This window comes from Mytilus edulis, chromosome 7 (genome assembly GCF_963676685.1).
Source record: "Mytilus edulis chromosome 7, xbMytEdul2.2, whole genome shotgun sequence".
In the NCBI taxonomy this organism is placed as follows: Eukaryota; Metazoa; Mollusca; class Bivalvia; order Mytilida; family Mytilidae; genus Mytilus; species Mytilus edulis.
Window position 1 is genome coordinate 43,561,608 of NC_092350.1, and position 144,179 is coordinate 43,705,786.

General features: G+C 32.3%; 3 protein-coding genes across 12 annotated transcripts; all 3 read left to right on the forward strand.

The window, feature by feature from the left end:
- The first annotated feature begins 14,317 nt into the window (after window positions 1–14,317).
- LOC139481545 (E3 ubiquitin-protein ligase TRIM33-like) lies at window positions 14,318–58,511 on the forward strand. 10 transcript variants are annotated; one of them, XM_071264962.1, is made up of 9 exons: window positions 14,318–14,594; window positions 39,148–39,379; window positions 43,359–44,795; window positions 47,204–47,339; window positions 47,829–48,146; window positions 52,478–52,610; window positions 52,953–53,027; window positions 53,779–53,931; window positions 55,381–58,511. In XM_071264962.1, exons 2-9 carry the CDS (start codon window positions 39,166–39,168, stop codon window positions 55,582–55,584), a joined length of 2,670 nt encoding a protein of 889 aa, XP_071121063.1. In that variant the 5' UTR covers window positions 14,318–14,594; window positions 39,148–39,165; the 3' UTR covers window positions 55,585–58,511. The 10 variants fall into 10 exon arrangements, with proteins under 10 accessions (XP_071121063.1, XP_071121058.1, XP_071121056.1 ...); XM_071264957.1 differs by having other exon boundaries at window positions 14,321–14,594; window positions 43,359–44,951; XM_071264955.1 differs by having other exon boundaries at window positions 14,520–14,594; window positions 43,359–44,951; window positions 52,445–52,610.
- Window positions 58,512–79,102: 20,591 nt separating this feature from the next.
- On the forward strand, window positions 79,103–83,657 carry LOC139482882 (vitelline membrane outer layer protein 1 homolog). The gene is made up of 4 exons (XM_071266914.1): window positions 79,103–79,339; window positions 79,982–80,085; window positions 81,654–81,845; window positions 83,268–83,657. The coding sequence occupies exons 1-4, from the start codon at window positions 79,168–79,170 to the stop codon at window positions 83,511–83,513; spliced, it is 714 nt and encodes a 237-aa protein (XP_071123015.1). The 5' UTR covers window positions 79,103–79,167; the 3' UTR covers window positions 83,514–83,657.
- Window positions 83,658–92,489: 8,832 nt separating this feature from the next.
- Window positions 92,490–121,504, forward strand: LOC139481544 (serine/threonine-protein phosphatase 6 regulatory ankyrin repeat subunit A-like). Its single transcript, XM_071264953.1, has 6 exons — window positions 92,490–92,658; window positions 108,545–108,966; window positions 109,510–109,678; window positions 111,872–112,089; window positions 115,450–115,489; window positions 117,489–121,504. Exons 1-6 carry the CDS (start codon window positions 92,556–92,558, stop codon window positions 121,367–121,369), a joined length of 4,833 nt encoding a protein of 1,610 aa, XP_071121054.1. The 5' UTR covers window positions 92,490–92,555; the 3' UTR covers window positions 121,370–121,504.
- Window positions 121,505–144,179: the final 22,675 nt, after the last annotated feature.

Sequence of the window (144,179 nt, forward strand, 5' to 3'; positions counted from 1 at the left end):
TGTCTGTGTCATTTTGGTCTCTTGTGGACAGTTGTATCATTGGCAATAATACCACATCTTCTTTTTTATATATAGAACATAACCATTAGACCGTTGGTTTTCCCGTTTGAATGGTTTTACACTAGTAATTTTTGTGAACCTTTATAGCTTACTGTTCGATGTGAGCCAAGGCTCCTTGTTGAAGGCCGTACCTTGACCTATAATGGTTTACTTTTATAAATAGTTATTTGGATGGAGAGTTGTCTCATTGGCACTCATACCACATCTTCCTATATCTAAAAAAATAAATATTAGTGAGAATACCTGAAATGCAACACCGGCACCGGTTTGTAACTAAATTTTATGTTCCAATAAAATATTCTTTTAACTTGTGTCTAACTGATTAATCAACTTTTCAAGTGAAACACCCTATCCTCCTTTTCATGCACAAATGCAATGGAAGGTCAAGGTTAAATGTATGAGTTACTTGTAAGGTTGTTTTTAGTAAATTGAAGCAACGAGACAGAGAAGAGGAAAGGTGTACAGAAATACGACGATAGTATCCATGGTCATCTGTTGCACAGCGAATTCTAAATAGTGATAGTAGAATTATATAATTGTAATCGATCAGATGTCAAATAAAGTTCTATTTCTCAAATTAATTATTACCAATTGAAGGACCAAATAATCAAAAAATGTTACAACAAGGATGAGGAAGTTATTCCGGACATCCTTATAAATAAAAAAAAACATTTCCATGACGTCATTTAAATTTGATTTATAAGAAATTATAACTTCCTAAGTTCTGAAGAAGAAAAAAACACCATTATAAATCCTCACCTTCCTAACGCCATGTATTTTAACAAAAGAATCCTTAAATAGTAGTGTATTATATTTCCTGCTTTTGAATTAGTTTTCTTCCGAAATTCCTAACAAAATAAATTTGTAAAACGGGTGGTTGATTGATTGATAATTGTTTGCTTAACGCACTGTAGCATAATTATTCATGCGTATTCAGGACGAGAAGAAATAACTGTTTCATACAAAATGCAACTGAGAATGGAAACGTGGAATGTGTCAAATATTCGGATAAGTTCGATGCCAAGTGTAGGGATAGTATTGCTCTTTCTACACGTAAAAGAATATTTGCAACATGTCTTTGAGAGGGTCGCAGATGGCCTGTTTCAGTACAAAATGTTATGCTATACATCATACACTCTCTCCGAAAAGAGTGTATGATGTATAGCATAACATTTTGTACTGAAACAGGCCATCTGCGACCCTCTCAAAGACATGTTGCAAATGTTCTTTTACGTGTAGAAAGAGCAATACTATCCCTACACTTGGCATCGAACTTATCCGAATATTTGTTTGTGTGTTTCATGGCATGTTGTACTCAAGATAGTCCCTTTTATTTTCGGTGATTAGTAATAGCATTAATAAATGTACTCGTCTATTTCAAAACTTCCAGTTTGTATTCAATCTTTGTCTTTTGGTCACAAGTGATGGGTTTATCTAGCTATAAAACCACACACCAAGTCAGGTAGATGACAGTTGTTATCCATTCGTTTGATGTGTTTGAACTTTTGATTTTGCTATTTGCTTAGGGATTATCCGTTTAGAATTTTCCTCGGAGTTTGGTATTTCTGTTATTTTACTTTATACAACTAATTACTAAGATCATTATACAAAAATACTTTGTATCCACAAGTTTATGAGTTGCTAGTTTAGCTGTGCGGCAATATATAATTGTGTGTAAAACTGACTGTTTCTGTAGTGGCCCTGAGACTCTAAGAATCGATAATTTCTATTAATATAAATTGCAATTTATGTAATTGAGTGTGCACATACTAAAGGGCGGATTCACAAAATTGAAAGGGGTTGTAATTCCTGAAATCGTAAGAAAGGTCAAGATACAGCCGTGCAGAACAAGGCGAAACCATTTGGACGATTTTATGCTAAAAAGCATCGAAATCATCGTGAGAAATAGGTAATCATTAATAATGATTTTGATGACCAATGGGGGAACTACCCCCCTTTACATCCTATCCTGGATTCGCCACTGATAATTGTAAGTTTAAGTTTACAAATATACTTGTTTGATCTTGATTGGTAAAACATTAGGTCAATATTACCTCAAAATTTGAGATCGTAGAACATGTAGTAAAAAGAAAGCTAAACAAACTGTTTTATCAGTTTTATTTTTGTAATAACAATAAAGTATGCATGCGTACGTAATCAATATTGATTGCTTTAAAGATGCTTAAAGCTAGTAACAGAGCGTTTTTCTTTTTTTTTTGTGCTGGAAGATAAGAATTATAATAATCGTATGCACATAACACATACATGAAGTGATGTGGTTATGATTTTTCAAATAGCTGGAAAATCATTTTTCTAGTTTTTCATCCATAGCCTTTTAATTCAAGTTAGCCATAGTTTATCAAATGGTGAGGGAAATTTTGGCAAACTCAAATCCTTCGTTAGTTTTAAGTGATTTTTTGCATCGAAGGATATCATTAAAACAAAACAGAATTAATGTGTATTAGATAGTCAATACATACATTATTATATTATTACTTCCATTAGAAATTTGGTTTTGGTTAAAAACATTCTTCTTATGCACGTTTTCAGTCGTACTTTTCAATTTTTTAAAAATTTATCTAAATTCATCGCATTTAAAATTAGGCTACACGTGTAGATAAATGACAACATGTTGTTCAATCCTTAAAGTATATAATATATAAGAATCAATGACTTGAATGTGATTTTATTTTTATTTAAGATTTAGAAAGTGGCACTGGTTTGAAATAAAAACAGGGAGAATTGGTCCGACCCAATTTTGAGATTAACTTACATCGGTTGACGTTTAGAAAAGAATGACAGGTAGTATAAGCTGGTTCTCGGCTGACTACTACACTTTGTTTGAGTGTGGCGTAATACAAGCGAATTCCATTTTAGGGTGCGGAGCAACTTTAGCTTTTAAAATTGCAAACAAGAAGCAAATGTGCGCACTAAATTACTCACTCCGGTTTTCGGTGTAACTCTGTGCAGTCTTTAGTTTTATATGTTGTGTTTTATATACGGTTGTTTTTCTTTGTTTTTTTTTCAACTTTTGTCGTTGCGTTGTCGGTATGTTTTTGATTAATGAGTCTGAATATCCCTGATGTGGTATCTTTCTCCTCTCAGTCAAATGTCACTAAAGGAACTAATATGCTTTAATTCTGATAAACATTTTTTGAAAGATAGGGGGTCGAATGGATATTAAGGAAGTCTTCTTATACGAAATTCATCTGCGAAAAAAATAAAATTACTGTAGTTCGTTTCCGGTAATAACTTTTTGGAGTTGATTCCGTACTGTAACCAGACACAAATTGTTTCCTTTTTCCCTTTCCCTTTTGCGATAGAATGATTCTATTCAAATTTTTAACAAATATTCTAAGTCCAAACTGATTTTTCTTTTCTCACACAATCGAATAAGGAAATAGAAACGAATATAAAGAAATAGAAACCGAATAAGGTAATGAAAATCGGATAAGGAAATAAAAATCGAATAAGGAAATGATAATTGAATAAGGAAATACAAACCGAAAAATTCAGTTTGGACAGAATATTTTTCAAAATTTGAATATCGAAAAAGGAAAAAAGAAAAAAAGGAAACAACTTATGTCTGGTCGTACTGTAAAAGTTTATGTCAACTTTTTCTTAAATCTGACTGAATAAACGTACCAAGATGTCAGGTACTTTGACATTGCATATAACCAAATGTTTACTCAACAGAATAAATGTAAATGTAAACAGTCAACTCCAATTACAACTAGTCAAAGTGGTGCCCCCGTACTCCACTTTGATTGATTTATTGTTGGTTGCTTAACGTCCAGTGGCAAACATTTCTCGCATGTCCAGGATAAGAACAAGTTAGCAATAAATACAATAGGTAGGTCCTGAAATAATAGAGACCATCCGAGATGATGGTAGGGGAAATTTGGACTGCCACTTGGAGATGAGGGTAAATTACATAGGAACAGATATTGTGCCTTGCAATAGGCCACATACGGACCCCTCAAGGAGTTGTTGCAAGGTTTATTAACGTGCAAAGAGCGTGACACTCTCTTTACATGAGGCATCAGATTTAACGTCCCCATTCTGACCGGACGTGGCTGCAAACTTGATACATCTCGCACAGCCAAACGGACGACCAACTTTGGCAAGCGTTTTACTGCCGGTCTGAAGAACACCAAGTGTCCATATTTTTTATTCCCAAGTCACCCTTGGGTAGTACTCCACTTTGAGGTAACTGTATTATAACAAGTCAATGTAGAATATTCTTTGAGATATTACTGTGTCTGGGAGACACAAATGATGCCCCTACAGATGGAAAGTGTTAGTGGTATTTTAGAATAACTATAACTTTTAACCGCTTGTACCCCAAAAGAGTAAATATTTCTAAAAAAATCAAAACCCAGACCACATGCACACCTTCAAAATATGTACAAACAGCCAGAAAAATAAAACTGCCTAGAATTCAAACTGTAGGAGTTATCTGGAAAATGCTCCTCTTATAATTCTATATGCAAGTAAATACTTCAAAAAAAGACCAAGTTCAATTATTTCCCAAAAAGAGCAAATAATAATAAAAATCAAAACCCTGACCACATGCACACCTTCAATATATGTACAAACAGCCAGCAAAGTGAAAACTACCTAGCATTCAAACTGTAGGAGGAGTTATCTGGAAAAGCTCCTCTTTTATGCAAGTAAATACTCCAAAAAATGGCAAAGTTCAACTATTTCCAAAAGAGCAAATATTAATAAAAAAATCGAAACCCTGACCTCATGCACGCCTTCAATATATGTACAAACAGACAGCAAAGTGAAAACTTCCTAGGATCCAAACTGTAGGAGGAGTTATGCGGAATAACTATATACCCATAATGGGACAGACGGACGGACGGCAAAACGAACGAGCGGACGGATGGACGGAAGGGGTAAAACAGTATGCACCCCCAACTTGCAGATTGCGGGGGCATGAAAAGGAAACTGTTACTTCTTTGACACATGTAAGTCATGTACTATAACGAAGATCTACTCTATTTTTACCCGTTATATCAAATGAAAATAAACACATCTTGGTCTACATTTATTATGCATCAGTTATCCAACAAAATATATTTATTCATCTTTTTGATGTTGTAAAGAAATAATTTAACAGATTTGAAAACTTCGAAACAGCTTGTCGTTAACATCAAAAGGCTTATTTTCATTGTTGTATATAGCGAAACGAATGTTTGTATATAGAGTTAAACGAATGTAGGAGATTGTATCTAACTTTAAAATAAAAGTGACGTATGTTTAGTCATAGATAACTATTGACCTCTTTTTGCTCACCTGATCCATAGGACCAAATGAGCTTCAATCATCACCAGCAAAGTAAAATCTTCCTAGCATTCAAACTGTAGGAGGAGTTATCTGGAAAAGCTCCTCTTTTATACAAGTAAATACTCCAAAAAATGGCAAAGTTCAACTATTTCCAAAAGAGCAAATATTAATAAAAAATCAAAACCCTGACCTCATGCACGCCTTCAATATATGTACAAACAGACAGTCGTCTTTATCTTTTATAAAAATATTCTTCTCTGAAACTACTATATTGGCAAAATTTGACCAAGATTGGCTACAGTCATCAATATATTATCTTTTTAAAAATGTGTCCAATGAACCTGCCTGCCATGCATCTTGTAACATGGCCGACATGTATAAAAATGGAACATAAGGATTAAATCCATTGTTTCTATTATCGTGAAAACCGCTTATATAAGAAAAGACAGTTGAAATGTTCAAAACGATGAGATCTAGCTGTAATCCGTTTACATCAAACCTGTCAGACATCTTATATGAGTTATTGCCCTTAAATGACACATTTTACTATTTTTTTTTGCATTTTTGCTTATTATCTTGAAAATTATAATAGATAGAGAGTTGGCTTCAGTTGGCCCTTTAAAAAAAATGTGTGCTGATTCAATAAAAATGGACGTCACACTTAACTTCTTAAACATATATAAACGGCCATGTTTGTTTATGAAGAATATCACGGATACAGACCTCTAAGGAACACGCAGATAAGTTGTGTGACATTTGACAGCAAATGATTTAAAATTAAAGTTAACAACGACGGACGACAAGTGATGGCAAAAGCAAATGGCCAGGTGAGCAAAGATCAACTTTAATGTGAAGTTCTTCAACATCAAGTCTTAGAGTTTACTCTTAGGCTAATAGCCTATGGTGAAAATATTACATTATCAAAATTTCCAAAACAATGTGTCATTGACGTTTCCTGCAATCATTGCAATGTTAGAACTCTTCATTACCGTCATATTTACAGTCCAGATATAATGTAATAAAATAACGGCTTAATTTGTTTTCATTTATTAAACATTACAAAATGTGATAAGTTATAAATTCATTAATTACTAAAACGTTGCAGATTTCTTTTGTCTTCAAATCTTCATTGATAACTAAAACTGTCTAGAGATTGAAATACAATCCGTATGATGTCAAGATTTGCACTTTAGTTTATTGTCATAAGTGGTTATTCAAGGTGAACTGTCAAGTTCAACACAAGTTCAAATTCCTATAACAATATCCACAGGTCAAAATGATAGGTAAGATAATAACAGTAAAACCATACGTTACGTGTAACCCTGTACTATCATGACCAGTGAATAAGGATAATATGTTTATCAAAGTTTTGCAAATGAAGCAAGATATATATCATGGTCATGAAAACACCAGTTTAATTTCATAACAGAAGAGTGTCTGCTCTTTCATGTCTACAAACGCATAGACAATTAATAATTATCTTAATTAAACAGAAAATAAATAAGAATAAAATATTAATTCCATCAAATAAAAATTGATTATAAGTCATGTTTGTTGAAGGAGCGAACAAATATAGGATCTATAATCTAAATACCATGTGGATCAATCCTGTGAAGCTTTAATTCAAATCTGTGGTGGTTTTTTTTTTTTTAGGTCAGAAGAGAAGATCGTTGAAAACGACAGACGACAGACGCCAAGTGATCGCAGAGCTCAAATTAGCCTTCCGAATTGTTTTGAGTCGTGGTGATCGATCGTATTGCACTTGTATGACCGGATAAAATTGAGAATGGAAATGGGGAATGTGCCAAAGAGACAACAACCCGACCACAGAGCAGACAACAGCAGAAGGTCACCAAAAGGTCTTCAATGCAACGAGAAATTTCCGCATCCGGAAGTGTCCTTAAGCTGGCCCCTAAACGAATATATACTAGTTCAGTGATAATGAACGCCATACTAAACTCCAAATTGTACACAAGAAACTAAAAGTTAAAATAATACAAGACTAACAAAGGCCAGAGGCTCCTGACTTGGGACAGGAGCAAAAATGCGGATGAATAGCATGTTAATTATTTGGACTATGATATTTCTGACTTTAATTACTACATGTATATCTTTCAATTGTCATTATTAGCTCAAATATTCCCACGTGATTATCTTTTGGTTAAAAATGTATGTTTTCTACTAATCCGATAATGGACTTCGTATCAACGTGTCAAAGACAAGTTTTAGAAGATTATCTGATCAATGGACAATAATTGCTTAATCCGTAATAACATGTGTTTCTTTATCATTATATTTTATATACTTCTCAGAAATAATTTATATTCAGTTTTGGAAAGGTTCTCGACACCGGACTCAAAATTGTAACATCGTTTATATTCTTGTTGGATCGTTATTAAATTGTTAAACTTTATACCGACTTGAATCTTCATTATAATACCCAGCAAATAGTCTGGCTATACTTGTATGCGTATAATTTGGTAAACTGCAGTTTACGTATTTTGTCTTTGCGCCTTTTATCCTGATGCACACATATATATATGCAATACTTGCCACTGGACATAAAGCAAACAGCAATAAACCAATCAGTTTTTGTGTCTAATTACTTATTCAACAATGCCAACACTATGAAACATATTTTACGCCTCGGAAATTATATATTGATGAGAGAAATAAGTTGAATAAGTTAACTAGACTTATTCACGTACATGTACATTTGTATATGTTTTTTTTATGAAGATCATCATAATTTCTAAATTGCTAGGCAATATATATATAAAAGAAGATGTTGTATGATTGCCAATGAGACAACTATCCACAAAAGACCAAAATGACACAGACATTAACAAATATAGGTCACCGTACGGCCTTCAACGATGAGCAAAGCCCATACCGCATATTCAGCTATAAAAGGCCCCGATAAGACAATGTAAAACAATTCAAACGAGAAAACTAACGGCCTTATTGATGTAAAAAAATGAACGAAAAACATAGCACTCTTACTCGTTTCTTCGACCGACATTAGTAACGTCTCTATCATGGTTGTGTATTGTAGATTGCAGATCGAACACAATATTTTTTATGTTTTTATCTTATTTCTAAGATATAACATGGACAATAAATTCGTAATCATTATCTTACATGAAACATGTAGCAGTTGAATTGTAAAACACACGCTAAGTTGTCGATTTGAATCAAACATGACTATATAATATACGGCTTCAAGTAGATTTCGTCTTTCAACCATAGTTTAATGATTAAAAAAGCAGATGTGCATTGATTGCCAATAAGACAACTCTTCACTAGAGACCAAAATGACAGAAATTAACCACTAAAGGTCAACGTACGGTCGTCAACAATGAGCAAAGCCCATACCGCATAGTCAGCTATAAAATTCCCCGAAATGACAAATATAATACATTTCAAACGAAAAACATTAGGGCCTTATTTATGTACAAAATAATGCACGAAAAACAAAAAGGTAATACAGCAACAAAAAACAACCAGGCTGCTGACTTGGAACAGGCACATACGGCATGTGGCGGGATGAACAAGGTAGCGGGCAACCGGTTGCCCACCCCTAACATGGGACAGTGGTGAAACAGTACAACATAAAAACAAAACTATAAAAAAAAATTCAGTTGAAAAAGGCTTAACCTATCCGATGTATACAGATAGAAATACATCTAACAAAAAACAGAGTGGACGTGGCCGGGTACTTGTACATCTCAACAACAAAAAGACACTAAGTAAAGATTTGAGAGTATGAGAAATTCACTGACAATTAAGGGGTGATGTATAGGGATTCACATGATGAGATTAAAACATTCAACAGAATTATAAATTTTACATTTAAGTCTCTCCTCAGCTGTAGCAAATATCAAAACTCAATGAACTTTAACCCTGAAGTAAATGTATAAATATACAGTCACTATTCTTATCTTGTAATTACATCAAAGCCATACAACCTATTCAAGGTTGTGGTCAGGTTCATGTGACATCTTGATCATGCATATACAGTACCTGTTTTACAGAAAAACAACATGTCAAACATTATTCACCTGTTTTCATCAGTTATTCATGTAAATGAATTCTTATAGCGAATTGAGCTGAGTAATATTGCACAATATCTTATATTCATATACCGTCAATAACGTTGCTGTATCGAAATTCAGCCAGCGATATTAGAGAGTCTGAATGGGTTTCAATGAATAGAAAAACTCATGTGCAAAGGGCGTAGAATAAATAGCAAAAATCGAGAAATATAGGCAGAAAAAAAGAATAAGGAATAATAGACCAAATAAATGAAAAAATATAGATCGAGAGTGATGGTAAAAATAAATAAAGAATAGGGAAATAAAGGACCCCCACCCATACCTTCATATCGGATTGTAGAATGGTAAGATTTCACATCGGCAGATTTTGTACTAATATTATTTTTTAAGCGACTGCGATGTAGAACCGTAAGCGTTAATATGATATGATATCTGTACACCAATACATTGTACATAATTTGATATGTTTTAAACTACTGATATGAAAATTTATTTTACAACCGATCTTCTTCTTCTTCCAGGTTAGGAACGGGGTTCAATAACTGAATGTATTAGATCCCGCGAAGACTTTGCGCAGTGTCGGACAAATTTTATCTCTAAAATGCAATTGAAAGTGTATACAGGATGTTACTGTTTAGATTTTAGCAGACCATGCCTTGAAGGCCGCTCTGAATTCTTCGACTATGCAGTCTTCTGATGTCGCCGATGTTGGCAGTTGGTTCCAGTTCCTGATGAAAACAAATTTCAAAGACCTTCGTACGATGTTAAAAGAAAAAAATGATGATAAGTTTTTTCATAGAGTTGATAAGATTGTTAATATCAATATGTGCTCGTCCTTATAATTAATACATGATATTCATTATCATATCATGCAGAGCTACTCGACGTAGTTTAAACAAACAATAAACATTCAATGGATCTTCATTTCCTTTTGTCCTTTTGTGTTCGGTGTATTTGTTCGTAGGATACACAAACTTTTAACGATGCAGTTCTCAGAGGTGTATTCAACTAGCTCTATATCATACTAAATGTTAATTTAAAGAATATATATAACATGTATAAGTACTCTTTATTGTATCAAATTACCAGCTATAAGTACTCGAATCTCTTATACAGACTTAAACTTACTTATATACATGTTATGTATATATACTAGATTAGCGATTTGTTTGTAACATGTATACGTGACAAACATATAATTATGTTAGCTATCACGTGAAGGTCACGATGTTTGTCATTGAGTAAACATCAAAGTATACCGTTCTTTTTTGGCTGCGTTCCTATGTGTATTTTTGAATTAATCTTCCTCAGCCACGATTTTAGTCAAAGCCAAGGTTAACAAAACCAAAACAGGATTATTAGAGGCATTTAGGATTGTTAAAGGATGATAAACATTCAAATAAAACTTATAGATATGGCAATGTTACCGAATGGAGTTTTCGTAACATAAATACAAAACAAGTCCATGAAAAACTTCCATATAATTGACCTTGCCTCATATCGATTATGTAATCTGCTTATTTAAATTATGTCATATGGAATGTAAGTATTCTTAATCGTCATCGAAATCTCTCTTTTACATTTAGTGCGGGTCCTGATAAAGAAATTATTGGCGGTTTTGATCCTTTCATACCTACAAAACACAAACACATAAAACTATTTAAGTATTGTGTGAAACCGTATTTTATAACGTTGGCAAAAATGAGAAATTATAGTTGTATTGGATTTTGCTTAACGTTTGTGTGGCCATTGATTTTCTTTGGATCATGTGCGTGAACACAGAGCACACGCTCAATCATAATACAATGTTGTTTCTAGAGTACTTTATTTTGGTTTGAATCTTCATGCAGTTAAGACACTAATTTTGGAATTATTGCTACATTACATCAATTAATTTGAATAATAAATCAGAAATAGTAATAAGGATATTAATATGATTGATTATCATTTTTTCAAATGTTAAGTTAAGGTGGTGCCTAACACTACAGGGAGATAACTCTGTAAAGTCAGCTAAACGTTTTAATTACATTGTTTTGGAAAAGGAATATTAAGCTTCTCAATGATCAAAATTGGTGTTTGTCAAATTGCTATATAACCAGTGTATTTTTTCTAACAAAACGGTTGGTTATAATTTTTCAAATTTTTATATTTTTGTTAAAGTTGTACTTTGACAAAATTTTATGAAAATTAAACGAGCCAAATTAATTTAAGCGAAAGTGTTGGGTACCACTTTAACAAAATTATTTCGTCGATCGCGATTGTTGTAAGAAAATAGGTTTGGGTAGATTTGCATTTCTTTACTACACAAAAAAAATAAGATAATAAAAATAATGATTTAGCAACACGAACATCACCAAAAACCAGGAGAGCATACAAACCAAAAGAATCACCATAATTTTGGAAGTCAGAAGAGGACAATGTCAGTATCGAGTTTTTGTTATCTCCAGAATGCATCGCTGTTTGTATCGAATGATCAGAGATAAACATCGCTAAGTTGTATGAAAATTTGTAATAGAGTTTAAATGATTTTATCAATAGCATATCATGTAAACCTTTAATCGTATTGATTGACACAGCTCTTTTTCCATATTGCTAAATCATTATCTCGAGGTTATGATATTTACGAGAGACCTTTAGCCCGAGGGCAAATATCAAACGAGGGATAATATAAAAGTAGATATTGAGAAGGTCATATATTAATATATTCATCGCATATATGTGTGTGTATTGATAATAATTGATTTTTTGGGGATCTTTTGAAACACCCCTCTCTTCCATAAAAGAAAAGAAAAAGAAAACAAACCCATAAAAACACAGAAAGTTCTGTTTAAAGTATTTCAAAAATATTGTCGTAGGACTTTTGTAAATGTAAAGTAGTAAAATGTTTCCTATTATATAATTCTGTATCATGATCAGATTCCACAACAAAACATCACAGACGTGACGTCTTTGACAGACAAGAGACATGACTTTATCACGTTAATCATTGCAATCACTTTGTTCTTTAGAATAGGACAAATAACATGCCATGTTATCCTGTCCTGTTTGACCACATTACATTTGATCTTGCCGCTTGGTGAAGTTTGATTGCTTTTGTCACCTAGCTGATGTTATTGATAGGACAAACAAAGTTGTCGATATTTTAACAAATATGTGATAGGTTAATTAATCGCAATTTGAGGATAGAGAACAAGATATTTCATTTAACAAATATAAACCATTAAAGTCATTCACCAGTTTACACATATAACCTTGGTGGGATAGGTTTGGTTAAAACACATGATTGAACTTATCATAATATAGTTAAACACATTAAACAAAAAATCATTTTCTTAAATATGGAATTGCGGGTATATAACTTTCTTGAGAAAGCACAATTTTAATGTTGAAATAACAACGTTTTTTTTCTTCTATAAATTCGATCAACTTTAATATTATATATATCTATATAATTTAAGATAACCAGGGCACAATCTTAATAGACATATTTCATTCTTATATTAATGTTTTATTTGTATTGTATTATCGGAGGCTGGAACATGTACATATGTATATGTAATTGTTGTAATTGGTTCAATAAATAACGGTTGTACTGTAGATGAACGCTATCATTACACCAAATTAGTGTCTATGTAAAATTTACGATACACGAGAAAAGAAATGTCTATACTATTTTGTAATTATAATTATATGTTTTATCACATATATCCAATAAGTATCATTTATTACAAACAAAATCCGATAAATAAAAGGTTAACAATAATAACGATTTTACTGTAAACTGAATTTGCTACGTGACACATGGTACATGATTACAATAACACGTGTTCGTAGGCGTTTACTTGTGTTAATTCGAGACAGGATGTTTTGCTTCTGTTGTACAATAGTGGATTTATTCGTCAGCCTAATCAATATCACACATTCTTTTGACAACTGGCGACATATGGCTGCTTCCGTTACATGCATGACAATATTATGTATACATAAAAGATTGTCGACATTGGTTTGAAATAAAAACCATTATTCTCACGACGTTGGTTCAGTGACGTTAAATTCATTACGTCACCGTAAGAATAATAAATAATAACGGATAGTACGTAGTGTTCAACACATGAAAATACTTCATGCAAATTTTTAAAAATGGAAATACGTATTATAAAGCAAGACTAAATTTTAAACCATTTAACGTCAGTTCGAGGGGCTGATAATTTTTGTAACGTCAAAATAGTTTTTATGTTAAATGTTGTTGAAGGACAAAAATATCTAATTTTCTAATGAGTTAGCAAGAATATCAAAACAAATAAACCGAAGAGAAATTTGAATGGCTATTGAACTCTTGTTTGTTCAAAAGAGGCGTTAATTTCCACATACCAATCAATCAATCAATCAAAACAATACTGGTTCAAGATTGATAACTTGGTAATCGTTATGTGTTTTGGGTTCTGTTTGAAATGATTTTCAGCTTAATTCATATCGGAAATAATATTATGTGATAAAAGAAGGCGTTAATTAACCCAAACTAATCAATCAGAGATTCAAATATAATGACTATTAGATTGTGATTTATGTAGGATTACTGATATCCCTTCGTTGTATGTTTAATTCCTGTTTTACAGGAAATCCTCCTCATTATAATTTAGAAATAAATTTCCTTATCAAACAACGACTGGTTTACCACATTTTAAGTTAATATTTCCTTTTGGCCGGGAATGAATCATTCGACCTTCAGCTGTAAACCTATACTACATAGCTAGTTGGCCGACATGATGACGCATCGATCCGTGCAAAACGTGGAGTGTTTATCGTGCCAAGTATTAAATCTCCGATAACATTCTGATAAATAACATATGAGTCAGCAATCATCCGGCCTACGTTTTACTATTTAATTGACAAGTGATTGTGTTTGTAATGTGACTTGGCTGTTGAAATAAAATGTTTGTATAATCCTGGTTGTTTATTAATTATTTAGTTGCAGTAACCTTTATGTATTTATAAAAAATTATTTCAATGAGATAGACGCGCCATTACCTTTTTTATAAGCACACTTGTCACAACAAGTACGTCAATTCTAAAAATAGAAAAACTAGTTCCAACCGGTTTCAACCAGAAAATACTGTACATTTGCGCATGTCCACAGACTGTTGTAATACTCGACTACGTTGTATATGAAGATAGCTGCTTAAGGTATGTTAATATTTGTTTAAATGTGGTGGATTTAGACAAATCTCACAAATATTATGAAATATGTACTAATCTAAAATATTAATGACATCATTACCATTGATTATGTAATCTTTTTATGTTATATAATTTGTTGTATTGATCATAAATATATATACATTATGTGTCAATTTTAGACATATTTCCGTATAAATGGTATAATGTGAAAATTTATGTAAATTTTAAAAACGTCTAATGACTTATTTACGAGTTATATAGCAACCATTCGAGTTGTATATTTCACGTTTACGTTAATGACATCATAATTGAAAATAGATTGTTGAGAGTTGAAGTAATGTATTGATTTAGTTGTTTATCACTGATGACGTAAACCTTAAGGTAATTATCTTGCTTGTCGTCATATATTTAAAGGTTAAATTTGAATATTTGTATAACGCTAACAAGCTAGAGGGAAGGTTAATTACTTCTAGATGATTGCTAAGTGTTATATATTGAAGTAAAACGTAATTTATTTCATGTTAATACTGTTTCGATGAGTCCACTTACTAAAGGTAACAGGAGTATACCGCTGTTCAATAGTTAATCAGTGCTGCATGCAAAATTGCCTTTGTCAGTAAGCAAACTTAATAAACGAACGTCGTAATTCGATCATTTAGATGTTTTATATAAAAAAGAAGATGTCGTATAATTGCCAATGAGACAACTCACCACAAGAGACGAAACAAATGACACAAAAATTAACACCGGACGGCCTTCAACAAGGAACAAAGCCCATGGTCCACTATGAAAATAAAAACCTATCGTAATAATTTATTGATATTTTACTCCAACAGATCATTATTAATGGTTTTTAGTTACGTATCACTGCGACCCAAATTCTACCACTGAGTGCCGTATTGTTTCGCAATTGTTTGGTTAAAAGTCTTGTGTTTATAGGTACCGTATCGTGTGATTATTTACTGAAATTCATTTCAACTGTTAGGTCATTAAAGCATAACATACAACTGATTTAAAAGGAACATTAACTCATTTAGATGCGTCTAATGTGATACAGGGTATTCTTACTCTTCGTGTCTAAACATTTAAAACATTCAATATCGACGGTCGGTCTTAGCTTTTTTGACCTTTTAAACTTTTTAAATTGGAGCGTTACTGATGAGTCTTTGGTGGACGAAACACGTCTGTAGTACAAAATTGCATGCCTGATATTTTTTTGACCTTTTTTTTATACCAATATATTTTAGGGTCTCTAATGGTTGGTTGTATTTTTGGCAATAACATAGTTTAAAATTCATCATATGTCATATCATAAACACAATAATATATACATCAATTAATCTCCTCGGCCTTTACTTCATTGGTTACGTAATCAAGCCATTCTTACATAATAAACGATTATATATAAATTACGCCATATAAGTCTTCTATAATTAGAAGTAAACATTTTTCTTGAATACAATCTTCAACGAAGAGAGGAAATGATATATAAATTTAGTTTTTATTTTATCATTTGGATGTTATTATAACTTCACTGAAGTTCATAATTGTTTTGTCTTACCATGTCTAATGTAGACAACGTATCGATATCGGTTAGGTGCTTATCTTGTTTTGTCTTACCATGTCTTATGTAGACAACGTATCGATATCGGTTAGGTGCTTATCTTGTTTTGTCTTACCATGTCTAATGTAGACAACGTATCGATATCGGTTAGGTGCTTATCTTGTTTTGTCTTACCATGTCTAATGTAGACAACGTATCGATATCGGTTAGGTGCTTATCTTGTTTTGTCTTACCATGTCTAATGCAGACAACGTATCGATATCGGTTAGGTGCTTATCTTGTTTTGTCTTACCATGTCTAATGTAGACAACGTATCGATATCGGTTAGGTGCTTATCTTGTTTTGTCTTACCATGTCTAATGTAGACAACGTATCGATATCGGTTAGGTGCTTATCTTGTTTTGTCTTACCATGTCTAATGTAGACAACGTATCGATATCGGTTAGGTGCTTATCTTGTTTTGTCTTACCATGTCTAATGTAGACAACGTATCGATATCGGTTAGGTGCTTATCTTGTTTTGTCTTACCATGTCCAATGTAGACAACGTATCGATATCGGTTAGGTGCTTATCTTGTTTTGTCTTACCATGTCTAATGTAGACAACGTATCGATATCGGTTAGGTGCTTATCTTGTTTTGTCTTACCATGTCTAATGTAGACAACGTATCGATATCGGTTAGGTGCTTATCTTGTTTTGTCTTACCATGTCTAATGTAGACAACGTATAGATATCGGTTAGGTGCTTATCGAGGCTGAGTAGAATTTAAAAAAAAAAGTCATTCCCTAAAATATTTGATGTGATGATTAAGTTACATAAGCAAGTTACATTCAAAAGATAATATGTTTAAACATAAAAAAAATTATAATGTTTTGGAATTCTCGGTTATATAATGCTCTTCCAACTTGTTAATCTGATTTGCCTCCCAACAGTGTTTATTTGAGCGTCACTGATGAATCTGTTGTAGATGTAACGTGGGTCTGTCGTACCATAGTAGGGTATTAATTCTATGGTCGTACCCTGTACCAAATTAAATGCCTAGTATAATTCATGAGGTTTACCTTATATAAAAGTATTACTTGTCTCTGTTACTTTTTACTATAACAATAAACCTAAATAAAATGCATGTACTACATATACTGATGGAAACATTTGAAGGAAGTTTGATTCAAACCATGATTCATTCCCATATTATTGATATTCCTACTTACCATATTTTTTTCGTGTTATAAAATTATATAAAAATGTTATACAAGATACGTTAAAAACATGTAAACGCTACTCGAGTTATTGGGTTTGAATAGCGATAAATTGACGTCATCAGCAGTACTTCATTGGGGTTGACAATGATAATAACGATAATCAAACGTGTTTTTTTTTTATATCACAAGAGTTCACCTCTAACAAAGGTTGAACATACTTGCACTACTTTGATATTTATTATCGCGTTTATATTAAGATCAGAAAATAGTTTTATGTCATAATGAAAAGTCATACGTGAGAAAATGCGATTGACGACGTCTTCTGAAATTCTATGCGAAAGTTGACCCTGAAAACGTCTTGGTCATGACATTCTTCTTTCATATAAATAAACATTTTCTTTTATCTATTTATATTTCGAAAAAGTTCATTATTCACATGTCCTGTATATCTTAATTCTTGAAACATACCAGTTTCATATGAAGGAAATATCCAAGATTTTGATATCTTTCATCTAGATAAAGGCAACAGTAGTATACTGCTGTTCGAAATTCATAAATCGAGTGAAAAAAAATCCTGGTTACAAACTAAAACTGAGGGATACACATCGAATATAAGAGGAAAACTACGACACAGCAGAAACACAACATTAAAATGTAACACACACAGAAACGAACTATAATATAACAATGGCCATTTTCCTGACTTGGTACAGGACATTTTAAGAAAAAAAAATGGTTGGTTAAACCTGGTTTTGTGGCATGCCAAACCTCCTGCTTTAATGGCAATTTTTAATATAACATTAAAATGACAACATTTCATGACAGGATTACAATAAAAATAAATGGGAGAAAATATAGGACAGAGAAACACACGAATAATAGCTAACAAAAGGTATCAGGTTTAAAATTTAATACGCCAGACGTGCATGCGTTTCGTCCACACAAGACTAACCAGTGACGCTCAGATGAACAAAGTTCGAAAGCCAACACTATGCACGGTTTCTCTCACATATGTCATTTGATCTTAAGATCAGTTTTATATGGATCCCCTATGCTCTTCAACTTTGTATTGTTTGGCTTTATAACTATTTTGATATGAGCGTCACTGATGAGTATTATGTAGACGAAACGCGCGTCTGGCGTACTAAATTATAATCCTGGTACTTTTGATAACTATTTACACCACTGGGTCGATGCCACTGCTGGTGGACGTTTCGTCCCCGAGTGTATTACCAGCCCAGTAGTCAGCACTTCGGTTTTGACATGTATATCAATTATGTGATCATATTTATAAATTTCATGATACAAAACTTTGAAATTTTCGAAAAACTAAGGATTTTCTTGTCCCAGGAATAGATTACCTTAGCCGTATTTGGCACAACTTTTTGGAATTTTGGATCCCCTATGCTCTTCAACTTTGTATTGTTTGGCTTTATAACTATTTTGATATGAGCGTCACTGATGAGTCTTATGTAGACGAAACGCGCGTCTTGCGTACTAAATTATAATCCTGGTACTTTTGATAACTATTATAGTTCCGAACCTTCAAACTACTGTTATGTTAGACAGTAGCCTGTTTTTTTTATTGTTGTAAAACAGGAATGAAAAGTAAAACGATATTTTTAAAGTGAAAATAAAACCCAAAATCAGTTAAGATAAAATCGTTGAAAAAAATTAGAAGAGATAGTTAAAACACATGAACTATTAAACGATTGCAAAATCTTTACCTTCGTATAATGTTGTAACGTTATCTGCGTCTTCTCGTCCGAAGATATTTGGTTTCCAGACAATTACTTGAGTAAAAGTTGGATTTCTTCGATATTGTACCACAAGGTTCCACGACATCAAGCAGTCTAGCAAAACGATGACTGAGGTTAGACATTATTTTATGTATTTCCAATTTGTCGTCGATATAACTTATTATCCATGAAAGTAAACAAGAGGTCAGAGACAAAAGATATCAAGGGTACGATAAAAAGCAACAAGTCAATTAAAATAGACAAGTAAATGACCAATAAAACCCTCAGCAACAAAGAAAAAGGAGTACCCTACAGCAATTTAAAGACATCACTATTTCATTGTTCAACCAAAATACGTTTAAGCAGCTCTATTTGCTGTGGAGCCATGCTTTGCCTATGATCGGTTTTCTACGCCTCAGCCGAAATGTTGTCTGAACAAAATTTTGTGTACGCTTTTCAACTTAATATTTGATTTGGCCTTAAATCTGTTTTGTTCAGGCATCATCGATGCATCTTGTGTTGACAACACGCACGTATAGCATACCAAATTATAAGCATGGTACCTTTGATAAGTTTAAACAACCACAAAGTTTTGTGTCCGCTTTTCAACTTAATCTTTGACTTGGCCTTAAATCTGTTTTGTTCAGACATCATCGATGCATCTTGTGTTGACAACACGCACGTATAGCATACCAAATTATAAGCATGGTACCTTTGATAAGTTTAAACAACCACAAAGTTTTGTGTACGCTTTTCATCTTAATATTTGATTTGTCCTTAAATCTGTTTTGTTCAGACATCATCGATGCATCTTGTGTTGACAACACGCACGTAAAGCATACCAAATTATAAGCATGGTACCTTTGATAAGTTTAAACAACCACAAAGTTTTGTGTACGCTTTTCAACTTAATATTTGATTTGGCCTTAAATCTGTTTTGTTCAGACATCATCGATGCATCTTGTGTTGACAACACGCACGTAAAGCATACCAAATTATAAGCATGGTACCTTTGATAAGTTTAAACAACCACAAAGTTTTGTGTACGCTTTTCAACTTTATATTTGATTTGGCCTTAAATCTGTTTTGTTCAGACATCATCGATGCATCTTGTGTTGACAAAACGCACGTAAAGCATACCAAATTATAAGCATGGTACCTTTGATAAGTTTAAACAACCACTAAGTCTGTGCCACCGCTGAGGGACGTTTTGTCATCGATGGTTTCACCAGTCTGGTATATAATTTTTTGTGTGTTGAAACAACATATTATTGATGCTTTCATTAACTGTACATTTACCGTTCATAAAATGTGGAATTATTTGAAACACTTTTTGTTTTTCTAAACCAGCGTAGAAAGCCTTAGCAGTACATTGCATTTGGCATAACCTATATAAAATTAAGGTTTAGTGAAATGCTCTTCAATATCAGATTTCGCCACTCGTTTGGTTTGAATCGAGCGCCAGTTGTATTTACAACCACTGGGTCGATGCCACTGCTGGTGGAGATTTATTTATGTCCCCGAGGGTATCACCAGCCCCGTAGTCAGCACTTTTTTGTGCTGACATGAATTATCATTGATATGGTTATATTTATAAATTAACTGTTTACAAAATTTTGAATGTTTGAAAAACTAAGGCTTTTCTACCTCAGGCATAGATTACCTTAGCTGTATTTGACATAACTTTTAGGAATTTTGGTCCTTAATGCTCTTCAACTTCGTACTTTATTTGGCCTTTTTAACTTTTTTGGATTCAAGCGTCACTTGTGAGTCTTTTGTAGACGAAACGCGCGTCTGGCGTATATACAAAATTTAGTCTTGGTATCTATGATGAGTTTATTTGTATGAAGACATAAATTTGCGTTTTGCGTACCACATTTGTAGCTGCATGGTTCCATTATAACATTTTGTACGTCAGATACGCGTTAAGTCGTCAAAGCTCAGCAGTGATGCTCGAATGAAAAACTTTTAAAAAGCCAAATAAAGAAAAATTTTGTAGAGCAAAAACCAACACTTCCTAAAGGTTTGTCTAATTTAACTAAGATAATCTATTTCTTGGTAGAAAATCCTTTGTATTCTGTAATGATACCGATGATGATTTATGTCAACAATGAGATGCTAATTACTTTGCTTAACTGATGAGTAATAATTAAAGTATTTCAGTGTAGGACATGTGTTATAAATAAACAATCAAATTGATAGTGTCTGTGTCAATGAATGTCTTCTTATGTCACTGATGGGTCTTGTGTATATGAAACTCACGTCTGGCGTATTGAATTATAGGCCAGGTACCTTTGATAACTATTAGCATGCCGAAATGTATTATTGTATTGTTTATAAGTGTATTTCTCTATTCTGAATGTTCTTGCATTTCTTTGTACTGCAGTCCTGTCATGTAATGTTATCCTTTTAGTGTGATATTTAACATTGCCATAAAAGCGCGAGGTTGTGCTAGCCAAAAAATCAGGTCCAATCCACCATTTTTTGTCTTAAAACATGTTCTGTACCCAGTCAGGAAAATGGCAGCTGCTATCAAATAGTTGGTTCTGTGTCTGGTACATTGTCGTTTAGTTTTTTGTTGCACTTAAGTGTTTCTGTTGTTACGTTGTTTTCCTCTTATAGATGACGTGTTTCCCACGGTTTTAGTTTGTATCTTGGATTTGTTTTCTCTGATTCGATTAATGACATTTGAACAGCGGTATACTACTTTTGCCTTTATTCTTTAAATCATAATGGTCTTTTTGCAAGGAAGACTTGCTTCTTTTCTGAAACAAGTTTATCTATTTTCGCAATTTGTTATATGACGCAATGTTAACCTATTTATTCCAATCATCAAGTAGAATGACTTTGTTAAATAAAATCGTCAAAAACTGTGATCCTTCTCGGGATTAAATGTGTTTAAAAGTTTTACTTGATATTTTATTAGAAATAAACATTAAGACCTTCGTACCATATCGAGCAAAATTATATTTTAATGTGAAAGGTCAAAATTAAAACGAAGGAATAATTTAATATGTATAATGTGCAGTAGATACAGTATTTTACTTGTTTTTTTTCTTACAATCGATATGCTCATGCGAACCTGTTTATTCATCTTCCTGTATTACCAATGTTATTTCAACTGATCGACTTGAGCTTATGCTTTACTTTGTATAAGGACATTCTATTTGAAGATGTATGTGATAAGGATGATTGCCGTTATAATTATTATCGAATTGTAATCACCTATCAGTATCAACAAAGGCATATACAAAAGAACTGAGTGTATGATATGGAACGAATAACTGGACACTTCATTGATGAGTTTATCCCACAAATCCTTTCTATAGATGGACTGGTCTTAAATAAGCGAGCTGTTAAACACTGCCCAGTCAAGTGAAATAAATCTAGTAATACTAAAAAGAATTAATCAAAGCTGCAATTAACCTTATACTTCACCTTCCGCTATGTAGATAATGCAAAACCACTGCCTTGATGAATGTGAATAGTCAGTGAACCGAATCTATGACATTTAACAAAAAATAAGTCTACTCGATAATGACGTTCACGTTGACATTAACTGAGAATGTCGTTGGGAACTAAACTTCCCCACAGTTTATGACATCAATTTTCCAATATGAACATTCCATTATTATTTTTCATATTTTAAGAGGACTTGCCCATGCAGTATCCAATTTTGGTTTGATAATTTTGTTTATTTGATTCACCTATCAGATGGAATTCAACTGTTTCATTGATGAAATTGTTAAAAATTGTGTGTTTTAGAAATTACGTTCTTAGACGGGTATATAACTTTGTCAGTGATATATCGGTGTATTAATTTAGCCTTGTTTTAATGAACAAATAACTCTGACATTTACCTTAAAAAAATATTCCATACATTTCACAAAGACAAATGAGTAGAAAAAACGATTTTGACAGTCAAATGTCAAACAAATAATATATTAAATGTTTAATCGTTATGATATGCTCAAAGGGGGATGTGATGTTTTGTTCAATGGCACGTGGGATAGTCTCAACCAATCAAATATTGATTAAGCTAATAATATATACAGTGAAGTAATTGACTTTATTTCGGATTGCAACATGAATGGGAAATATAAATTTATTTTCTACTGAAGATTACTTCAAAGTCAAGATCATAGTTACTAGTTTGATACAGGAAAGTGGTTACCGGATAACAACTTCCTATTTTAAAATGTGTTTTCAACGAACCTTGCCTTTATATACTCGAATAAGAAGAAAAATCTTATACCGTTCGTGGTAAATAATACAGTTACTAGTAATGGATTTGAGAACAATAAGAACATTATCATACAGTAATGGAAATATATTTAAGGTATACGACATTGAAAGAGAAAAAGACAGTCAAAAACCTACGCAACGATTAGAATAGGCTTCCTGTACTAAGTTTCCCAACGATTGTTATATCTTATCGCGTTCAAGATTAAAGTCGTAGTACCTAAGATGGAGTATAGCCTGTGCATAATCAGGACGTTGCCATTACAGAACAGGAAAGATCTTTAATTTACTAGATATTGAAAGAGGAAAAAACTAATTGATATCCTACACAAAGATTTGACTTCCAAGTCTACCGGTATGATTATTCCAGAAAGGTGCGTGTGATAGGAGAAAAGATAAGAACTGAACCCATAGAATATAATTGTAACATTAAACGGAAGGAGACAAGTATTGGTTTTTATCTTATTTCGTATAAGGTTCACTATCACGGTTACACGAAATAGAGTTTACATTGTGACCAATAAGGACATTACCGTACAGGAAAGGAAAGATATCTAATAATTTACACGGAATTAACAGAGGAAACCCCATTTATACACTTTGACTTCCAAGTCTTCCGGTCTTGATTAATTTTCCAGATTAATGTTCCTTATTAGATTTCCATATTTCTTCCGGGGATTGATATTTGAAAAGCTCGAAAAACGACGTCCTTATTTGATTTTCAAAACGTTCGTTATTTATTTCACCTTTGAAACCGAGCAAAAAGAGGTGGAAGAAGATAAAAATGCCATAAAAAAGAAATTAAACTGACGACGACAGGACACAAGGGAAAGTCGTACAAGATATAAACAAGCGGACATAAACATTACATGATAAAAACCAACGATTCATTAAAATGAACCCTAACAAAAAACATTTGAGTGATCAAAAGGGCTTCAGAACGGTATGCAATCTAGCTCCAAAAGTGCAACTCGACATAGCGATAGAAGATATTCTTATATAATATTCGAAGGATCAATACAGATTGACATTTAAAACATAGCCTTCTCTATCAACGTTCTCTTAATGGCTATGATTGACATTAATAAGTTACTCCATATATGTAATATTTTACCTTTTTCTTCCTATTTGACATTTGATAGAAAACATAGCTCTCAGATATTGTGTGAACAGGGCGCTGAATATAATGTACTACATATGAAAGTGCTACTTAAATTATGAGGAAAGTTGAAGCTATCTCCCTTGTCGTATTGTTCAGAAACGAAGTGATTTCATTACATGTTGTAAGAGTACTGGAAAAAAATATAAGTAGTTTTTATTTTTAAATGAAAAGTGACAAAACATATAATACTATTAAATGAATAGATATTAAGACAAAGAGTTGGCATCTCGACAAGTATTTACTTTTACACACCATCCGTAAAACTATCATGCATACTGTTAACCACATCATGCGATTCCTTCAGGACTTTTTTTTGTTACCTTAATGTGTCTCTTACCGATTAACGAGATTTGAACATTGGTTATTACTATTGCCTTAATAAAACATGTGATTGACATTGCTTCTGTGAAATACAACAATGCTGAGATTGGATTATGTACCCGTATTACCGTCATCGGCCGTCTTCAGACGTGATAAACTAAAACTGAAGTCGATCTATACACATGGAAAAAAGTATTGCAACACCAAATTAAAATTAAAATTAAAAAAACACTTTTGTTTTTTTTGTGATATAATTTGGTAAAATAGAACAACTTAAACATTATTTAAGTATCACCTGAATTTAATCAATAAATATCGACTAGATAAGTTTTTATCTGCACATGCAGCTACTGTACCCGTAAACAGCAAAACAGATGTTTTATCCTCATTGTTTTCAACACTTTAAATAACCAAGTTTTTAAAGTTATGTAATTGACACCTTGTAATGGGTCCTCGACAACTCTAAACTGCAGCAAGATGGCATATTATCAGCATGAGAGAAGCAGAGATGTCGCTGTAACAACTGCACGTATTGTTGGTCATCACCATTCCACTATAAGTCGTTTTGAGAATAAAAATCAGGCACTAAACGATGTTAAAGACCTTCCGAGATAAAGAAGACCCCATAAACCATTTGCTAGGGAAAATCAAGCATAATGAAGGTTGGTCAGAAGGAAACCCATTGCATACAATACAATCCTAAAAAGAGAGTGGTGGGCATACAGGAGCCTTTTAACAAGAACTGTTGAGAGTGAATCATCGCTACTGATTATCGTGCGATAAGACCATTTCGGAGACCTTTGCTTACGAACAGACACACAGTTTTCCGTATCCAATGTAGTGCAGATCTCGCAAAAGTTAGAAATTAGCATCGTGGAGGAAGATCCATTGTTCCATTGGAATTCGGTTCATTTTCCTTGGCCCGATCGTAGCCCGGATTTGAACCATATCGAGTATATATGGGACACTATTGGGCGGAAAGTGCGCGAAAGGAAACCCCAGTTCAAACACATCATGAAATAAACAATGCCCTTTATCAGAAATGGTTGCTGCTACCTTAGCAACAAATTAGTCGATTTTTGACAGGAATCAGAAGACGTTTCGATGCGGTTATCCGTTTGAATGGAGGCTGTGCACAAAGTACTAATTCTTCGGCGTATAACGATCAACCATGATGTGAACAGTCATTTGAGGATTAATTTTGAAATGTCTGACATTGTAAAGTTCGACTACAGTAAAAGTTGTAAAATGCATTTTTTTTGTACAAAAAACACTTCATTTTGTTATTAATATTGTGGTTATAAAAATCATTTTTTTTTTCAAACATTTTTTGTTTGTTTCAATGCCAATGTTATCATAAACTATATTTTAATAATATCATAAAAATATTTTATTATATTTCATCCAAAAAAAGAGGCTGATTTTTCAAGTTTTAAAAAATCAAGGTGTTGCAATACTTTTTTCCATGTGTATATAATTCAAAATTCACCACAGCACAACTGGATACCGTTTGCAGGATCAGCTAATGTGCGCTCTAGAATTGTTTTCATCCATCACTAATCCAGACCAATTGTTTTCATCCATCACTAATCAAGCGAATTGTTTTCATCCATCACTAATCAAGACCAATTGTTTTCATCCATCACTAATCAAGACCAATTGTTTTCATCCATCACTAATCAAGACCAATTGTTTTCATCCATCACTAATCAAGACCAATTGTTTTCATCCATCACTAATCAAGACCAATTGTTTTCATCCATCACTAATCAAGACCAATTGTTTTCATCCATCACTAATCAAGACCAATTGTTTTCATCCATCACTAATCAAGACCACATTCGGGAAATCAATGTGAGCAAATTCTGTCATCAAACAATCACTGGTACAATTATTGCTGTTGGTATCGCTGGTTTACAGAGAATTTTCACAGGCGTTGCCTCAACATCGATGAGTACGACATTATGTTGGACCAGTTTTTGCCCAGAAACATAGACGTTACTCATGTTGGTGGAGGATCTGGAAGTTTTAAGGAACTGGCACCTAATTTGTTCAGCCACTGGTCACGTTTTCTCCTACCATGACGAACCCGCATGTACAAGCATCAAAATGAACATTGCATATCTGCCTCCGTACATGAAGATGTAGTAGTAGAAGCGTCATGATGGGAGGCAATATCCTACAACCACATTACAAGTGCTATTTAAATGAAATTTAACAACCAATGTTATAGAGGCGATAGGTGCAGCCAAAATGCTCAAGGGTTTTAATCTACAGAGTTAGAGGACAATATCCGGACCCATAAAGCAAGGCCAAACATGGGTTTTTCTAACTCGCTACATAAACTCATTGCCATGCCCCTGACATTTGCCAGATGTAAACCCCATGCTACTAAGTATGCCAGACGTCTGAATAAAATATGTGATTTTGAGAAGATGAAGAATAGTGTTAGTCGACTTGGTGGTTGCAATATATACTGATTGAACGTTACCACAGACATTGACCCTCTTGCATCTAACAAAAACAGTTTATGCTGAATTATGTAATATATTCCAGAATCAAATACTTCAAAGCATTTCGTCTACATAACAAACATTGTCATTTGTTTTTCAAATGATGAAATTTACCAATAACTACGCTCTTTTAAAAAAGGCTAGACAAAAAAGAAATTTCAATAGTAAGAACAAAAAAAGATTAAAACAAAACGAAAAGATTTGAAATAAGGTCAAACAGCAATTAAATTTTGGTGAGGCCACTTTAACCGTTCTGGAATTATGCCTTTTTACAAAAGGAAAATTTGCTAAAAAATGCTCAATTTTTCGTTTCCGTCCTCTTACTTTAGTTTGCCTCATCTAAATGCTGTGAAACTTATACAAAATGCTGATAACCACAAAACACAGATTAAGTTAGAATTTTGGTTATGTCACTAGTGCAAAATTGTTTCCATTCGCTAATTTAACATTCAATGTTATTAAACGTTTACGCAATGCTTATAACCACAAAACTCAGATCTAACACAAATTTGGGTAGTGTCTCTTTTACAGTTATCGAGTTAGGCCACTTTATAACTTGATATGCAAGCGGGGAAATCATTTGTGTCCTATGGAAACATTCCCCATTTATTTCAAATATATATGATACTCGATAGAAATATAAATTACATTTAGTTAATCGAAAGGTTCCTAAGTCTACTAGGAGAGGCATTATATTGTACTTTACGTACTTACTGAAGCTTGTTTGGCGGGAACAATAGTAAATTTTAATATGTAATAAGTTTAATTTTTTTGTACATTGCATGTTTAAGTTAGTGTACTAACTGACTTGCAATTTGTCACAGCTGATGTTTATTAAAGTTTAAGTTTAGATTTTTCTGTTGGGTTATTTAGTAAATTATGCAAACAATCTATGTTGCTAAGTATTTAAAATTTTATATATTTAATTGATACATAGTATGGGAGCTATTTTTGTAATAGAATTTATAAAAACAGATACAAAAGTAAGTCATGTATGCTTATATCCTTACCACCTGTAACCATGACAAAATCCATAACGGTTGCTTGATGTGGAGCCAGAAACAAGTGGGATATTATAGAGTTTTTATAGTTCTTCTAATTTGCTGACTAATTGATCTTTAATGGTTTGCTTTTTAAAAAGGGGCCAGACATTTAATTTTATCTAACCCTTTACTTATCCAGTCTACTGTTTAGAATTACACACTTCATGGTCACGTGGATCATATCATATCAGAATTCTAGTCAAATTGGTGAACGTGAACTTGACAGCTAATGCTCTTTTAAAATGTACAATTATTGATTAGAAAAAAACTTCTGATCGGAAAAGTCATCGGCTCTATCCAGAGAACTGTGAATTGTGTGTTGTTCTTGTTATCCCAGGCATAGATTACCATAGCCGTATTTGGCACAGCTTTTTGAAATTTTGGGTCCTTAATGCTCTTCAACTTTATAATTGTTTTGCTATTTTGATTTGAGCGTCACTGGTGAGTCGTATGTAGACGAAACGCGCGTCTTGCGTATCAAAATATAAGCCTGGTACCTTAAATAACTATCTATACCTCGTGGTCGATGCCACTGCTAGTGGAAGTTACGTCCCCGAGGGTATCACCAGCCCAGTAGTCAGCACTTCGGTGTTGACATGAATATCAAATATAGGGTCATGTTAATGAATTCACTGTTTGCAAAAATATGAATTATTCGAAATACTAAGGATTTTCTTATCTCATGCATACTTTACCTTATTCGTATTTGGCATAGCTTTTTCGGAATTTTGGGTTTACAATGCTTTTCAAAGTTAAACTTGTTTGGCTTTGATCTGAGCGTTTCTGATGATTCTTATGAAGATGAAACGCGTCTATCGTAACAAATTATAATACTGGTACCTTTGATAACTTATCTAGATTGCTACTTTGCGTCGTAATGGTTAACCTTTGAACATCTCGTGTTGTTGGGTTTTTTTGTTTGTTTGTTGACATTTACCTCTGTCCACTTCACTTTATACTTTATACAAGTCAGAATTCAATATCTGCATTAAAGAAGTAAATTAATGTTTCTGGTTTTTATACGACCGCAAAAATTAAAAATATTTTGATCGTATATTGGTATCACGTTGGAGTCGTAGTCGTCGTGTCGTTGTCGTCGTCCGAAGACATTTGGTTTTCGCACTCTAACTTTAGTAAAAGTAAATAGAAATCTATGAAATTTAAACACAAGGTTTATGACGATAAACAGTTTAGGAATTAGGGGCCAAAAACAGTTTAGGAATTAGGGACCAAAAAGGGCCCAAATAAGCATTTTTCTTGGTTTTCGCACAATAACTTTAGTATAAGTAAACAGAAATTTATTTCAACATAAGGTCTATGACCACAAAAGGAAGGTTGGGATTGATTTTGGGAGTTTTAGTCCCAACAGTTTAGGAATTAGGGGCCAAAAACAAGTCCCAAATAAGCATTTTTCTTGGTTTTTGCACAATAACTTTAGTATAAGTTAATAGAAATCTATGTTTTAAGACAAGGTTTATGACCACAAAAGGAAGGTTTGGATTGATTTTGGGAGTTTTGGTCCCAACGAATTAGGGGCCAAAAGGGGCCAAAATTGAACTTTGTTTGATTTCATCAAAAAATTAATTATTGGGGTTCTTCGATATGCCAAATCTAACCGTGTATTCAGATTCTTAATTTTTGGTCCTGTTTTCAAATTGGTTTACATTAAGGTCCAAAGGGTCCAAAAGTAAACTTAGCTTGATTTTAACAAAAATTGAATTTGTGGGGTTCTTTGATATGCTGAATCTAAATATGTACTTAGAATTTTGATTATGGGCCCAGTTTTCAAGTTGGTCCAAATCGGGGTCAAAAATTATTATATTAAGTATTGTGCAATAGCAAGACATTTTCAATTGCACAGTATTGCGCAATAGCAATAAATCTTCAATTACACAGTATTGTGCAATAGCAAGAAATCTTCAATTGGCCAGTATTGCGCAATAGCAAGATATATCTAATTGCACAATATTGCGCAATAGAAAGAACTTTTTAATTGCACAGTTTTGCGCAATAAAAAGAAGTATTTAATTGCACAGTATTGTCCCGTTTTCAAATTGGTCTTCATTAAGGTCCAAAGGGTCAAAAATTAAACTTTGTTTGATTTCAACAAAAATTGAATATATGGGGTTCTTCAATATGCTGAGGCTAACCATGTATTTAAATTTTTAATGTTTGGTCCACATTGAGGTCTAAAGAGTCTAAAATTGAACATTATTTGATTTCATCAAAAATTGAATTCTTGGGGTTCTATGATATGCTGAATCTAACCATGTATTTAGATTTTGTATATTGGACCATAATAGGTAAGTGTCCAATTTAAAATTTTAAAGTTTTTAAGTTTAAGTTCATAGACCACATTCATTCTGTGTCAGAAACCTATGTTGTGTCGACTATTTAATCACAATCCAAATTCAGCGCTGTATCAAGCTTAAATGGTATGTCCATACTTGCCCCAACTGTTCAGGGTTCGACCTCTGCGGTCGTATAAAGTTGCGCCCTGCGGAGCATCTGGTTTCAATATTACTATCTATTTTTCTATGTTTTGGGATTTATGATATAATAGAAAACTTAGAATGTAAAGTGTGTTTTGTTGAACATTATTTTGGTGTTCATGCAGTTTCTGTTATAATTATCGAGATAATACAATGCCAATAATGTTTTAAAAAAGTATGAATTAAGGGGAGTAACTCCAAAAAAGTTCATTGATCAATGATTACATTCTGATTATCAAGATCTGATTGTGAAGATCATTTTTCTTCTTACAGTTTTCAATCATCTATATAATATAGTTTTAAAACAAATAGGTAAAAACAAAAGTGGATAAAAATAGTCATTCAATGTCAATTACTTTATTTAGGAGTCACATAATTATTCAGTCGTATGATATATGTTGAAATCATGTATTAGTGATATTTTTCTGCAAAGATTATGCCTGTCAACTATAATTAAATAAAGCCAGCAGTAACTGCTGTTCGAAATTCATATATCGATTGAGAAAACAACAAATCCGGGTTACAAACTAAAACTTAGGGAAACGCATCAAATATAAGAGGAGAACTACAACACAACAGAAACACAACATTAAAATGTAATACACACAGAAACGAACTGTAATATAACAATGGCCATTTTACTGACTTGGTAGAGGATATTTTTAGAAAAAAAATAGTGGGTTGAACCTAGTTTTGTGGCATGCCAAACCTTCCGCTTTTATGGCAATTTAAGATATAACTTTAAAATAACAACATAACATGACTGGACTACAATTCAAATAAATGGGAGAACATTTAGGACAGAGAAACACACGAATAAAAGCTAATAAAAGGTACCAGGTTAAAAACTTAGTACGCCAGACGTGCGTTTTGTCCACACAAGACTAACCAGTGATGAACCAGACTAACAAAGATATTATGGAAACGAATATTAATTTAGGGAAAATAACCCCCAAAAAAAGTTGATTGATATTTTCCATCGAAATGCTTATTTGTGTTCATTCCGTTGTTAATTAGTAATACTGGTTATAGCCTTAAATAAAAAATATAAAACTCTCTCTAAAACTGTTATCTATTTATTTCGAAAATTTAATAAATAGGTACAAACTTTGAACAACAAACAATATCTACAACAATGCTACAATAACCGAAACCATTGAATGACTCAAAACATGAGTTTTACGATATATTGTTCCTAATGACGATTTTGACTAAAAGTCAAGTGTTTGTCTTTCATCGAAAACTATAAAAGACAGGTAGAAACAAAACACATATTTTAGTACGCCAGACATGCATTTCGTCTACATAAGACTTGTGCTGTATTCCTGTCATGCACATAGTGTTGTCATTTTAGCCATATTAAGACTGTAATATAAGTGGGAGGTATGGCTAGCCATTTAACCAGATTTAACCCCCCTTTTATATTTTCTTTAAATGTCCTGTACCAAGTCAGGAATGTGGCAATTGTTCAAAATCAAAATGTTCGTTTATACGGATATTAGCGTTTGTTTTTTGGAACTCCAATGTTTCTGTTGTTCCATTGTTTTCCTCTTATATTTGGTATTTTTCCCTCAGACAAGTTTGTAACCAGCATTTGTTGTCTCTCAATTGTTTTTTGACTTTTGAACAGCGGTATATAATAGAGTTGTCTTTATTTATCAATGACACTAAATAAAACAGTGGTAATATAATACGAAGTTGGAAAACCGTTAAAACGTAAAATTCGGAAAAGGTGTGCTAAATACGACTATAAGGAATATGTTTGAGGGTACAGAAACTTTTAAAGTGTTTCGAACAGTTCAAAATGTTTAATAAGTTCAAAATGTTATAAACTGGAAACAGCGATACAAGTTATACTAAAAGCTTTACTGCAAGATTATTTGAAGATAGAACTCAATCATGTATATAGGTCATGCCATTCCATTTTAGTCTGTACTGCACCCGGTGACAAAAGACAAAATTTCATTGGAGTTGCATGAAAATAAAAATGAAGAAAAAAAAATGAATACAGCTTTCATAACTATAATGTTTTGTAAATTAAAATACAGTGATAGGCTGAGATCTTGGAAACTGAAATACTAGTTTTAAATCGTTTTATTTTACGACCGCAAAAATTTTAATTTTTTGGTCGTATATTGCTATCACGTTGGCGTCGTCGTCGTCGTCCTGCGTCGTCTTGCGTCGTCTTGCGTCTTGCGTCGTCGTCGTCGTCCGAATACTTTTAGTTTTCGCACTCTAACTTTAGTAAAAGTGAATAGAAATCAATGAAATTTTAACACAAGGTTTATGACCACAAAAGGAAGGTGGGGATTGATTTTGGGAGTTTTGGTCCCAACATTTTAGGAATTAGGGGCCAAAAAGGGCCCAAATAAGCATTTTCTTGGTTTTCGCACTATAACTTTAGTTTAAGTGAATCGAAATCTATGAAATTTTGACACAAGGTTTATGACCACAAAAGGACGGTTGGGATTGATTTTGGGAGTTTTGGTTCCAATAGTTTAGGAATTAAGGGCCAAAAAAGGGCCCAAATAAGCATTATTCTTGGTTTTCGCACAATAACTTTAGTATAAGTAAATAGAAATCAATGAAATTTAAACACAAGGTTTATGACCACAAAAGGAAGGTGGGTTTGATTTTGGGAGTTTTGGTCCCAACAGTTTAGGAATAAGGGGCCCAAAGGGTCCAAAATTGAACTTTGTGTGATTTCATCAAAAATTGAATAATTGGGGTTCTTTGATATGCCGAATCTAACTATGTATGTAGATTCTTAATTTTTGGTCCCGTTTTCAAATTGGTCTACATTAAGGTCCAAAGGGTCCAAAATTAAACTTAGTTTGATTTTAATAAAAATTGAATCCTTGGGGTTCTTTGATATGCTGAATTTAAAAATGTACTTAGATTTTTAATTATTGGCCTAGTTTTCAAGTTGGTCCAAATGGGGGTCAAAAATTAAACTTTGTTTGATTTCATCAAAAATTGAATAAATGGGTTCTTTGATATGCCAAATCTAACTGTGTATGTAGATTCTTAATTTTTGGTCCAGTTTTCAAATTGGTCTACATTAAGGTCCAAAGGGTCCAAAATTAAACAAAGTTTGATTTTAACTTCTTGGGCTTATTTGATATGCTTTATCTAAACATGTACTTTGATTTTTGATTATGGGCCCAGTTTTCAAGTTAGTCCAAATCAGGATTCCATATCAAGTATTGTGCAATAGCAAGAAATTTTCAATTGCACAGTATTGCACAATATCAAGAAATATCTAATTGCACAATATTGTGCAATAGCAATTAATTTTCAATTGGAGTTATCTTTCTTTGTATAGAATAGTAGTTGATAATATATGTTGGAAATTTGCCAGACATGACTATGATGTCATTTTCTATTTTTATTTGCCAATAACTTTATGTAAATAACTTCATTGGAAATTTGCCAATATAAAATGTTGCTGATGAAGTTTTTTTTATTGTTTTATACAATAAACAATGTATATTCACTTTTACTACCAACCAAACTTTACCATTCAGTGATAACAAGCACTTTATTTTACATTTTAATATTCTATGATGTATTTAAAAGAGTAGTTATTGTTGCAAACTCCATTAGAAATTTGAATTGATATCAGTTATGGAAAAGGGAACCGGGATGTGAAAAAAAATGGGGGGGGGGGGGGGGGTTAAATTTTTCTCATTTCAGATTTCATAAATAAAAAGAAAATTTCTTCAAACATTTTTTTGAGAGGATTAATATTCAACAGCATAGTGAATTGCTCAACTTTAGGCAAAAAAAAAATTTAAGTTCATTAGACCACATTCATTCTGTGTCAGAAACCTATGCTGTGTCAACTATTTAATTTTAGATTTAAATAAGTTTGAAGAAGAAATCTTTAATTGATTTGTAAAATCTTGACATTTGTTTTGTGTAAAAGAAAACCCGTGTAATGTCAAAAATTTGATCACAATCCAAATTCAGAGCTATATCACGCTTGAATGTTTTGTCCATACTTGCCCCAACTGTTCAGGGTTCGACCACTGCGGTCGTATAAAGCTGCGCCCTGCGGAGCACCTGGTTTGCATATATTCCAGTCCCAGGTATGCATCGGTATTATGTTATTCCGATCTTCACCCGACATTTATATGCGTTACTTCTTCAATTACTATTTGAATAACAAATTTAACAATTATTTCGTTTTACTAAGGTTTTTCTTTCAAATTTTGACCAAACAAATTCCCAAACTACAAGTTATGCATTTGAAAACAGGCTCATATGTACAGGGATTTAAGATTTATCAAGTTGGGTGGTCGTTAGATATAATACACATTTCATGATTGCAAGTCACTTACAACACTATAATCAGCACTTCTGTGTTTTGGCAGGATATGTCATTGATATGGTCATAATTATAAATCAACTGTTAACAAAACTTTAATTGATATTTTCAAATTAAGGATTTTCACTTTTCTTTGACGAAAGTTTTCGGAAATTCGAGTCCTCTACAACAGCGCACTTAAATTAAGGCATAAACTGAAAAATGTTTAATTAAGTATAAAGTAAGTGCGTTGACTTATACTTCTATGATACTTGTTCTCTAGTGGAAACTTTTCTCATTGGCAATTCTACCACATCTTATTTCTAAATAACTTGGTAGTTAGAGTTTCCGTCAATTTCAGTCGGTCGTGGATTCTTGAACATGATATATACTTTTAACATAAGACTACCGTCAGAGACAACCGGATTATGTAACACAATGTAATGTCATAAAAAACTTATTTTCAGTAACGATTGAATTAAGTATCATTAATACATTATATCACAAAATCTTACTTCTTCATTTTTGAAACGTTATATATAAGTAACTTATAGTAATTTACAGAATTTTCTTAAGTAGAAAATGGTGGATAAAACCTGGTCAGTGTTCTCCCCAGACATTTCATTAAGCTTCCTGGTAAAAAGGAAAATTTGAAATACCATCTTGTTTCTAAGAATATATATATAGCATCACATCACATCCATAGCATAATCTATAAGAAAGCCAATTCAGATAGCATCACATTCAAGAAATAAAGCATCACATTACCATAATGCTTAAAGGCCCTGGGGATTACACTACTGGTTTTAAAGCTAGCTAAACCCCTACCTTGTATGACAGTCGTATAATATTATATTTTATTTCATATCGGTTGAGAATAAGATGCTCTTATTGGATAAAAAGGGGTCACATGTTATTCATTATTCTTCAGTAATAAATTCCATCGGTCATTAACAGAACAAAACGGACCAGAAAACCGGTCGTTAACAAACTTTTACATGATAATGACCGGTGTGGCGAGGTTTCCGTCTGATAATGACCGTTGGGGCGTGGTTTCCGTCTGATAATGACCGTTGGGGCGTGGTTTCTCTGTTAATGACCGCTGGGGCGTGGTTATTCTGTTTAGATAGATGTATCTTTAATAAAACATTTTCCTGATTTTAATATTATATTTTAGTTGTTGAATTGTTAATCATATGTTTTCGTTAACTATAAAATTAAAGAGAACTTGATTAAGTATTTATATACTGAAAAAATGCACTAAAATGAATGGCAGTATTACTACGACTGGTCTCCACTCTGTGCCATAGAAATCGTAAAACTACTCGAGTTTGCTTTAGGCATTTAGAATTTATTCGAATTTTCCAAAACATGGTTTCTCAATGAAATAAACATAATAGTTCTTGAAAAACTGGTCATAATCGTGATACATGGACTGCCCGTAGGACAGAAGTATTGAATGCGACAGCGATAATGACCTCGCCTTTGGCTCAGTCATTATCACTATCTTAGTCAATACCACTGTCCTGTGGGCAGTCCATATATCACGATAATGACTAGTTTTTCAAGAACTATTATATAAATACACAATGCTTATTACTGCAAAATACAGATTAAGTACGAACTTTATTTTACTGTTCTTGAGTTATGCCCTTTAAAACGTTATATTTGCAAGCGGGTGCATCATCTGTGTTATCAATATAAATTTTAAAGGGAGGTCCTTAATTGGTCCTGTTAAAGGAAACTGCTTGAAATATGCACGATCTTACTATCTTTCCTGACAGGAAATTAATGGCGCAATCTAGTCTGATTGGTCATTTCATGTTCGTGGTGTCATGCAAACAAGGAATGCGTTAGCCGTTGACACAAAACTGTCGAACTCTCATCAAACGAAGTGTACAGACTAGGAAGTGGGTTTTTTTCATAAGGAATTATAAAATGTGAAACAAGGAACTAATACTTATTCGTATTTAAATCGTCAAATACCGTGATCAAAGTGAATGTTAAATAGAAAGGAAGCTTTTTTCTTCCTCCTTCAAATACAACACCAAGAAAACAATAAATTACTCCTTTTCTTTCTCTATATTTGTATTGCCGTCGTTGTACAATTTATTTTACCTTCTCTTCTTCAACCACTAGTCTAGATCACCGTCACACAGAGAGAAAATCTTACATCTGCTAAATTACTTAGAATCAGGTCAATTAAGACTTATAAATTTGTCATTTCCCACCAAAAATTATCTAAAGACTTTCAAAAAAAGTTATTGTTTTAAATAATATTTTTTTGGGGTAAAAAAGGGGGGTCGTGTTTTACTTTCATAAATTTAGATGCACTGTCCCGAACATTTTGAAAATATTCTGCCTTTTTCATGATTTTTCTTTTATAAATAATGTGAGATTGTGCTGTACGTACTGAAGCCGGTAAAATAATAATCTAATGTCATTAATTTCTTTTGAATAAGCACTTGGTTAACTGTAAATTCGAGAAAAAAAAATATTATACTCATCATACTACGCATTATAGCATTAATATTTTTTTCATCGGTAAAGGAGGACCAGAGTGCGAAAGCCTATTAGGCTCACACAAAAAAAATATTGATCTCGTAATTACGAAATAAATATCTCGTAATTACGAAATAAGAAGGTTTTTTTTTTCGTAATTACGAGATAATTTTCTCGTAATTATACAAGATATTTATCTCGTCATCTCGTAATAAAAGAATAGAGAAACACGTTTTCTCTTTATTACTTCTTCGTATCCTTTCTACCGTATTTTGAAGCCCCCATCCAGGTCCTTTATATTTGTATGCTTTATCCCCCCGTATTTCTCTATAATTTTGGCCAATTCAAGTCTCTATAGTCTTTATATCTAAGCCCCCCTCTCAATGTTTTCTATATTTTTCATTAATTGGTTCATTTATTTTCATTCTTTATTTTTCAATCCTTTATGTTGTTTAATCATTAAAATTGAGAATGGAATGGGGATTGTATCTATTCTTTAAACCATATATATACAGGCCCTCTTTGTCTTTAAAAAAGATATTCTTATGATGAGTATAAAAAATAATATTTATTTTCAAATTTACAGGAAATCAAGTGATTATTCAAGAGAAATCAATGCCATTAGATCATTATTTTACCGATGTCAGTTCTGGGTACATTCAGTATAATCTCACATTATTTATAATGCTATGTTATTGCCGACGGCAAAATTGTGCTATTGCGCAATACCGTGCAATTGAAGATAACTTAATTTATATTACGCAATGCTGTGCAATTGAAGATTAGTTAATTGCTATTGCATAATACTGTGCAATTGAAGATTACTTAATTTCTATTGCGCAATACTATGCTATTGTGCAATGCTGTGGTTTATCATGTTTATTGCGCATTCTAATATGTGTTTCATTCGCTTTGTGAACAAACCCATGCTCTAAATCCAATAAAATAACTCTTTAATAAATATAATTTTAGACAGGTCAGTTGATTTTTCCATTTTTATATGTCTGAAAATCACATTTTATTGTAAAATGCTCATCTTTAACAAGTTTGTTAAACTGTATTGCCCTGAATATTGATATTTAAAAGAAAAGTAGAGCGAAAGAACCCTGGGCGAACGAACTCTTTTGGGCGAACGAACTCATGGGGAACGGACACAGGGCGAACGGATCCGATACCGAATTGAGACCCTCCCCCCTTTTTTTCCATCCGTGATTGCAAAATGGTGTCTTATAATTCAAAGTGTGTATTGCTCGTTAATTATTTAAATAGATTTATCTTAATCATATACGGGCCCATAAGTCAGTTGGTGTTGTGTTTTATTGACCTCACGAAATTAAATTCGAAAATACATATGCCCTTTAACCCGGAAGTATGCACTGGCATTGACATCGAGGTTACAACTAAAATGGCGGCACTGGTGTAAAGCTTTCAAACGACATGTTTAATTTTGCTAGGTTTTGTGTTTTATAGGCTGCATTCAATGATAAAATGGCAGAAGAGACAGTGTCATTAAACGGAGAAGAAGAAGAGCTAAGCCAGTTAAAGATATGCGTGTTATGTGCTACAGATCTGAAGGACAAGTCTCCCAAACTCTTGCCGTGTTTACATTCTTTGTGTGAAAACTGTCTAAATAGTTTATTCCAGTTACAAGTGCAGCAACAAACTGAAGGTTCTAGTACAACAAATAACAATGAAAAAACTGGTAAGATACCAAATAATGTTTACCCTTCTTTTTGTAATTCGACCGAACAAATTATTCCAATTTGATTTTAAAAGAGGGACGAAAGATACCAAAGGGACAGTCAAACTCATAAATCTAAAACAAACTGACAACGCCATGGCTAAAAATGAAAAAGACAAACAGAATAACAATAGTACACATGACACATCATAGAAAACTAAAGAATAAACAACATGAACCCAACCAAAAACTAGGGGTGATCTCAGGTGCTCCGGAAGGGTAAGCATTAAACTTACCCATGCTGTAGATAATTAAATTTATCATGAATATAAACCCTTGACTGATCAGTTGAGGGGTCATATTTCAAGATTGTAAATCATAGTTAGCTATCATCATCTTTTTATTCTTCAACTTTTAACATAGATTTCCAAACGGCCGATATAAATAAGTAAAGAAGATGACTTGGTGTGCCATGATGTGGTATCAGTGACAATGAGACTTACATTTTCAAGTCACAATGTATAAGAAAAATAACAGTAAATTCATAAATAGGTGAACTACAGCCTTCAACACAGAGCCTGGCTTACTCAAAACAACAAACTATATTATATATAAGGCTACAAAATGAACCACAACAATGTCAACAAAAAACAACCACTGAAGAATACATGTACAAAAATGTAGCTATAGTCTAACACCTAGGACAACATGTGCATTAAAATGCAGCAGGTTTCATGTAAATGAAACGACACAAGTTTCTTGAAAATTTCAATGTTATGAAAATTATTGAACTAACGCATTCATGCAGACATACTAAAGTCTTAACAGCTAGTATGCATGTGTTTTTAATATACATTTTGTGAATATAATATGAGAAATCTACATCATACATGTATAACATATTATCAACCAATGCTATTTCATTCAGTGATTGTTGAAGTAGAATACAGTATCATGCAGACTACACAGAGAAATTTTGTTCTTTCAGGACATTCGGTCTGGTTATTAAACAACCTACATGTAGCTTTACCAGACCGAATGAAATTTTACCAGACCAATTTTTTTTTACATCTACATGTAATTGTACATGTATATTATCCGACAAAATACAACAAACTTATGACTTGTCGTGCCCTACTCTTCTCCAAAATGCAAAAAAAACAAAATCATGTGATAAAAGTGTATATTGTTATGAAAGTTTTATTGGATATTGACTTGTTTTTGAAATAAACATATAATTTAGTGTTTCTGTATAAAAATAAACATCGCTGTCATGAATAAAAAAGATGAAATTGAATTTTGAGATTGTTTGGGAATTTTGCTAGAATGTTAAATGTTAGAAAAATTCATGAAAAAAAACCAACAACGGACATTCAGACCATTTTATCAAACTGAAACTGATCCATTACATAATGTATTCATCGGATTTGTCCAACTGTCCAATGAATTTCGTGTAGTCTGAACATGTCCAATCAACTTCAAACTTAGTACACATGTTCACTTTGATATGATCTTTCTAATTTAATTGCCAAATTAGACTTTTGACCCCAATTTCATGGTCCACTGAACATAGAAAATGATAGTGCAAGTTTCAGGATTAAAGTTTTTGGTCAAGGTAGTTTTTGATTTAGTTGAAGTCCAATCAACTTCAAACTTAGTACACATGTTCCCTATGATATGATCTTTCTAATTTAATTGCCAAATTATACTTTTGACCCCAATTTCACGGTCCACTGAACATAGAAAATGATAGTGCAAGTTTCAGGTTAAAGTTTTTGGTCAAGGTAGTTTTTGATTTAGTTGAAGTCCAATCAACTTGAAACTTTGTACACATGTTCCTTAGGTTATGATCCTTCTAATTTAAATGCCAAATTATATGTTTTATCCCAATTTCACTGTCCACTGAATATAGAAAATGATAATGGGAGTGGGGCATCCGTATACCATGGACACATTCTTGTTTTTTTATATTTTCCATATATCTCAATTAAACTTTTACTTAAAACTTGTGAAATTTATTTCCTATTTTTCTGTATATTTCTTATACATGGACTTAGTTTTTATTCCAATTAACATTACATAGTCCATGCAGTCTGCAGTTAAAGTTTTTGAAACATTTATAAGATTCATGATCATGAACCATTCTGGATTTTTACCAAACCTTAAAGAAGCTTCTTACAATCAAAAGATAGTGGCTAGAGAAACCTTATAAATAAATTTGTCCCCATTTTTGTTTAAACTGCTACTAACAGCTAAAGTAGGCAAGACACTGGGTTCCTCTGAATCTTTTTGTGCATTTAGATTTTTTATTTTGTGCTCTGTTTTCAATTGAGTCCATATATATAAGGTTTGATTTCAACTAAAAATATTTGGTGTTTTTGTATATGGTGAGTCTCCATGTTGTTAGACTTAGGAAATGAGACCATACTAGGTAAGTTAAATGTCCTATTGCAATTTTTTAAGAAAATTCTTTAAACACATTTATTTTTTTGTTTCAGAAACCTATATTATGTAAAAAATTTGATCACAATCCAAATTCAGACTGTCAAAAAAAGGTTGACCAAAGGTCTTGAAAGATTGTCATAATTGGTTTTTTAGCTCACCTGGCCCGAAGGGCCAAGTGAGCCTTTCCCATCACTTTGCGTCCGTCGTCGTTAACTTTTACAAAAATCTTCTCCTCTGAAACTACTGGGCCAAATTGAACCAAACTTGGCCACAATCATCATTGGGGTATCTAGTTTTAAAAATGTGTGGCGTGACCCGGTCAACCAACCAAGATGGCCGCCACGGCTAAAAATAGAACATAGGGGTAAAATGCAGTTTTTGGCTTATAACTCAAAAACCAAAGCATTTAGAGCAAATCTGACATGGGGTAATATTGTTTATCAGGTCAAGATCTATCTGCCCTGAAATTTTCAGATGAATCAGACAACCTGTTGTTGGGTTGCTGCCCCTGAATTGGTAATTTTAAGGAAATTTTGCTGTTTTTGGTTATTATCTTGAATATTATTATAGATAGAGATAAACTGTAAACAGCAATAATGTTCATCAAAGTAAGATTTACAAATAAGTCAACATGACCGAAATGGTCAGTTGACCCCTTTAGGAGTTATTGCCCTTTATAGTCAATTTTTAACCATTTTTCGTAAATCTTAGTTATCTTTTACAAAAATCTTCTCCTCTGAAACTACTGGGCCAAATTAATTCAAACTTGGCCACAATCATCTTTGAGGTACCTTGTTTGAAAAATGTGTCCGATGACCTGGCCATCCAACCAAGATGGCCACCACGGCTAAAAATAGAACAGGGGTAAAATGTAGTTTTTTGCTTACAACTCTGAAACCAAATCATTTAGAGGAAATCTGACAAGGAGTTAAATTGTTAATCAAGTCAATATATATCTGCCCTGAAATATTCAAATGAATTGGACAACCAGTTGTTGGGTTGCTGCCCTCCAATTGGTAATTTTTAAAGAAATTTTGCTGTTTTTGGTTATTATCTTGAATACTATTATAGATAGCGATAAACTGTAAACAGCGATAATGTTCATCAAAGTAAGATCTACAAATAAGTCCACATGACCTAAATGGTCAATTGACCCCTTAAGGAGTTATTGCCCTTTATAGTCAATTTTTAACAATTTTCATTAATTTGGTAAATTTATGTAAATTTTTACCAAATATTTTTCTCTGTTACTAATGGGCAAAGTTCATTATAGATATAATTGTAAGAAGCAAGAATGTTCAGTAAAGTAAGAACTTCAAACACATCACCATCACCAAAATACAATTTTGTCATGAATCCATTTGTGTCCTTTGTTTAATATGCACATAGACCAAGGTGAGCGACACAGGCTCTTTAGAGCCTCTAGTTTTTAAATGTCACTTTGAAAGCATACAAATGAAAGACTCATTTTTTGTTGACAAATGTACAAAATTCATTAAGCACAATATAGTATTCATTATATATTTTCAATTTTTTTTATTAATTTTTTTTTTAGAACCAAAGCCAAGCACAATATTGTGTCCTGCTTGTAACTGCACTGTAGAGAAGTCAGCTGTCGTGGATAACAGATTCCTATCTATTGAAGCGCCTGCTGTAATCGATGAAGAAGATGAAGAAGAAAAGGATGACGAAGGACCTATTTGTACAGGATGTGAAGAAAGTCAGAACGTGAAAGCTACATCCTTTTGTAATGAATGTCAAGAATATTTGTGTAATGAGTGTGTTTTTGCTCATAAACGTGTCCGAATTACTAAAGATCATACCATAGTTCCGAAAGATGAAGGTAAAAAGGATGACGATTCTCCCGATAATTCCACACAAAAAATGATTAATTGTCAAATACATAAACATGAACAACTAAAACTATTTTGTGAAACATGTGAAAAACTGACATGTCGCGATTGTCAGTTACTTGAACATAAAGACCATAAATATCAATTCTTGCAAGAAGCTATTACGCATCAACGTGAGAATTTACAGAACGCTGTTGTGAACTTAAAAACAAAGTTAGGAAATTATAAACAAGCGAATGAAATTCTTAAAGGTAAACATCATGAGCTAAGAAAACGAATGACAGAAGAATCGGAAAAAATTGTGAAAGCTCGTGATACAGTCATAGAAAAGTTTAAGAAATATTCTGAAAGTTTAATTAATCATTTAGAACAATATGTTAGTAACAAGACGACTATAATTGCCGACAAGCAACGTCTAGTTGCTGAAGCACTTTTAAAAATGCAGCATTCTGTAGACTTTGTTGAAAATGCTTTAACTATTGGAGATGATGTGTCAATTTTATATACAAAAGGATTAATGGTTAAAAACTTGAAGCAACTTTCAGAAAGTGGCATTCCTTTTCAGCCTAGCTTTCTAAATTACAGCATTGTTTATGAAAATGAAATAGACATTTTAATAAAGAACCAACAGAAGTTAGGTTTTCTACAAATTGATGGGAACTGGTTCCCCCAGAAAACAGTTACTGTTGCTGCACCTCAATCTCAGGGAAATCATCCAGCTATTCCACAGCAACAACAAAACCGGCAACCTAGATTTCCCTCAAACCATATATCACAAGCTGCATTTAATGCACAGATAAGAGAAAAAATTCGTCATTTACCACCTGAACAGCAGTCCCTTTACGAGGCCAAGTTACGTGAAAAGTTTCGCATGCAACAACAGCAAGCTCAAATAAAAGCACAACAGCAAGCTCAGCAAGCTCAGATGAACAGAAACCAGAATACTTCTATCATCCAGAACCAGTTAAATAACCATGTTATGAACCGTCCAAATCAACATGGGGTTCCAAACAGATCACTACCTCAACAGAATAGTCAGCTTGCTATGACTGCTGCTGGACAACATTTAGCTGCTCTTTCACATCAGAGGCATTCACCACAGCCACCTCATTATCGCAACATTGCTCCAGCTGTACCAGGTATGAGACCTAATCCACAGAATACATTCCAACATTATAATAACATTTCTTTAGTGGGAGGGGCTCAGAATGGCAATTCTAATATGCCCAATCCAGTTGTAAACAGAGAAAAATCATGGAGTAATTGTCGCATGGCCTCAGCTGAAACCTCGCCAGGTAAATACAAAGCTTTGTGGATTTTCCCCATCACTCATTGTCGTATCATCCACTCAGTTTCAGTTTCATCCTGCATGCTAACCTTTGTTGTCTGTGTAAACTAATTGCCACTTGTAACCTTAATTTCTCCATTTTGTTTGACCCTACACCTATAGCTACATTCATGTGCATCTGTGTACATGATCTTTTATCATTTGAACAAAATCCATATTTTTTGGCATTTTTCTTGAAATTTTGTTTATCTTTATTTTTTTTAACTTTGATTTTTCGAATTTAGACATGTTAAACTGCGGTACATGTACAAATGTATAAACATAATAAAAAAGAAAAAAAAATGATGTCAGATGGCATGATCAAGATATAAAACATTTTTGATACAGGCACAGCCCAATCTTGCCAATCAGGAGGTAAAAGTGTTTAAGCAAATATAAACATCATAAAAGTTCAATCAAATTAAAAAAAACTTTTCGGTTGAACACGTTTAATTAATTAAAATGAACATGATGAAAGGATAAAGTGGAAATTAAAATAAGTTCTTAAATAAAATAAAAGCCAACTTTGATGTGAAAAATCATTTAATCAACTGATTTAGTCATGCTAATGCTAAAATAATACACATAAGCATGATATGTACTTTTTATTTTTCATTCTTTCATGTTTATAGTCATTTAACAAATATTTAGAAAAAAGCATAAATTACATAACAGGAAATATCAATTTATAATTGAGCCTGCATCTGTTGTTAATTAATGTAAATCTATACAAATGTACTTTTAAGATAGACAGAAAATTCTAATTTTTTGCACAGGTTTTTACTTGAGAAAATTCTATTGTTATATCCCATGTTCAGACGTCCACATGTTGCCATTTTTCATTTATACACCTACCTTTATTTAAAAAAAGTGATTTCATCAAAGCCAGGCCATACAAATAAAATATATAAGTACATGAAGTATGTTCACCATGTTGATGTTTACAGTCTAACAGTATTTTGAGCATGTTGAGGTGCCCATGTCCATGATGTCCTACATCATTTTATCATAAGTCACCTTTGCCAGTATTTAAGTGCATTAGTCTAATTCACTTATAAATTTACTGTTATCAAACAAAATTGAAACAAAGCTAATGTCATGATATGGTTTTCTGGTTGTTGGATTGCCTAATTTAAGGATTGTGTGCATGGAACAAAAAGCATCTGAATGACTGAAGTTAGATTTCAAAAAGAAAAGTCACTTCATACTTGTGATCTTTTACCATGTTAATGATACTGTATTGATTTATACTGGCCATGGTCATGTATTTTATCATGACTTTCCCTATCTTTTACTGCTAAACACCAAATACATTGTACATGTTGTAAGTGCTGGGGCCTATATATCAAGTAATATGGGATGGATTGTAATTTTGCATGGGTGTATTGCTTGCACTACTTTAGAATCTACAGATTGTTGCAACTTAAACATATTCCAAATCATTATCTACAAAGTGTACCTTGTGACTCAGTTCATGTATGTCCAGTAATCAACAGGTAATCAGGCAGCTTATAAGGCAATGTAAGGTACTGGTAAAAAAAACTATTTGAAGCATGTCTCTTTAATATATTACATCTGAATATTCTTCTCATACTTACATGAATTATATATAATGTAAATAAACATGATAAGAATCATACATGTATCTTGCTACATATTTTAAGTATATATATATATTCATCTTTGGATATGTTTGAGGAGAATCAAGATGTACCATTCTATTTGACATGTGAGATCACTTGTAGTATTTGTTCCTCAAGCTGATTAAGACTACCAGTGAAGTATGAAATACACACACACACAACTGTACATTGTACATTATATTCCCATGTCACAACTCAGTATACACATACTTTACTGGTGCAATTTGTTTGAATATATGTCATGTACCTTTTTATTTATTCATTTTGGTGTTAACCATGTTAACTGGTGCAACCCTTCTTTAAAAAATAGTACCATTTTCATTTGTATACATGTACATGTGTTAATGCATGCATGTAGATATAAACATTTATATATGTTCACTGATTATGCATGTTATGTAGATGTTATATTCCTTATTTCAATTTTGTGTTAGATATATTTCTTAGAAAAATTGCACCATTTGTCATGTTTGTACATGTAATTAGTAGTGTATTAATATACATGTTGCACAGTCATAGCTATAGCTACATACACACATTGATAAACACTCATATATTATTATGTTTCATCATATAGGTGCCCAGGCTGCAGCCTATGCCAACAAGACGCCAAGTCCAGCAGGAGCAGGATTTGACCATCAGTCTGGTGCAGCAGCAAGTCAGCCAGCACCAATAGACCAGTTACAGGCCTGGGCCTCACAGACAGTCCAAAGGTACAAATGTACTTCAAACAACTAAAAAAATAGTAGTTTTGTCTATTTGCCATAAACTGCATTGATATATTTTATTCCAAGCCTGGAAGTGCCTTGAACACTAGTGAAAATCTTGATTATCTTACTGGTAGTATGTTTATTAATTCTAGTTATTTCCTTAACATTGCGACTTTTGTGAACTTATGAGCACAAAGAAAGCTTCAAGCGAAATGCTCAAATGCTAGTTGTTTTAAAAAAAACTGTTTATTTATTTCATGTGTATGCATTGTTTCATGCTATCATATATACAAATATGAAGTTATTTAGAGTACAAAGAAGAAGCAAATGAAAGTGTTTTTCAAAAAGTGAAAAAAAAAAAAAAAATCTAAAATGCAAAAAATCTCATCATGCTCATAATTAAACAAAAGCTTTACAAGATTGACCAATAAAATTCAATTGAAATCCTATATGGTTTTTTGAGTTTTCATGTAATTCATTTTATAAATTTAGTGATCATCAGAAATTTAAAAGGGAAGAAAGATCATCCTGTGCCTTCAGTACTTCATCACAGGAGAAAAGATTACCTACTCCCCCTGCATTAAAACCAGCTTTAGCGCCAGCGTCTGCTGAAACCACTCAAACAAGTAACCCACCAACACCCATATACCCTCCCTCCACGGGAAAATCTATGCCACAAACCAAAGAAGAGGATCCAAATGAAGATTGGTGTGCTGTTTGTCAGAACGGAGGAGATTTACTGTGTTGTGACAAATGTCCAAAAGTCTACCATTTGAAATGTCATGTTCCTGAACTTAGTCAGTTCCCATGGTAAGATTTGAGTCTACAATAACATTATTTTGTTTTTCTAATATTACAAATGTACATGTATATGCAACAACTTTGACATTTTTACAAGAAAATGATTACTATTGATTTAACACTGTTGCATGATAAATTAGCTAGTGACTTACTACATGTACTAGTGTACCTATCTTAGTTCTGGATAAGGGACAGATGTGTGATTAAATTTTAATTCCTTATTGATTAAAACTTGAAAATTATTAGAAACAGGACCATTTGTAGCTTGCACATAATATAACTATGATAACATGATGCATGACTCTTAATCTGTACAAACAATGTAGGAACTCCTGAGGCAAGAATAACAGTTGGCCTTGTCTGTTGTTTTAATGTGTTTGACCAGGCTGGGTCAAACCAAACACTTGGCAATATGTTTTTGCTGCTTCACATTATTCATATCTTATTGTCAAAAGGAGAAAAGATTACCTACTCCCCCTGCATTTAAACCAGCTTCAGCGCCAACGTCTGCTGAAACCACTCAAACAATATATGCATTTTACCTGCCACTTGACATTAAGCGGCCATCAGTCATAACCATCCTCTGTGAGGGATTAATAAGAAATGTCATATAACATGATTAAAGCATGTGTTTAATTTAACAACTGATAGACATAGTCTCCCAAGTTTAATATGAAGCATACTTTTGATTCAGTAATTGTTCTATATTTTTTTAGCTCACCTGGCCCGAAGGGCCAAGTGAGCTTTTCTCATCACTTGGCGTCCGGCGTCCGTCGTCGTCCGTCGTCGTCCGTCGTCGTTAACTTTTACAAAAATCTTCTCCTCTGAAACTGCTGGGCCAAATTTAACCAAACATGGCCAAAATCATTATTAGGGTATCTAGTTTAAAAATTGTGTCCGGTGACACGGCCAACCAACCAAGATGGCCGCCATGGCTAAAAATAGAACATAGGGGTAAAATGCAGTTTTTGGCTTATAACTCAAAAACCAAAGCATTTAGAGCAAATCTGACAGGGGTAAAATTGTTTATCAGGTCAAGATCTATCTGCCCTGAAATTTTCAGATGAATCGAACAACCCGTTTATAGGTTGCTGCCCCTGAATTGGTAATTTTGAGAAAATTTTGCTGTTTTTGGTTATTATCTTGAATATTATTATAGATATAGATAAACTGTAAACAGCAAAAATGTTCAGCAAAGTAAGATCTACAAATAAGTCAACATGACCAAAATGGTCTGTTGACCCCTTTAGAAGTTATTGCCCTTTATAGTCAATTTTTAACCATTTTTCGTAAATCTTAATTATCTTTTACAAAAATCTTCTCCTCTGAAACTACTGGGCCAAATTAAACCAAACTTGGCCACAATCATCATTCGGGTATCTAGTTTAAAAATTGTGTCCGGTGATCCGGCCAACCAACCAAGATGGCCGCCATGGCTAAAAATAGAACATGGGGTAAAATGCAGTTTTTGGCTTATCACTCAAAAACCGAAGCATATAGAGCAAATCTGACACGTAGTAAAATTGTGTATCAGGTCAAGATCTATCTGCCCTGAAATTTTGAGATGTATCGGACAACTTGTTGATAGGTTGCTGCCCCTGAATTGGTAATTTTAAGGAAATTTTGCTGTTTTTGGTTATTATCTTGAATATTATTAGCTCACCTGGCCCGAAGGGCCAAGTGAGCTTTTCTCATCACTTGGCGTCCGTCGTCGTCCGTCGTCGTCCGTCGTCCTGCGTCCGTCGTCGTTAACTTTTACAAAAATCTTCTCCTCTGAAACTGCTGGGCCAAATTTAACCAAACATGGCCAAAATCATTATTAGGGTATCTAGTTTAAAAATTGTGTCCGGTGACCCGCCCAACCAACCAAGATGGCCGCCATGGCTAAAAATAGAACATAGGGTTAAAATGCAGTTTTTGGCTTATAACTCAAAAACCAAAGCATTTAGAGCAAATCTGACATGGGGTAAAATTGTTTATCAGGTCAAGATCTATCTGCCCTGAAATTGTCAGATGAATCGGACAACCCGTTGTTGGGTTGCTGCCCCTGAATTGGTAATTTTGAGAAAATTTTGATGTTTTTGGTTATTATCTTGAATATTATTATAGATAGAGATAAACTGTAAACAGCAAAAATGTTCAGCAAAGTAAGATCTACAAATAAGTCAACATGACCAAAATGGTCTGTTGACCCCTTTAGAAGTTATTGCCCTTTATAGTCAATCTTAACCATTTTTCGTAAATCTTAATTATCTTTTACAAAAATCTTCTCCTCTGAAACTACTGGACCAAATTAAACCAAACTTGGCCACAATCATCATTCGGGTATCTAGTTTATAAATTGTGTCCGGTGATCTGGCCAACCAACCAAGATGGCCGCCATGGCTAAAAATAGAACATAGGGGTAAAATGCAGTTTTTGGCTTATCACTCAAAAACCGAAGCATTTAGAGCAAATCTGACTGTAGTAAAATTGTTTATCAGGTCAGAATCTATCTGCCCTGAAATTTTGAGATGAATGGGACAACTCTTTGATAGGTTGCTGCCCCTGAATTGGTAATTTTAAGGAAATTTTGCTGTTTTTGGTTATTATCTTGAATATTATTATAGATAGAGATAAACTGTAAACAGCAAAAATGTTCAGCTAAGTAAGATCTACAAATAAGTCATCATGACCAAAATGGTCTGTTGACCCCTTTAGGAGTTATTGCCCTTTAAAGTCAATTTTTAACCATTTTTCGTAAATCTTAGTTATCTTTTACAAAAATCTTCTCCTCTGAAACTACTGGATTAAATTAAACCAAACTTGGCCACAATCATCATTGGGGTATCTAGTTTAAAAATTGTGTCCGGTGATCCAGCCAACCAACCAAGATGCCCGCCATGGCTTAAAATAGAAGATAGGGGTAAAATGCAGTTTTTGGCTTATCACTCAAAAACCAAAGCATTTAGAGGAAATCTGACATGTGGTAAAATTGTTTATCAGGTCAAGATCTATCTGCAACAACAAAAGAAAGAGAGTTTTTCACGACCTCAGCTGGCTATACAACCCTTGCACTGGTGGCAAAGTGGGGGGGGGGAGGGGTTACGCAACAACAAAACTACTTCACAACTTTCTCATTACTTTGCATTTCTTGTTAGATAAATTTTACAAAAATTCTCCCCTGAAACTGTCGAATTTAAACAAACTTGGTTTAAATCACCACTAGGATATCCAGGGACCACTGTGTATGATGACCCTGCCTGCCCACATGGCTGAAATAAAACATAGGTTTCAAATGCACTTTTTAGTATTATATCTCTGAAACTAAACGACAGTACAACAGTTGCATTTATCATGCAACAATTGTAAATAAAAATATCAGGTGAGCGACACAGGGTCCTTGGACCCTCTAGTTTCTCTCTCATTTATTATAAATTATTCATGTTATTAGGCCAATATTCCGGATGAAATTAAAGTTTGATAATCAGAAAATTTATTTTATATGGTCAAATATATAGAATGCTTAACCTGTTAGATTTAAAGCCTTGTAGCCTATATGCATGCTTATCCCCTCTTCACATCAAACATGTTTATATGTTTATTGTCAAACATAAAAAAAAACAAATTTCAAATTTGTGGCCATCTTTTCATAAACATGATAAATCTTGATAATAGAGCTATAAGATTATAACTGTTCTCTTTGAAGTAACAGACAATGACATTGACATGTATTGATTTTACATACATTTACATGACTTCAAATTAAAATATTTTTAGTACAAAAAAGTATTTGTTTATTTAGCATGTTTAGAGAAAATAAAAAAAATAATATATATTTTTTTTCTTAATTCAGTACAATTTTAAATAGAAAATTTAAGCAAAATATAAATTGGTGCACTTGGTTCTGTAATTGTTTCTATTTTAGGATAAATTTAATAAAAAAAGATCAATAAATGTTTTTTTTTAAACTTTTACTAGATACATAGCATGCATCCATCATGTGCATTGATAATATTTAAAAATAACCCTACTAATAGATCACTCTTACTTAAACTTGCTAGATAAAAAGAGGTAATATACAATGATATACATGATATATAATTCACAAAATATATTTTATATTATACAATTTTTAACCTTCCATCTGTTTTTTTTTTAACAAAAATACAGGTTATGAACCAGCTATGATAACTTAACTATAAGGAAGATCTGTTGTATTATATGATCATTTAACATGTTCAACACTAATCATTGGTTGCCTGCATTTGAGAATGTTTGCTTGCGCTTTCCTTTGTTGTCAATAATGCATCATTAATAATTTTTAGCAAGATAAAAATGAACCACGATTTGTATTCTAGTGGAGAATGGCAGTGTACTCTGTGTAAGACGGACGAACAAGTTGTTCTGAAAGAGAAAGAAAATAAAGAATTCTCATATATTCCTGGAACAAAAAGAAAAGCTCCTACAGGATTGTCGGAACATGAGAGAAAGGTTTGTTATTTATTTATGACTTTAATTAAAGTAACAAGATCTAGTGTAATTGCCAATGATACAACTACCGAACAAAGACAAAATAACTATAAGTCACTGTATGACCTTCATCAATGAGCAAATCTGTACATTATCATGTATGTTTTTGTTTTTACACAATTGGTTGTGTTTTACAAACATATGATTATATCAATGCTTATCATGCCATGTATTAATGAGATTTCAATTACAGCTGAGATGATTTTGAATGGCAGATATGTAAAAAAATAGCAAGAGTATTCTCATACATATATTGTCTTTCCATATTCAAGTATTCCTAACAAAGACAATTTGATATTACAGACATGTGAGAGAATTCTGCTAGAGTTATTTATCCATGAGAAGAGTACAGTATTCCATGAACCTGTTAGTAAAGCAGTAAGTAAACCTAAAACAAATTAGGACGTGATCTACAGTATATACCACATATTAAAAAGAAGGCCAATGAGACAACCTTTCACAAGAGAACAAATGACACAGAGATTAACAACTATAGGTCACGGTACAGCCTTTAACAATGAGAAATGCATATACTGCATGCATAGTCAGCTAGAAAAGGCCCTGAAATGACAATAGTAAAACAATTCAATGAGAAAACTAACAGCCTAATTTATGTACAAAAAATGAATAAAAAACAAATATGTAACACATCAATAAACAACAACCACTGAATTACAGGCTCCTGACTTGGGACAGGCACATACGTACTGAATGGTGGAGGGTTAAAACTGTTAGCGGGATCCCAACGCTCCCCTTTACCTGGGACAGTGGTGTAACAGTACAACTTAAGAACAAACTATAAAAATCAGTTGAAAAAGGCTTACTCGTCAGATGGATACAAATAGAAATACATATAACATAATCACAGAGTGGCTGTGGTATACATACAATCACAATACAAATGTGATGAAATTTCCATATATACGATATACATTGTGGTATGGGTTTTACTAATGTTTAAAGGCTATAGTTATTTAGTTCTGTGTCATTTGATCTCTTGTTGAAAGCTGTTTCTTTTCGCAATCATATAACATATTAATTTTGTTTTTACAATAGCCATTTAGTGTACAAACAGAAAATTGATATAATAATCCATATGTATGTCACCATCTTCTAATTTTTTTTACAGGTTCCTAACTATTACAAGATTATCACCAATCCTATAGATTTTTTAAAGATCAAAGTCAAGGTCCAAAGACAGAATTTTAATCATTATGATAGTGTAGAAGAGTTCATTGCAGATGTTAAACTTGTGTTCCAGAATTGTGCTACATATAATGCTGTAAGTTTATGGCGGAGTTACATCTCTTGTTATGATATGTTTATTTTCTTGTCAACGCAATAGGAATCTTTTCATTTTGTGGATATCATGATTAAATTAAAAAGTTGATTTAAGTAATTTTACCATCTAAATGCACACTGTGTAATTGCAAGCTGGTAATGAGTTACCTAGTTATATTTATTGACATTACACGCCAAAATGCAAAACATTTTTATTGACCACTACCATCATTTGACAATGATATATATATTGTTAAATCTTAAATCTAAATATATCTGCACATCGAACAGGTTAGAATTGACCATTAGTCCAATATGAAAGAAAAATGTACAAAGCTTTTTAAAATAAGATAATTGATCAATATATTTGATATCTTTAAAAATTGTTTTGTAATAGAACTATATTTCTTGTAGGTGAGTTTCAGCATAATGGAAAACACACATGTGGGTCTTTAATTGTTTTAATGTGGCTTCTAAGTTTTGTCTTCCCTCTCAAACAACAGTTTAAAATAATATTATACATGTTTTAAATATTTGATTGTTAAAGCAGATAATTTAGATTTTCAATAAATTAATTATGAAATAGTCCTGAAATATTCTATATAATTTTGAAGTTAACTTGCAATAAACACAAAGTTAACCTGCAATAATCTGTTTAAAGTTGACTTGCAATAAACATGATAAACTTTTAAAAGTTTATGAAATAATTTTATGAAGTATGTTTACGTACTTTTTAGATTTTAGAAATTATTTTTTATTAAAGCTTTTTCTAATTGCATTTTATTTGTTTACTTGGAGCTTTGAACATTAATTCTACCAAATTAGTAGGAATTTGCAAAGATTTTTATTTCAAAAACAATGGAACTGCAAAAAAGGTTGTTGCTTCTAAATATTATATATTACTATGATTTATGGGAATAAATTTAATTTATTGAAATCTATGAAATATACAGTGACTTCTTCTATTGTAACTTATACATTGAATTCCATAAAACACAGTTTATCATATTCATAAAAGATGAATTATCTGCTTTTAAACTTATACTTCCTGCATGTTGTATTTTGAACTGGTATTTAAGCCATAAATGTGGGATTTTTTCTGGTACTCAAGATCTTTAATTGATTATTTAATACATGACTTGATAAGAATTTCTTCGATGAAAAAGAAGGGATGTGATTTGTTCATAAACTAGAACAAACTGTTCTTGTATATATTTGTTTATATAATTTCATACATCCATACAATTATTATGTTTTACATTAGTGTGTCTATAAATTTATACATGTTATTTAAGGACTTTTTAAAATCTTAGAATGTTTTTCTTCTGACCACTATTGAAATTTTAGGCTTTCAACAATCGCCATCGATGGTTATTCATAGAAGTATATTCTTTCTTAAAATTAAAAGAAAGGAGTCTCTCTTAAAAAGTCATGTTTATTTCTTTTTCAGGCCACATCAGAGATAGGTATAGCTGGTAAGATAGTAGAAGAAGAATTTGAAAGACTGGTTCAAAAATATCTACCGTGCTATATGGACTCTTATGATGAAATCCGTCATCGTCAAACCAGTCCATGTCCTGAATCTGAAGCTTCAAAAGCCAAAAAATCAAAAGGATATGAACACGATCCTTCTCTCTCTATGAATGTTCACTGATTTGTTGTATGTAATTGTATCTCTGATCTGTAATGTGTGTAAAGGTGGTTCTTGATACTGCAGTCTTGCTACACATAGTTATAGAATGATTTCATTTTTCACTTTTATTTATGTATTTATTTATGTTCTGTAAAAAAAGTTAGAATACAGGAATTTTATGTTATTCCTCATTCAGTCCTTAATCTAGGAAATATGTACTTGGTCAGACTTGTATTTAATTCTGATCGAAAGAGTAGAATGACCAGGACTTGATAGAAAAAGAATCAAAACTTCATTTCAACTTTATTGCGCTATTACTTGTAAAATGATTTGTTTTATGTTTACTTGAAATATAGGCATCTGTTTATAGGTCATGTTTACTGAGCAATACGTTCAAAGAGAATTGTAGTGAAACTTAAAGAAGCAAATTAAATTTTAAAGGTTGTTCGCTATCTTTATTTTACATTTCGTTTCATATTGTGAATTTGTAGGTTTTATCCCTGTAGTGCCATAAATAAAAATTGCTAACAAATCCCAAATTTTCTTTTCATTATTTTATTACATGTAGTTTAAAAAGTTAATTTTAAAAATTCCTTTATTTTTTCCAAGTTTTTGAAAGAATAAGTTGTCAATGTTAAATGTAGGAAAATTTACAGAGCATCATTCCAGCCAATATTTTAAAGGCATATATCTCTAAAACAAGAACACAAATCTTTCATGTTTTTTTGTTTTTTTTCTGTGTTTTTTTTATTTACTACTAATTTCTGACAGTCTTTTGAAAAGTGTTTTATATTGAAAAAGAGTATTGAACATCCTGAAAGGATAAAAGATATAGGGACATTTTTATGTTTACCTTAATGTAGTAAATTGAGAATTATATTAATTAAAGTGAATGTATAAATTTAAAATTCTTTATTTTTCTTTTGATGCTGTGCTGAAGTCACAAAACATTTTGTCGTCCTTCTTTTTTTACAAATGTAAGTTTTCAATGTGTATTTAACATGTTAAATGTGGCTGACACCACTGTTATGAATTTTCACAATGTTATGAATGAATGGTACAAAGGTCATTTCAATGTTTAAGATGTCAAAAGGTGTGTGAATGTATTTATAGAGCCTGGTTACAAAGGTATGTCATAGATTTTATGATTTATCAAAGTTGATTGATACTTAAATTTGTAAAGAAAAATTGTGAATTTTCTCTGACAGGTTAATCATTTAAAAAGATAACTTATTCCCTCTAAAAAGTGTAATCATTGATGACAGACATGAAATGTCAATTGATTATTATCCTATTCATTGGGTATTATCATTTTTATCTATAAATATAAAGTTCCTTAAATTCAGATATTTAAGAAACACACGAACATTTGGAAGGTAGAGAAAAAGCCAATTCTGATCAAACCTCAAAAATAAACAAATGTTCATTATTCAAGGCAATGTATACTTAATTGGGTGATATTTTGGATTTTGATGAAAATTTGTTATCATTATGAGTGTTTGAAACTACAGCCGAATATCTAAAACTGAAATGATATATGGGGCATCTATACTGCCATAGATACAGTAAATACAAAAATTGGAAAATAGGTCCATCTAATTAAATGTATATATTGTTTGTATAAAGTGGCGAAAAAAATACATCATATCATTTTAAAAAGTCTTTTGGTGAATTTTTTTCTTCAGACTTGATAAACATGATATGTTATTGCTGTAAATTTTCTGTTTTCATGATTTGAAAATGTTAGAATTACAATTTTAGAAATCAGTGAGTCTTCTTAATATTTAGTCTGGAAACTGGACTGAAAAAGCAAAATAATTATAAGGTTATGACTCAGCAATACTGCAAAATCATATTTTTTTCATGTATTTTCATGCTTAATTCATACTTATATGATTAAAACAGCAATAAGGTATACATGATAATTTCATATCATCATCATCATTAAAACAGAAATATTTACCATAATGACAAACTATATAATGAAAATACTTTCTTTGGCATTAAATTAAACCAAAACAACAATGGCATTTATGCTACACTTAAAGTATAATTTACAGTTTGTAGTAATTTATACATTTTTCTTAAAGGGATTGGGTAATTATTCCTACAATTGTATTTAAGGTAGAACTTTACCTGATGTTCAGAACAGCAATTGAGAAAGACATTGATTACAATGTCAAATTTGCATTCAAGATTTAAAAAAACATACAATAGACTTTAGCATAAATTTTGTAATATAACATCAAATCAATTACAAAAAAGGTGAGTTTTTAATATGATTTTTTTTTAAATCGCAAGAAGGTAAACAATAAGTTATGAACATAAATATGTCTAAAACATTTGTGATTATAAAAGAACATACTGATAGCGGCTCTTTTAAAAATAACTTAATATTCCAATGATTTTAGAAATCTTTAAATGTACAGATTAATGAATTATTGTACAATATATTATTTATTTGCCATTGGTATATTATTTTCATAAGATTTTCTATACATGTAAACGAGTACATTCATTCATTCTAAAAGTTCTCATTTGAATGCCTCATCTACGATAGTAGGGGACATTATGTATTTTGATATGTGTGTTCGCAGTTCTGTCCTGTATCGGGTTAGATTTCTTTATGATAGGTAAAAGTTTTGGTTAAAGATTGTTAAACTTGATGTTGTGGTCACATTAAATCAAACTTGGTGCACATGTTCATTCTCATATGAACTTTTAAAAAGATATGCCAAAATAGGGTTTTAACCTAGATTTCATGGTTCACCTAACATGGATATATGATAGTGCGAACAGGGCATAGGTTTAAGGGACACTCATTGTTGTTTCAAAACCAGATTCAGTGCTACAGGTTAACCACTTAATATACTCCACTTTTTATTTGTGTGAATGGAAACCATGAATTTGTACATACATAATGACAACCAATAAAAGTATTTTTACAACTGGTTCTTTATTTTATTATTATTATAAAGTATTAAAGGATAAATAGATTTGTCAACATTAATATTTAGCTGTATATTAACATTGATTATTTGAATTTGTTGCTGGTATCCATTGTCCAATCTTGAAATTTTAGTCTATATGGTGAAACATTTATTCCTTTCTTAATCACTAGATATAAGAAGATGTGGTATGAGTGCCAATGAGATAACTCTCCATACAAGAAACAGTTTGTAAAAGTGAACCATTATAGATCAAAGCTTGAAAACTGAAATAGATAGTGTTTGTTGTAGCATGTAGACCTTTTAAAAACAATCAGCCATGCAAGTCTCCTTTTCCTCTAAAATCAAAATGATGCTGGAAATTTTGCTTTTTTAACATGTCAAAATTTATAATAAGGTAAGATTTTAATGAACCACTTATTGTTATACAATCGTATTTGGTATATAGTTGTTACAACTTACAGTATTAGGACATCCCATTTTCATGAAGATTATATGGAATCATCGCCTCAATCATGGACTTTGGAACTTTGAATAGTTACACATTATAGTACATGATAAAGCCAGGTTTAAGTGAACTACTTTGAAAAGATAGTGATATTTGGTATCAATAAAGGCAAAAGTAGTATACCAGTGTTCAAAAGTCATAAATCAATTGAGAGAAAACAAGTCTGGGTTAAAAACCAAAACCGAGTGAAAAGAAAACTGAAAACAAAGGAACAACAGGAACTCGGAAATGCAACACACATAGACACAAACTATTTAATAACAATTGCCATATTCCTGACTTGGTTCAGGACATTTTAAGAAAAAGTTGTTGGTTTAACCTGGTTTAATGGCTAACCAAACCTCCTGCTTAATGACAATGTGAAAAAATAGCGCTAGAACACTATGTGACAGAAAAACAGCACACACACACAAAACAAAATTTCATAACAGAGAAACGCAATAACAAATAAAATAATAATCCATAGAACAAAAATAAACATATTCAATCAACGATAACGCCACAGGATATGAAAAACAGTGACACATAACTTACACACAATCTCAAACTTAACAGAATTATTTTTGCCAAATTAGTGCAAAATTTTCATGACAATGATGATATTGAAAGGTAATTTTATACATGTTGGACTACAAACGATTAGACAACAGATAATGCAAACGAAACCATAATAGAAACATCAAAAATAAATACATGTATGTTGGTTATACAAATCCATCGAGATACACAGCACAGCAATGCAAATTCATTCTCAGTTTTAGTCATATTCGAGAATATGACAATAATGGTATTGAAAGGCAATTTTTACAATTATTTGGACTACAAACGATAAGACATATTAACATATTATCCAATAGAATAGAAACATAAAAAAAAAAAAAAAACAATACAAGAATGTTGGATGTATAAATCAGCGCGACACGCCGCACATCAATGCAAATTCATAATCTGTTTAACAGTCATATTCGGAAATATGATAATGACTGTTTATATATTGAAAGACAGTTTTACAATTATTTGGTTAACAAACGAAACGACATAATACATTATTCAACATGTACATAAAAAATAAATGCACGAATGTTGGATGTTCAAAATACCGATACACGTCGTATAGCAATGTAAATTCACTTTTGGTTTGGGAATAGGTCACGTTCGGTACTTGGAAGACAGACGACATAGATGTTAAACCGAAATCTAAGACGATGATAAAATATCATCAGTTAGTTTAGACACAGACACATCGTATATTTTAACCAATGCGTGATGGTGTCCATAAAATTTAGAGTGTAATTTTTTCTTCATAACTCTGTTGGAGCAGTTTCTGCGTAAAGAGCGCACTCCTGTATCTGAAGTCAGTATAGTGTGAACATGCACGAGCAAAACGCATCGATTGAGATATGCACACAACATACAATGGAGCAGAGGGAATGTTACTGCTCAGAAATGGGAATGTGAAAATTGGGAAGTTGAAATGACCCCGTTTGTCATATATTTCAGTGTGAAGTCGTCCATCTGTGACAATATTGAGTAAAAATCCGAGATATGAAGCAGTCCTTCTTGTATAAAGTTTATTATAAATTGGTGTTATTTGACCATGTAAATCTTGATCCAATCTTTCAATCCTGTAGCTTGAAAAAAGCCCTTTCATTTTTGAAAACAGCATGCCATAAACAAATTGGAAAAGTATTTACATATTTTAATGTCGTCGAAACCCCAAATTGAAATCCAAAATTTTTGAATCGTTTTGTGGTGCTCAGTTTTTTTGTTTTCTATGATTTGCGTACTATTGTTATTGATTGTCTGTTTGCCTTCTCTTTCTTTTTTAGCCATAGCGTAGCGTTGTGAGTTTATTTTTGTCTTATGACTGAATGTCCCTTTGGTATCATTCGCCTCTCTTTTATACCCCTTCTACCTGAACTCTACCATAGTTTGTACAAATGAATCATTGCAAACATTTCTAGTCATTATAGTTATCGCGATAATAAATCGTCAAATTTATTACGATAGACGCACGTTTTGTATAAACTAGATAATGATGCACCATAAAATGCTCACAGCTATTGAATCAAACTCAAAACATTTTCCAATCAGTGAATTTAGAAATATGCCTTCTCTTACACTTCATAGATAAGATGCAGTTAAACAAAAATAAAAAATCGCAGAATAATTTTAAACACATATTAATTCAATTTGGGGTCTTATTTAATAATAATCTTTGTGAATAGTTCTTTAAAAAATAAAAATCCCATCAACGTCCTCACTAACAATAAGTTTAAAAAGATTTCGCAATTTAAACTAGAATGTTCAAGCACATAACAAATACTATGCATTGTCAGAACAAAAATAAAGTAATTGTTCGGAACAGTAGTGCTTTTCTCGATGAAGGTCAAACATAAAGAGACAAGTCGGGAGCTTACACGACTATAATGGTAGCTTCGGTCAGTGAATGGAATAGTTTATAAGGATATGCGGTATATAAAACTAATCACTTGATGATCAATATAACTTTGATAACGATACCTGTAATTACTGGTTGCTCAATAAAAGGTTAGGTTGATATTGTAAAAATGATAGCAAACGGAAAATGTCAGTAGATAAATGTTTTAGGGTAATATCCTAGTGTTTAACATCATTTCCAGCAGTCATATGGTGTTAATGATATGACTGAAAAGGATACATAAATCAAATGACACAGAAATAAAACGACACAGTTAGACAAACCAAGATCTGCCATTCTAACATGACGTCCTTGAAACGCTTTGAGTACACACCCGTGGTAAAATATGAATATATTGCCTTGGCTGTTCCGATCGTACTCCCACTTCATATGCTTTTTTAAAGCAATTGCTTTTATGCCGTCGTGTATGGCCATCTTTGTGACCCAGATCAGAGACTCCGCCCAGATCAAGCCATAGTATTTTGCTAAACAGGCTCCTGGTCAGTCATTCTTTAACACCTATGTATGTTTTCTAATGCAATACATAGCTTGAAACTTTAAAAAAAAGTTAGTGGATTTAAGAAGTTTCAGAATATATTCTTGTAGATGTATTTTTGTATTTAAAGGGTCAACCGTTTGACTATCAAATAACATAGAAGTCCGAGTAAAAAAAAGTACATTTTTATAAATGCGATTCCGTTTTCCGCCGTTCGTACGATGTTTCAACAAAATATGGATTCATTTCAGTTGTTGATTTAGTATTGAAAATTTAACTGAATTATCTCCTAATAAATACGGTTTTTTATGTTTAATTTGTGTTTCTTTAAGAGGTCAGGTGCTCTTGTTCATTCATAAAATTATCGTTCATTCATACATTTATCGTAAAATCAAAATCACTACACAGGTTACTGCGTAGTGTCAAATTATTACCGGAACGAAACCCTTGTTGAAAACACATAACAATAAGTTCGTTTTCTTTTTCTGTCAAAACTCCGTAATATTTATCGATCACCTTACTAATGAAATGGACCCGTCCAAACGTAGTAGATGCCAAGTCGGTCCAGATGAAGAGATATTTACAATTTGGAATTTTCTAGTTTATTAATACATAGATTGAAAAAAAGTACGTCTTTTTAAATATCATGATCAAAACTGGGTTTGCATAACAAATGTCAGATGAAACCATTATCCTCGTCTTTTCAGTGAACAAGTCTACTACGTTTGTTGACACTCGACGGTCCACCGTGTTAGCAATTTTATTTCACATGTTTTCGAAATATCGAAGATCATTTTTCGCAATGTTTCCTGAAAATTGATAAATATCAAAGCAACGTAGAGCTGTTTGTTGTTGTTCGTATAATAAAATTGAGAATGGAAATGGGGAATTTGTCAAAGAGACACTGAACAACCCGACCATAGAAAAACATACAACAGCAGAATTAAGGTCACCAACAGGTCTTCAATGCAGCGAAAAATTCCCGCACCCGGAGGCGTCCTTCAGCTGGCCCCTATACAATATATATACCAGTTCAGTGATAACGATTTAATGTCATGTTTGTCTGTGATGACCCCCCTTTTCGGGATTGCATGAGAATTGTAGTTATCTCGTACCCACATGCACTTGTTTCTATCCATAGGAAGGTCGACTATCCATATAAAACTATTTATATGGATAATCGACCTTCCTATGGATAGAAACAAGTGCCTGTGCTCGTACCGCATCAGAAGGACACATATCAACTGAGCAATAATGTTTGGAACTTAGTTTTAAAAATGATGACAAAGTAACATTATGAAAATATTTTTATTAAGCTGAAATATACATTTATTCTTTACATGTTTATGTCTTGTTAGATATTTTATTTCTTTCCCGTTTTTTAACATTTGCGTCTGGAAAGTTGAAATGTTTTAACTTAATCATTTGTGTTAATGGTTAAATATAAATTAATAATGAAAATTGTTAAAATTAAATCAATAAAGGAAATTATTGCCAAGGAAGTTACAAACACTACCAGGGGATAATCCATGATGATTTCTTTTTGAGTTATATGTTTCAGTACATGTATATTTGACCCCAACTTTAGCCTGGTAATTAAACGTGTTGTCTCCTTGTGAAATATAAAACATATTAAAAATGACTTTCTGCTAAAGTCTTTTATTTATATCAAGTTAAAACCTTCTTACTTTTAACTAGACAACACTCATGTCAGGTTTAATTCTTGTATATATGTGGATGAAAAATAAAAGTCCCCAAACATTAACATGGCAGCAATTGCTTTTACAGCCTTTAAGGCTTTGATTATGAATGGGTTACCCGACGTCATAGAACGATGACGTAAGAATTTAAGCATTTTACGGGAAAATACACCCTAATGAAACCGAAAATCATCACAACAAGGAAACGTAAACATACGATGCTAAAATGTGGTATAGGCCATTTTTTTTATATATATGATACAAATAAGTAAATTATCATTTAAAGTCATCCAAAACTATCTAAATACGTTATTCTAAATAGTTTAAGCATGTCACTTATTCGGTTTGCTCCGTTCTTTTACGCCAATTTAAAAGTGCGGTTAATTATGGGAACGGCAAATATTTGCCTCCACCTAGAGCACTTCCATTCTAAAGAATTGCCGTAATTGTCCTATTAGAATCGAAATAATTCATCGGGGCTTGAATATATCTAGATTTTACCACGGGTTGTCCCTTTATGCCGATATTTTACCCCTCGTTTAATCAACACCAAATATTCCAAATAACAAAAACAACATGACATAAAACAACATCTTAAGAGATTCCTGTATTGATATTTTTTATAAACGTTTGGCATTGATAGTACAAAAAATTTGCTATTGGAATATGAATCTGCAATCACAAACAACAACTTATACGTTTATTTAAAAAAAACCTCTGGTTTGGTGTCATGTTTAAAAAGATATTCATTTGATATGTGGACAAAATGTACTGTAGACGATGTATAATTCATAAGGATATTTTTTTCATGTTGTTTTAGAACCCTTTCGTTTTTGATGACATAACATTTGTAAATTACCCTCACTATATATAAATCGTATTATATTTTCATCAAAGGACTTTGTAAATTTACAATAGCTGTTTTTCTAGACATTCTTTCTACACGAGTGAATTAAGAATTTATATTCCAAATTGTATATATGAATTTGGTGGAGAAAAATCGTTTTCAATATATTTAATAGGAAGGCTGTGAATTTGATCATATGAAATTAAATTTGCATTAAAGACCACGGCTGTTTAGTGTAAACAAATAGGGATTGAAGAAAATAACGCACGTATCACATGGACATTTAAAATGCATGACTGGAACAATTGGTCTTGGAACACAAAAATGGCTTCGCCTATTCAAATAGATTTAAAAATAAATATAAATAAGGAAATACTTATAATTATAAAGTACATATTTTACCATTTACGTTTTTATAAATAAAAATCAATTATTTATAATAGAAATTATATTCATTATATTGCAGATTTGCTTTGCGCTTCACCAACCATGAATAAGTCCCCATCTTTAGTTATTATCAATATCATTCGCCAAAAAAATACCTGATACTAATAGTGAAGATGATGGACATTTGACATAGGCATATATAGGTATAGGACAAACCTTTACTCTGTTTACACTCAAATTCACCAATCAAAAATTTCGAACCAACTTGACCCTGAAATCATATGCATTCAAACAGTGTCTGAGTTGTTAATTTTAGTTCATTGATATGTTTTGGAGTGTGACGTCCATTTCCACTGAACTTGTATACAATTTTATTTATGGGCCAGCTGAGGAACACCTCCAGGTGCTGGATTTTCTCACTGCGTTGAAGACCCATTGGTGGTCTTCGACTACTGTCTGCTCTTTGGTCGGGTTGTTGTCTCTTTGACATATTCCCCATTTCGATTCTCAATTTTATTGAATCAAACATTGCAGTTTTGCGTTGAACATATTTCCTTTCTTGTTTTACTTTAATGACGAGAAAGTCAGATTAAGTCACCAAGGTTGGATTAATTATAACACATTTTGAGACTTCTTTTGAAGTTTAATTCTGTGATAAGTTATCTCATCAATATTTTATTTGCCGTGATTTTGCATTGTCAAATAAGACCCAACTTTGAACACTCAATTAAGTAGAAAACTGAACGTTGAGTATACATGGTGAAATAAACTCATCATTAAGATCAGGCTTTAAATTTTGAACGTCCCCAATAGCGTTTCGTCTATACAAGAATCATAAGTGACCCTAACAAAACCATCATAAAAAAGCCAAATAATGTACGAAGTTGAAGAGCATGAAGGACCCAAAAGTCCGAAAGATATTGCAAATGTTTGTGATGAGTTTCAGAGTGAGCATGGTGGAGCATGAAGAAATAACTCTAAAAATGACAAAATATATAATTACTTGCTCAATAATAATTTAATGACAAAATTTAAAAAAGGGACGAGAGAAAATTACTAAAGAAATTTAAACGAAGTACTTCACAAAAGGTAGCAATTAGTATCAAATCATTTTCATTCCTTCTGTTAGTTCAAATAAACAGCCTTTAACAATCATGCTTCCTGCTGACTATCCTATTACCAAAATTATCAGAAAAACTCAGCTGATATCAGGAAGTTAACAAGTTATCATACGAAGATGCAAATTTCTTACAAAAATATGTTTGTGAGGTGATTTCCAAAAAATGAAAATTAATTGGTGTTAACATTCTAACATAAGAGCTTTGGGGAATAGTTCGGAGGAACGAAGAGGTAAAAATGAGCGACTTAGTTCAAATAAGTCGTTTTAACTAAAATGGTTATACAAGTATCGAATTCCGCCAGTTGTTCTGTATACATTGCGAAATGTTGTGTTCTCAATGATGTTTTACTTCAAGTGGTGTATTTATTTGACATTTTATCTGTTTGGTTCGAGTGGTTCAAGTGTCTTTTGAATACAAAACGCGCGTTTGGCGTAACAAATTATGAGACGGATATCTTTAATGAGTTTGGAAGAGCGTCATCTTATAATCATAAAATAGAGTTAATGAATTCAAGTGAACAGAAGGTTTTAAATCACGGGTACAAGATCACGGGTACAAGATCATGTATATATGTATTGAAAAAAGTCCTGTTTTCGACGTCATTAATATATATTGTACATTTTAAGACAGCTAGGGGGCAAATATGTAAATCTGTGTTTAACTAGATTGTTCAATATACATGATACATTTAAAGACACGTTTTTATGTACGTAAAAGCAAATAAGCAAATTGGATTCATAGGTCACACATTCATTTTAATTAGGATTCATCTGCGATTTTGCAGGTTCAAGTTGAATTAAAAATAACTGAATCAAATATATTCCACGCCGGCATAAACATGATGCTAACTGGACTGGTGATACTCTCAAACACGCAACATCAGCAGTGTTATTGACCCAGTGGTTGTAAACAGTCATACCAGCTGTGTTATACTTTTAGTACCCCAGATATAGATTTCGTCGAATCCAAACAATTTATAACCCAACTACTTTGAGCAATTTGTGTCTTAATGTATAACACTCATAGTGTTTCGAATGATTTCATCTATCAAATAACACAGAATTTACATAAGATTAATGATATTTCATGTCAGACTGGTTATAAACGCTAACCAAGAAACCTTGTGACTGTTTAACGGAACACATTATTTTTGTTAATACTTTTTTGTTACATAGAAAACAATTAGAAGGCTGATATCATTCCGTTGTCGTAAATATTTGTGGTCACCTATCCCTCATGGTCAATTTCCAGTTTTATTTTTATTTTTTAAATGATGAAAGCAGACTTTATTCTACGCGTATCTATAGCTTCATTTATCTTACGTTCGATTGGATAGATGCGCTCAATATAGCCACCAATATTTTTTTATGTTTTTTGAGAGGACATAATCTACAATCGAAATATGAAGTAAAATTCATTTCAGTCTTTATAGAAAAGTTACTTAATGTCTATGTCTGGTGTGAATATAAGACATGACTGAACAAGTCTATAAGATGAAGTGAACAATTCATTTCCACATGAATGATAATTGCTAGATAAAAATACGTTCTCAAAACGTAACTAAAAAGTTGAAAGTACCAGGTATAGAGAATTGTTTTGATTGAAACATTTTTCCCCGATAAGTAAAAAAAAAAATAACTTGATTTTTGGATTAATAGCTTTTTGTTGCAATCTCATCAATTAGCTAAATAATGTACCTAGTACATAATATACACTTATATCGTTCGCCTCTCTTTATCATGGTTAAGCTGAATGAGTATCTGTTTTCAATGTGCTTCACCAATCCCCTCTTTATCATCAACTAGATTTGATCTTGTTTGTATTCATTTTAAACCGCATAAAGTATATAACACCATAACTATGAAGCTGCATTAAATAAGGATTTCAAAATGCATTATCAAAACAGACAACCCCAAATAAAACAAATATGATCATGAGGGATTATAAATTACAGTGACGAAACAGCCAATCTCAATTTGTATAATGCATGACATTAGAACAGATATATTTAGAGAATTTAAATGCATTTGGCCTTTTGAAATATTATGATTCGTGATACTTAATTACACGAAGCAATTGATGTTGTTTTTTTTTTATACATTATTTGTCTATGACAACTCTTAATCTGTAGACGTATTAAATAGTTTCAATCTCTTGATTCTGCTTGCAAGTTACGTTTTCGCGTATCAATTTTATTAAGTAATTAAGTGTCGCGACTCATTAGAATTCTCCATGGCAATATGCTAAGTTAAAAGTTAAAATGTCACAGCCATTAAATATATGTAAAGCTTTCTATGCTTATAAATAAAGACAACAGTAGTATACCGCTGTTCAAAACTCGTAAATCTGTGGACAAAAAACAAAATTTGGGTAACAAACTAAAACTGATGGAAACGCATTAAATATAAGAGGAGAACAACGACACAACATTAAAATGTAACATACACAGAAGCGGACTAGGCATTATACAAAATCCGATGAGAATAACAAATATAACATCAAAACCAAATACATGAATGCGGGAAAGAAAACTTATGTCATGAATTATAAAAATTTAATTTTGAAACTGTAAATTAAAATTTTTAAGGATTGTATTTATTGTATTTGGGAGTTGTCTGTTTTGATAATGTTATGTTAAATCCCTAAGGATTTTGGTTTATTTTATGCAGCTTCATATATATGATGTTCTGCATTTATGTTGTTTAAAATGAATGTAAACAAGGCTAGGAATATAACAGCTGTTGTCCATTTGTCCGATTAGTCTGAGTTTTTGTTTTTGCCAGTTGATAAAGGACTTTCTGTTTGAATTTTCCTCGGAGTTCGATAGTTTTGTAATTTTTCTTTTTATGTGGCAATTAGTTTGTTACTGAGACGGTTATGTTTGCAATTTGTCATACCAGCTTACGGTGCGTTGTCTGCTTTAGCAAATATGAAACCGTTTCATACCGATAGCACTTTTGAAATTGGGAGTATGTAAATTGCCTTGTTAGTTCCTATATTTCCTCAAATCTTTAATTTGTACACCTCTTTGAATTTAAACCTTTTATGGTTTGACGTTCATGATATACATAAAGTTATATAAGAGCAACTCGGACGCATCAAATTAATTAAGCAAGATTTTTATTTGAGAAATGAACAAGTAGGTTGACAATATATCAAGTTATGATTGGTCCCACCTTTTAGAGTTATACCATATTTAGCCATGCAAAACTTATCATTTAGATCCATAAGTGAGAGAACACGTCAGTTTGTAGTATTATATGGTCATTTATTTGTCTGGTCTGTCCATTTGTCAATCAATATCAACACCAAATGAAACCACAGAAATTCGTTAGAGTTAACAAATTACTGATTAATTGTTTGATTCAATATAAGTAGACTGTTCCAGTTTACGATGATGGACATCTGCAATTATTACATATCCAAAGAGATTTGGTAAAAGCTAAAATAAATGTATTACATTTGCAAAAACCTTTCGGAACTTTGTGTTTTCAATGCTACTCACTGCTATACTGTGTTTGACCTTTTTACAACAAACTGTATTTGGCCTTAACTTTTTTAATTTGCGCGTCACTGATGAGTCTTTTGTAAACGAAACTCGCGTCTAGTTTTAATCCTGGTTTCTATGACGAGTGTATTGTACAAACGGTAAAGACAATGAGTATAGTTAATTATTAGTTAATAATGAAATTTACCACAGAATACATACATTTATTTCAGATCAACGAATCTTTCGAGAGGGCATCCATTTGAATGTGTTTCTGTCACATCATTTCGGGTCTATTGCAAAACAATATAACATTAGACTTATAAAAAATGTGTTTTCTTTCATGATATGCATGCAGACAAACTCGACAAGATCTAACAATCAAATGTTAAAGTCAGATACACCATACTGCTCTTGTCTTATATAATCACACAAAGATAAAACAAAGTTCTCATAAAACTGATTTCTTGCAACACATATTCAATCGAGTGCACACAACAGAGGTTCTTTTTAAAGAAAGATTTATCCGTTTATATATTCACACATAAACGGTCTTAACGAATTTATGTAAGCCTACTATGTTAATGAGTTAGATTTTTTTTTAAATAACCTTAAAGTGAAAATCAAATAATGAACGTGTAATTGAGTTACATATTTTTGTTATATACCTATATGGAGTTATTTTCTTTCAGAACGACAGGTCATTCTTTTTCAGAATCAACCCGGACGATACCATGTTTCATTGAAATATGCTCAAAGGCATAAAATAATGACCTGTGTGAGGTCATTATTTTCCTTGATAAACATGCAATCTATGATTTACTTCAAAACTTAATTCGTCTAACAGTTTTTGTTGCCGATTTGGAAATTTATTTTTAAAAGTTCAACATGTTCAATCGATGATAGGTGTAAAAGAAACCGTCATTGTAGTCCCGCATTTTAATTTTAGAAACAAATAACGTGAAGTACGTGAAGTTTTGTTAATTTATCGCTACAATAAAGAAACGTTATCATATATGTCAGATAAATTGTAATGTAGACTTTCATAAAATAAATCCAGATTTAACATATTCGTGTGTAAGATTTTGAAAATCTTATTAAGTCAAACTGAATAGGTTGATTGATTTTTGGTTGCTTGCTTAACGTCCAGTGGCAAATATTTCATGCATGTTCAGAACGATACACACTGAATAGGAAATCATACTGTGACCTACATGTATTTATATTCGTCTTCGTGTCAGTTCTTAACTTTTTAAAATTGATGTATACCTTTTACTCTATCAAATGATCAACTAATAAGATAATCTTATATTCTATTGAATAACATTAACGTAACTCACGAAAGGGTCGAGTGCGGACTGGAGGGTATATAATTATATCCTGATTATCTTTTAATAAAATTGTATTGCTATTCAAAATACAATCTTTCTGAATTTTTCATTCGATTCAAGTAAAATTGTTAAAAAAAATAACCACTTTTCCGAGTTAGAAAAAACGTAACAAATAGAAAAAAAAACATACCCATCCCCCTTTTCTATAAGCAAAGTGGTACAATAAATTACTTACAATGTGTCTTGTATTTGTCATACACCGTTATCGGATGGTAACAATATATTTGTGTCTTACTTCATGCAGTTACAGTAATATTTTTTATTGTGAATGGATAATAATTTTTAAAAGGTTTATATCTAAATTATTTAGTGAGTTTTATTTCACATTCTAAATGAGCCGCAGGGCGTATTAAAACCTGAACGCATTAGAAAGGAATATCCCACTTATTTAAGTGTTGTCGGTAAAATAGGATACTAAATTTTACAAATCTTAATAAAATTAATATTTTTTTGACGGTATATAAGTCAGATAATGCATATTTCAAGGTTTTTCTTGTCGTAGAACACACCTCGTGGTGTCAGGATTGTTCAAAGAAAGACCTCCCTCCGGTCGGTCTTTCATTTGATTAATCCTGACACCCCTCGGTGTGTTCTACGACAAGAAAAACCTTAAAATATGCATTATCTATAACTTAAATACTGCTTTTACGTAGCTTTCAAAGACTCGATGTGTTCTAAACTTATATAAATGTTAAAAAAAGAAAAGGTTCTTTATCGATAAATAATTATGTCAATTATTTGCAATACTCTTTGTGACATTATAAAGAACTAATCCACGTAAATTCCAACAAATAATTACACCTCCTTTTTATTTCTTGTTACAAATGAAAAGAACAATAAATGTTATTAAATGAAAACTTGACCAATTAAGATTATATGTCAGGGTTAAACAAGACATTATCGATAAAGAAATTATTCATTCAATAAATTGTTATAATTTCTTTTTCTTCAATACCACATGTTCTTGTATTACTCTCGGTCCGAAATTTCAAACCGCTGATCAAGTGTTTAGTATACTTAAATAACGCTTCAAAGTCGTATGTATCGATAATTAAGGTAAGATTTGCATGTTACCTGTTTTTTTTCCTACGTGATATTATACCAATATGATATATCATTTTGTTCATGTAGGAGCACTATTTCTGGGTCTATCGTTTTTGTAAAAAAAAGAATGTGAACTGAAGAATTTTACTATTTTCATTATAATGAGCTTATAGAATTGGCATGTCCTCAAATGCGTTTTTACGGAAATGGGCGTCGTATATTCATCATGTCATTTCTGTAAAACACAAAGATACGTTTTATGTGGATCTGCAAAGAAGATTTCACATTGAAAGTCATCTTTAATAGCATTTGTTTTTCAAAGTATCATTTTGTCTTGTAGCACTTTGGGATTGATCATAACCAATGAGAGAAAATATTGATTAACTTAACTTTTATGTGTTGTTTATTCTTTAGTTTTCTATGTTGTGTCGTGCATGTCGTGTGTACTATTGTTTTTCTGTTTGTCTTTTTCATTTTTAGCCATGGCGTTGTCAGTTTGTTTTAGATTTATGAGTTTGACTGTCCCTTTGGTATCTTTCGTCCCTCTTTTATGCCCATATCTATCAGTCGGAAGTTACAAATATGATCATAAACGGTAGGAAAAAAACCTGCAGGAAAAAGTTAGATTACTGGTATTATTTGCCCAATTGTTAAATCATTTTCAGAGTTGGAGTCTTTGACCAAACAAACAAACTGCATGCTTCTACACATGAGAATAAACGAAACAGAAGATAACCAGGTAATACGAATCGAATGACCAGCTGTATATGTATTGTTCATATATAAAATAAGCCACGTAGTTATGTAGACCTTTAATATGAAATCTTGCACTTACTTTCAATAAATTATAATCAGTTCAGTGAATGAAGATCAAAGGAATAACAGTACCGTAGTTGAGGAGTCGCCACCGTCAATTGGCGATTTGGTGGTTGCAAATGCAGTTTTACTGTCGACTCGTAGCGGAGACAGTAATACAGAAATTATTTGTGGCTACTCTTCAATCACACTACTGTAATTCCGTCACACATTCACGATTTTTACTGGCGTCCTTGTAAGAAGAATTCCCGATAGTAATTTGTTAAAAGTCTGATTCATTTCTTGTTAATAGTGGCTTTTTTAAGTTTGTAAAAACGTTTATGTAATCACGACAACATTCAGATTTTTTCCAGCAAGCGTCCAAATTCAGCCGTTTTCATACAAACTTTTCCCTGTTATTCCGATTTACATCAGTCCCATGGTTACAAATGACCGAATATATCACCACAGCGTCTCGATTCTACCGTATGCGATCCGACAGACATCAGACGGTGACCAGACAGTAAGCCGTCGCTAATGGAAGATGTCCGTTAGAAAACTGTCACCATATTTGGGATGATGAGGTACTGTTGGAACGCAATCCTATCACATTCTGCTGGACCAACAATGCAAACAGCTTTTTCTGAACTCAGTCGTATCGTGTTTTGTATTTGTCGGACGCAGACGAGGGTATACATCTGAATTCCGTATTAATAACGGGACTGTTCCGGAACGGTTTCGCCAAAGACAGTTCGCATTAATTCGGGATGAAATTTAGACTCAATCGTAAAAAAAACCCAGCAGTTACAAATCTTTCCAGATCACGCACGTTCCACAGGACACCGTTCAGAAAACACGATATTGATCCGATACAGCAGAATCTGTCACGACATAATCAGGATTATAATCCGACTAGTCAAAATCTGATGAGATTCCCGATTAAACGGGACGCACATAACTGTCGGGGGTGCCTGTCCGACCTCTCCAATGCGTAGGAATCTGTAACGAACGTATAGTACAGAGTTCAGACAATAATACGACATTCGAGCTTATGGTGGATAGTAATCCGACTTTATTACTTTTCGTGTCTTAGCGCTGTCTGATCTCAAAGGAGAGCAATAATAGGCACTCCTTGTCATATCAATTAATTGAGGCAAACTAAAGTTAGAGAACGGAAACTAATTTTGGACAAACGGACGTACTAGTCCTGTAACATATGACTTCGTGGGCATTATTTTCTATTTCTATTTATTTCGAATGTTTCTTTTTCTTATTTTGCTATTTTCTATTTTCAGTTTCCTATGTTTTTACTATATGTGTCCCACCCACATTAAGAAAATAAAAATTGAATACGAATGATAAGTCAGATGGTATAGGACTAACAGACGTACGTACACATGGACCCTATATAGTTCAACTATTTGAATTCGAGTTATCTGTGTTTGCAAACCTTACATTAATTGCCGTGGTCTTAGAATGAATTTTCGAATTTCAAATATGCAGACACATGTCACAATCAAAATATCATTTGAGTATATATTTCTAAAGTCACGTGAAACTTCTAATAGAGACAAAAAAGTTGATCGTGTTTTACGTACTTGTATGGCTAAGTTTAACTGAAAAAAGAAAATCTATTATATTATTATAATCTTAATAAATGTGCAAAACTGAATTATTGACAAGAAACTTATTTGCTAATATTTTTCACGTATGCAGTGACCTTGACTACGAGACCTATCTTTTGTCATCGTACACTGGAAGTGCGAGGGGGGAACCGGGATGAAAGAATGGAAACACAAGTGCCTATAGGTCAATAGAAATAAAAGATTCTATGTTTTGACTCTATATTTCAACATGTTTAATAAAAAAAAAACTAGCTTATTTATCACGGATAAATGAAGTTAACAATGGTAGCACGACAAACGTTACTTTATTCAACTATCAGTCAATAGTAATTTCTGATGGGTCGTTATTTTGTGAACCTTGGACTAAACATAATATAATGATCCACGGAAAACGAATAAACACTTGGTTCGTGGTATCAAATAAGTGTTCCTAACTGAACATATGATATTGAATTTGTGTCCTGACATTCTCATTATTGAGCATGCGCAATAACAATTTAAGAGTAATGCCAGTTACGGTTTTTTTTGCGTTATTCTTCTGTAGAAGTAGTTTATATTCAGTCTAAAAACATTAACGGTACCAATTTTCCTGCACCAGATGCGCATCCTATACACTTCGTTAGGGTTGTATAAACAAAGGTAATAAAATATAGAAGTTTTACTAGAAGGAGGTCGGTCTCCGTTGTGTTTTTGTAAACTAATTTTATAACAAAACATAACATAAGTGTAATTCTCTTATGGCTCGGGTCCTTTAATCGATTTCTTGCATCAGTATTGCAATATTGAATGTATTTTGGGCAAGTCTGTTATTAAAGATATTGAAAAAAAACCTATTTATTATGTACCAAAATAAATGGCCTTCAAATTACCTAGCTAATGATAGCAGTAAATTGCGTACCTACAGATTATTTAAATCAAATGATTGTACAGCAAAGTATTTAAGTATTACTATGCCAGGTAAATATAGAAGTTTATATGCTAAATTTAGAGCAGGTGTTGCTCCAATAAAAATTGAAACTGGCAGATATGAAAGTATAGATGTAAATGAAAGGTTTTGTTTTAATTGTAGAAAAAATGATTTGAATATAATTGAAGATGAAAAACATGTTTAATTAGAATGCCCAGAATATGCAGATTTGCGAACGATATTTTTTAACAGTGTATGTAATATAGAAAGTAGTTTTAGTAATTTGAGTAATGAGGAAAAGTTTTTATTTAAGTTTCATGATTACAGACTTTGTTGTTTTACAGCCAAAATCTGCCATGAAGGACTTTTTAAGAGAAAGTGTATTTTATACTCGTAATAAGTGTATATAATGTTGTTGTTTTTTGTTGTTGTATAATTGTTTTTAATAGTATGGTGTTGTATCCTAAAATATATATATATATATGTTATAGATGTAATATAAATGTATTTTAATGTGTGTTCTACAGCCTCTCACTATAACTCTTATTAGAGTGGTTCATTTATCAATTGATCTGTTAATATAATATTGTGTTTTATATCAAATTGTTTAAAGAGGTGAGACTCTAATAAATTATTTGTTTGTTTGTTTTTCAATAGATATTTCACATATCAAATTGTACGGAGTGTGATACGAAAAAATATATGAAAATATGCATCACTTTGATAAGCTTATTCATCATCATGAGATTATATTACGACATTTCATATGACACTTCGTTAAGTCATTGATCAATTTCAAACGTTAAGACGTTGCATATTTCCTACGTGATAACAGAAATATGAGAGGTTTTCAATAATATATAAAACATGTACACTTTTCACTTATAAATCTTCTTTATTACGTTCTTAAGCGTACACAAAGTTTTTAAATGTTTGATGTTCAAGTTTGAAATCGGATCAGTACATATGACATCATACTGAAATGTGCAAAAGACTAAATTCGTTTGATTTTTAATTCAAGACAATAAACGTGTTAATCATAACTTTAATCGGTTTAACAACTTGTGAGAGTTGGATATAGCTTGATATCAACTCTCGTTATTAATTTTAGATAATAGTAATAAACTCGCTGCCTTCGGCGAGTTTATACTATTATAATCAAATAACGAGCGTTGATATTAAGCGATATCCAACCTTCACTCGTTATGAAACCTAGCATTATTTGAATATTAAATGTAACGTTCTTTACAACAGGAAACTCAAAACAAGTGGGGAAGTGGTCCTGTTGATGGAAAAAATTTCTAACTTTCGATTTCGCAAATGTCATATTAAAATGTAAATTCACATAAATTCTAAAAAATCAAATCACAATTTATTCATACTGAAATCTCGATAAAAAAACCCATAAAGTTATCATTATGACAACACACAAATATGTAACAAAGGAGCACAATAAGGCAGATAGACAAAGCCCATTAGCAAAAACGAAAGACAAGAATACAAAATATTAACCATATAACAATAACACAATGTCGGGAAGTATAAATACAGAGTCACGTCAAATGAATAGTACCACAAACAGAATTAACAGTAAAAGTAATATTCATAATGACAAATAAAAGAATTCTTTAACACCTTTTGCAAGATGATCAACAACATCAGTACCCAGAATTCATACTCCAAGGCCTTCGTGTATTATTTGTAAAGTTGATAAGGAATATTTATTAACAAGGTCATGGTACCTGCCGATGACCTTTTTAGAAAAAGGACGAGATGTTCTTTGACATACCTCTGGGGATCAGACACGGGTGGCGTTTAACAAAGTCAGAGTAGGAACTGTAAGCTCTTGTTTACCGAATAAAGTCGGAAAAGTATATCCCATATGCAAGTGAAGTTGATAGATTGCTACAAAGGTGGGGGAATTGATAATTTGAAAATTAAAATCGTCTCGATTGTCATACCAAACGTTTGAAGAGTAACATTTTTTTTGTCAATATAAAATCAATAAATTATTTCATCATATATAAATTTCATCTATGTTTGAAATTTTGGTCATGAAAAACTGCAATATCTTTGCATACAAGTAATGGCTGTAACAGAACAAGTCACAGATGGAAACAATAAACTTAGCATACCATGGTATGCAGACTGCTTGAGTATTCTTTTCTATTTCCCAGCTATCAATCGGTATAACGAGAAAAAACAATAAATAAGGAATAGTTTACGATGTTCATGTATTGCGATCGGAACGCTAAAGTTCCTGTATCTAAATTATTGAAATTAATGAAAAAAAACTTGAAACAAAATAAATAAGTCTGTCAAAATGGTTCAACTATATGATCATAATTAGTATAACCTTAAAAATGAAGGCTGATCAGCATTTCAATGAGAGAAAAAACAGATTTCTGCGTCTTATGAATGGTATTATAATGATTAAGAGTTCAACAACACTTCATAGAACCTGGGACTATTATACTTATATTATACTCGATCTTCGACAGTTGTTGTTAATCAGCAAATCCCGCCTTAAGTGTATAAAATAACATTTAAAGGTTAAAATTTTCAGGATGAATATAGCGTGAGGACGATGTGGAAAAAAGTATATGATTCCTTAAATTTATTATAACTTTTGATTGAAAAGAGATCAGCAAGTTCGGTTTGTTGTAAAATCATATTTATAGGTTATCGCTTGGATTTGCCTATTTATATTGTGCCTTTTCAAAGTGAAAAGTGGAAAAAATCTATTTCTCATTACAAACGGAACCCATATGCACGGCTCAAATAAATGTTAGTTCCTATATAATTGCCTACTCCTTTTCATGTGTGCTATATTTTATTATAATCAGGGTGAATTTTGCTTAGTAATGGTCTTCAGGTGGCATTAGCATGTACACTAGGTTTCACAATTAGAACTACAAAAGTAGGACCGACCATGCACAGCCATATTGAAAGTTTGGTGTAAACACGAAGTTCATAAAAGTTCAAAACAATGTAGTTATATTTTCATGAGACTAGGGTAACTTTTGTTATATGGATTAATTAGGAATTGAAATTGTCAACATGTTCTTTATTGCACACTTATTTTTTTTATAAGGATTATTTTCGATCTGTGAACCTTGACACGTTGTTTTCTTAGCGATCAAGTAAAGTGACGACATTTCGACTTTATCTGGTTTATTTGCAACACTGATATATTTACTACATCTTGATAATTTTTCATAAACAATGTCTATGTTTTGCATTTAAACTAATATATTTAATAATTATTCTTTATTTCAAACCCACCAATTTTAACAGTTTTTTTTCTGTATAAGCTGACTTGTTTGCCGAAATCTATTATTTACATGTACCAAATGCTAATTTACAATGTGATACGATAAGCTGTCAATAAAAAAAAACATAATCAATAATCCGCTATCGGGGCAATGAAATATCAACGGATCGATCAGTTTCCAGTCCCGTTAGTATAATAGTCCCAGATAGAACGCAGAACATGTCAATAATATTAATACAGCTGACTTCTGGTATTATTACCACTTGTTTTCGCCAACCTTCCATCGTGATTGACACGCGAGTTTTATATCTACTCGTTAAAAGCGCGAACACCCATTTTATTGTAAAAATTCATATTTTTAGATAACTTCACGTGTATGTAAATGAGAAATTCTAGGTTTCAACTAGAAACCAATATAAAAGCAGTGGAATATTTCTCTGATTTTCTGATTTTCTTTTTTTAATATTAATTTTCATTCTTTTCAAAAATGAAAATTTATACAATTGTTTTGATATTAAAATTAATTTTACAAAACGGAAGTTTAACTTCCGGGAAATATCAGACAAGAGAGGACAACTTTATAATAGAGAGAAATAAAAAAATACGGTTGGTGAACCCAACGTTAGTAGGGAGAATGTCGGAAACCCAGTGTGCAAACGTCTGTTTGGAAAACAGTGACAACTGCTGTGAGATAACTTATGCTACCTCGACTCGAGAGTGTAAACTCGGACAGTCTGGTTGTTGTCATACGGTTTTTGATGAAATGGTTGGTTCAAACATCCTACAGGCTAGTCGCAAATATGGCGGTAAGTCAAACCATTGCTAATGTTGGTTTTTAATCGTCAAACTACTTATGAAACAAGAGGTTCAGAATATTCATACCTTTTCCCTGAATGAGATCATGGACGTTGCAATTTCAGTAAGCCGCCATCATTTTCGTATCAAACATGTCAAAATATTGTCAACAGAATTGAACATAATCTTAAAATTACTTATTTACTTATTTTGTTGTTTAAGAGCTGTCTAGATCATTAGACCGTTTTGTTTTGTAAATTTTATTTATCAGAATTAGTGGGCATTTATAATTGTAGTTTTCCTTGAAGTGAGTAAATAACAAGGTGTCAAAATTAGTGAAGACCGATATAATTGTTCGCTAAAATGTCATCAAAATCGATATGTATGAGGCATTTTCAAATTTCCAAATGGTAAAAATAACGGTTTAGCTGTATTCCGTTAGTTTGAAAGAATGGATCTACAAGTTATAGTTTTGACTCATCTTTTAGCATTTGTTAGTTTCAGAAATACACAATGCACGTGAGCTTAATCATGCGTTCAGATCATTTAAACAACTAGAATCTCACAATTTTGTAACAAATGTTATCACATTGTTAGTAATAGCTAATGAAGTAGAACTCTAATGTTATCCGTTATTTTTTTGTATATTTTAGAATATACTAAGATGTTGTTTGTTCCAAATGGCGGAGTTTTGGGTGATTGGGCAGATGAACAATTTTGTACTAAAGGTCATTACGCAATTGGTTACAACATGAAGGTATGCTTTATTACATGCACGTTATCCTTTAATAGCGAACTGTAGATTATTTAATTAAAGATATAAGTTGCATAGTGCACAAGGGGCGACTTGCTGTTATAAGTTATATAGCATTGTGTCTACACCTAAATACATAAAATGTCCGTCCTTTATGTATTAGTTTGGATTATATAATCATTTTAAATTTGATCTTGCATATTCATTCCATTTGTTTATTGGAAATAAAATATTTATATGTGTTCTCAAATTTTAATATCGTTTCGTCTCATATTTCGATAACAAAATGACTGTCTGCTTCGCCTGCGTTACGAATCATATTAATCAACAATTCTTTTAAAACGGGTTTTCCACAGATTCTTTTACATGAAGTTGTGATCGTAATTTATTTTGAAATCAATTAATGAATCGAGGTAAATAAATTTTTACATCGATAATCAAGTTTGCCATCGTATCCATTACACCCGCTACATTCGCATCATCCACAATCTAACCGATGAATCTCTTTATGTGCTTCCAACGATAAACTGCACGATGAATCCCTTTGTGTGCTACCAACGATAATCTATCCGATGAATCTCTTTTTGTGCTACCAAAGATAATCTCAGCGAGGAATCTCTTTATGTGCTACTAAAGATAATCTAACCGATGAATCTCTTTATCTGCTACCAAAGATAATCTCAACGATGATTCTCTTTATGTGCTACCAACGATAATCGGGGAAAATATGTATACTATATTTCCTTGTCTATTTTGAATTAAACCATTTCTGTATATTTCTTCTCTCAACCTGAACGTATCCATTAAGCATGTCTCATTGACAAGAATAATCCACAGATATTATCTGACAAAGGTAAAAAAGACTATAGAAACTTGATTGATTGCTCCTTTTGTGTCTAAAAAACGACAATCGGAAAAACATACGTATATTATATTTCCTTGACTATTTTGAAATAACAATTTCTGTATATTTCTTCTCTCAACCTGAAAGTATTCATTAAGTATGTCTCATTTTATTTATTTGTACAAATGTATTTTAAATGAACAAAAGCGTAGGTTCAGTAAACAAACAGAAGAAATCGCAAATATGGCTACCATGACTACAGACAAAAAAAAGGAAACTTTAAAATATTTTTTAATTTTACATGTAAAAAATTGGTCCAATGAAGGTTCAAATTCACTAGGTGTGTGGCTATTAATACCTTTGGATATTCTTGATCAAATCAATTTTTAGACACGCTAGATTCGCAGTAAATAAAAAGACGATCACGAAGTAAAACTAAGAAAAGGTAAGTGTGATCAACAAATAAGAAGCTCAAAATCATGAAGTCCAACAACACAGACAAGAAGAAAATATCAAGCGAAATAGATCGTAAGCATTAAATGTATGTTAATCAGTACGTCAAATCAAGGTTTCGTATAATACATGTTTGAAATTGTTTATTTCGTTCTACTTCAATATGGATTAGCCGCAGGTGGATAATGAAACAAACGTATATAACTATACGTTAATTGAGAATATCATATATGCATACATCATTTAAACTGCTTACTTTTACTTTAACCTACAGATTGAAGCGCCGCATGAAACAGATAATACCGAATTAAACGCTATTGAAATAATATGTGGCAGTAGAGGAGGTGATCGCTGTGGTGATAAAGCAAGTTCTGGTCAGCAGCGATGGGGAGATTGGACTGGGGAAACACTTTGTCCAGCAATCACCTTTCTGACCTCTTTCTCTCTACAAGTACAGAAATACAATGTAAGTCGACTAGGTTTAAATGTGTGTTCGACATCTAAAGATACCTGATGTCTCCTCAAAATATTCTTATGGATAATTTACAAACCTAAAACTTAGATTCCTAAATGGATTTATTGTAGCTAAATTACACACGAAATCATTTGCAAAACAACCAATATTTTCCTGACCTTCATTTTCCTTTCCAAATTGAATAAGTCCATGTCAAACCCTTTGGCGTTTGCTCTTCAACTTCGTAATTTATTTGGCATTTTAACTTTTTTTATTGAGCGTTTCTGATTATTCTTTTGAAGACGAAACGCGCATCATGCGCAAGTAAAAAATTTCAATCCTGGTATCTCGAGTTTATTCCATGTAATAAAGCTACTAAAATATATCAAATATGGAATGTATCTACACTAGGTCATGTAATTCTAAGCTTGGCGATATGATTGTATTTATTTGTATATTTTTATTGTTCTTGTATATCTTTAATAAGATATTACTTAATATGTGTTCCGAATTTTAGAAATGAGATCATAAGACAATATTTCTTATCATTCGTTTGCCAGATTTATAGTTACACAAAATTTAAATGAAATTTATTTATTTACAAAATACTCCGTTATTTCATAACAAATCAAATTGACTTAAAAAGAAGAGCCATCACATTTCAGAGGTAAATACATTTATTATTTGCTAATGTTGAAGTCGACTGTCAATTTGATGGATGTACAGGAAGGAAAGATATACACTCACCAAATATACATGCTTTATTTCCGTATTTACTACAATTTTTATATATATTACACAATTTTATTCATTTTTACAATGTTATATATAAAGTCAGTCTTGTTGGTTCATAGATCGAGATAAATTTTTATAAACGAAAACAAAGATACGCCAACTAACGATTAAATTAACCCATGCTGTTACAAATTGATTGAGTTATCTAATGCGTCGTTCACACGTTATTCGAATTCGATTCGCATTGACTAATTCGCATTCGGAGCGTTTTACGTCCAAACGGAAATTCTAGTTGCAATGCTCGTCAATTTTGCTTTACTGTCCGAACGACGTTAAATTTTACTTCGTATCAACAAAAACGGATTTCTAATGCGAAATGGTTAATGCAAATTAGCCAATTCGAATTAATTCGAATTAAAAAGGAAGAGTGTGTGGACGCGATAAGCGAATTCGATTCGCATTCGATTCGAATTCAACTCGAATTAAATGTACGTGTGAACTAGGCATTACTAGTAAACCTCTTCAAACAGAAATCAAATCATTACAGTACTTATTCAAACGATGAGGACACTGATAAACTATTCTACCTTATAGAATCAACGAATAGCGACATAAAAGTTCCATATACATTGAGTATTTACATCCATGCTCTTGCTAAGAGGGTGAAATCAAAACAGCGTTTTTTCTTTTGTTTGATAGGACAAAAGTAAGGATAACACAGGTGCCAACCATGTCAAATTCAAATGCAGAAATTTCAAAGATAGTGGGAATGACTTCGATCTAAGCTATCCACCGGGGTATGGACCATATGGTTCTTACGGCGAGTGGAGTGATGCCTGTTCAGTTAACAGTGCCATTTGTGGTATAAAAACCAAGATTCAGCCACACACAGTATTCGCCGACGATACCGCACTCAATGATGTTAAATTCTTTTGTTGTGAATAAAACGCTATTGTCACTTTAGCAACATGTACAATAATCAAATATCTTCAATCTTTTGTAGTTTTGACAAAGTTCAGAATGTTTAAAGATTGTTATATTTTCAAATTAATTGATTTCTATATTTTCAAATTAAAATATTGCTTTATTTTAAAATTAAAAGATAACATAACAATTTACGAACAATTGTGAAAAAAGTTTCTTTAAAGGGCAATAAATCTTGAAGGTTTCTTTTGTTGTTTTTTTATGTTTACAGAAATACACTAATTTCATAAACTTGATGTTGTCTTTTTCAAATACACGGTATTTATTACCAATTACACGAACTCTTTTTTTTTATTGATGACGTCATATTCTTGTTTTATGTGTACGAATTGCACGTCTAGCGTAATTTTGGTCTTGGCATCTTTGATCAGTTTTTCCCATTATTGCACTTTTTTTTTGCGTCTTTGTTAGATTAATTTGTAGGTATGTCTGTTAACTTTATTTTCAGTTGGGTGTGTTGTATGTTATACACAAAATTGACTGCTTATGGTCCCAATGATCGTCACATAAACCTTTTATGTCTAATTCAAAAGTCGAAAATAAACAACAGACAATTCCATGCAAGAAGAAGACAAAAAAAAAAACAACAACAAAACACCCAACAACAACAGAACGCAATACACAACATAAAGACTAAGCAATGCAAGCCCCTACAAAAAACCGATGGTGATCTCAGGTATTCCGGATTGGTAACCAGATCCTGCTCTAAATTGGTACGTAAAAACTGATGATAAATCTTATTCAGCAGAACAAATTTGGGAAAGGGAGAGCGGGTTTTTGTTAACGGCTATTGAAATAATCTGTCGTCATATGTATTATGGAAACAGAAATTTCGTAACGGCCAACCAAATCGTTATAGCGTCTGTAAAATTCTTGACGACATGATTCACATTTTACAATTGGGAAATTTTAATCCTATTTTTGTTGGAATGTTTCGTTCTTTACCGACCCTCATCATCAATTTGTATTCAATTTCAACTTTTTAGTCAAGAAAGGAGACAGACTTAACTGTATCTCTATTTCAAGTTCAAAGGGAAAGATAGTTTCAACATCGTCACCACAATTTGATATATTGATTAAGAGAGCATCGTCCATGTAGCACCACCATGAAGTTCAAAAAATTGACTCTTTATCTGGAAGCAGCAGTCATACATTCAGAAATGCTTTCAAGTCTATGATTATAAATAAACTGACGGGTTTCCTACCTTATCAAAAAGATAGAGGTCGTGAAAGCTTTACCAGATGTGCACGACAAAGATGTTATCGTTTCAGAAAAGAAACACTGAAAAAAGATGTCTTTTTTTATTTGAAAAAAAAAAGATTATATAAAGGAATATCTCTCTTAACTTTGAATTAACCGCAAATCTTGGAAACCCACGTATACCCCAACTTCATTCACGAAAGAGAAGATTTAAAAAAATACAAATCCATTCCTTATCTCCTTGATATAATAATAATGTTAAACTCGACATAACATTATTTTACACTTCTGAACACCAAGAATTATACAAAAAAAAAAGATGGCCTTCTGAAATAGTTTGAAAATGTTTTCTGCCAGTGTGATCAATGTGAAGTGGATGTCTAAAAGTTTTAACAATCTACTGCAAAATCGTCAATCACGATCAGTACAATTTTGCAGTAATATCATAAACTTCAGAAAATATAAAACGAAAATTTACTTATCAATTTGCAAAATCAAGAGCTCAAACACATCAAACGAATGGAAATCAACTGTTATATTTCTGACTTGGTACAGTCATTTGCTTATGTAGAAAATGGTGGACAAAGCCTGGTTTTATAGATAGCTCAACCTTTCACTTGTTTGATTGTCGAATAGTATTTCTTGATATTAACAACAATGTGTGAGTAATACAAACAGACATAATAGGTCAAAACAAATGGGTACAGCAGTCAACATTGTGTTATACATGTACTCCAAGTTAATATAACAAAAAAACAACTATTTCAACAAAGACAACAACATGGCATGTAGAGACTATATAGAAAAAGCACATTTATTTAACAAATTAAAAGAAAAGAATACATAAAGACCATTGCACAACAAGACCATTTTATAGTTAAAAATCGGTGGTATTCTTTATCTCAAACCAGTAAACATGAGTAATGTCATTCTACGCAAATGAATTGTCAATGTTGTATCAATATAAGGCAAATTGAAAACGATTTCATAAAATTCCAGAATACAGTTCACTGATTAGAATAACATGTACCTAAGAGTATAGTAGCAAACAATACACATCCAACAACCAATGTATTTGGTGTAAAGACGTCAAAAACAGTCAAGGAAAAAACAAGACTTTGTGCATTGTTTAGATACAGGTATCGACAGATTATGGATCCATGAATATGCTTTATTAAGTAACAAACTATCTTCAATATAGTCGAAAGTAAAATTAATAAAATCTTTACAAGATGTTTTTTGTTCAGTTTGGATCTAAGTGAAGTATGATTTGCAATGACATGGGGCAAGTAATTTGTATTTAACTGAATTAACAAATGTCCTGAGTGATTACTGTCCAATGTGTATTTTAATCATTGGAAGATACGTAAAGATAATATAGACCAGTGCATGCCGAGTTCCATTAAAAAACAATGTAACAAGTACGTTGCTGTTCACGAGACAGCTACTGATTGTGTCCATTTGCATTGCGAGTAATGCATGCATAGCTGGTAACACCTATTCTGTCTATGCATCTGATTTTGCTGTTTTTAGTTTTAATGCGATTCCCTAAGTTACTGATATATTGGGGCACCAAATCGCCTTGCACTGTGCCTTACGCGCTAGACCACTCGACTACATAGGCTTCACAAAAATAAAGCTTACGGTGGCCGGATGTTACCTTTCCTCATCAGTTTTAATCTAGCGCCGTAACACAGTACATGATATAAAAGAGGGACGAAAGATACCAGAGGGACAGTCAAACTCGTAAATCAAAAATAATCTGACAAACGACATGAAGATGGGATTGTTACAGATCAGCTAAATTATCTATAGAAGAGGATCCTACAAATTAATGTAAGATGCAGTCACAGAAATAATAATGTTATGATTACCATGATTACGTCTGAACCAGTGACGACTCTAGAACAGAATGTATCCATCAGATCACCAGCATTGGTGGTGATCATACAAGACTGAAAATGCATTCTGTATATATAATTCGTCTAAACAACAGTCTAACAATATTAGATCTGTAAATTTGCTTTCGCAAATATTTTGTTCTTCACTCGCTAGGATTCGAACTGATGTATATATATGTTGTTATACATATATATATATAAAACGTCTGAATAATAGTCAACGATTTTCCCCTTCTTGGGCGCTGGATCGTTACAAGTAACGATACATGTACACAAATAAATTATATAAACGTCTAAGAAGTGTACATAACAAAACCAATAACATAAAAAGGAACTATAAATGTAATTATTTATAAATATTTTGGATAACAGATATCCTTCATTGGTATATATGATTGTGATGTTGAATGAATCAATTATCAGTCTACTTAGATTAAGCTGTTACAATCTTGAAATTTATACAATAAAAAAGTCAAACCGAACATCAGGTAAGACGCTTGGTTGACTTTTTTATTGTATAAATTTCAAGATTGTTACAGCTCAATCTAAGTAGACTGATAATTGATACATTCAACATCCCAATCAAGCTCCTTTCAAATTCATGCTGTTTTGAACAATATCTAAACATGTTTGTTTGGACTAATAATTGTGAAAGGTAACATTTATTGTACTTTCCTACAAATTTCAAAATTCGTTTTAAATGCACTTTCCATTTCTAGAAACCATTGAAACATTGAAAGGTAAACATATGAGGCAATGGCATTTCCATATACATTTAAACACTAGTACATGTATAAGACCTTACCCCATGTCACGAGGTTGGGTATAATAAATGGGCTGATATGGAAAATGCTGCCTTTTTCTATAAATAAGTCTTTTAAGTGTCAATTGATGGATATTTGAATTATACACTCAGGCAACTTACTTCATCTTACTTTGGTCCATTTCTATCTGTTTTTTGGTGGCTCTCCATAAGTTTACTCCCAACTATCATAAAGGTGAAATCATAAAATGCGATCGGGAAACAATTATTGACTAGGTCTCCCCATTAAACCTGACACAATGGTGCTGAACATCTGTCAAAAAAGGCTATCCAAAATTTGTCTAGATTCTATTCATTGAGTTGAAAATTGAAAGATATAAGCGCTGTAGAAACCGATTTTGAAAGGGGTCAGTTAAATAACATTACTTACACCAGAATGTAATAAAATGTAATTGGAACCATTTGCATTCGTCATGTTCATCATGTTTTCTCATGAAATATAGTAAAATTGCTGAAAACCCCCTCCTTAATAATAGAAATTTACTACTTTACATTCATCATAATATCTTTGGATTTGAAACACCTACCAGGGTTAAGAATTTCATGGTGTATCTAATATATAACATATGGAGAAACGGTGTTACTCAGGAATAGATTACCTTAGCTGTATTAGGAAAAAACTGTTAGGAATTTTGGTCCTCAATGCTCTTCAACTTCGTACTTTATTTGGCATTTTAAACATTTGGGATTCGAGCATCACTGATGAGTCTTCAGTAGACTAAACGCGCGTCTGGCATACATACAAAATTTAAATCCTGATTTCTATGATATGTTTATTTACAATAAAGGAGAAAAATTATTGATTGATTGTTTGGTGTTTAACGCCACATTCAAGACTATTGTCCCATTTCATTGCTTTTCTTTAGTTTTATTGGCGGATGAAGCTAAAGTGCCAGCAGCCCTTTTCACAAAAAATCTTAAAATAAATTTTACTCTTAAGAATAATCTAAAGATTTTTAGGTTTTTCACAAAAAATCTTACGTAAATCTTAAGAGTAAAAATTATCGTAACTTTAAGAGTGCTATTACCCACTCTTAAGTATATATTTTAAACTTAAGAGAAATCTTAAGTTAATTTAAAATGGCTGCCTTATTTATTTTCGACATTGTAAACAGAAGAGCTTCGAGAAGAGATCGCGTTTTCGTGACAGAACCGACGACCTTGATTTTCTTAATGATGACCAGCTAATAGCACGGTATCGTTTCCCCAGTCAGTCTATTTTAGACTTAACAAACACACTCAGAGATGCCATTGAAAGACCTTCAAACAGATCAAATGCAATCCCTCCGCATATTCAAGTAAGTATAACACAACACAAATAACATTTTTCTTCCGTCTTGAAGTTGAATGTGCATATTTGGTGCTTTCTATCACGTCCGCTATGAAGTGAATGATTGCAAATTATGTTACGCCAATCCCGAACACTTACATACAAGCAAGACTCGAGGTTGTACAGATTTTTTAGAACGTTAAAGATCAATAAACCTTTCTTTCCTAAGTCTGTCAGAGTGGAGCCAAAGTTCATAAGGTGCACGAATAATATACCGGACTGCACCGTACGATAACAATATCATATTGTCAAAAACATATTAACCCGGTCTTTGCTATGCAACAAAAAAATACGTAAAATTCTACATCCAGCAGATCGATATTGATATCAACATGGAAAATAAACACACATTTTCCACACGTATTTTGTTGTATAATTGAAGAAATCTTCGAATGTAAACTCTGTTGACGCTTTGGTAAAGAGTGCTTTCTTTCACGTCCGCATTTCTATGAAGTATGGCATGCCAAGTTAACATTTAAAATAATGATTACTACAGATGGAAGACACAAATAACAGAAAAGTACATACTAACATACATTGTTATTCATAGGAGATAGGAGAGACCACATGATAATTTGGATATATTACACAGTGATTTAATTTAGATATTTTTTAATAAAGAGGGCATGGTGTATACTGTCCCTAATATTTATATCCAACACATATTTAACAAATTGTGTTTAAACGGAAAACTGTAATAAAGATGAAACAAACCTGTCCAACACTTTGGTATATCTTGGGTATAAACTTCAAATAAATATCTGATATTCACATAGGATATAATAACATAAAAATTATTGTACTTATGGGGATTGCACAGATATTCCGACAACTCATAAGTTCGACACCCCACTGGTCCACCACCCCAATATTCCGACAAAGGTTAGTAACTGCCATAATAGAAAATTACTTCATGAGGGTGTGGATGTAGGTTTATAGAATAGAGAATAATGGGGGGGGGGGGGGGGGGGGGGGGTATAAAGAATAAAGAAAAATGGACCAAAAAAAAAATAAATCAGATATGACCACTGAACTCCCAAATCCAGACACCCATTCGTAGAACAGTTATTGGCATGGTATTTGAACTATATTCGTGCTAATAGTAATATCACAGAAACAGATTGAAATGTTACCGTGATTCTTCTAAATGGCCTTACTATGATTCGTCAGAGGTCTTAAATAAGTGACATTTTCGGAAAAAAATACCGTGATGCGTCAAAACAATTGAATTTTAATCGTCATATAGAAAGTATACATTTTATCGTAATGCATCAACAATAACGGTAAACGGCATTTTGCAAGAATTTTTACCGTTATTCGTCATGAAGGTAACCCCATTACTACCGTCTTAATAGACATGATGGGTTTTTAAGACACTTGGTATTCTGCATATTTGACATTAATTTCCATATACAAGGGTCGTCCTATGTCCGTGCTTAGAGCCTCAGAATAACTTGTCAAAATCAGGGTCAGTCATAGGAACTGATTAAAAAGAAAGGCGAAAGAAATTAAATAGTCAATTAAGCTCAAAGGTAGAAAACAAAACCATAATACCGTGACGTTTATAAAAAGAAACCCAAGGCGCACAGCACTCCACTTACCACAACGCAGAAAACTTAAATAATAATCATAAGCAATACCGACGCCTCCCCCCCCCCAAAAAAAAAAACAAAAAAAAACGGGGTGTTCTCATGTGCTTGTTTTAAGCAATGACGGCTTTCATTATACTGCATTCATTTCTTAATAATTTCCCTTGTGAGATTGTAATGTTGTAGTTCTGTTGGGTAGTTTTCTATCCTTTAAATTATTTTTTTTTACATATATGAAACCGTCCCGTGTGTTTTTTTTCGTTTAACCGATTACATGTTTTGTAAAGCCATGATCTTTTAAGCTTAAAATACTATATATTGAATTTTGAGCATTATTGTAGTCAGGCAAATGGTGACCTAGCTATAGCTGCTTAAATCTTAATTAACCCTTTTAGTGTGAATAGTTGTTTTATCAACATTCATGCCAAATCAATACAATTCTTTTTGAAAGTATATGGATTTCCACTGGCGGATCAAGAAACTTTCATTGGTGGGGGCCCACTGACTGCCTAAGAGGGGACCCGCTCCAGTCACGCTTCAGTGATTCCCTATATAAGCAAACATTTTTTTCCCCAAAAAGTGGGGATTATTCACACCTCAGATATATATCACATTCATCCGTTTAAAATCAGTTTCTGATCACTTTAGCTCTCGCAATTTCCAGTATTGAGTACACTATTTGTAATATCCAGTGTACAAATTGTTTATTGATAGTCGCAAAGAGAGAACCAATGATTTTTGATCTTTAAATGACCTTTCAGTAGGAAAACTAACAATCTAAAGGACAAAAAATAAATAATATTGATAGATACATGCGACATACACAGTAAGATCATAACTGGAATTTAAGGGAACAATTATAGTTGTCCCCCCTTATATTTTTCTGCTTTGGCACACTGACACAATGCATATATATATGAAATTGTTTTGTAATGGTTCATAATTATATTAATATATAAGAACCATTCATTCATAATAAATTTGTGTAAGGATGTTTATGTACCATTATTGATAGCATAAGTGCCAAAGTTCTTAGTGGATCTAGTTTCTATTAAATAGGTTGATGTTAAAGTGCAAAATTCGTCAATTAAATCGGTCGCCTCGTCATTTGTTTTCACATATTCGTAGTTATTCGATAAGTTAATAGTAAATAAATCAAGCCATGGTGGGGTCTCAGCTTCTTTGGGAATATTGGTGTCCCCGCTCACTTCCATAATGATATTGTACTATAAATAGAATAAAAAAATCGGTTTTATTTTTATTACAATTGAATGCGCATGCTCGTCATATCTGACTTCCAGATCGTATTTTAATCGTTGACATTATCCCCGATCCACACATTCCATACATTCGTCATGACTACTTCCTGTTTGTCAAAATATATATTAAGTTGACAGAGGTAAGACTTTTCGAATTACAAAACCAAAAGAATATAGTTTATTAGGATTTACAAAAGTATTTTTGGAACAAACTATTTTGACTTTAAAGTGTGATTGTATGAAGATTTTGCAATAAGCATACAGAAACCGAAAGTAAATATTAAGAAGTTATCATTTCAAAAAAGCTTTTAAACAGTCAATAAATACAAGATTCATTACTTATTCGAATTATACTAGGAAAACAATTTTCTACAACAACGTCAATTTTATTGATCTTTGTGCGTGATCTAAATTAATTCACAGTGTGCAAGGGGCGAATCGAATAGTTTGAAACTAAATTCTTGCTTAACACCTGTGTCAAACTTAAACTGTTCTATTATTTGCCTTTCAGATGCTAATTATATAGAGTTATATTTTCATATGTCGAATAAAAATTATAGTACCAAACATCTTATTTTGAGAATTTACATCGTTTGAAATAAGTTAAACTGTTAAACATAATTATCCAATTACAGAACACAATTTATCTATATCAGGCAACTGTTTAAAAAAAACCCATTAAAACTGTATTTATTACATATAATGGGATGAGGTAAAACATCAATAAATATAAGAGCTCTTTTACTGGTCAATGACAACCTGTATTGTGATCTATTATTCCAGAAAATGTACAAAAAAAAATTAACTGCCAATGTTGTATAAAAATACAGATGAAGAAATGGAAATTAATTGGTAAAATGTCCATGATGTGAGAGGATATATTGATATTACTCATTAAACATGGAGGAACAACCTTCAACATCAGGTAGCCTAAAACGATTCATACCACAAGAATTACAAGAGGAAATCGATGTGATAGCTGAGAAACGACCGCGAATAACAGGTATTTATGAGATCATTCATTTAGTTCATGAGGTTCACTATATATAACAACGCGATATTGTTGTTTTTTAATAGACAACGTACTTTAGAGTTTAGTTTGGCGTTCATTATCACTAAATAGTATATATATTTGTTTTGGGGTCAGCTGAAGGACGCCTCCGGGTGCGGGAATTTCTCGCTGCATTGATTACCTGTTGGTGACCTTCTGTTGTTGTCTGTTCTATGGTCGGACTGTTGTCTCTTTGATATTTACCCCATTTGATTTTCCATTCTCAATTCTATTTTATCTAACGTTTTGAAAACTTTTTAAAGTAGACAAACTGCCTTCCTGTGGTTACCATTTGTTCTCTTCTGCTTCCCGACTTGTTTATTGATTCTTATAAGACAGACAGCACATAGAAAATAAAAACAATCCGGCTTTACTTCTCGTACAACTACATATAGATGACGTTTAATTTGCACTTAATAATTCAAAGTGTGTTAAAGGGGCACTAGCTGTCAAATTCATGGTCACCGATTTGACTCAAATTCTCATATTTGATTTATAATAATTTAAAACATTTATCCAAACTATCAAAAGTTTAAAATAAACAGTTTACAGAGCATGGGTTGATAAAATATAGGTTCGTTTCGTGTGTATTTTAGTCCAGACGCCATCTAATTAATATCGATTTGACCTCAGATGACCATATAATCGATGTAAACATAAATAAAGATATGAATAGATTAAACCAACACGTGCAATTGGATTTTTATATGGCTGTTTGATTTGATTTTATAGATTAAAAATAGATGTTTCTCGTTGCCTTTAGCCGTATAAGAATGATTTTATGTGCATTGAATTAGTAATCAAATGATTTACCGTAGTTTCACTTTCATTGTTTACATTCTTTTTCTTTAAATAACCAATACACGTACAATGCATGCGTTGTCAATCTCTAGCTAGGGGTTAAATTGAAGTTCACATGAATACGGATTAAAGAGTTCGACTTATTCACTTGCAAGTGAAAACCTAATTATCAATGTTTCTTAGCGTAATTTGACAAAATTGAACCTTTTTGGCTGCAAAAAGCGAATTGTTATTTCACTATTTCACTTTCATTATTGATTGAACAAAAAAAATCAAACTTTAGATTTTTTATATATCTCGTAGTTAGTGCCCCTTTAACTTTGTTGATAGCATCTAATCATAAGAAATTGAAATAAAGGATACCTTAAATATCAAAAAAAAGAAATCGACATTTAGAGTCGGTTAAAAACATCACTTTGCATCAGTTGTTTAGCAGACATTATAGAAGAGATAATTTGAATGCAGTCATATTTATAATTTATTTGTTAATTGTGTTGTCTTACATCAGGCCGTTGACAAATTTCTTTACAATTTGTCCTATTAAAGCTTTATATATATTCTTACGTGTAAAAGTGAAGAGTGAATTATGGATAATTCTAGAAGGTATATATAAATGTTATTCATAACATAATTCATAACATGCATCCAGTGCATCTTATCAGTTCGGTCTGCGTTGAATCCCTCACTGTGTGCTCCTCTTAATCTTTTGCAACACTCTTACATGATTTTGAGATAACATTTAATAGATCTAAAAAAAATGTATATATAAATATAAAGCCGATGAAGTTTTTCTATAATTTTGATATAATTTGCCCCAAAAGTAGTACAACACACTGTACAACTTTCATTGAGAAAGCGCAGGTGCGATGTTTTTTAATTTCCATTTATGTTCTAAAAGAAATTCACTACGAAATAATTGTGGTCTAGGACCAATTGGAGGACTTATTCTCATACTCTTTACACTGATTCTGGTGTAATACTGTGAAACACAGATTACATGGGAGGCATTTATAACTTGGACATTCCTGGTAAAAGTAATTAAAATCATCAAAGCATGACTGCAGGGTCTTACATTGACAAATTAGTTACAGGTCAACTTGTCTAATCACTTTATCCTATTTGAAATAATTTCCTTTAAAGTTTAATTTCTGAAATATATGAAAAGTTAATAAAATAAAATATTAAACATTTATACAAAACATTCATTGATATCTGTTTTCATTTCTCTTGTAAGATGGGAAATTATTTAAACTTTCTTTCAAAATCAAGAACGGCTAGCTTATATTTTTTAAGTTTTTATGTAGTAAGTTTTAACACATATTTAATGATAAAAGCAGATAATACAGGAATTTGAAAAAATGAATTGACATATTCGTCTTTTTTTTCCTTCAAATTTAAAAAAAAACCAATCATATAATTCAGTAAATAACATGTCTTAATTTCTAATAATTATAATCATCTTATATAAACCCGTAATATTGTAATATTTTCTATTGTAAATGTTACAAATTTGAGTGTCGTTTGATAACAGAAAGCACAAGAAATTACTATTGTAGTCAACAACTACAGCCACACTCCTAAGGTAATTATTTCAATAACAATCATGGTGTTGGAAGAAAAGACACCAAGGTTATTAACCATTAAGGGATCAAATAGAGAAATTACAACAAGTTTCTTCCAACTTCCTCCCACGATAAAGAGAGTGTTGCTGGAGTTATTAGTATGACACTAAGAGTTAACACAGTGTTTGGAGTATGAGAATCAGTGCTCTCTGCAAGTACTGTATAATGTATATTCAATGGTTACTTGAATTAGTGATTGTATATAATTACTAAAATTTTCAGGAATTATCTATATTTACTATAAAAAGTTGTGAGAGATTATACATAATATCTTGAATGAAAAGACAATTGATCGATTACATGAACTAATTCATTCTATAAAATTATATATCAACATCTTTAGTAACATAAATATTAGACTCTTTAGCATAATATTCTGATACAAAGTATTTATACTTAAAAACTAAAATGTAAATGTAGATGACATCTGCTATAATGGTCTGGGTGGTGGATCCTTCGTTTCTTTAATCTTAAATGATCTTTAATTCATTTTCATTACAGTTATTTCATTTTGCTCATTATTCTATTCTTGGTTTTTGTGGGTCTATTTTTTAATTTTTTTTCTCAATTTAGCCCTTTGTTTAGCACATTCATGACATTAGCACATTTTGCCCATAGCTCTATATTCTGTGAGCTGTATTCAGCCAATACTATACAACATCTGACAGGCTTATCTTTTATATTTTTATTTTGGCAAGAATTAAAAATTGATTTTTTTTTAAAAACAACCTAAACCCTTCAGACACCTCAAACTGATATCTTGTTTATAATCTTAGAATAAATTCATGTTTTGTTGTCGGGTATTATCCGTTTGCATTGAAATTGATATTATTAATTGCAACTTAAAACACTTATTTGTTGGTGGGTAAATATGTTTTAATACAGTTACAACTAATTTCAACAGAAAAACTAAACATGTTCACTTCAAAAAGATTTAATAAATGGACAGGAATAGAAAACTGTTCGCTTAAACCATAAAAGTGTTATACAATAATATGATTTGTTTGTCTACTGATCTATTCACAGACTTATTTTCACCGAACAAAGACTTTTTTTATTGTTGATTCTCCATGAAATCATTCCAGTGACATTTAATATAATTCCTAAATTTTTCAGTAATTATTTAAAATCCCTGGTCATTTTCAGCGATTATGTAATATCACTAAATTTGAATAATGCTTTAAGTAATAATGCAAAATCCCTACAAAATTGAGGATTCTACATAATTCCTAGCTGTATCAACTCACGCTAACATATAAGTGTATGCTTGGTTCCATCTTGTATGAAAAAAGTCAACTAATTTGAGTTTTATTTCTCTGCGGTATGGGCTTTGCTCATTTTTAAAAGTTGTACGTTGATCTATAGCTGTTATTTTCTGTGTCATTTGGTCTCTAGTGGAGAGTTTTTCATTGGCAATCATACACTATCTTCTTTTTAATATCGTGTGATTCAATCGATTTAATATATAACAAGCTTATTCGAATAATATCTGGGATTGCTAGACATAGTTCCATTGCAGTTTCAATATTTACATAATACGTATAACACATCCTGAATTGATGTAGTGGTAAAACATGTAGCAATTATACACAATTTATTAACCGATTATTAGTCCCCCACCAACAAATTCGAAGGGGACTTTATGTTAGCAATCCGTCTGTCTTGTCTGTCTGTCGATCGTTCAGTCTTGCAAATCACTTTTCCAATTTTGTTTCCTTCGTGCTTAGATATATTCTACCTAAGTCTACCTAAGTGTATCAAAACGCAGGAGATCAGCTTGCTCCTCTATATTGGGCTCTAATTCACTGTCACTATCACTGTTGATTACTGTGCTACCTCCGATTGTGAAGTTGTAATCTACTTAGTAGTCATAAATCATAGGATGTTCTTTCCAATATTTATCTAGTCTTCGTTCGAATTTTTTAACGTTTTTGGCAGTTACAATTGTCTCAGGAAAATTGGTCCAGACTTCCACTACTCTGTTGGTAAAATAATACTTTCTAACATCCAGCCTACACCTGTTCTTGACTTACTTCAAAGAATGCCCTCTTGTTGTTGAACCACTACTTAATGTGAAAATACCACTTGATGGCCTTTCACAATAGATGTTATTGAGAATCTTGTACGTCTCGATCATGTCGCCTCTTAGTCTACGATATCTAAGTGTTGGTAATTTCAGGAGTTTTAATCTGTCTTCGTATGATAGATCTTTCAAGTTTGGAAGCATTTTTGTAGCCCGTCTTTGTACGTTTTCAACTGAGTCAATATCCTTTTTCTTATAAGGACGTTAAACACTGCTGGCATACTCAAGATGGGGTCTAGCTAGTGCTTTGAATAGTAAACAGAAACTCTAAGACTTGTAGTCTGAGTACTTAAATTACCTTCGGATTAGTCCTACTAGTTGATTTTCTTTGTTAACCTGTGTTTGTATATGCCTGTCAAATTTAAGCTTAGAATCTATGTTTACACCTACATCTTTCTCACATTCCACAGTTTCTAAAATTGTTTCTGCACTATCATATGTTGGCATCTTGCATCTCCCATCTTGGTTCTTCGTTTGTTTCATGGATATTGGCAGCACTTTGCATTTATCGGGGTGGAACCGTAACAGCCATTTCTCACTCCATCTGAACAACTTGTCTATGTCTTGTTGAACTATGTCTATATCATTTGGGGTTTGTTTATCTCTATATAATTTTGTATCGTCTGCGAACATATATACCTCAGAGTCCACACATAAGGGTAAATCGTTTATAAAAAGAACAAACAGTATTGGTCCGAGAACCGACCCTTGTGGTATGCCACTAGTTACATTATGCCACTGTGAGTAATTGCCATTAACTTGTATTCTTTGCTTTCTACCATTTAAGAAGCTCTGGACCCAGTTACATGTTTGGTTACTAATTCCATACGATCTTAGCTAGTAAATTAAACGCTAATGTGGAACCTTATCGAAGGCCTTCATAAAATAGCGTCTATAGATCCCCCATTACCTAGAATGTTAGTCCAATGGTCTAGTACTTTTAATAGTTGTAATCCTGTTGATCGTCTCCCGATAAATCCAAATTGTCTATCACTATTAGGCCATATTTGTTCATATGGTCAAAAGTTCTCTTTCTTATCAATTTTTCCATGATCTTACATATAATACTTGTAAGGCTAACTGGTCTGTAGTTTGACGCAAGCTGTTTATCTCCCTTTTTAGCTCACCTGGCCCGAAGGGCCAAGTGAGCTTTTCCCATCACTTTGCGTCCGTCGTCCGGCGTCGTTAACTTTTACAAAAATCTTCTCTGAAACTACTGGGACAAATTTAACCAAACTTGGCCACAATCATCATTATTATAGATAGAGATAAACTGTAAACAGCAATACTGTTCAGCAAAGTAAGATTTACAAATAAATCAACATGACCGAAATGGTCAGTTGACCTCTTTAGGAGTTATTGCCCTTGATAGTCAATTTTTAACCATTTTTCGTAAATCTTAGTAATCTTTAACAAAAATCTTCTCCTCTGAAACTGCTGGGCCAAATTAATCCAAACTTGGTCTCAATCATCTTTGGGGTATCTAGTTTAAAAAATGAGTCCGGTGACCTGTCATCCAACGAAGATGGCCGCCAAGGCTAAAAATAGAACATAGGGGTAAAATGCAGTTTTTGGCTTAAAACTCAAAAACCAAAGCATTTAGAGCAAATTTGATACGTGGTGAAATTGTTTATCAGGTCAAGATCTATCAGATGAATCGGACAACCCGTTGTTGGGTTGCTGCCCCTAAATTTGTAATTTTAAGGAAATTTTACTGTTTTTGGTTTTTATCTTGAATATTATTATAGATAGAGATAAACTGAAAGCAGCAATAATGTTCAGCAAAGTAAGATTTACAAAAATCTGCTCCTCTGAAACCACTGCGCCAAATTAATCCTAACTTGGTCACAATCATCTTTGGGGTATTTAGTTTAAAAAATGTGTCCGGTGACCTGGCCATCCAACCAAGATGGCCGTCACGGCTAAAAATAGAACATAGGGGTAAAATACAGTTTTTGGCTTATAACTCAAAAACCAAAGCGTTTCGAGCAAATTTGACAGGTGGTAAAATTGATTATCAGGTCAATATCTATCTGCCCTCAAATTTTCAGATGAATCGGAAAACCCGTTGTTGGGTTGCTGCCCCTAAATTAGTAATTTTAAGGAAATTTTACTGTTTTTGGTTTTTATCTTGAATATTATTATAGATAGAGATAAACTGAAAGCAGCAATGATGTTCAGCAAAGTAAGATTTACAAATAAGTCAGCATGACCGAAATAGCCAGTTGACCCCTTTAGGAGTTATTGCCCTTTATAGTCAATTTTTAACCATTTTTCGTAAATCTTAGTAATCTTTTACAAAAATCTTCTCCTCTGAAACTACTGGGCCAAATTAATCCAAACTGAGCCACAATCATCTTTGGGGTATTTAGTTTAAAAAATGTGTCCGGTTACCCGGCTATCTAACGAAGATGGCCGCCACGGCTAAAAATAGAACATAGGGGTAAAATGCAGTTTTTGGCTTATAACTCAAAAACCAAAGCATTTAAAGCAAATCTAACAGGAATAAAATTGTTTATCAGGTCAAGATCTATCTGCCCTGAAATTTTAAGATCTTTGGGGTATCTAGTTTAAAAAATGTTTCCGGTGACCAGGCCATCCAACCAAGATGGCCGCCACGGCTAAAAATAGAACATAGGGGTAAAATGCAGTTTTTGGCTTATAACTCAAAAACCAAAGCATTTAGAGCAAATTTGACATGGTGTAAAATTGTTTATCAGGTCAAGATCTATCTGCCCTGAAATTTTCAGATGAATCGGACAACATTTGTTGGGTTGCTGCCCCTGAATTTGTAATTTTAAGGAAATTTTGCTGTTTTTGGTTATTATCTTGAAAATTATTATAGATAAAGATAAAATGTAAACAGCAATATTGTTCAGCAAAGTAAGATTTACAAATAAGTCAAAATGACCGAAATGGTCAATTGACCCCCGAAGGAGTAATAATTGTCCTTTTATAGTCAATTTTTAACTGTTTTCTTAAAATTTGTAAATTTTTGATAACATTTTCCACTGAAACAACTGGGCCAAGTTCATTATAGATAGAGATAATTGTAAGCAGCAAGAATGTTCAGTAAAGTAAGATGTACAAACACATCACCATCACCAAAACACAATTTTGTCATGAATCCATCTGCTTCCTTTGTTTAATATTCACATAGACCAAGGTGAGCGACACAGGCTCTTTAGGTTGCACTTGTGTAAAACCAGCAATGCAATTTTCCATAGGAACTGCCTAAATTGCATATGCAGTCACTCTTCATTCAGGAAGTTTTGAGGAGAATGTTATATTTCCCTGGAAAGGAGACATGCACTACTTTTTTTTGCACTAATAAAAACATATAGCTGTGCGGCATATTTTCAAGTTTTACTGCCCTCCATTTATAAACATTGCAGGTTCGCACTGAATTTTTCCATTAAATTTGACTCAACACCCAAATGTCTTCCAGTCCTCCTGAAAAATAAGTTAAATAAATAGACATTTTTATTGATATCCATTTAATTCTCCAATCAAGTCTTAATTAAAAAAAATTACTTTGCATCCATGGCAACAACTATGTAAACAGTAGCAGTATTTAATGCGTATTCAATTTCTCCCCAAAAGAGGCGTGACTTGAAAATCACGCGTGATTTACAAAGTGCAACCTATAGAGCCTCTAGTTAAACAGCGCTGTTATCTGACCAATTTTCCAACCTTCTGGTACAATACCGGATGAACATGAACTATTAAAAATGATACAAAGAGGAATGTCAATTATGTCTGCAAGTTCATATAAAACTTAAGAATGTATCTGGTCAGGCCCTGGTGACTTTGACGTATTTAAGTTTTTTAGTATTTGTTAATTTCTTTTGGGTTAAAGACTTCATCACTAGACGGTTCATCGTACTTCATATCTTTTAAAACAGTTTCATCCTCATCATCTTCTTTAGTGAATACACTTGTGAAAAATTCGGCAAGTATTTCAGCCTTATCAGTATCATTGCATGCAATACACGTGTTGCCATCTCTTTTATCATGAAGTTCAGAAATACCACCTTTCGACTTTCTCTTTGAGTTAATATATGACCAAAAATGATTTACAATTTGTCTTTGCTGATTCAACAATGTCTTTTTCACGGTTGATTCTGCCTTGTTCCTAGCTTTAGTATACTCCCTATAACTATAATTGTCTCTCTTATTTGAATACTTCTCCCATGCTCTATGTTTTTTCCTTATTACTCTTCTAGCTTCTACACTTAAAGGTTTTTTTATTATACTTCTTTTTCGATATTTTCTTTTTAGGAATATGGTTGTTCATTGCTATTTGTAATCTATTCACAAAAGCACTAACCTATCTTCAGTGTTTTTGTCTGCTAATAATTATTCCCAATAAACATTTAAAACTTTTCCGACTTAGATAGTTCATGTTTAATATAACATGTATACTCAAAAACTAAAGCGTTGTGATCACTATGTGCTACTGGGTTTATACTGATTTGTTATTTGGTATAATTTTTTATCATTAAAAGTTACAAGATCAAGTTTGAATTGTGTTCAAGTCTTATAATTTTTTTGTAGAGTTATAGTCCTTAGAAAATTTACTTAAATAATCAGTTTTTTGTTATGGCTTGACCATTGAGTATAACCGACAATGTGTATTTATGGTTATAATATATGAAACGTCAAAAATAAGTAAGTGAAAAGTCCATTGAACGCGACATAAAGCTGCAATTATAAATGTGAAATTTATAGTATATCACGGATGAAGAGAGCTTCCAGAAATGTGATCAATGGTTTGAAGGTATCAAATACAAAGTTATCTATGTAACTCACTCTGTTGTAAGCCACAAACTGTGTCCTAGCTGACATATATCCTTAAATGTTCTACAGTTCTATAATGGCCTTGCAATTTAGTTCAAGTTCGTGTAAGGGGGAAACAGAAGCGATGATGACGATATTGTGATGTTCTTATACGGATTTAAAATGAATAATCCTCATAGGCCTAGAAAACATCACAAATTTAGAATATATTAGCAATCCAACACACTATTTGAATTATGGAACAAGGTAACAGAAAACCCTCCGGCTGATGTCTATCTGATATCAATATTCCATAAATAAATCGCATATGATAAATAAATCAATAAAAAATATAGGAAGATGCGGTGTGAGTGCCAATGAAACAACTCTCCATCCAAATAACAATTCCACTTTTGGTCGTGTGAGAAATGTCGGTAAACAACTTACGATTTATCACTTATGAGTTTCTAAGGTAATTCTATTCCACAGGAAACTGGTTTTGGCACAGTTTCTTGCCCATTAGAAGAAGGACGTCTCCGATGAGATCGCTATGATCTATAGTATGTTCTGATGTTGCTTTTGCGATTAAAGGAAATATTTTCCCAAACGTTGCTTGACGACGATGACGGTCGAAGATTATCCTCTTGAACATCCGACAAGAGTTAGTACTTGGTCCTCATCTGATTTGGCGAAATCTCTCATAATTGAAAGTATCAGAAGAAACCAAGCGTTTTGTCCTAACGTGGCATCCTGCCGATCTTGTCGCTCTATTTGTGAAGTGGCGCCCTCGATGTTTGATTTTGTCGTAGTAATGTCCAACAAAAAGTGTTACCAAATGATAATTTTTAAAGGCAGATTGAGATTGGCAATCGGTCCTTTTTCGGAATACGTTTTTGTTCGTGAATGCAACTATTTCTACTCCGTGAACTTCAGGTTTTGTTTATTGAAGTATGAAATTTTATTTATTCATAGAAAATCGAACTTTCTATAGAAGTCACATATTTTGTTTTCGGTGACACGAGTGCTGTCCCTTTAGACAAATACATGAATAGACCAGGTACTAGGTCCAGTACACGCAAGCAATAGTATGGAACGCGTTTTTGCAACCTTGACATTCAAATATAGTTTTGGAAGTTATTCTCACCTAGCCTACGATTAGGATCTCTTCCTTGACGGTTAGTTATTTCTGGTCTTGAGGGAAGAAGCTAATCTGGTTCTATGATTGAAACGTTAGAAATCTTCATGCCGACTTCAATTGGAACAGTTTGCTTGTCAATATATGTATTTCCAATTTTGACCCAACCAATTGCAAGTTTCAACTGTGGGGCAAATGGAGTTCTTGATGTTCTTATGCGTTATTCAAGGACGTGGTGTACCTCTATAATGTCTCTTACATTTACAAAATGCATTTTGCACTTTTCATCTATTATTGGAATGCTTTCTCGGAGTTTTTTTAAATGGGGATTATGAATTGTGACTTCAGGAGTAGGGATTTCGCCCCGATTATTGGGAATGTTATTACATTAATTAATGTAGTCAGATCAAATTGTACGTTACCATGTACTTAGTTTTTGAATAAATCTATTCATATTCCCGAAAGTAGCTACTCTTCCGGACCATGCTGTTAGAGTAGTTTACCGGTTTATCCCGTATGTCGAACAGACTGAAGAATTCAGGCTAGGTAAGACACTGATTGCTTAGATCGTCAATAATGGCGTACATCCGAACAATTTTGTCGGGCCTGTCCTTGTGGTACACATCCACAGGTATATGTTGGCACAACAGTTCTCATTCTTAAGATCTTTGTGGATCTCTGTGCAGTTGCACTCACAGAGGTTACCTTGATTTCAGTAGACTCTGTCTGCTTCCTGTCGTAGATTGTACCAGAAGAACTAAATTAAGAGTGTTAGTGCGGTTGCACCCTAGCTAGTTATGTGTACTGCGATGGTATGTCGTTAACTTCCACACTTATTACAACTGATACTCGCGTTACAGTCGCGATGCTTTATATTATGCAAATTGCAAATACTGTTTTGTTGACTACCGTCTCCAGGTTGATGTTCAACTGCCGTCTTATGGATGTTGCCCTTTGAATACGTCTGAGGTCAGAACTTTGGCGCTGCACATTTTATATTTGGTGCGACTTTTGATAAACAGATGGTCGTTCTTAATTTTGCTAATTTCCCTGATGAAGGCAGATGATTCTTAAAAAGGTACAAAGGCAACTTCGTATTTAGACTTGTATTGTGTAGCCCTATTATTCATTTTTCTCGGAGTTGGTTTTGTAATTTTTCAAAATTGGATTTATCCCAGACGAAGAGTCGAAATAAACAAGCAATAATCCCACTTTGGATTTTCTTTGTGATATTCTATTTTTAAGATAATATCTGACAAATCGCAAAAAAGTGTGTTGTCTTTGTTTGTCAATGTAGGGAAGTTAACGAGACGACCCCAACATTTCTGGAGCAAGATATTGGTCGTCCAGTCTTTCCCATAGTCTCCGTATACCTCTTGTATGGTTGTTGGCATTTAAAAACACTCGTATGCTAATGACATGTCAAGCAAACTCTGGCCCAAGCTACTTGTTAAAGTTAATTTGATCTATCTGTTCCGAGTCTAAATTCTGCAATTTGTCTGTGGCGTTTATAAGGCTTTCCGTGTATGGAAGGATTCTGCCCAGCCATTAAAGCTTATTTATTGGAAGAACAGCAGGTTCTTTCGTAGGAGAAATCTAGTTATCCCCGATAAAGGGTCTCTTTGTTACTGGGGTGCAACGGGGATTTCTTCTGAAAGACCCTGTTTTAGATGTTCTCCTCTAAAACGCCTTGTTTTCGTATGGCAGTACTGCTCCAAGATCTGGAAATAAAGTAACTTCTAGTGTCTAAGAACCAGTAGGCAACACAGCAGGTGTTTGTGATAGTTCAAACTTGACACGAGTTTGATTTTTATACGCCCGTCAAAATTTTGACGGGACGTATTATGGTATACAAATGTCCGTTGTCCGTCCGTCTGTCTGTCCGTCCGTCTGTCCGTCTGTCCGGCGTAAACATGTCGCACCGTAACTTAAGAACGACTTATTCAAATTTCATGAAACTTAATATAGTTGTTTCTTATGATGGTCAAATGATCTGTATACTTTTTGGTGAAAATAAGATTTAAACTTTTTGAGTTACGGCACTTTGTAACTAAAACAGGGGTGTGTTTTTTTTCACATGTCGCACCGTATCTCGAAAACGTTTCTTGATTATTGTTTAAAACTTTACACACTTCTTAGTTATATTAATCTTAATATCTGTATACTTTTTGGTGATGATTCAAAATTTTATTTTTGAGTTTTTGAGTATTTTGTAAAAAAGGGGGAGTTTTTTTTTACATGTCGCGCCGTATCTCAAAAACGATTTATGATTATTGCTTAAAACTTTACACACTTCTTTGTTATATTAATCTAAAGATCTGTATACTTTTTGGTGATGATTCAAAATTTCGTTTTTGAGTTATTGAGTATTTTGTAAAAAAGGGGGAGTTTTTTTTTACATGTCGTGCCGTATCTCAAAAACGATTTATGATTATTGCTTAAAACTTTACACACTTCTTTGTTATATTAATCTAAAGATCTGTATACTTTTTGGTGATGATTCAAAATTTTATCTTTGAGTTATTGAGTATTTTGTAAAAAAGGGGAGGGTTTTTTTAACATGTCGCGCCGTATCTCAAAAACAATTTATGACTATTGCTTGAAACTGTACACACTTCTTTGTTATACTAATTTAAAGATCTGTATACTTTTTGGTTTGATTAAAAATTTTATTTTAGTGATATTTGTAAAAAAAAACCAGGGTGCGGGGTTTTACATGTCCCGATCGATGTGTCTCAAAAACAATAAATGGTTATTGCTTAAAACTTCCTCAGAATATTGCTTGAAACTGTACACACTTCTTTGTTATACTAATTTAAAGATCTGTATACTTTTTGGTTTGATTAAAAATTTTATTTTAGTGATATTTGTAAAAAAAAAAACAGGGTGGGGGGGGGGGGGGGGTTTCACATGTCCCGATGTGTCTCAAAAACAATAAATGGTTATTGCTTAAAACTTCCTCAGAAACTATTTATGATTATTGCATAAAACTTCCACACAAGACGTCGGGCGTATCATGCGCTCATGGCGCAGCTGTTTATTGATTTTTTGTTCTTTTTAGGGCCCGTTACGGTACGATAGTTGGTACATGGCTTTTATTGGTGAAATCTTGCACGTGTTCAATAAGGTGTTCCTTTTGTTGAGGAATATCGTATAACGTTCGGCTGTCGCCATATTCTAGGACATGGACCTCGGCTTCTGGACTGCTGCCTCTCTTTTTGCTGCGAGATTGTTAAAAGCAACCTTAAATTCGGATTAATATTACACCGCACATTTCCTTTTCCTTTTTGATTTCTTAAAACGGCCCCCTGTTCTTTTTGAGCTTGCTTATGAGCTCATCCTCCTTTTTAATTCCAGCTTTCGGGTGAGCGGCATTACATGTATCAATATTACGTGTGGCCTAAGCTTCTTGTTCTGCCTCGGCTTTTCATTGGTCATATTTTTACCTCACCTGACCCGAAGGGCCAAGTGAGCTTTTCTCATCACTTTGCGTCCGTCGTCGTCGTCGTCGTCGTCGTCCGGCGTCGTCTGTTAACTTTTACAAACATCTTCTCTGAAACTACTAAGCCAAATTTTACCAAACTTAGCCACAATCATCATTTGAGTATCTAGTTTAAAAAATGTCTCCGGTGACCCGGCCAACCAACCAAGATGGCCGCCATGGCTAAAAATAGAACATAGGGGTAAATTGTAGATTTTGGCTTATAACTCTGAAACCAAAGCATTTAGAGCAAATCTGAACGGGTTAAATTATTTATCTAGTCAATATTTATCTGCTCTGAAATTTTTAGATGAATTGGACAATGGGTTGTTGGGTTGCTGCCCCACAATTTGTAATTTTTAAAGAAATTTTGCTGTTTTTTTGTTATTATCTTGAATATTAGTATAGATAGAAATAAACTGTCAACAGCAATAATGTTCAGCAAAGTAAGATCTACAAATAAGTCAACATGACCTAAATGGTCAGTTGACCCCCTCAAAGGGTAATGGCCCTTTATAGTCAATTTTTAACAATTTTAATTAATTTTATAAATTTTTGTAAATTTTTACAAAATATTTTCCTCTGTGTAACTAAAGGGCCAAGTTTATTATAGATAGAGAAAATTGTAAGTAGCAAGAATGTTCAGTAAAGTAAGATCTACAAACACATCACCATCATCAAAACACATTATTTTGTCATGCATCCATCTGTGTCCTTTGTTTAATACATGTATGCACATAGACCAAGGTGAGCGACACAGGCTCCTCTAGTTTAATCAACTGTTTACATAACTTTTAAATTTTTGAAATACTAAGAGTTTTCTGCCTCAGGAATAGATTACCTTACCTGTATTTGGTAAAACTTTTACGAATTTGGTGCTCAATTGGTCTTCAATTTCGTACTTTATTTGGCCTTTTTTCTTTTTAGAATTCGAGCGTCACTGATGAGTCTTTTGTAGACGAAACGCGCGTCTGGCGTAGATTCAACATTTAATTCTGATATCTATGATGAGTTTATTGTTCAATTATAATAAATATATTTCAGGTTGGGGACTATGTTTTACCGTAGAAAGTCTCAGATGCGTCTTTATTATATGATTGGTTGCGTTAGAAATAATTCATTGGGGCTTGAATTTATACTGATTTTACCACGGGTTGGCCCTTTATGCTAAATATTTTACCACGAGAGACAGTGATTTTGGTCGAAGAGCTCTAGCTATATAGGTGAAGGCAAATATTTGCCGATCCCATAAACAAACGCGCTTTTATATCGACGGAAAAAATAGTGACTATTTACCTTAACGTGTTTGGATAGGTTTAGATGAATGTGAATGATAATTGTACCTATATGTCTTATACGAATAAAAATGGCTTCTAACACATTTTAACATCGTTCGTTTACGTTTCCTTGTTGCGATGGTTTTCGGTTTCTCAAGAGTGTATTTTCCCGAAAATGCTTATATTCTTACGTCATCGTTCTTTGACGTCGGGTAGCTCAATCATAAAAAAAAAATATGACGTGGACGGCGGGACGTTCAATCGGAACAGCCCAAACATTATATTCATATTTTATAACGGATCAAAAAAGAGGGACGAAAGATACCAGAGGGAGTGTCAAACTCAAAGATAGAAAATAAACTAACAACGCCATTGCTAAAAATAATAAGAAAAACAAACAATAATAGTACAGAAGACACAACATAGAACATAAAAGACTAAATCAATGTGAACTCAAAACCTTTGAACAACGTAATGTTAGAATGTCGTTAAACCTTCAGTGGCAAATATATCATACGTATTCAGGACAAGCTAATTTATTATTTTATTTAAAAGACAAAACGATCATTACATTTCATCAAAGTCCAAAATTGATATGATTTCTGAATTTGAGTAATAATTAATTAAAAGCAATACTATTTCAATCATATTTTTTTATAGCAAATCCAACAGATTTAGATGATAACCAGAAACATTGGCTGATTGTTGGAATATGTCTTCATAGAGTTGTTTCTCGTGCACTGAGGAAGTATATTGTTCCAATCTTGTCAGTACTATATAATGATTTAACTCGCAATCAGAGGATTGATACGCAAACATATCCAACATATTTAAAACGATATGGACCGACAAACACCCCCCTGAATTACGAAGCTGTCAACAACAACAAAACAACGTATGGTAATCAAATAGCAAAGTACGACTACAAAATCAAGAATGATGTAGATTTATCAAAGTTATTTCTACAGACACACATGGTACACTATACAGGTTTTGATGAAACATGCGATTCCTCTGCTTTGTTGGGATTGATCATCAACATTGACAAGTTCCTTCCAGTTGTAAAGTCAGATGCTGAAGATGTATGTACATAATCTGTGTTAACTGATATCTTACATTGTTTTCGCCCCCCTTTTTGTAAAAACAATGATCTTAGATTTAAGTTACTTCTTGTAACTTTTAGCCGAGAGAAACTACATTTACAAAGTGCTTTTGAACAATAGACCAGATGCTTAAAAAAACTATAAGAAATATTGAAACTATATAATTCGTAATGATGAGAAATAATCTTAAAAGAAAACAAAAAACTAAATGATTAAAATGCTGTAATATCGGTGACAAAAATAAAATAAAACATTTAGTGTGTACGACACTTTTAACAGTTATTTTTGTTTCATTATTATCTGATGAAGATGTCTAAACAATAGTCAATACATTTCCAAAGAACAAAGAAAAAAAACCAATTTTATTTCACGTTTACAATTGGTTATAGAAAACAAGAAAAATGCAGTGACCAGTTATGATCAATGTAACACAATTACACGCCCTTAATTCTCAACACCTTCTCTGTCTTTCTCTTTGAATACAAAAAAAATACATGTAATTTGTATTTTCTTTCACGCCAGGTACGCAAAAAAATAAGGAATCCATGGGCTCATTTTAATTTCACTGAGTGGGATGCTGTAAAGTATTCCGATTCATTCCAGCTGATGGAGAAGCTAGTTAAGGACCTCTGCCTGATTTCCATCGAAGAACATCAAACAATTCAGGAAATAAAAAATTTGGAAATAAATGGTAATAAATTGATAATTGCAAGTTTTGGATTGAACATGAATTTTAGTTTGCTGAATGTCTGCATGTTCTAGTCTGAATTTTCCCGTTTTGACGCTAAACTTTAACAATATCATTTTTGTGCCTATGCCTAGTGAAGCCAACATGAAGTAATAAACCAATACAGTTAACTCTCGTTGTCTCGAACTCGGTTGACTCGAAATTTCGGATGAGTCGAAGTTTTCACGTGGTCCCGAACTTTGTTCCATATAAATGTATGTAATTCGACTCCTGATGAGTCGAAATTGGATGTGTCGAAATTTCGGTTGAGTCGAACTAAATTTACGATCCCAAGGTTAACAAAAGCATTCAAAATTCATTATTTATCTCGAACTAATACACATATGTCAAAACATGACCTCCGGCATTTAAATGGATTGAAGAGTTAATCTGACAATACACGTGTAATTAAATTTCCAGTCACTGACCACTGTATTGATTTATGACATGCTGTTTCCACGAGTGTTTACCTAAGATTATCTTTTATAGAATTTTTATAAATAATTAGTGATACATTGTTTATGTTCATGAAAAAGTATTTAAAATGTTTACAAAACAATTAATTTTGTGATTTACACTAATGAGCTTGGGTGTGTTTAAAGTAAGGATTATGACTTCCGTTGATGATCACCTAAAAATTACTCAATCGGCGTCTTTAATCTTGTATTTTCTTTTATTAAAAGGAAGAGTGAGATAAGACAAAATGAAGAGGAATTTAAATTTTTTAAAGTCTTTTGTATCCGAGAATAAACAATTTTGTCAACTTTAAACGACCTGAATAACGAAACTATCGATTGGAAATTACTCTCTCGGATAAAAGCCATAGGAAACAATTGTAACTGAAACAATTGAATAAGTAAAACAATGTTATTATAATAACGAAAGACCATGACATACAAATATATCGATCTGATACCAGAATATCGATCCCCTTCCCATATTCACCCTGATTTATTTTAGCTTTACCATGCTAAGCAAGAGTTGTGTCCCTTGTTCAGTCAAACTTCCGGTTTTCGTTTGAGTCGAACTATGTGTATCTCGAAATATTTCTCCGGTCCGGCTGACTTCGAGATAACGAGAGTCGACTGTATATTCATCATTTATTTCGTAAAATACTAAAACAGATAGCTGTATTATATCACCATGATACAAATGCGTCAACAGAACATCTAACAATAAGTTTTTGTCAATTGCCAAATGAAAAAGCTATAAATTTATTAGGAATACAAATGGAAAAAACAAAACGAAAATACTTAGATACTTTCTCAGACTGTTTCGGTTGCTCTTGTTTTTGTTTGAGATTTTAACAATTGTGCCACAATAAATGGAAATCATAAAACTTACATTTCACGTAGGTATTTACGTAACTATTTACACCACTGGGTCGATGCCACTGCTGGTGGACGTTTCGTCTCCGAGGGTATCACCAGCCCAGTAGTCAACACTTCTGTGTTGACATGAATATCAATAATGTGGTCATTTGTATAAATTTCCTGTTTACAAAACTTTGAATTTTTCGAAGAACTACGGATTTCCTTATCCCAGGCATACATTACCTAAGCATTATTTGACACAACTGTTTGGAATTTTGGATCCTAATGCTGTTCAACTTTGTACTTGTTTGGCTTTATAAATATTTTTATATGAGCGTCACTGATAAGTCTAATGTAGACGAAACGCACGTCTGGCGTACTAAATTATAATCCTGGAACCTTTGATAACTATTTACACCACTGGGTCGATGCAACTGCTTGTGGACGTTTCGTCCCCGAGGGTATCACCAGCCCAGTCGTCAACACTTCAAAGTTGACATGAATGTCATTAATGTGGTCATTTTTATAAATTTCTGCTTACAAAACTTTGAATTTTTCGAAAAACTAAGGATTTTCTTATCCCAGGCATAGATTACCTTAGCATTATTTGGCACATCCTTTTTGGAATTTTGGATCATAATGCTGTTCAACTTTGTACTTGTTTGGCTTTATAAATATTTTGATATGAGCGTCACTGATGAGTCTTATGAAGACGAAGCGCACCTGGCGTACTAAATTATAATCCTGGTACCTTTGATAACAATTAGGAACAGATAAAACGTGTACAAGGTTTATGAATTCTTTTCGTTATTGTTTTATTTAACCTCCAAGCTTGTATTTTTAGGTCGAGATTTTTTGAGTGGTACAACTCTTAATCTAGAATTAGTCAATGATATTTTTCAAGAAACGCATGTTTTAGCTAAACATACACAACTGGTGGCAATTGGAACAGATCATAATTCTATGAGAATCGAACATACACAAGAGAATATTGAAAAAATTCTTAATAGATTAACTCAGTTAGAGAGAGACATGAAGACAGGATTTTTGGAAACGAACACAGTAAGTTAAACGTTAGTTTATTTATTGAAACCTCTGGAGTTTTTATCATGATCATTTGGATCCTTTTTGAAATAATCTACACTAATCACGTATCAATAATTTTGGTTGATGTTAGTTATTATTTTTACTGTCAAATATATGGAGTTAAAATCAATGCCATGTTACTTTACGGATATCAATTGTAAGTATATATGACAATTTTATAAAATGAAACATTTATTACACGTGTATTTAATATTAATTTGTAACAAGCAACACGTGCACACTAACGAATATGCAGTTTTTATTATAGCAATTTTGTATTCAATGTGGAGAATATACGTTTCTGTTTTGATGAACCCAAATTATTATTTAGCTATGGTATCTTTTTCCATTATAAAAATATGGACATGGTGTGTGATTGTCAACGTGACGACATAAATATCAAAGATCCAATACATATGTCAAAAACCTTAGATCACTCACTATACGGCCTCCAAGAATTTCACAAAGTTTATAATTATGATTAATCTATCGTTGAAAACTTAAGAAGTCTCTTTTTATGATAGCATATACACACCTTTAATTTTACCATGAGTGTATTAAAAAAACTAAGAAACATATTACATGCTGTGAGGAAAAGTGTTACAGTCATTTTATTATGTAGAAAATTTTGAATTAAACCTGGTTTTATAGCTAGCCAAACCTGACACTTGTATGAGAGTCGCGAAAAATTCCATTAAATTGACAACGATGTGAGAACAAAACAACCATAAATAATAGGTAAAAATAGCAAAATAGGGATGCAACAGTCAACATTGTGTTAATATATAATTGTGGTTTATAAGTGCCTCAACCAGCCCTTCAAAATGAGACTGTGAATCGTCGAAGTGATCTGACCCGTATGTTTGTGTATGTATATTGTTCCAAATATCCTTTAAAACCAAGAGGTTATAAACTTTAAGATAAAAAATACCGTCATTTATTGAACAACAAATTTGGAAATTAGTATGGCGTTCATTATCACTGGACTAGTATATATTTGTTTAGGGGCCAGCTGATGGACGCCTCCGGGTGCGGGAATTTTTCGCTACATTGAAGACCTGTTGGTGACCCTCTGCTGTTGTTTTTTAGTTGGTCGGGTTGTTGTCTCTTTGACACATTCCCCATTTCCATTCTCAATTTTATTTGATCATTATTACTGGTCAAACATGGCGGTAAAATCGGTGAACATGAATTTGACAGCTAGTGTCACTTTTAAAGTAGACAACCTCTTGCCAAACAAAACAGTTAATAGCAATTTTTACTTAAGCTAGATGTACAATGCATACTAGCTTGTGTCTTAATATCCGGATTATGAAAACAAGTTTTGACTAGGCATTCTATGACAACAATAGAACATTTATTGATGTTAAATGACAAATGTAACAAATTTATTTCCTTAATAGAAACTGAAGTATAAATGCATTTGAACCACTTTCATTTAAATTTAATTGCCATCATTTCTTTAAAGGTATTCAGAAAAAAACAGAGTGCTATTTTATCGTTGAAGCACTAATTGAACATTAATTTTGCATGTGAAAGATGCTACATTTCCATTCAGAATATACATGATTGAAATGGTTTTATTTTATTACAAAATATTCATACAATTGCGATAAGTAAAAATTGTCATTAAATCCAGTGTTTACACTCAACGTCTTCTCAGTGGTTGCAAAGTACTTTTCTTAAATCAATGAAGTTTTGAATCAGGACAACACCGTCACAACAATTTTGTTAATAGTCTTAGGTGTTAAAAGACAATGTAATAAAACTATGACAATGTTAGTTACACTGTTCAAACAGCTAATTGGACATAAGTGACTTTTGTCACGCCCTCATGAATGGGCGAACTTACTATCAAATACCTTCAGAAAGCTACCATTAAAATTATAACTAAACGAAAACAAAACAATACAATTTATTTTGCGTTGCCATGGCAGGCAGATGCATACAATGAATTATTCCCATATACTGAAATGCCATAAAATCGACGACAGAAATACATTTGAAGCACTAACGTTTGTACTTGTCTGGCTTTCTTACTATTTTGACCTGAGCGTCACTGATGAATCTTATATAGACGAATCAGGCATCTTGCGTATTAAATGATAAGTCTGTTGATAACTATTAGCTAATTGTTAAAACACACAGTAAAGCATGTGTTTGAGGCAACATCAGAGAGTACAAAACAGAACTCAAAACGTGCCCAAAAGAATAAGTAAACTTGTCCGACTATTAGGGATGGAAAAGTGGGAAGGGTATATGCACGGTAGAACGCGAAATAAAATTGCCATTTCATGATGAACAAACAATCAAAAATTTCTTGCCCGTTGATCTTTTTATCGATTTCACGAAGCACAGTGAATAACGAACCCTTTTCACGGCTGCACGTGAAATAAAAAGTCCAAAAACACGTTTGACGAAAATAAACCTTTACCACCCTCGACTATCATTTAGGTGCTTGTTGCAATTAGTCATTATCGTCGTCGGTTAAACACCCATTGATAAGGGAAAAAACAGGGTTAGAGTGCTTACCATATGATACAATCTTTAAAAACGACATCAATAATTAAGTTTTTGAACTGCAACTAATATTCAGACAATTAAGATATGAATATAATTTATGTTTATACATTTATTTTACAAAAAAAATGATTATTAGAAAATTGAAATAAAAAGAATACTCTAGTGTTGCGCTTTTTAAGTCCGTCAGTATATATGGATGAAGTGTAACAGTTTCGAATTCAATAATAGAATAATACTTGTATTAAACAGATGGTGCTAAATGTCTGCGTCAATTTAACATCCCCATAATAATTGTTCTATAGTTTTTGTTTTACCTTACGAAATGTACGTTATTACAATGTACAAGGTTTATTTATAAAAGGTAAAGGATTGGTACGGGATTATTTAGGTATTGTAACTAATAGTACTTAGTGCATTCTCAAACCTAAGTAACCCAATTATTTATGGCATCATTTGAAACAAATTAATATTGGAACCAATGTTTTTTCGTATATCAGGTCATAACTATACCATTTGCCTATTTGTGTATACTTTGATAAAGAAAAGAATCGAAATATCAAAAAGTGTCTACGAATGTGGCAACACGGCTTAAAATTTTCAATGGACTTCTTTTAAAAATAATTACCGGTTGAGGATGATTTGTCCTTATATTTTATTATTTTTTAATTGTGGGTAGTAATCAACTTTACTGTTCATATATAAAGGTGAACAAAAAAGGGTCTTACTACCTCTAGATTAATCTATTCATTGTGAGAATAACATAATATTAGAACACATTTCATATTTATTATTTTTTTTTAATTTATTTTACAGAGGTTGATGGCTAAAGAAGAAAATCATAATACACTACTCGGTAAGTAATATTACTAAGATCAAAGATATTCTTTGCAATATAGGATATGAGTAAGCAAAACATCTTTGATTATACCCCCTCTTTAAAAAAAAGTGAGGTATACTGTTTTACCTCTGTCTGCCCGTCCATCCATCTGTCTGTGAGTCCATCCGGCAGTCACTATGTCAGTCCGTATGTCCTTCCCATGGATATTTTCGTTGCTTCTTTCTCAGGAACTACATTTTAAGGATTTTTGAAATTTGGTTTCAGGTTTTATATAACTCAGCCATACTGTGTGATGCGTTTTCAAATTCATCGTTCTACAACTTCTTGTTTACTGTCAAGTATTTGGGTGGGATATCATCAGTGAGCAGCACCTCGCAGTTTCACTTGTTCATTAACGAATATGACAGTGCATAGTGCATTTCAAAGAGTATTAATGAATCTAAATCAACCAAATTATTTCCCTTCTTTATATAATTAATTTTGATAATTTAGTGTACCTAGAATATTAATGAAGTTTTTCTGTAACTGTAATATGTTAAAAATTAATCAATAAGCGTATCTTTTCCATTAGACGGAAGTGTTATTTTCTAATAACGTCAACATGTATTTAATAATTAGATAACGAATTGGAAAAAGGAAGATATAAAAAATACCGTAATCCGAGAAAAGTTCTAAACGGAATTTCATTAGCAAATGGCAGAACCAAAAGCTCAAACACATCAAACGAATGGAAAACTGTCATATTCCTGACTTGGTACAGACATCCTCTCTTGCTTAAAATGGTGGATTACACCTTATTTTTGCTAAACCTCTCACTAGTATCTCAAAATACGACGTGTGAACAAACCAAACAGACATAATAGGTGAAAATCTAAAAAAATAGGGGCACTGCAGTCAACATTATGTTATAATCTTAATCATAATAAAAACAAACAATTATGTCAACAACAAAAAAAAAAAATGAAAAAAAATTGAAGACAAAGCAAATCAACAAAAACAAATTTAAGTACCGAGCCACGTCGAATTGATATTACCAAAAATAGATTAAACAGTAAAAGTAATTATTTACAAAGACAAATAAAAACTTACTATAACACGTAATGAAGATGACAAACAACGTTAGCACCTAGAATCAATACCATTGCGCATTATTTGTGAAGTTGGTACTGAATATTTATCAACAAGGTCTTCCAATAAACCTTTTAGATAAAATGACGAGACATCCTTTGTCATTTCCATGGTTCATCTAAATTCTGCTCAGACATTGGTGACGATTTACAAAGAAGGAGCTGCTATATTTTGTAACAACTATGGAAGCATGACAATATATTATATTTTTTTTTAGACATAAAGCGTTCTCTGCGTACTAACTTTTTAGCCTGATGTCTATGATGAGTTTCATCTTTGACCAAAACACACAACTCCCTTAAACTAATGTAACATAGCTCTTTATTGTACACATTGAAAAAAGTAAAATCACAAAAATACTGAACTCAGAGGAAAATCAATTTGGAGAGTCCATAATCACATGGCAAAATCAAATAACAAAACGCATAAAAAACGAATGAAACCTCGATTTAGTCATCAAATACATCTAACTACACACATGTTTATACACCATTAAATTCTATAGAATGAGTGATGATCGGGATAAATGTTACAAAGCATAGGAATTTTTCCAACTTGCAGAACAACCTTTAGCAGAAATTCCAATGTAAACTTTGTAGCTATATCATAATATATATTTTTTTGGGCATTTAAATGAAATTTCTTTATGATTTGTAGCAACTTTACGGGCTCCAAAAACAGTGTCTTAATGATACATCTTTTATTATGAAACCACCCAATTCGTTGAAACAAACATTTTATTTTCAAAAAGAGCTGCTCTTGAGACGTTGATACACATTTTGAAGAAATTATAAATGGTTTAAATTATGGAACAAATGATATGAAAAACGCATAAATTAACGGATTTATTTTGAAAATATCAAACAATCCTTTTTTCTATTTGTAGATATACAGAAAGACGAGATCGAGTTTTGGAAAGAACAGGAAGAAAATTTCGTTGATACGCAAGTGGTAAACGTCTTTTCAAAACTTCTTGAATCAGAACAAAGCGTTTTAATGGTAGGTGAACCTGGGATTGGCAAGAGCATGTTGTTGTATAATGTTGCATTGAAACTACAGAAGAAAATTGATTATAATATAATTCCATGTACCGGTATCCATGATATACTGCAACACCATGAGAAAGATAAAAGACAAATGTTCGTTCTGGATGATATTTGTGGAAAATTGACAGTCAGTATGTCTGCTATTGACCATTGGATTAACAATGAAGACAAGCTAAAACGAATTCTAAAAAAAGGTTGTACAAAAATTGCAGCAGCTTGTCGATTAGATATTTATAAAGATGCAAAATTTCAAGAATCATTTACAATTTTTCAATCAAATATCTTCAATTTGTCTGTATCATATTCACGCGAGGACAAATTAACGATATGTAAAAACTACTTATCTGATACTAATATTCAGCTGTTGAAAAGTAAAAATGTAGATTTCACACCTCTGATGTGCTATCTTTATTCAAAAAACAAAAAAATTAATCTAATTGAATTTTTACACAGTCCCTTCGAAACATACACAGAGGAATGGAACAAGTTAAAAGGACTTGATTCTTACAAATATTGCTCTTTATTTTTATTAGTTATTTATAATGGCATTATAAAGGAGTCATTATTTGAAATGTTTAATGAAAATAATACTAAAAGCAAATCGGTTTTGAAATACATTTTTGAAACCTGCGGAATTGATCGATGTACTTCTAGAGGTAGAATTAAAACAGTTTTAGACAGTATGATTGGAACATACGTAATGAAATCAAGAAGCGAATATAAGGTGATACATGATCATATGTTTGATTTCATGTGTTGTTATTTCGGTAACAAAGATACAATGGTCAGATGTTTCATACACTTTTCAGACATACGAGTTTTCAATGAACGAACACAACTACAATCTGTAAATGAACCATATGGAAAATTTACTATAATGATATCAAAGGAGCACGAAAAGGAATATTTTGAGAGAATAGTAAAAGATGTAAAACTTGGAAAGATGAATCAATGTTTCTATAATACACAAATGAAGTATGAAGTATATAGAACTTTATTCCTCAAAATATTAGAGTCAATAGATGAGAAAATAATAATGGCACAACTGTATCAGAGAAAAAAATCGTCATTTAACCTGACATATGGATATGATTCTATTGAGAGAAGTAAATATCAAGATTGTTCAGATGATGACGATGAAAAGTATTTGATAGAAGGACCTTTTATTATATCATGTTTACAGGGATATTATGACATATTTCAATACTTTCTTTCGAAAAAAGTTGATATTGAGAATTGTTATTTGATACATACTCCTCTGACAGCTGCTTGTAAAGGAGGAAATGAACAGATAGTACAGATACTTGTACAGAAAGGATGTGATGTAAACCAGGTTGATGGAATGAGGCAGACACCTCTAACAAGTGCTTGCGGTGCAGAGAATGTGAAGATAGTACAGTTACTTATAGACAAAGGAAGTGATGTTAACCAGTTTGATTGTGAGGGGGAAACACCTCTAGCAGCTGCTTGTAAAAGAGGAAACGAGACGATAGTACAGTTACTTATAGAGAAAGGAAGTAAAGTAAACCAGGTTGGTGGTACATTTCGCACACCTCTGACAGCTGCTTGTGAAGGAGGCAATGAACACATAGTAGAGATACTTGTAAAGAAGGGATGTGATATAGATCAGGTTGATGGAATGAGGCAGACGCCTCTGATAACTGCTTGTCAAAGAAGAAATGAGTCGATAGTACAGTTACTTATAGAGAAGGGAAGTAAAGTAAACCAGGTTGGTGGCACACTACTCACACCTCTGACAGCTGCTTGTGATAAACAGAATGAACAGATAGTACAGCTACTTACCGAAAAAGGATGTGACGTTAACCAGGTTGATTATATAGAGCAGGTCCCTCTGCTTACTGCTTGCACTGAAGCAAATGAGCAATTAGTACAGTTACTTATAGACAAAGGAAGTGAGATAAACCTAGCAAACGGTATGGGACAGACACCTCTGACAACCGCTTGTAGTACAGGGAACGTTAGGATAGTGCAATTTCTAATAAAAAAAGGAAGTAATATTGAGCAGGTTGATAATATTGGGGAGACACCTCTGACAATTGCTTGTAGGGATGGTAACCAGGAACTAGTAGAGCTACTTGTAGACGAAAAATGTGTGATTAACCGTGTTGATGGTCTGGGACAGACACCTTTAATAGCTGCGTGTAGGAAAGGAAATAAAAATATAGTACAACTACTTATAAACAAAGGAAGTGATGTAAATCAGATTGATCGCATTGGACAAACACCTCTAACAATTGCTTGTAATGACGGAAATGAGAAGATAGTACAGCTTCTTTTAGACAAAGGAAGTGATGTTAACCAGATAGCTCGTAAGTGGAAAACTCCTCTGTCAGCCGCTTGTAATATAGGCAAAGTAAGTTACGTTAACCAGGTTGATGGTATGTGGCTGACTCCTTTAACCGCTGCATGTAAGGCAGGAAATGAGAAGATAGTACAGTTACTTATAGAAAAAGGAAGTAATGTAAACCAGGCTGATGGAAAGACGCAGACACCTTTGACAATTGCTTGTGAGGAAGGAAATGAGAAGATAGTACAGTTATTATTAGAAAACGGAAGTGATGCTAACCAGGTGGGTAGTACAGGACTGACACCTCTTAGTACTGCTTGTTATAAAGCAAGCGAAAAAATAGTACAGTTACTTGTAGACAAAGTGAATCATATAAACCAGGTCAATCGTATTGGAGAGACACCTCTGACATATGCTATTATTGGAGGAAATGAGAATATAGTACAGATACTTATAGACAAAGGAAGTGATGTTAACCAGATGTACGGCACAGGAGAGACACCTCTAACATGTGCTTGTCAGGGAAAAAATGAGAACATAGTACAAATACTTATAGACAAAGGCAGTGATGTAAACAAGGTTGGTGATATGGGGCTTACACCTTTGACAGCAGCTTGTAAAAGTGGAAATGTGAAGATAGTACAGTTACTTATAGACAACGGGAGTGATGTTAACAAGGTTGATAGTTTGGGAAAAACACCTCTGACAACGTCTTGTAGTAAAACAAGTGATAGAATAGTTCTTGACAAAGAAAGTGATGGGAACCTGGTTAATGGTATTGGCCTTGCAGCTTTGGGGGTTATGTTGGGGTTAGCACAGATAATCATACAAACAGCATTTGATGCAAACCAAATTGATGACATTAAACAGACATCACTGACAGCTTTTAATAAAAGAAATCAAAAGATAGTAGAAATACTTATAGAAAAAGGAGGTGATATTAATCAGATTGATCGTACGGGACTGACACCTTTAACAGCGGCTTATATGGGAGGAAATGAGAAGATAGTAGAGTTACTTATAGACAGCGGAAGTGATGTTAACCAGGTTGATGGTATGGGGCAGACACCTCTTACAGTCGCTTGTAGTGAAGACAATGGAAAGATAGTACAGTTAATTATAGAGAAAGAAAGTGACGTTAACCAGGAAGACGATATGGAGAAGACACCTCTGACAGCCGCGTGTAGTGGAGACAGTGAGACAAAAGTACAGTTACTTAGAGAGAAAGGAAGTGACGTTAACCAGGAAGACGATATGGAGAAGACAACTCTGACAGCCGCTTGTAGTGAAGACAATGCGAAGATAGTACAGTTACCTAAAGACAACGGCAGTGAGATCAACTATGTTGGTGGTAAAGTAGAGACACCTCTTTTAGCTGCATGTAACGTGGAAAATGAAAAGATAGTACAATAACCGTTTGACAAAATTTGTGATATTAATAAGTCTCATGGTATTGGAGATACATCTCTGTCTATTTCTCGTATGGTAGAAGATGAGACGATTGTAAAATTACTCATATGCAAAAGAAGTACTGATAATCAGGTGGTATACGACACGCATTATTTTTAAGGACCACTGAGGGATAGTTAACCTGGCGAATGATAGCATCAACCATAACAATTGTTTATAAAGTAATATTTAAGAGGACACCACAGTTAAACATCATATAAAGGAGTTTGTAAATTATTACAAAGAATTATAAATAAGAACAGAAATTACCATGGGCGACTACAATATAGAGATGGAAAAGTCCTATGGGATCATGTGTTAAATATAAAAAAGGAAGTGTTTCTATTGCTACCCTCAAGCGGTTTGTTTAAATACGACTAAATGAACGAACACACGAACGGACGGATGGACGGACGAACGGCCGCATACACCAGAAAACATGCCCATAAGAGGACAAAAAACCGGGAATCAAATACTTAAAAAAGCATATTCATTCAAATAATTATATATTTTGGTACCGTCTTACTTGTTTTATATTTCATAACTCGTATTTATAATTCACAACTCGTTTGCTATACACCCTTGTCTGTAAATGAACGTAACCTTTGTATTATTGGTAAATGATACCGTCAGGAATTTTGGTATCTCAAATGACTTAAAACCTTAACTAAACTCTTCTGTGGATATACATATTTGGTTTTGACAGAGATGTTATTTACCGTGTCCGGGAATTAAAACACGATCCTGGTAAACATATCAATCCTTTAAATAAACTTATGCTAACAGATAACATATCAACACTGTAATTATATCTTTGAATATTGTTTTAAAATTGTTGTTATTTATATTGATTTTGTTACCAGTAAATTAACAATAAACTAAATTTTATTGTTATATAAAAGGACCAGATATGACAATGTAAAACAATTCAAACGAGAAAACTAACAGCCTTATATATATAAAAAAATGAACGAAAAACAAATATGTAACACATAAACAAACGTCAACCACTGAATTACAGGCTCCTGAATTGGGACAGGCACAAACATAAATAATGTTGCGGGGTTAAACATGTTAGCGGGATCCCAACCCTCCCCCTCACCTGGGCGATGTCTATATTATTGCATTGCTCAAGTTAATGATTTTACTGACTTTTCTGACGTCTTTATACCATAGCCATTGCATGTTGGATGTTAAAACGTTCTGATTGATTGTTAAGTCTAAGATGCAGGATTTTTTAATTTGTTGTTATTGGATTTGAATCAGCTGTCAGTAACTGCGAGTACTTTCGAACCAGTATTTAGTGTTTTTTTGTCGTTTGAATATACTAGTACCCGGCCACTTCCACCCTGTGTTTTTGTTAGATGTATTTCTTTTTATTTCAATCTGGAGAGTTATGCCCGTTTCAGCTGATTAGTATAGTTCGTTCTTATGCATGCATGTTGTATAGTTACACAACTGTCCCATGTTAGGGAGAGGGGTAGCATCCCGCCAACATGTTTAACGGTGCCACATTCTGTATGTATTTGCTCGTTTCAAGTCGGGAGCCTGTAATTCAGTATTTGTCGATTGTTTCTGAGTTACTTATTAGTGTTTCGTCATTTTTTTTACATATTAGATTTGGACGCAAATTTTCACGTTTTAATTGTTTGACATTTATCAATTCGGGGCCTTTTAAAGCTGACTATGCGATATTGGCTTTGTTCATTGTTGAAGGCCGTATGGGGACACATGGTTGTTAATTTATGTGTCATTTGGTCTCTCGTTAAGAAATGTCATGCCACATATTCTATTTTTATATGTATATTGCTTTTTCAATGACCATATGGTTACTTAATGTTGTCAACAAGTATACAATGTATACTTAGAACAAACTTATTTGTTCAAGGTGGTGTAATATTTGGTTGTATTTCACATTTTTGTCAATTTTCATGTCTATAATATTTTTTTCTTAATTATTTGAAATTGGTAGCAATAACTTTCAGTCTTCTTTTTGTTTCCTATAAAAATACATATTCATTATACTGGTTAGATAACAATGTGTTTTTGGTGATATTGATCCATTTTTCAGTACTCTTTGTTTTGAATGTCCCCCTAATAACTTCTTGTAACCAGTTTTGACTACCCTGAACAGAAATGTCGTTACCCCTGAGTCGGTATTCAGTAGTTTTGCACTAGTTTTTATATTGTTGCTTTAGAAAATTATGATTAACGAAATTATAACTTTTGTAAGTTTGAGGGTATTCTCAAAAGTTTAAACTTTGTTAGATAACATTTGACGTGTCTTAATTTTTACTAGTTACATCAGATTAATTAATATCTATAGTAATTTCTATTCAAATATCAAAGGTATACTTTTGTCATGATTTACTTTTAATTCCTTTTTAAATGTATTCTAAATAAACTGAAATTATAACGAATACAAAAACTTCCTTAAATCCAATATGTATTTCGGATCATAATACTTACATAAGGAATGTTTATTATATAGCATGTATAGGTAGGAGAGAAAGAAAGAGCAATTTTATTCAGAGCATTTTTTTTTTATTATATTTAATTGTCCTGTTTTACAGAGGTTTTAGTTGTGTTGTATTAGATGTACTTTTGTGTTAATTCATTAATATTTTAAAGTACTGCTAATTGATTTCAATGTTTTCTATATATTCAGACAAATAACCATGATGAATGATATGTTTAATTATGTATGTTATGTTGAATGAGCAGATATTATCTTATAGTTCTGTTTTTCTACATGTAAATTTAAATTATTTGGTACATAAACTAGTGTTTTGTTTGTCAAATAGTGTCACCATAAATAATTACAGAATGTATCTGTTTTGGATAACTAAATATGTAAATAAATAATTTTGATAATGTCTACAGATATCAAAACGTTCCATTAATATTGTTTTCTAACAATAAACAAGACAACACGCATAGAAATATGAAGCTACTACAAGCAATAAATACTTGGCGCATTTGGCCACCTGAATTAGCGTGACTCTTGATGAAACCAGTGCCCGAAGGGACCCATGTGGGCTTATGCCATCACTTGTCGTCCTCTGGTACTACTGGGCCAAATACCTACAAACTTTAACCTAATGTTCCTTAGGGTATCTTGTTTATAAATTATATCCGAAGTTTTGATCCATCGACAACCATGGCCACCATGGCTAAAAATAGAACATAGGGGTCACATCTCAAAAACTAAAGCTTTTAGAGCAAATCTGACATTGGGAAAATTTATCAATTGGTCAAGATCTGTCGGCTCTAAAATTATCAGACGCATCGAACAACCCATTGTTGGGTTGCTACCACCGAATTGGTAGTTTTAACAAAATTTTGCAGATTTTTGTTATTATCTTGAATATCAATATTGTTCTTACTTGCTAATACTTTATAAATCACGGACATGACTTGATACCTAAACATTAGACAATGATTGCATTTATCAGTGCATCAACGTCTCTTGTTCATGTTCATCCCCGTTCATATTCATATCACCAAACCAATATCACAACGTTTTGTACGACTTTTACTAGTTATTTCATTTGTTTTATGATACCTACTCCATCATTCGAACTGATAATCTTGCTGATAAAGTCGGTATCAAAAAATATTTTGATTCGAGCGTCGCTGATGAGTCTTTTGTAGACGAAACTCGTATCTGGCGAAAATATAAAATTGCTATCATGGTATATATGATGAGTTTATTTATAATCGAAACAAAATATTCCTTTATTGTATATATAATCAAGATATACAAAACTATGTACAAGTACAGAACAAGTGTTTTCTAAAATAAGTGAATAAATTACTTCTTTTGTTAATATGACTAATGAAGCAATATTTTTTGTATACGTGTGGTTTTAATGATATAATTAGAATATCGGAAAAGTTTATAAGTGAGATGTACAACTTTAAAAAGATACAGGAAGATCTAATATGAATGCCAATGAGACAACTCTCCATGAAAATCACAATTTATAAATTATAGGTCAAGGTACGGTCTTCAACACGGAGCATTGGCTCACGTCGAACACCAAGCTATAAAGGGTCTTAAAAATGCTATTGTAAAACCATTAAAACGGGAAAACCAACGATTAAATCTATATAAAAACGAGAAACGAGAAACACTTATGAATCACATCAACAAAATTAAACTTTTCAACATATTTTAATCGCGGTATTGGTAATCTCACCAACCAATCCCTATAACTTTTGTGTATATTTTTTTAATTGTCCGAAGGCGTTTTCAAGGCTTTAGGTTATTTTATAATGTGTGACAGAAGTGTGAAAAGCTATATATCGTACAATCACTTAACCATGCATCGTCCAGAAGGATGTATGAGTCAGCGATGCACCGTACACAACGATTATAATAAAGAAGCATATCAAATGAGACTAGCGCCAACTTCTTTGATAAATATTTGCACATGTTTATTGTAAGCGGTCCTGTTTTGGGGGAAACATATAATCATCAACCTAAGACTGAAACATTTCTTAAAACAACAATTTTGCTTAGATTGACGTACACATTGATATTATGTAAACAAAACAAAGATTTGCTTAACGTGTCAGATACAAATCGATCATGCCCGCTTGGTTAGTACCTATATCCGCTGTACCAATGATACACGGCGCAGAAGCAACTGCAACAATAACAACCAAAAACATCAGTGCACCTCTACTGGAACAAATGTCACAAGAACCCTGTATTGAAAGAAACATCGTGTCCTACTGCTTAAAACTCAAAATATCTCTAAACAAAAGTAAAGAAAAACCCATCTCTGATCGACAGTATACATTAGCCATGAACGCATGCATGACTGTAGTCTGCGGAATGTTTCAGATTGTTGTGATCGTCATGTCCTACAGTCTGGTTTGTTTAACTGAATTGAGATCTGAACTAGGGTTAGCATTTATATCGCACTGCGGATGGTAAACAACTTTCTTCTGTAAATGTTCTTGTAATTCAAAATACAGTTTGACTCCCAGTAAAGATCTAAAGTGGCTCTATGAAATATTAGCAATACACAGTCTTTACTTAAATTAAATGTTCTGTTTTTGAGAATCAAATTCCTTGTTTCTTTTTTTTACAACAGCTGCAAGCATCTGAAAGAGAGACAAAAGATACCAGAGGGACATCACATGTCATAAGTCGAAAATAAACTGACAATGCCATTGCCAAAAAAAAGGAAAACACCCACAGACAAACAATAGTACCAGTAGCACAACCTTTGATAGCCGTGACCTTGATTTCTTGACTTGAGCCGGCTGCTGTTTTATCTGTATGTCTCAAAGAAACATTAGAGGACGGCAACAGTGGTTTATAGATGTTAACGTTTTTAACCAAAGCGAGGGGAAGTCCTAAAATTCCAAAAAAAAAAAATCAATTCGGTTGTGTTAACAACATGTAACCCGTGTCATGCGAATCAAAAGTATCAACATGTTACGAACAAGAGTGGTACTCAAATTAATTACAAATTTTCAGATCTGATCTGATACTTTGTATCTAAAAATCTTTTATAAACCGCAAAAAGATGTTGCTAGTAAGTTAGGTCACGACAGAGCTTAAAGGTATCACTTTTTTGTAATACGGTGATATGTTAACTTGTTTTCTTTCTATTTCAGTCGCCAGTTGTTCTTCATAATTTAGTTTATGTCCACGTTCGAGATTCAGGTGTCACAATTGAAACAGAATCTGATAAAACGTCCGGGGGCACATGAGATAACCCCTATTTTCAGTATGGTTCGTGTTGATATTTGGTAGTCTATGACTTTTACCATGCCGTTTTGACATTATCGTCGATTAATATGTTTGAATATCCATTTGAAATCTGCAACCTTTTTTAAGCAGTCAGGAGTACAACCCTGTTCATGAAGTCCCTGATGACTCAACATGCACAAGCGTAAAATACATTTGAGATATGTGCATATTATACGATGGCGCAGGGGAGTGTAGTACATTGGGATGTGGGTAAATTGACAATTGGAAAGTCGCCCTCCAAAATTTGTTATAAATTTTTGTTTGTAGTCGTCAATCTGTCTCAGTCACAAAGAAAAGGTCAAGATATGAAGCAAACATTCTAGTTTCTGTAGTATCCATTATCACAAGCTAACTGAGTTTAAGTACTGACTTACTAATGTGTGGGTAAAAGAGAGACAAGAAATCTTCAATATAATCTTCAGCAAAACTAAGCAAAATGGTTGTCTTCAGGTCTTTGAAAAGGTTCTGCATTTCAAATTGCAGTGCAAACTGTAAATACCACTATGTTATGTAGACTTATGCATCATTCGTATTCACTTATATTATAAACAATTTTCAAGCGAAAACGATGAACCACAGATGTACATCTATGAATGAACTTAAGTTACAATCATATGCGAAATTTCGGGTAAATTTCATCATAACACCAATCAACTGTGTCAAAAATACCTCGATTTACTGTATGTGGTAAAAAAAAATCAATTATTCCACTTCCGCATTTAGAAAATAACACTATGTAAGGGAATAAACAAAATGTTTGCTTCTTTGACCTGTTAAAGCCAAGTTTCAACGGACTTTCTAGTTTTGTAATCCTTTTGGGATTTTGTCTGATCCCTATTTCTTAAATAAACAATCGAAAACTTATTTTGACTCTTATATAAATAAAATCATATTATCACAACCTCCAAAAAGAATTACTGACACGCAAATAATTCAACGAAACAATAAAATATCAACAAAAACAAGTAATATCAAGTCCAAAATATTAAAGGAAAACTATGTATTCAACCCAATCATGGACGGGACACAACTATTCGGATTTTTTTGGTTAAATTCAATGATTAATTGCAGAGATTTTAGAATGTTTAAAAAAATCTTTTTAAACAATCTTACTTAAAAAAAAAAAATGTGTACATGAAAAGAAAAAAGGCAGTTTTACCACTTTATAGTTGATACGATATAATCCATTCATCAGCGCTTTATTGTATCATGTTGGAATCAGGTAAAACACACAATTTCCCAATTAACAGAAGATTTTACCTTCATAATTTGTCATCAAAAGGCTTTTAAGATTATCTTTTTCGCCTAATGCATAGAGCATTATGTCTGATGTTTGAATAACATTAAAAAAGAAAGATATTCGAGGACAGCTTTTGAATAAAAAGCCAAGCTGCATGCCACTAAAGACAAAAATCTTAAATAAAAAAAACCCAACATACGACTTTTTGACGACCAATCTTAAATTCAAGTAAAATAATTTTTCTATGACTGTGCGAATTTTTAGCCGTATACCTTGAAGTGAAATTAAACTCCTTTCACAATCAACTTTTTCCTATTCTGTCACTGCATAAGAACCGAACAATTGAAAACATATTCATCTGCATTTTCGTAATAACGTCTACACTGAACACAGATGTATAATAGCCACATGATAAGATTTGATAGATATTCTGGAAGTGGTTGAAAAAACCTTATAACAGATTCATCATGACGCTAAGACAATGTGAAGTACAATGATATATCAACATCAATCGTATTAGGACCTAGTGACACTGAAGTTATGAATTGCCAATCAGACTTTCGATTCAGCTTAAAAAGTAAAACAAGTTCGTAAATAATGATAAGATATATAAACAACATATTTTCAGACGTACTTCTCATCTGTCAGTGTCAAAGACATTCCCTTGAAATGCTATGTCGAGAAACTTTAAAGTTGATAGTCACGTAAACATACATCAGGAAATAAATAAGATAGTTTATACCGTTTTACTTCACCAACAGGCACACATGTCTTTAATATTGATTGGAAAACAGAAAAGAGAAAAGACCTTAAATAAACAGCTGCGCCATGAGCGCATGATACGCCCGACGTCTTGTGTGGAAGTTTTATGCAATAATCATAAATAGTTTCTGAGAAAGTTTTAAGCAATAACCATATATTGTTTTTGAGACACGGCGGGGACATGTGAAATCCCCAACCCTGTTTTTTTTACAAAAAACTAAATTGCACGAAAATAAAATTTTGAATCAAAACCAAAAAGTATACAGATCTTTAGATTAATATAACAAAGAAGTGTGTAAAGTTTTAAGCAATAATCATAAATGGTTTTTGAGATACGGCACAACATGTAAAAAAATCCTCCCCATTTTTTACAAAATACTCAATAACTCAAAAATGAAATTTTGAATCATCACCAAAAAGTATACAGATCTTCAGATTAATATAACAAAGACATGTGTAAAGTTTTAAGCAATAATCATAAATCGTTTTTGAAATATGGTGCGACATGTAAAAAACCCCTCCCCCATTTTTTACAAAATACTCAATAACTCAAAAATAAAATTTTGAATCATCACCAAAAAGTATACAGATATTAAGATTAATATAACTAAGAAGTGTTTAAAGTTTTAAGCCATAATTAAGAATCGTTTTTGAGATACGGTGCGACATGTGAAAAAAACACACCCCTGTTTTAGTTACAAAGTGCCGTAACTCAAAAAGTTTAAATCTTATTTTCACCAAAAAGTATACAGATCATTTGACCATCAGAAGAAACAACTATGTTAAGTTTCATGAAATTTGGATAAGTCGTTCTCAAGTTACGGTGCGACATGTTTACGCCGGACAGACAGACGGACAGACGGACAGACGGACATTTGTATACCATAATACGTCCCGTCAAAATTTTGACGGGCGTATAAAAATAGTTCGTGTCATCGAAAAAATGAAATTTCATATTAAATAAAAAAAGAAAATTATAAATGTATCAAACACGGCTGCACAAAGTTAAATTTTAACGTAATCAATACTAAGGACAATATATAATACACATTTGTGCAGAATTTTTAGTCTTGGACAGAAAACCAGAAACGTATTGACTTATTCGCGCAAACAGTAAATGGTATCATTATATACAGCGATAGTTCTATTTACACAGTTGACATGCGTCGTTCAGATAAATCTACATGATATTCAATGACTGACCTTATACAGTTTTTACCTCTCAGACATGTTCAAGTAATCTCCAAAATTTGTTTTCTTTCACGAGGCGGGGACACTAACATCAACACATTTATCCCTCATGCATTGAACAAACGTTCCGTGTTGTTGTTTATTACATGTTGACATTGTGGACATAATTATGTGTATGCTTGTTATTGAATTATAGACTTAAACCATTCGTACTCGTTTAAAAAAAAATCATATTTCTAAACGGCACAATATTATGGGACTGGTTGAAGCTATTTAACACTGTTCGTGGAAATGAAAGGGTTGAGAGCTCAGATACATGTTCTACACAGTCATATTTGTAATGTATCCATCTCAGTACATTATATACCTATAACTCTGATTCAGTGGAAAAAAGTTTTAAAAAATAGATACAAACAAAAATACCGATTTCCAAATAAAATTTTAAAAAAGAAAAGTAAATTATCAAATGGCCGAATCAAACGATCAAACACATCAAACATAAGAAAAACAGTTGTTATATTTTTAACTTGGTACATGTACAGGTTATGGCTGCTTTGTGTATATATCTAACCAACAAAAATTATAGTATAATGTAGGCCGTTCGTTTAATCTTTGTTCTTTCTTATGTTTATATAATTATCTCTTTGAAATTCGATGCAATTCAGGTGGGATTTTCTCAAATTATACCTCATCATAGTAGTAACACTTTCTTTGCTGTTAGTCTGTATGGTATCAAACAGGATGGCTAAATATTCTGTTAGACGATTAGTTTTTTGTATCTAATTTCATAATCAATCTTTTAAGCTGCATATAGACTTTTTCATTGCTACCATTACTAAACAGCTAAACATGATTTTATGTATGCCTGTCTTTGAAAATGAAATCAATTGATGGTGTTTGATTGACGATGGTACTAAAATGATGTTATTATGACAACTTTTAAACACATCTTACATTACATTTTGGAATATCTAGCATTACAATAATCAGAACCTCTGCTATATCATTGATGTGATTATCGTCGACAATGTTCTGTTCAGAACCTGATTAAATCATTAAACGGGACGAGAGACACCAGAGGAACATTCAAATGCATAAATCAAAAATAAACTGACAAAGACAAACAGGCAAACAATAGTTCACAAAACATAACATAACAAAAATAAAAATAAAATCAAAATGCATCTTTTACTCCAGATTTTGATTGCCTTACCCCAAATTTCACAACATTTGAGATTTGTAATTTTCGATTTCCCAAAGGTTCATCATTTTGATATAATTGACTGACATCTTCAACTGTTGCACTTAAGAGACGCTGAACAATTCTTATATCTGTGTAACGTTCGTCTGTTGTACAATATCTCTAGTCTGCTATCATTGAAGTTATAGTTACATGTTGAACTACTCTTGAAGAGTATGCACACAAATAGAATAAATAAAGGCAACAGTAGTATACTGCTGTTCGAAATTCCTAAATCGATAGAGAAAGCAACAAATCTGGGTAACAAACTAACACTGAGGGAAACACTTCAATTATAAGAGGAGAACCACGACACAGCAAAAACACAACACTAAATTGTAACACATTTTCCTGACTTGGTACAGGACATTTAAAAAAAAACAATGTTGGATTAAACCTGGTTTTGTGGCTAGCCAAACCTAGCACTTTTATGGCAATGTTAAATCAGGTGAGGAACGTTTTATATAAACTTCTGCACATTATTAAGGAAAAATAAATACACTGCATAATTGAAATATTAGTTTGATTAGAAATCGAACATTGAATCACACAGCATATATGTTTATTGTTACTATCAAAATTAGGTGACCTAGTCGTTGTATCTTTGTCCCTACTCAGAGGTTAGTTTTGTAGATACTAGGAATGTCGTTGTCTGTAAAATATGGGCGAAAGACACCAGAGGGACAGTCAAACTCATAGATAACAAATAAACTGACAACGCCATGGCTAAAAAAGAAAAAAGACAAAAGACAAATAATAGTACACAATACACAACAAGGCAAACTAAATACCAAGCTACACGAATCACATCAAAATTAGAGGTGAACTCAGGTGCTCTGGAAGGATAAGCAGATCCTGTTCCTCATGTGATTCCCGTCGTGTTGTTCATGATGATAAAATTCCGTCATTAGTCTAAGTTAGTAGGTCACATTCATGAAAAGGGAACGAGATTACAGATTAAGAACATATCTGATATCATCTGTTAAACGGATATTCCTAAACGGTAAACAAACTCGTGATGGCGTCCGTAAAGTTAAAGAAGGGATAATTCTACGTCATCATTTGGAACCCTTGGTTTAAAAGCTTTATTGTGAGCAGCAATTCTCTGTCACTAAAATCATGATAGGAAATACAAGCCCGGGAATATCGTATCAATTGGGAGATAAATATTTCGTATGGATTATACAGAAAAAACATCATTATGTGATTAAAATCTAAACTGAATGATATTATTTTAAAATATAATTCGAGAATTAACCTTTTAAAAAATATTTTGAGACTATCAAAAGAAAAGATGGGGTCACATTGCGTTTTTTTCCGGCTAAAATACAAAATAGCAAAATTTCACGTCGATTCCTTCAGAAAATGCACTGTTCCAGGTTTACTTGCCCTTTAAATTCCAATTCAAAATAATACAAATCAAGCAAAACAATCTACACTTGTAAAAATATTAATATTCATAAGTTATAATCTTATAAATTTGTTTTTTTAAATGCAAATTTACATTAGTTATCTGCATTCCTGAATCAAATTTTGTTAACTTGATTGAAAATCTCGTCCTTAAGATCTCTGTTGTTTTTCAATCCAATATTTCGAAGACACCCATACCACCTTAATTGACTAGGATTGCTAGTTTTCCTATCGAAGGTCTGCGGTTTTTCTCCGGGCACAAAGAAGTGTTGTTTATTCTGCTTCAAGAACCTCAATAACTTTTTCACTGACTGTTGAGCTATATCTTGATAGTCTGATGCACGCCGTTTCCAAATGATTTTTTTTATAAAGTATAACATTGTATAAATACAAATAATAGACACACAGGATTGAGTAAAAAACGGCTCTTCAACTTTGTACTTGTTTTGGCTTTCGTACTTTTTTTCATCTGAGCGTCACTGGTTAGTCTTGTGTGGAAGAAACGCGCGTCTGGCGGATTAAATTAAAAACCCTGTACCTTTTGTTAGCTAGCTATTATTTGTGTGTTTCTCTCTCCTAAATGTTCTCCCATTCATTTGTATTGTAGTCCTGTCATGTAATATTGTCATTTTAATATTATATTTAACATTGCCATACAAGCGGGAGGTTTAGCATGCCACAAAACCAGGTTCAACACACCATTTTGTTCTTAAAATGTACTGTACCAAGTCAGGAAAATGGCCATAGTTATATTATAGTTTGTGTCTGTATGTGTTACATTTTAATGTTGTGTGTTCGTAGTTTTCCTCTTATATCTGATGTGTTTACCACAGTCTTAGTTTGTAACCCGGAGTTGTTTTTCTCTCCAACGATTCATGAATTTCGAACAGCGGTATACCCCTGTTGCCTTTATTCATATGGTCACTTAGAACTCGATTATATAATTTGAGTTTAATTGACAATCATATCACTGACAGACTTGACAGTATTTGTAATCACTTATCGTTATGATGGAATTTAAGACAATAACCGTTCCTTTGTCACGTCAAGCAGTTTTGATGTTAAGTTCAAGTGCATCTATCCTAAATGCACTTTAAATCGAAAGTTCCAAGAAAATCATTTTAAAAATATTAAAGAAAGATTTATGTTATATCATTCTACGTGTAGGGCGTAGACATTTAACCATCCTTTTAATTCAATAACATTTTAAGTTGTTCGACAGTTCTACTGATAATTGTTATATTTCACGGATGTGAAAAAAAAGACCGGAAATTATCATAAATGGGATTGACAATCAAACCCGCACTTTAAGAAATTATGTGTATTTTTATTGCATTTATCCTTCAGTGTTCGAAGATACACAAATCAAGAGTTGATTTGAACAGCCTGTTATCTTTTTCGGATGTTTTCAATAACACCTAGCTCAAAGAAAAAAAATGGAAATATGATCTTCTTTGTAACACTTTTCCATAAAACCTATTAAATGAAAGGTTTTTATTTTGAATATAATTTTTGCGTAAGTCAGTTTGAATCATTTTTAATTTTTCTATTTTGAGTTAATTTCTTATCAACTTTTATAATTCAAATATCTTGTTTTTGTCCAACTGTCGAGAAATCATTTTCAATACACATAAAGTGTATACAGTCAAATTTCATATGTTGTAATGCTTTATTCGTACTCAATAACTAGAATCTTGCAATCTTTCCTGTCTAGACAGATATATGTTCATTGTTATCATACCTTAGATGCAACCAAACGACAAATTATTACACCAACAAGATGATGAAGACGATTTAACAAGCTGTTCAAAAATAAATTGTTTTGCAATGTCGAGCTAGCAATATTTCTTTTCTATTTAAAGTAACAAAACACCGAATCGAATGAAAAGACACAGCAAATGAACCACAAACGGCATCGAGTCAAATTTTACCGTTTAAATAAGAAACATAATAAAATTAAAAATTAAAAACTATGAATTGTTTAAAAATAAATGTGTTTTCGAGTTGATAAAAATTTTAATACAGAATCCATCCAATATGGTTAAGATTTTCCGACAATAAATTAATCAAAGAAACACAAATTCATTGCATTGTAGAATTGTTTTATGCGTCCTGTTCGTGTACTCCCACATTAAGGTATGGTTCGGGTTGCTAATTTGTAGATGTCCGTTGTTTACCATGTTTTTTTTCAATTTTTAATGATTTATCAGTTTTCAATGAAAGTCCTCTAGTCATTTTACGCCTTTTCTGTTGGGGTATCATATCTTATCAATTATTGACAAACATTAGTAACAAATTCAATTAAATTACAAATGAATTATGATCTAACCCTTTATGTCACACACACAAAAACAAGTCTAAACACTGCTGACTAAACCTACCATAGCATTGTTTTCTTTTTATAGTAAGCTTAAATGCTGCAATGGTGTCAAACGTGAAAAACATTCTAGAATAAAGCTTTCCGAAATGATATTTGTCCGAATTTTCTCTCAAGATACAGTATTAAAATCATGATAAAACGTATTCTTTATTCATTATGTAAGCAATGTAGGATGTCCTTTCTCCTATTGGTTTTTTTTTTATTAAACGAAGTCACTTCCTTATTACGTCTCATCAAAACATTGAAATGGGCAATGTTTTACAGCTATGTGTTCATTAAACCATTCTGCTATCTAAATTAGCTTTGATTATGTCTTACAATTAACAATACATTGATTTCTAATGTAGAAACTTTAATGGGATATGTGTCAAGATTCTAGCAAAATAACTTCCTGACATGCTTTTCCGTAAGGAGAGAGGTTATATAAACAGGTTAATATATAAGTTCAAAGAGCCTACAAACATACATACTGTGTCAATTCATTTAAATAACCAGTGATTCCAAAACTTCATAAAGTAACGAAAAACGTTCATTACTTATAACGGTCATGTTATCTTACGTTATTTTGATAGTACATACAAGTGTATATTGCTGTTAATATTTTTAATGTCAGTTTTATAATCAAATGAATTTTAAATTTTCGATACTTAATTTCGCAGAAAATCTTCTTCATCAGGAAAAACCCGTCGTGAGAGTTATTTCAACATTCAAATTAAAATTTGAATGTTGAAATAACTCTCGCGACGGTTTTCTATAATCTGAATTATGTGAATTTGATCAGATGATGTTGACTATAAATTTATTGACAATCAAATCACTTGCAGACACTGTAGTATTCATGGAATTGTAATCACGAAGAGATTTAAAGACAATTTACCTTTTTTACTTATAGCAGTTTTTATTATAAAATGAAAGTACATCAACTCTACATGCACTTTACACGGAAATTTAAGCACATTAAAAGCTCACAAAAAAAATAATTAACATTTCAATAATGTCATATGTCTAAGCGCTATACATGTAGCGTGAAGGAATATCACTATACTATGTATTCACAGTCTTTAAGATGCAGGTACACATTGTCTTACAATGCTAATGATAAAGTTACAGTGCATGCATAATCAATAGACTGTAACTTTATCATTAGCACTGTAGGACAATTTGATTAGATCATCCACGAATTCATAAACTTAACTAGAACATGAAAAACCTGGTACGTAAAAGAGAATAACAATTTTTATCAGAAAAATGTAAATAACAAACATACTGAACTCCGAGGAACATTCTTAACGGAAAGTCCCTTATCTAATGGTAAAATCACTAACTCAAACAGATCAAACGACAAAAATGTTGGATTGAACCTGGTGTTATAGCTAGCTCAACCTCCTACTCTTTGTCAGTCGCATAAAATTCCATTGACAGCATTGTGTGAAGGAAACAAACAGACATAATAGGTAAAAATGTCAAAAATAGGGGAACAGCAGTGACCATTGTGATATAATCTTAATCACTACAAAAACAAATAAAGATGTAACTAAGAAGTACAAAAAATTGAAAGACAAGTGTACACCAATTTACCATAGCACAATAACAAAATGACAGGATGTATAATTACAGAGCCACGCCTTATGTAAAAAAGAAACAACAAATATAGACAAAGCACATAAGCAAAAATGAAAGACAATAATACAATTATTTTACCATAGAACAAAGACACAATGACGGGATGTATAAGTAAAGTTTCACGTCAAATAGATATAAAAAAACCCAGAGTAAACAGTAAAATTCATAAATTCAAAAAAAAGAAAACTATAACACGTTATAAAGATGACAAACAACTTGAATGGTCATATCACTGGTACAGCGTTATCATCAATCTGAATGTTATAGTGAAAGAACATAATAAATTTCGAAAACTGACAGTAAATCTATCCTTGTATAATAAGTGAGGTCTGTTCTAATGTATTTGTAGAGTTTTCTTGTTTTTTATATGACATAAGAAAGCTACACTAGTATTTTGAAATTTGTTTTGTTTATCAGAGGACTTGCTAATTTACGATGGTTGTTTGTGTAGACGTTATTTTACAATGGTTCAGAACTTGTTTACTAATATTAATCTTGTCGTAGAAAAGAGTTTTAATAAATTTTATAGTAAAACTGAATTTTCAATATAATAAAGCTGACTTGACATTTATTGAAAATCATATCACTTGCAGACATTCCAATATTTGTAATCACTTAGCGTTATGATGGAAAGTAAAGACAAAAATCATTTCCTTGTCACGCCAATCAGTTTATGCACTTTAAATCGAAATTTTTTAGAATAAACGTTTTAATAAGTAGACAAAATAGTTGAATGTTTTAGCACGCTACATATGTAGTGCGTAGGCATTTGACCATCCCTGTTTTACACTAACATTTTAATTCGTCATACTATGTTACTGATAATTGTTATATTTCACAATACAAAATGAAAAAGGACCGTATTTCTCAGAACTGGGATAGACAGCCACGCGTTTTAGGACGTGTGTATTATAACTTCCTTCAGTGTTAAAAAACCCTAGTCAAGAGTTGATTGGGGCAGCCTGTTATCTTAATTTAGATGCTTTCAATAACACCTAACTAAACGACAATACAGAATTATTATATACTAGTATAACTTGTATATACAAAAAAGTATTTTGATTTTTTTTTATATGTTTGTAATTCTTTCATATACGTTGTTTAATCGTATACAGTTTTTTATGTATAGGAGTGCGTGAGCAGTTAAGTAGATGATTGGCTTGCATATAAAGTATACGATATTCCAGAGCTTATTATGTCATGCTTTTCTTGAAAGAAGGTTACTCAGTGAACATTAACCCTGATACATTCTGAGGATACTATACCAAATAAAAAGGATAGGTCATATCCAACTGCCGTGAAGTGATTTTTATATATAATCAAATTTGATATCTTATTGTTTTTTCGTACTTGAATTTAGTCATTACTGAATAACTGGAATCTTGCAATATTCCTCGTCTAGACAAATATGTTTCTAGGTGCAAACCAACGACAAATTATGACACCAACAAGATGACACAGAAGATTTATCATGTTGTTTAAAATAAATTGTTTTGCAATGTTAAGCTAGAAATATTCCTTTTCTATATAAAGTAACAAAACACATCAAATCAAATAGAATAACACAACAATAGAACAATAAAAGGCATCGAGCTCAAATATCTATTTGCGTTTTGCCTTTTTAACACCAAACATAATAAAACTTGAAATATAAACTGTATCGATTGTTTAAAAACTTTATGTTTATCGGTTTCATACAGAAGTCATAAGAATCTATTCAATATGCATCATATGTTAGATTTTCAGACAGCAAATTAATAACCAAACACAAATTGATGTCATTGCAGAAATACTTCATACTACCTTTCAAATGTCCGTATACTACAAGTTTTTGGCATGATTCTGATTGCTAATTCTTATATTTCCCTTTATTACCATGTCTTTTCAATTTTTCATGGTTTATGCCTCTTGGCATTTTCCGCCTCTTTTGTTAGAGTGTCATCTCTTATCAATTGTCTACAAATATCAGTAACAAATACACTTTCATTACACATTGATTATGGTCTTACCCTTTATGTTGTATCAACACACACAAGACTATGATAAATGGCTTTGAATTAAATGATGCTACTATGACTTGCATAAGTCTTCATGCAAGTGGTTCAATTGTGAAAAATAACGAATTAGTTCAAGGCTACCTATAAATATGTTGCAATTGTACTAATAGTCGGTTAAACTGTCATAAACATGTTGAAAACCATTGATCATGCCCGTTTAAATAAAATTGAGAATGAAAATTTGGAATGTGTCATAGGGACAACAACCCGACAAAAAAGCAGACAATAGCGAAACACAACCAATGGGTCGTCAATGCAGCGAGAAACTCCCGCACCCGTAGGCGTGCTTTAGTTGACCCTTAAACAAAAATGTATACTAGTTCAGTGATAATGGACGTCTGAATTATACACACGAAACTGAAATTAAAATTACAGTCAGAAGGAACAAACTGCGAACTTAAACTTCTACTCAATTTTTATGTTTTATCATTCTACATGTAGCACGTAGGCATTTAACCATCCTTTTTATTTAATAACATTTTAAGTTGTTCGACAGTCCTACTGATAATTGTTGTATTTCACGGATAAGAAAAAAAAAAGACCGGAGTTCTCAGAAATGGGATAGACAATTACCCCCGCACTATTAGATATTATGTGTATTTTTATTGCATTTATCCTTCTGTGTTCGAAGAAACACAAATCAATTTAAAATGAAAACTGAGAATTCAATAACATAAAGTCGATTTTGCATTTATTGACAATCATATCACTGACATACATGACAGTATGATTGAAATTAAAGACAACAACCGTTCCTTGTCACGTCACGCTGTTTTGATGTAGAGGTTAAGTACATTTATCCTAAATGCACTTTAAAACGAAAATTCCAAGAAAATCATTTTAACAAATATTTAAGACAGATTAATGTTTTATCATTCATTCTACATGTAGCGCGTAGGCATTTAACCATCCTTTTCTTCAATAACATTTGAATTCGTCTTACTGTGCTACTGATAATTGTTAAATTTCACGATAATAAGAGGATAGAGAACCACTCCGCGCTTTAAGACTTGTGTACAGTAACCACTCTTCAGTTTTCAGAGATATCCAAGCCAAACGTTGATTTGGACAGCCTGTTATCTCATTTCGGAGGATTTTATTCCTTGAAAGGCCAAATCGATTAAAATCAAAATTGAATTGGACTCCACGATACCTTTTTTTTATTTATGAAAACCGTAGTTTTGAATGAACATACACCGTGGGCATGGTAATAGTAATGTAAAATTCTAGGTTACGAATGAGTTATAAATGACCTGTGTATTTGTGTGTTGTAAAACGCTGGCATATTTGTTTAAGGGCAATTGAAAATTTTATTACATGATTTATATTAATGTAAAAAGTTAGAATATACCGAGTGGATAATCAACCACAAATGCATCATTTACATGTCGAGGAGCAAAGACAACAACATTCAAGTAAAAGTAACGTTTTCCGGATACCTTTTTACTTAATGATAGCGCAGCCACGAAATACCAAATAAACCCAGGTTCTTTACATAATTATACGGCAAATAGGCCAGATTCAAATTCTCGGCCTTGATCTGTATGAATTTGGAATGGACAGCCAAATCTGCAAATGAATTCTGTAACAAGTTTATCAGCTACTGTAAGAGCTTGGTGATTTGGTATTGCATAAGATTCTGTCCATTTAGTGAAATAATCTTCCACTACCATAATGTATTCATTTCCACCCGTAGTAATGGGCAAAGGACCTATGATGTCAATTGCTATTCTGTCTAAAGGATACGTAGAAACACTGGATTTCAAAGGTGATTTCAAATCACTTCACACAATTTTGCACTTAGCAGTCTTACATTTATCTAAATAAGAAAAAATATCTTTTCTAGTCTCTGTTTTCAACCTTTTTGCTGACAGGTGTAGAAAATATACGGGTGTTTTTTTTTATTCTGTCCGCAAGTTTTGGGGAAAGTAAAGTATGAATAAAGAATCATTGGTGAAATTGAAACTACACATGTATATAGAACATGTTATTTTGCTTTTTCAAATTTTAAATTCGAAGGGATAGCGTTTATTCTTTCTTTTGTGGTGCTTTTGTGTATATTTCCGAATGTGTGACTGCAATATGAAGTAAATATAAAAAAGCAACTGTGGTGTGATTGACAATTAGACAAGTAAAAAATTGTCTTCTCAAGTCTCAATTCAAGAATATGACTGAATGAATGGTGAAATAAGTTAAGACTCTAAGTATTTTAATAGTATTTTTAAGACTGAATTGCTTTTAACTAAAACCCAGCTGTATCTAATTTTCATAACCTCTGCAGAAATACTAAAAAATTCAATGTTTAACGAACTTCATTATCCATATTTTAATATATCGTGTACTTTTACAAGCAGAATCCATGTATGAAATAAAAAAAAAACACCACATTGTGTGGAGTAGCTAAGTACGTACACTGCGCTTCAATAGAATCTATATCTTTTTTAAACAATTTTATGTAACTACATGTCCAATATTTAATCCATTTGCATGGAATGTGTTGATATGTCTTATTGTGTGTCTATATTGAGGTATGGTCGATTATAGCTTGTGTAATATGCACATTTTTAAAATAAATATCAACACATATAAGTTATGACCTGCACGAGTGTTATGGCCCTTTTGTACTATCAAAATGAATTTTGTTCTTATTTATTGATCCAATTTGAGGGTGGGGCGGATTTTAAACTTTAATACGAAAAAGCCTTCTGGTTGAATTATTATAAATGTTTGAATGAACAACCGACTTGTATAGCAATCCAAATGGTAAGTTTTTTGAAAAAATTAAACGACACATTTTTTCTCAAACAAATATCTTCTTTAAATACTTATACCATCACACTCACTTTTCGGGGCTGACTCTGATACCCCATTTTTAAAAGTTCAGATAAAATTTAAATCCAAAATAAAAAAAATTTTTAAGTAAAGGGTATCAGTGAACTAATATTCGCCTCAGTTATCATTATAAACTATGTGTCAATTTAGGATTAATTTCTAAAAATATTAACACGTACATATACCCCTATACCCATATCTCGGAAACTTCCGAATTTGACCGATACATGCGATACTAGCATGAACAAGATGAAATATTTTAGTTGCCAAATCTTTTAATCCTATGGTTCAAATATTTTCAAATTTATATAAGATGATTAGCTTGGCATAGTTTATCAATGACAAAAAAATAAGATAAAGTCGTTTTCATATCATTCTTGTTTTTTTCTATTTTGATATAATTTCTCATCAACTTTTAAAATTCAAATGTCGAGAAATTTGTTTTAATAAACATACAGTATTGACAATAAAATTTCATATGTTGTATTGCTTTATTCGTACTTGATGTTACTCGATAATTGAAATCTTGCAAATTTCCTCTTCCAGACAGATATATGTTCATTGTAATCATATCTTATATGCAATCAAACGAGAAATTATGACACGAACAAGATGATAAAGAAGGTTAAGCTAGCAATATTTCTTTGCTATATAAAGTAACAAAACACACCGAATCAGCGTAAATGAAACTGCAAAAGAACCCTAACGGCATCGAGCTCAACACGATACATAATAAAAATAAAACCTATAAATTGTTTTAAACTTAATGGTTATCGGGTTGACGAAAAGTTTAATACAGAAGTAAACAATCAAGACTATACACTCCTGACTTAACCTACCATACCCCCTTTTCTTTTTATAGTAAGTTACAATGCGCTAATCGTGTCAAAACTGACAAAACATTGTAGAATACATTCTTCCTCAATGATGTTTGTCCAAATTATCTCTAAAGATACAGTATTAAAATCATGATAAAATTCATTATGTAAGCAATGTAGCATTTCCTTTCTCCTATTGGTTTATTATTTTTATTATACGAAGTCACTTCCTTATTACGTCTCATCAAAACATTGAAATTGGCAATATTTTACAGCTATGTGTCAATTAAACCATTCTGATATCTAAATGAGGTTTGATTATGACATTGTCTTAAAATCAACAATAAGTTGATTTTCCTTCGTTAAAAAATATTTGCAAAAGGGATTTCTAATGTAGAAACTTTAATGGTATAGGTGTCAAAATTCTAGGAAAATATCTTCCTGACATGCTTCTGCGTAAGGAGAGAGTTTATATAAACAGGTTATATAAGTTCAACCTAGTTTTATAGCTAGCTCAACCTGTTACTATTATGTCAGTCTCATAAAATTCCAATGACAGCATTGTGTGAAGGAAACAAACAGACATTATAGGAAAAAATCTCAAAAATAGGGGAACAGCAGTGACCTTTGTGATATTATCTTAATCACTACCAAAACAAATAAAGATGTAAATAAGAAGTACAAAAAATAATATAGAAAAAGCACATTAGCAAAATTTAAAGATAGGTATACACAAATTTACCATAGCACAACAACAAAATGACAGCATGTATAATTATAGAGCCACGTCATGTTCCAAAAAAAAAACCAGAAAATAAAGACATAGAACATAAGCAAGAATGAAAGACAATAATACAGATTATTTACCATAGAACAAAGACACAATGATGGGATGTATAAGTAAAGATTCACGCCAAATGGATATTAACAAAAAAACAAAAAACAGACTAAACAGTAAAAATCATATTCATAAATTCAAATAAAAGAATACTATAACAAGTTATAAAGATGATAAACAACTTGAATGATAATTTCACTGGTACAGTGTTATCATCAATCTGAACGTTATAGAGAAAGAACATAATAAATTTCGAAATTGTTTTTATCACAAAAATGCACAGTATATCTATCAATGTGTAATAAGGGGTCTGTTCTAATGTATTTGTAAAGTTTTCACGTTTTTTTTATTTGACATAAAAATAAAAAGCTACACTAGTATTTTGAAATTTGCTGTGTTTATTAGAGGACTTGCTAATTTACGATGGTTGTTTGTGATGACGTTATTTTACATTGGTTCAGAACTTGTTCATGAATCTTGTCGGAGAAAAGAGTTTTATTGAATTCTATAGGAAAACTGAATTTTCAATATAATAAAGCTGACTTGACATTAATTGAAAATAATATCACTTGCAGACATTGCATTATTTGTAATTACTTAGCATTATGATGAA

Excerpts from the sequence above, each read along its gene's own strand:
- LOC139481544 (XM_071264953.1), top strand. The coding sequence starts at position 92,556 with ATGGAGGAACAACCTTCAACATCAGGTAGCCTAAAACGATTCATACCA. Across the intron at positions 112,090-115,449 it reads GATTTTTGGAAACGAACACA|AGGTTGATGGCTAAAGAAGA; the intron begins GTAAGTTAAACG and ends TTTATTTTACAG. Across the intron at positions 115,490-117,488 it reads AAATCATAATACACTACTCG|ATATACAGAAAGACGAGATC; the intron begins GTAAGTAATATT and ends TTCTATTTGTAG.
- LOC139482882 (XM_071266914.1), top strand. The coding sequence starts at position 79,168 with ATGTCGGAAACCCAGTGTGCAAACGTCTGTTTGGAAAACAGTGACAAC. Across the intron at positions 80,086-81,653 it reads CAATTGGTTACAACATGAAG|ATTGAAGCGCCGCATGAAAC; the intron begins GTATGCTTTATT and ends TTTAACCTACAG. Across the intron at positions 81,846-83,267 it reads TACAAGTACAGAAATACAAT|GACAAAAGTAAGGATAACAC; the intron begins GTAAGTCGACTA and ends TTTGTTTGATAG.
- LOC139481545 (XM_071264955.1), top strand. The coding sequence starts at position 39,166 with ATGGCAGAAGAGACAGTGTCATTAAACGGAGAAGAAGAAGAGCTAAGC. Across the intron at positions 39,380-43,358 it reads AAATAACAATGAAAAAACTG|AACCAAAGCCAAGCACAATA; the intron begins GTAAGATACCAA and ends TTTTTTTTTTAG. Across the intron at positions 44,952-47,203 it reads CTCAGCTGAAACCTCGCCAG|GTGCCCAGGCTGCAGCCTAT; the intron begins GTAAATACAAAG and ends TTCATCATATAG.